Here is a 130,823-nt window from a genome sequence, read left to right on the forward strand (position 1 = left end):
AAAAAGAAGCAGAATTTACATTGTAAAATAATCACATGTTCTCTCCCATTGCAAAGCACATAAAAATCGAATTCTATCATAAATTTCATAATTTTGTTATGTTGTTTGGAGTAAAAAGAAATTCTTATTAGATATTAATAGATAATTTATATTCTATTAAAAAGAAGAGAAAAAAACAATTTAAATGGTTTTAATCATTGTGTTCAAACAGGCCATATGTATGGAGTGGGTTAGTCACTTAAAAAGATGCATGTAAGTAATGACTTAACAAGATGAGAGAAAGAAGTCAAAAGGTTATTAAGAGATAATAATGTAACTATTTATGTAAATATCAATCTTTTCATCCTCTTCAACTAACATGTCGAGCATGACGAAAGCGGTGAGAAAGAAAACCATCAATAGCACCAATCTTTGATAACCATATTATCTACACTCATCCAATAACTGCAAGATTTTGCTGACCAACATGATTTATGGCGGAAGAGCAGCTATGACAATAAGAAAGAATCACCTACTTTGATCATGGTTGATAGATAGTGGTGTGTCTCAAGACATGGCAGAGTGTCATGATTTATTGATGAATCTTGAGAATATTGTGCCTTTACATGTAGGTCTCTTTAACGGCACTCAAACTTTCACATCAAGCGTGGCTAAGTGGTTTTAGGGCCCAAATTTGTGATTCACAATGTTCTCTATGTCTCACATTTGCAATTTAATTTTTGTGACGGTAGTTAATTTATGAGAAACATTAATGCTTTGTGATATATATTCACTGATCAATTCTATGTGATCCATGACCCTATCAAGAATCTGGATTAATTTGAGTGAACTACATGACAAAGTGTATATAGTACAAAGCACTACGAAGAACCGTTTGTGTTGTTTTTCTAGTGGTGATTCTATTGAATATTGGCACAGGAGAATAGATCATCTGACAAGTCATAGTTTATCTCTTTAATTTCTATTGTTCCTAAAAGTAGTTCAAAATATAAGACTGGTTTTGGTTGTGATGTCTATTATCGTGGTAAACAAACTCATGATTCCTTTCATGCTACCAAAAATAAGACTTCAAATTGATTTTAGTTGATAAATGCAATATGTGGGGCACTTATAGGTTATAGTCTCTCAATGGTGGTCATTATTTCTTTACTCTTGTGGATGATTAATTATAATCGTGTTGTTTGAGTGTATTTGATTGATGAGAAAGTGAGTCTAATATGTTGCTCAAATTTTTTGTTTGATGGTTAAAACCCAATTTGAAAAAAATATTAAAATAATGGCGAGAAATTTGTTTCCAACCATTTAAAGATGTTTTATGTCAAGCATAGTATATATATGCATCAAGCATTTATTGTTCGACCACCATAGCAAAATAGAGAGTTGAAAGTAAACATAGATATATTTTTAATGTGTCTCAAACTTTGATGTTTTGAGGTGATTTACTTAAATTCTTTTGCGGGGAGTGTATTCTTACTGCTACACATCTTATTAACCGAACTCCTCCCTCTTTATTCAAAGGCAAAACTCCCTACAAATTTTATTTAGCCAACCACCTAAATACAAATATTTACTAGTTTTTATATGCTTGTGTTGGGCTCACCATCAACCCACACTAGCAAAAAAAAAACTCTGATCCTTATTAGATTGAAATATTCCATGTAGAGAGAAATAAAAATCAAAATTATTTAAACCAAGTAAATTCAAATTTTCAAAATCAGACGTAGTCTAATTAGTAAAGAAATTTAGAATTTCATAAGCTCAATGATAATCACAATAGAATGAATCATGATTCAATAAAAAAATTAAAAAACTAGGAAATCATGTCTCCTCTCCTTTTCTCTCCTGTCCTGTTTTTAAGTCTTTAATCTCTATATATGTGAATTCTACATGCACATTTTGTAGAAAATACGATGTCTAGGACTTCAACTTTGACTTTAGTCATATATCCAATTACTGTTACAACCCAAAAGTCCAGTCTGAACATTGTTGTCGCAGCTTAGGATTTCTGACTATTTTTCATATCAAAACACTAGTTTTCTGCAATTCCTTTCATATTCTTCTTGTATGTGATTGCCTTGTCGTAGGCTGATGCAACATCTTGGTTTATGGAATCCATACTAACCTTGCTTGTAAATCCACTGTAAACTCCAGAAGGTTGATGAGCATGACGCTTAGTTTACCGTTGGTATAAATGATGAATACTGAAATGTATATATAGCAATCCACCTTCATATATCTAAAGACTACTCTTTGGTTATTTTCTTAAGGTATGGACGTACCCATTGTTACTGCACGAATGCATTCTATTCAAGAGTGATATGAATTGCTGTTTCCTTGTCAGACTGAGACACACCAATGTTGTATATATTCTACATCCTTTCACATTCATATATATGTTAGAAGACTAGTCCCTTTCTAAATTGGCATGCCTCAGCCTCAGTAAAATGTAAAAACTCATACACAGTAAAATCCAATTATCAAGAGGAGTATTATTACCTAAGTCTCACATTACTATAGAGGCTCCAATGGATAAAACAACTAAAAAAATACGGTACTCATTATCTTATGCTCCATTTAAGTGTCAAATTAAACTAGTCAAATCACTCTATATTGTTAACAATATATATATGCATGCAAAGTGTTATGACATTTAATTTTCATCTATGCTATAGTGAAGTGAAGCCTGAGGATATTTTCTTCACTTCAAAATATATGGGAACATATCTTTTTTATTTTCAAATTGTCTCTGAGCTGATCTGGCTGATAGTTGTCTTAAGCACATGAGCCATTGATCCACAACTCTTCGTCTCTCTCAAGGACACCAGATACAATAATCATCATGACCTCTCTGATTTCATCATCAATCACCAGGGCCTTGCTCCCTCTTGTGTCTACATTGGCTTTGGAAAAGCTGGTGAAGGGGTGTGACTCATCGTCCGTCCAAAGACAAGCCATCATCATCATCATCATCATCATCATCATCATCATCAGCCAGCCATGAACACTAAGTAGTGTCTCTCTGCATGAGTTGATAAAACAACTGCAAGATGTCAAACAAGATAATAGTTTGGCCTATTCCTATTAACAACTCAAAGATGCTCTTTATGGAGCAGAAGACCTGACTGATGACTTTGAATATCCAAATCTAGAGGAAGAGGTGGAGAAGATTAATGACTCTGGAGCTAGCACAAGCCAATCCATAGCCAAGAAGCCCAGGCTTTCAAGGCCCTTGGACTCGGAAAGTTAGTTAATCATCATCATCATCATCATCATCATTTTGTGAGGAAGTTTCTTAAAAAAGCCTGAAATTTGAGGGATCTTGACAAAAGGTTTCCTTGAACTATTATTAACTATGCATGTTTGTAATGTTATATATATACCTATATATATCTTCCCTTTGTTGTTATTATTTTTTTCTAATAGAAAAGTTGAAGCATAATCTCATAGTCTTACTTGATTCGGAAGCATTGAAAAGCATTAAAAAGCAAAACCTTCCTGTAACTATTGGTCAACTGAGGCACCTGTGCTATCTGAATATATGTGAAGTAAATCAAGATCAATTTATTTAATGAATCATTATGCAGACTGAGAAGTCGTCGAATCTTTATCAAATATATAATTAAACCTTATTACCTCTCAATGAAAGTGTACATTTTTAAATGTGATTTATTTAAAGGGTAGTTTCACCTTGGTCTAATATTTCCTAGCCTGTTGATAAAAAGAGTGGCCACAGAGTCTCACAACTGAGAAATATGAAGGAATCAATAGGAGGACTTGAGATAAGCAACCTTAAGAACATTGAGAACAGGGAAAAAGCAAACAAAGCTAACATGTATAAAAGAGAAGTGTCACCTTGAGAGTTTGAGCTTAGTTTGTGTCAAATTTTGTTAAAGGTTGCAACTCAACTGCTACACAAGTGCTTGAAGCTAGGCTTCCAGCCAAATCCAAATCTTGAATATCTTAGCATTAATGGATACAATATATGGTGCTATATTACCTTGCTGTTGCAGAAACATGATGTATCTTCAATCACTTGGTCAACTTCCCTTGCTTTCTGTTGTATATGGCTCATATACACAAGTAAACGAGCAAATATGGGAACGGAGTGGAGTGGCGTGACAACATCTGTCATATTGTGGGAACATCAGTTTGATAGGTTGTGGTCAACCTAAATTACTCTTGTATCCTATAAATATTTGTAACCCTAGTCTTTTGTCTAAACTGTGAGGAGATAAGAGGATTACGGCTGGTCCACTCCCGAGGACGTAGGCACATTGTCGAACCTCGTAAATCTTGTGTGTTTTTATTGTCTCATTGCTCTCTTGATTTCTCTTGTGGATCCTCTATTTTTTTTAACAAGTGGTATTAGAGAGCGAGTTTTTCGCTAGCAGGATGAACTCTGTTACAAAATTCGATGTGAAAGGTTCAATGGAACTTGGAATTTCGGATTGTGGCAGAGGAGGGTAAAGGATTTACTAGTGCATTAGGGGATGTTGAAAGCATTGGAAGAGACAAAGCCACAAGGTTTGGAAGACCAAGTTTGGTTCGATTTACAAACAAGAGCGGCAGCACTTATTCGGTTGTGTTTGGCGGATGATGTTATGTATCACGTCATGGATCTCTCGTCTCAGGTGAAGGTCTGGAGGAAATTGGAGAGTCGATATATGTCGAAATCTCTAACGAATAAGTTGTATCCGAAGCAAAAATTGTATAGCCTGAAGATGCATAAAGGTGCAGATCTGGTACAACATATCAATTTCTTCAATCACACTGTCAGTCATTTGCAAAGAATTGATGTCAGGATTGAAGATGAAGATAAAGCTATGATTTTGCTGTGTTCTTTGCCGCCTTCGTATGAGCATCTGGTGACTACACTCACATGGGGGAAAGATATGCTCAAAGTAGATGAGATCACTACGGCGTTGTTAGCCCACAATCAGCGGAAGCAAAATAATGCTGAAGGTTCTCAAACGGAAGCGTTGTATGTGAAAGGCAACCAGGAAACTGGGAGAAGGCAAGGGAAAGATGGTTTTAGTAAAAGGAATCCCAGAGTTAGATGATCTGTTCAATGTTATAAGTGCAAACAGATGGGGCATATTAGGAAAGACTGTCAAAACAGGAAGCATCAGATTGATGAAAGGAACATTAATTCATCACGGTTTGCTAATGTGATCCAGTACGGTGATTCCTATTGTAGTGATGGGGATTTGCTTTCAGTTTCATCATGTAAAACCTCAGATTCATTTATTTTGGATATGGGATGTTCGTTTCACATGACATGGAACAAGGACTGGTTTGATTCATACAAATCAGGGGATTTTGGTTTTGTCTACATGGGCAATGATAAAGCTTGTGCTATTGCTGGAAAAGGGCATATCAAAATTCGGATGCATAATGGTGTTGTTCAGACTTTGTGTGATGTTCGACATGTTCCAGAATTAAAGAAGAATCTGATTTCTTTGGGTACTTTGCATGGAAACGGTTTTGGCTATAAAACCGAAAAGGATTGCATTACGGTGAGTAAGGATGGTTTGATAGTGATGAAAGGAGAAAGGAGTGCAAGGAATATCTACACGCTAATAGGAAATACAGTTGTAGGTGGAGTTGTTGTTGCAGTTACAAAATCAAATCAAGGCAATCACCACAAGGATGTTCAAGCATTGCTTGGACTTGATCAATGTCTCTAATGCTAAAGAGACTTGGCACTCAACCTATTTGGAAGATAAGAAGCTCCCTGGTTTATATCTTTATGGGGTATATTCGCCAATGTGGAGATTGTTGTGTATGACTCATATACACAAGTAAACGAGCAGATGTAGGAACGGAGTGGAGTGGCGTGACAACATCTGTCATATTGTGGGAGCATCAGTTTGATAGATTGGCGTGCGGGGGAAACGCCCGCGGTAGGATACAAGGGTAATTCGTATCTTGTTAGGATTATGATTTGATAATCTTGTAATTTGTATGCGGATAGGTTTAGAATCTGGATATGTTTAGGATCCAGATAGGTTTGTATTTAGGTTTTTACCTATAAATATTTGTAACCCTAGTCTTTTGTCTAAACTGTGAGGAGAGACAAGTGAATAAGAGGATTACGGCTACTCCACTCCCGAGGATGTAGGCACATTACTGAACCTCGTAAATCTTTTGTGTTTTTATTGTCTCATTGCTCTTTTAATTTTTCCTGTGGATCCTCTATTTTTCTTAACACTTTCCAAACTCATCATAGTTCAAATGGATGGATACAAGAACTCACTTTGGTGATGAAGCAGCTGTAATATTGTTTTCTTCCCTCCGGAAGCTGTTTTTTTTTTTTTAGAAAAAAAAATGATGATACCTTCCAAGTCCAAGGGCACATCACTGTTGTTTGATGGCCAGGTGAATGTAGGGAACCGGAAAATTGCTTCCAGTTTCTTTGATAAAAGAACTGCTCAGTAAGGATGTAATTTTAGCTGTTTTTTCGGTTTTTACTATTTTAAACATGACCATTTTAAGCATATAATGCAGGGAAATTTTTCTATCCATGTTCTTTCTTCATTCAACCTAATGTGTTGAGTATATATTTCTCTGCTTGTATCCTATCATTTATTTTGTTAAATATGTCTATGGTTTGTTACTTAACAAACTTCATACATGTTCTCGAGCAGTTTTTCTGCTTTTCACCATCTAGTCAGTAAGAATGCTTATAATTGTTCGCCATTATGCATCCTTATTTCATTCCTCTGATTCTTTGATCTATATTTGATAACAAATTCTATCTCCATGTCAAAAGTCAGAGGATGCTGGATTTTTTATTTGATAGTTCTAGTGTCTTCCAGACATATATATATATATATATCTTCTGTTCCTGACATCACATGTTTGCTTAATTTGATTATGCTGAGATTATACTAAAGGAACAATGATTTCTGCAATCTTGTGACATCCTGCTTATATATTTAGCAGAAAATATATTGTCTAGGCCTTTAACATTGAATACATTTAGACATCGAAATCATAGAACCTAAACTTGTGGTCCTATATTGTAGCTGAACCTTAACATTTCTAATTGTTATTCAAGTCAAAACACATGTTTCCTGCTTTCATTGTTTCATATGTCTGCAGTTCCCTTCAGCCTTTCCTGCTGACATTTCTTTGATGTTCTTCTTGGATGTGATTGCTGCAATTTCAATTGCCCTTTGTAGGTTCATGGCACATCTTGGCTAATGGACTTCATACTACCTTTTCTCATATATCCAACAGATCAAACTCCAAAAGATTGATAAGCATGAGGCCAAGTTTCCCAATTTGTATTACTGATGACCACTGAGCATTCAGGTCTTCAAACTCTCCACCAAGAATCACCAATTTCAATCCAAATCCAACATCTAGTTTGAATTATTTGCGGACTGATTGTTGTTGCACAAATGCAGTCAATTCAAGACTTCTATGAAGTTTTATATCTTTGTGAAACTGATTAATTAAATATCAATGTTACATACGCTTTGCATACATAGCATGAATCACATCATTGTGTTTGTTTCTATGTATTCAACTTAAGTAAAGGTTTATTCAATTTTTTTAAATATATATATATATATATATATATGATATATTTAATTCCAACTTTTTGATAAAGACGACAAACGCCGAACCTGGGGATGAGCATACGTCGGGAGGCAGTACTCATCATCGAACCAGTGTCCCTCACTCATGCGAGATAACGATCGAACTCGGGGAGTCACACTCGACACTCGAGGTGAACACCCTATACAAAAGATCCGATGCCAATAGACCAAATATTCGTCGGCTAATTCCAACTATTTACAAATAAGTGAATAACTAGTGCAACGAATTAGTTAGTTACAAAACAATAATATTTTAAGGAATATATATATACACCTCCAAGATGAGCTGTTCACTGATGAGTCACATCCAGACCCTTGATCGTCAACGGTAGCAAAAACGTGGTTGATCACGAGGCTCACGACTCCAACCTTCCGTCACATCGGGCCCCACAATCTCGTGATGACGTGCATCGCCATCATTGGTCTGACGACTCTTTTCCGTTCAACTACCGTTCCTTTGACATTGTGATCCCATCTAACCAAACCATTTTTCATAGGAACCCTTAATGTTTTATTTATTTATTTTCTTTGAAGTTAAAACTTAAAAGTTCTCCTCCATAATAAAATAACACAAGGAGTGAAAAGAAATAAATAGTATAACATGAAGGGTGTTAAAAGTAAAAAAATGAGGCTTGACAAAATGGTAGTAGGTGGGGTCCATTTCAATCAGGCGGAGATTATTGAGGTTGGGTCCGTACTCATCATTGCACCTGCGACTCTGTTCCCTCCTTGCAAGCAGCTGTCCCCTCTACCATTCATTGCCTTCCGTCTTAATTAATTCATTAATTAATCACATTTAATTTAATATCAAAATGTTATAATTTGTTTCAAATAGAAAAGCTAAACATAAAATTTTTGGTTGTGTTTATCAAATTCCTTTTCTATTTCCTTCTGTCTAATTTTAAATTTTATTATCTTACATATTAATAAAATCATTATTGTATTTATTATTAAGATTTCAAACTCTCAATTTGCTTTTAAGATAAAAGCATATATATATATATATATATATATATATATATATATATATATATATATTCATTTTACTAATTAATTTTTTAAAATTAAAAAGTTGACTTTTGGGTAAATTTTTATAATTTGCGAAGAAAATTTATCACCACTTTAATATTAGAAGGACAATAATTTTTTTTCTTAATGAGTGAGGTTTGAAGGGTTGATTCTCTTTCTCAACCTTGGTTTGAGGTGCATTATTTGTTTATTTTAAAAAAATTAAAATAAAATTTATTTACAAATCATTAAAAATAATTTATTTAATTATATCATTCTACCGTTAAACCAATTAAAAAAATCAAAATAATAATTTTTTTTGACAAATATGACAAAGTGCTATCAAAAATATGCCACTGGCCGAAAATTAAATATTCAGCTCATACACTTTCACCTAATAACACAAGATTTGGATTATAAACTTAAATGTATAATTAAAAATATATTATCACCATTATATTTAACCCAACATAATTTAAACATCTTTAACAGAGAAACTAATATTATTGAGTTATAAACTTTTATGTTTCATTAATAATTTTTAAGTGACTCATTCCCAATAACTTCTTTCCTTTCAACAATAAATTCATGGGTATTATTGGATTTATATATAATTATAAAAATAATAAATAAATAAATAAATAGTAAAGAGGGTGTTGTTTTAATTAGTGTTGTTTATAGGTGGAATAAATAACTAATCCAATGAGAAAAGTGGCAGCTTTCTGATCCGAATCACACAGAGAGAGAGAGAGAGAGAGAGAGACAGAGACAGAGAGTGTGTGTTGTTTAGTATTGTCGGCTTACAAATGAAATGAAAAGAAAAGAAAAGTAAAGAAAAGCAAAGCAAAGCCCACATCAAATCACTGCGTCGTTGATTCGGAAAGCCCTTTGAAGAAGAATCAGAGCAAAAGATTTGTTAATAAAAGCCCGCCCGCCCGCCTGACCGCCCCAACCCAACTCATAACTCACAACTCACAACTCACTGATGGGACTCATCGCACACAACCCTAATGCCTACAGCCGTAGGATATGCCTTTTTAATCTTATCTCCGCCGTACGATCACAGTCACTACTCACTCGATTAGTGCGACACGTCTTCTTGTCTTTCGTATCATAGTATTAATTATTATTGCATTGTTAGTTGCGGTTGGGATTCAATTTTAAGTGCTCATGATCTTTGTACGATGGACGGCGGATAAGCAACGATACACCCGTTTATACTGTACCTTCCTTCTCTCGGATTTGCACTCACCTCACCCCACCCCCAAAATTGATTTTTCTTCTTTTATTATTATTATTATTATTATTATTATTATTATTATTATTATTATTATTATTATTATTATTCCCTTTTTTCTAATAAAAATAATTATAAAAAAAATAATATGAATTTTCAAATAATCTAACTATTTTTTTTCTCTATTAACACCAACTTCTTTCCATGACATGTTTGTGTTTTTACTAATGAGATATGTTTGAAATCATGACTCATATAAAATGAGTGTATAAATGGATTGATATATTAACTCTTTGTTATATGTATGTTCTCTAACGTGGCTTGTCTATTTTGTTAAAAAAAAATTAATAATTTTACTATTTATATCATTAATTAAACAAATTTATTTTTTTAGTTTGTAAAAAAAATATACTTGTTTGTGTGTAAATAAATGATTAAAAATAATTAAAAATTTTATAAAAGGACGCCCATCCATAAGTTGATTATTTAAATATAGTATTAATAAAACATTAAAATTTAGTGATAGCTTAATCAAGAGTTAAAAATTTTCAGTAAAAAAAGCATAGCAATTTTACCAATATTACGTTCATTTAAATTGCATAAATGGAACAGAGGATTTTTTTAGTTTCTCATATCACCAAACAATTACAGATTATATATATATATATATATATATATAATCATTAGGTGTATAATTATCAAATTTGATTTTTAAAAATCTATAATTTTTTGTTTATATTCTAATAAAAATGACAAAATAAATAAATAATAGAAGTGAAGATGCATATCTAAATATTAATTTGAGTAATTATAAAATATAATTACTTGATTCCACGCCATCCCTCAATAATTGAAGAGTGTATGATTCCCAATGATTCTATAATTATCATTAATTACAAATTAACCTAAATATTTGATAACTTAACAAACACATTAAATATTTAACATGCTTCTTGAGTTGACCTTCACTATGTTAGCAACAAGATTCATAGGGAATTTTAGACATGCATATATATATATATATATATATATATTACCGGGATGAGATAATCTAAGCTATATTTATTGTGTTTTTTATAAAGTAATAAACCATAAATCTATTAAAAAAATATAAAAACAAAATACAGTGATTAAAAAAAATATAAAAATAAAAATAAAATACAACACATGGTAAAATAAAAACATAATAAAAAAATCCACTAAGGATGGAAGAAGAATAGAAAAAAAAAAATCAATTATGACTACTAAACCCCCGGTCATAGAGATTTATTCTTTTACTAACAAACATCAAAAGAATTCGAAAAGAAAACTTCACAAGTTCTTTAAACTTTCATACTATTATATTAAATTTGTGAAGACTTAATCAAGTGATGACATTTAAGTGTTTTCCATTAATCCTTCATCCTTCAAGTAATCAGTCACTAATTGCAACATTCCTAATCATATTAATTTATTTATAAGTAATAAAAGTCATTAAGATGTCAACTTCTACAAAATTTCAGGTTATTTATATCTTGATGATATTTTATTTTTCTTTCTCAAATTGGGAAATCTAAATTTTTTATTTAATTGATTAATCATTCATGAATTTCCAACTCAAACCTCTAAGTATGTTCTATCCAAGTATGTACATCATGAAGAGTCATATGATTTATTTTTTATATTAAATTTGTTTTTAAAAAATACAACAAACAAATATAGTTATGTAAGGTGTGGTCAATAGTAACACTACTCTTTTTTTTTTCTCTAGAAGTTCAAATTGGGTTGGCCGTGATTAGCTACTTGTTTTAATAATTTGAATCCCTTATTCATTGTATTGGACTATAATCTACCCATTCAGTTTTATTATTGTTCTTTTCTTTTTTAATAAATATTATAAAAAACAAAGTACCAAAAACACAAGAACCAAACATTTTTATAATCATTTAATGAGAATCATCAGATCTCATATATTATTATATATATATATATATATATAAGCAAATTTAAAATCAGAAAAAAAAAAGAAAAGAAAAGAAAAAAGAAGGTATGGAGAAGATATAATCTAAACACAAATAATTTTCAAGACAGAATGATGAAGCCCATCAAAGAAACATGCAACTTTAGTCATCATAGTATATGATTGCAACAAGTGAATGACCCATCTCTTTGTCCCTCTCTTCCCATACAACCATTTGCCAAACTGTCTCCTAAACACACACTCCCAATTCCTTGTTATCATTTCTCATTCTGCAACCAACTCCTTATCATAATCAAACCACATCCATAATTGATGATATTTCCTCCCATCTCTCTCAATTATACCAAAAAAAAAAAAGGACCATTCATTAATATTTACACTAATAATAATACTCCTCAATGATGAATTTTCCAAGTAAAATTATTATTATTATTATTATTATTATTTAAAAAAGGGAGAATATAAAAATGGAGAAAATAAATAATAAAGGGAGAAATGGAGGAAAAGGCTTTTGAAGAAGATGGTGGGTGTTATGTGGGAAAAAGAAAGCAATGAAAGCCATGATTGCTCGCTTGTTTTCCCACACAAAATCCCTGCTTTTTATGGTGCAATAATTTGTTTAATAATTCCTGCTTCCCTTTTTGTGGGTCACGTGTGTTTTGTCAACCCGGGCCTGCCTTGTCGGTCAAACCCGGATCCGAATTACAAACTGGGACCCACACTCGACCTCCTTCTTTCTTTTTTCTCTCTAAAATACCCCTGGTTTCTCTTCTCTATAAAATCCATAACCGGCCCCTCATTTGGAATTCCATCTTTTCTTTTTTTGGGGCTTCTGTTTATCTTTGTGCTTTCAGTTTTCTTTTTCTTTGGAGTTGAAGAAGAAGAAGAAGAAGATGGAGTTAGGGTTGAGTTTAAGACTTGGTGCGGCGGCGGTGATGGTGGAGGATACGGAGGAGTGTTCTGGTGATCCGCCGGTGCAGCTTGATCTCCTTCCTAGAGAACCTGTTCATCGTCTTCAGTGTTCTTCTTCTTCGCTTGCCCTTTGTTGGCATCCTGATAATGGTTAGGGTTTCTCTGTTTTCTTTTTTATTATTATTATTATTATTATTGGAAAAAAAAAAAGAAAGAGGGAATTGCAATTAACCCCTCGTGATTTGTTTAAAATACAGTGAGAAACATCGAGGCATCTACTAGAGGTTTTGACGTGAACTGCATGCCATCAACGGAGACTGATAACGAGGCGGCGCCGCCACCACCGTCCCCTAACAATAGTTCTGGCTCCCCTCTCCCTCTTGACCGCGCCTGGTCCCGTGCTAGTGATGAAGATGAGAATAATCTCTCCAGGAAAAAACTTAGACTCTCCAAAGATCAATCCGCCTTCCTTGAAGAAAGCTTCAAAGAACACAACACTCTCAACCCTGTATGCTGATTTCTTCATCTCCTTTCCAAATCCAAATCAACAAAACTATGCTCAAAATCTCATCTTTCTTCTTTCTTCTTTCTTGTCAGAAACAAAAGCTAGCTCTTGCCAAACAATTGAATCTCAGACCAAGACAAGTTGAGGTCTGGTTTCAGAACAGAAGAGCAAGGTATCATCTTTTTTTTTGTTCTAATACTGTCAATCAAATCAACTCAAAAACATGATTTTTATTCTGTTTAACTTTGTATATATAACTTTGTGATTCAGAACAAAGCTTAAGCAAACGGAAGTGGACTGTGAGTACTTGAAACGTTGCTGTGAAACTTTGACTGAAGAGAACCGGAGACTGCACAAGGAGCTCACCGAGCTGCGAGCGCTCAAGGCCACAGCGGCGCATCCTCTGCTCTCGCACCTCCCGGCGACCACGCTCTCGATGTGCCCGTCTTGTGAGCGCGTGTCGTCGTCTTCGTCGAGCGCGGCCGCCGGGAAGCCTGGTACTACGGCGGCGCCGTTCTCTTCGGCTTTCCTCTCTAGGCCTCGGTTTTTCCCTTTTGCTCCTCATCCTTCTGCTGCTTCCTAAGGTTTCCCCTCTCTTGAGGACTTTTTTTGTAAATATTTCCCTTTTCTAGGGAGTTTATCTTATTTATTTTTGGGGGGTTTTCTTGGTTTTCCCAATGGAGGGGGTGAGTTGTAATTTTTTGGTTTCTTTTTTAGTGAAAAAACAAAAAAGTATTACAGCCTTGTAAGAGGACTTGTTGTTTTGAGGGTGGTAACAGTAATATGATAACTTCTTGAGGACTTATTTGATTTGTTGTTTTATTTTTTGTTTCCCTTTAATGGCCTGTTGGATTGATGCATATAATTCCCGACAATTGGAAGGGGTGAAACGACAAATATTATTCCCCTCATATTATTTATTTTGCGTGTCTTTGGTTTCTTTGTAAAAAAGGGAAGAAAAAAAAAAAAACTTCTTTGGAGTAAAAAGTAATATGGTAACTTCTTGTGTAGTAGTTTAATTAGTTGCTTGTTTATGGTTTTCTGTCCAGTTAGAAATACTGGACTTATAATTCCTGACAATCTGAGGTTTAAGCCACAAATATGTTTTTTTTTTTTTTAACGAGGATCCATCTGTAAATATCTTCCTTTTTATGCACTTATTAACCTTAAAAAATACAGTGGATTTCAAAAATTATTAAAATTAAAAAAATAAGTATTACAAGGGATAAGAAGTAATGAGGGTTGAGGACTTGTTTGATTGATTGTTTTTAGTTTAGTTTTTCTTTGTCTGGTTGGAGAGAGTTGCAGATAATTCCTGACAATTGTAGGGGTGTAAACGACAAAATGGTGGCTTGGGAAGAATGTGAAGGGTTTGTTCATGTTAGAGAGAAGGACACTTGTTTGAATAAGGCTGCATTTTGCATGTCACTCTGTTGCTTTTATTTAAGTCTTTGTGATTGTTATAGTCCTGAATTGACTAGTCAATGTGGTCAATCCCAATTACTCTTTCATTAATTAATGTTTTTAATGATCAAAACCCAGGATGTTTAAACTTGTCAATACTAGAAATTCATGTAATTAAAGTCAAGGATGAGAAAAATAACGTCCATAATTGAGAGTTTCAACATTGGGGTGCATTCTCATTAATTTGAGTAGTGGAAAAAACATGGTTGTTAAATTTTGACTACTTTACTCTTTTTAAAATATATATATATATATATATATATATATATATATATATATATATATATATATATTTATTTTTATGTGGATAAGTGAAAATAAACATTTTATTTAGATTTCAGTCATGTATAGAAATCAAATACTTTAATCATTTAGCTATTATAACAATCTAGTTATCTTTTATATGAGTCAAATATTTTAACCGTTCGGTTATTGCAATGGTAACTAGCAATATATATATTAATAAATAGGACAAACAGATATACAATCAGAGACACACGCAAACAAAGTAATGATGGTCCATCTATAAACCTCATCTAACCGATATAGAGATTGGATTGTAAACTTACATCTACAGCCAAAGGCATGTGATACCATTGTATTCATCATATTTTAAATTTGAACAATGAATGTCTACACCAACTAAATTTTTTATAGTGGGGCCGCTAAACTAGAGGCCCTAGTTAGCAATAGATTTTTGAACATATAACCGTATTATTATTATTTTTTATTTTTTTTGGTAAATATGAGTAAATAAATAGAATCAAAAGTACATCAATTTTTGTGATCTCTTGTGTGGGATATGGTCAAAGGTGAGAATGAGAAAGGAAGGAGTCATGGAAGGGTGTCAATAAGAGTGGAACCCTCTGAAATATCATCACAAGATTGTCCATCATTTCTCCTCTCATTACTTTTGAAAACTCATTTTCCTTCACCTTCTTGCAATTATTATCACTTGTTCTATTTCATAATTTGTGACCTTTGATTATGACTATGAAAAAAGCCATTATTTTCTTCATAACCCGGTGGACCCGGCACCCGGTCTCATCATCGTTTCACATATCCGGTTCCAAGTTAAATTTTATTTATATATTTTATAAAAATAAACAATTCTTAATATATCATGTACACATAAAATTTATATATATATATATATATATATATATTGTCAAAAATCTATGTTGACAACCAAGGTGCGTGAGACTCATTCTTGACATAACTTCGGTTCTAATATTAATTTTTGAGATAAAATTATGTTTGATTTTTTTTTAAATAACAACATCCCTTTAAAATAAATTTTAAAATAACAAAGAATAACTCTAATTAAATTGCCTGATAAGAAAAAAGTTTAACATAAAATTATAATTTAAACAAAAAAATATAATATTTTTAATACAGTCTGAAATCATATATAATAGAATCAAGTCTAAATCTTTGCTACGTGTCAACAACCCTTTTTCCAGTCAGTTATTATTTTTTCATGGGTAAACTTTACCAACAATTACATCTTCAACCTATTTTAATATTAATTTCATAGAAGTACAGAATATATATATATATTGAGTTGTTAGACAATTTATATATATAGACAAATTTATCTCTTATCTTGTAAATATAATAAATTTAAAATGGACGAGTTTCCTCATACGACACATTAGAAAAGAATATATTCTATATCTTTGCTTAATAGAGTTATAAGGCTTATCTAAGCAATCAGGATTGTATTACAGGGTGACACTAGTGCTAGAGATCAGATTCCATCTCTAAACCTAACACTTCTTATATTATTATTAATTAGTAACATATTCCAAGTAGAACATACTTAAACAAAAGTATATTCTATCATAGAATCCAATCACTGAAACCCTTATTCCCACAACCACAAACCAGATCATGAAATATCAAGTAACTTAATTAAATTTGAGTTCTAACTCTCTTTCCATCTTTGTCAAATACATATATATATATATATATATATTTGAGCAGAAGAAGAAACAGTTCAAAGGCATGAAACATTAGGTGTTCATTGAGGTGACACCCAATGTGTAAAATAACATAATCTAATGCACTAATCATGGAGATATATAAACAAATACCGACCATGAGGTACATGTCCTCCTCAAACATCACATTCATGTCAATGAGATAAGTGCCAATGAAGCTCTTGTGATATTGATACATATATATATATATATATATATATATATATACATAAGTGCTAATTATATTGAACTTAAAGTAAGGTCTTGTTTATTGGATGAGATAATAATATGCATCAAAGACTTAGAGATGTATGCCTTTTAAGTGCTTATGAAGGAAGGATAGAACGGAAGAGCTTTTAGAGGAGCAAGTGGGAAAAAAAAAGGAAAAACAAATAAAGAAGAAGAGAATTAGAAGAGTTCCATTCTCTAAACGCAAGAGGCAATGATTGGAATTGGAGAATTTAACAACAAATTAATTAATTTTAAATGAAAAGAAAGGCCATTTGACTTGTATTTTTTTAAGTGGTTTCTTTCTCTATCTTTGTAAGAGTGTTATGTTAACAAAGAGAAGTAAGAGAAGGTGGTCACCTCACTGTCTCACTTATCTTTCTTTTTATTTTATTTATTTATTTGTCTTTGACTTGAGTTGATTTGATTTGATTTTTACCCAACCTCTTTGTAATTGGATGGTCTACGGCCACCAAGAAATTTCATTTGAGATGAAAATTTTTGAGTGTTTTGGAAACTTCATTTGTGGAATGAAATGGTGGAGGATTAGAACTTTTATAATTAGATTTTCACCTGCCTTTTGTTTTTATTAATTTGTTTATTATCTCAACATTTGAATTTTTACTTAACCACTCTTATCATGATGTCTATACCCTATGAAAGTTGGAATATGTAACTTATTAACCTTGTTGTTTAAATTAGTGCCACTAAAAAAATTATTAAGTATTTAATTATAGATCTTTTTCTTCTCTTCACAATATTTTCTTCAATGTTAACATCATAACATTTAAAAATAAAATTAAAAATTATGATTTATTACTGATCGGTCTAGTTAGATAAAATCAATCATACTAGTTAACTTTTAGAAAAAAATTGTCATTTAATATAGTTTAATTAAAAAAATTAGCAAAAACATACAAATCAAAGAACTCGGTGAGCTTCTTCTTATTATTATTATTTTAACAAAGACGATAAATGACATCTTATTAAAAAATTATCAAATTAAAAATATATAAATATAGTGGTACATCAATTTTAGTGGTTTATTGATCAATTAAAAATTTATTAATCTGATCCAGCATCACATGTTTATCGATCTTTGCATCTTCTACTACCAATAATATTATGTTTTTATTTTTGAAGGGCTAATTATATTGAGACTTGAAAGCCGACAAATAATATGTGAAGACAAATGCTTTAGTACTAAAGAAGATAAACTTGAAATAAATGATGAAAACTTAGTTGGAAGTTGATAATGAAAGGAAGATGCCAAGAGTATAGTAAGAGGCAAGCAAAGGTGATGATGTTTGGGAGGGGGGGCCAAAGAGAAACCCTAGGGAAAGCATAAGAATTATGGAATCACACATGTTGAGCAGTAAAGTGTCATTCATTAGATAGAGGAGAAATAATTGAAGCCATGCATGCTTTAATCATATGGAGACAGTGTAAAAGAAGCTAGTACAACTACAGCAAACTATTTGGACCATATCATATATGTATATTATTAATTATTATTACTGTTATTATTATTATTGATAAATTGTATATAAATATAAATGAGAAAGACACGCATGGAAATGCTTTAGGATCAAATAATGGAAGGTGACCACCTAAAGGCCGACCACTTTAAGGAGCCTAAAGATTGCATCTGCATGCATGCTAGGTACCCTCTCATTCAAATCACTCAATCTCATCAAACTTCTCTCAGTTGTTTCTTTTTGACTCGTCAGTCCCATGCATGCATCTATTTATGATTAATATATCCCTTACTTACCTCTCTCTCTCTCTATATATATATATATATATATATTTGGATTCGGAGTTAATGATCGAGGTTAAAGTAAAATTGATTTAACAAACTGAATCAACTTAATTCAGTATGTTCAGGTTTTATAAATTTTATATTTTAGAATACTGGATATTTCTAATTCATTCTATAAATATATCATGTGCTTTATTATTACTTTTTGTCAAATATATATATATATATATATATATATATATATATATATATATATTAAATAATAACTATCTGTAAAATAAACTTTTAATTTAACTCTCCAACTAGATTATAGTTTTTATGTTTTATCTTTAAAAATCATTAGCTTAAATACATAAAAGTTATTTTGAGAATAATTTCATATTTATATTAAACTGATTCTCAATATTAGCCATATTTAACTTTATTTTAATTTCATCCAGATTTCTTGTATAAATACTCTAATTTATTTAGAAAATAAATTCTATTTTTTAAATTTTTTTTAATAATATAGGTAAATCATCACATACACACAATTTATTTATATCTTATTATACATATAAAAATAGTCAAATTTCCGCATAAAAATTAAATACCATAACAACTTAACACTGTGTTAGTAAATTTTTATTTAAATTTTCATTCGAGAAAAATCATAAATGTAGTACCCTTCCAAGTATATTTTTCATGTGAGGACCATCAAATTTTGTACTGTTTTATCAATAAATTGTTTATATACAATAAATGCAAGTTTTAATTAAAAAAAAGTATAAATAAATAAATAAATATAGAAAAGTATATATAATAATTATGAACTCAAGTGATAAATTTGGAGGTATATGGGAACAATAATAAGAAGCAAAAGCACAAAGAGAGAGAAAGGGAAGGTGAAACTTAATTTTGTCGTTGGTTTCGAGGAAACAAAGTAAGTCAGGTCAGGGGTGTGGGTGGACCCGCAATCATGATCACTCCCGGTCTATATTGTGGTCCTCTCACCGCCATGCCGTAATTATACCGCTCTGATTGCCATGGTCCCCATTCCCTCTTATGTCATTCTTCACGTATTTTCACCATCGGTGACTGCAACCCTTCAACTACGATCCCTTTGTTTCCCATCTGTCGGTCAGCAGCCATGAGCGCATCTGGGCCCCCACCATCGCGCGTGATCCACATGCCCTTCAACCCATCATTATGCGCCACGTCAGCCTGATCCTTATGTGGGGTCCACTTTTATGGGCCCCACCAACCCCACATACACACACAGCCACCTTCTTTTATTAGCTGCCTTTGTCCTCACGCTATATATACCTCATCACTAATCATTTTTTTCAAATTTTGATATTTTTTTTTTATATTACTCAATAGGTTGCTTTTTTACTTATCACATTTTTTTAATTTGTACCAATTAAAAAAATTAATTAAAATTAATTAATTACTAATATTTTATAAAAATTTTTATTATTTTTTAAAATTATCTTTATTTAAACCTCATCTCACCAGTGGAGTATATAATTTAATGTTTAGTTGATTATGATTTATTAAAAATTGTATAAGTGCATTATATTAAAGGGTAAATTTGAAAAATTTTATTTAATGTTACATACAATTTCTAATGTGACAAATAAAAAAAACAAAAAAAAGCTCTAAAACATAACAACTAAAAAAGAACGGAAAGAATATTATTTTGAAAAATATGCTTTTAGTTATTTATTTGATATTTTAATTAATTATGTATACTTTTTAAAATAAAAAAAATTAGTTTTTTTATCAACTCAATCAATTATTTAAAAATGACATGAAAAATATTGAAAAAAAGTAAACATACGATAAACTTCTAATAGTCAACTATTTTTTGATTTATTAATACCAAAGTTTTATGTATATATATATATATGTATGTATGGTAAGATCATAAGTATGAAGATGCTTACTATAATTAAAAAACTCTGTATTTTTAATAGATAAGTTGTTTTTATTTGTTAAAAAAATATCTCATGATTTTCATCATAAAATAATTTTAGAGGAGATTATAAAATAAAATAAAATTTAAAAAAAGGAACAGTTTGATAGACAGCATGATAATTATAGCATGGATGAATAGTGGACAACGTGAAGAAACAGCATGAGAATGGTAGTTCTCTTCTCCCCATGCATTCCCAAACTCCATTAAATAAAGGTCAGACAAAAATTCAAACACATGATTCAACATTCATGCTGCCTTATTTTGATCATTAGATGATTAATACGTACATCTTTTAAATTAAATATGAAGTATGCACATTTTGAAAGCCCGAATGCTTAATTAAAAGAAACAATTGAAAAGGTTTTTGTTACTCTTTATAACTCCTTAACATCGAAGCTAATACCTACCCTATATCTATTTTCTTATTTTATTTTTAAATAAAATAAATAAATCACAATATTATTAAAATTAAAAATATGTATAACTTATATACAAAAAGAATACATAAAAACTAAGATGAATCCAGCTAGACGTGTGTAAAAACTAATTTGATTAAAATAATTATATGACACTTAGAGAAAGATATTCTCATGAATATATATGTTTTTTTTTATGATAGAAAATTTTATGAGAATATAGAATCCATCTAACATTTTTATAATTTGAATATTTTTTTTTAAAAATAAAGTTATGAAAAAAAGATGGCTTTGGTTTTGTGGTTATTTTCAAAAGTTTAATTTGAGATGTTAACATCATTTCATATCATAAATTAAAGGCAATTCATGATCAATCATCGCATGACTAGGAATGTCTAACAATAGTTATATGATCTTTGTGATAACGAGTTTATAAAAGAAAGCAATAGTTGAAAATATTAAGAAATATATAAAAGAAACCAAAAAGGAAACCACTTCTAAAATACAACAACAAATGAACTTCTCTTTAGAGGAGAGTATAAAAAGGATTAGTAACCAATGACATCAAAACAAGAATAGATAAGGAAAAAAATAAAAAAATATTTTAAAAAAGAATTGATTCTAAGCTTATCACATAGATTGGGAAGTCCTTCTCTTTCTCATAAGGTGGTGTCTTTTCTCTCTTTTTCTTAGTCTAAAGTCATATAACACTTGTTATCCAAAGCCTAATAGAGACAATAATATGATGAGTTTGATGGGAGTGACATCTCACACAAAGAGTTCCATAAATCACGCAATCAAGTGGACATATTATTAAGAAAAAAATAATAATAATAATAATAATAATAATAATAATAATAATCATAATCAATTAAAGCACACCCCTCTGACTTGTTGCAAATGAAGTATATGTGCACTTACTTTCATTATATTCTTCTTTAATTGAATTGGACCTAACATTGCATCAACTCTTATGTGATGTATATTTCTTCTTATGAACTTGTTTTATTTATCTTAATAATTAGTTATTAAGATGGTTGGATTGTGTGGTAGGAGAGAAAAGAGATTAAAGAGATATTATACTAATGTTAGCTTATAAAGTATTTGAAATAGATTGGCACGTGGTCGGCCATTGTTAAGTTGCTTGCTTATCATCTCTTTGATTCTTTGATCCATATAATTGATTTTTAAAAAGAAAAGAAGACATTAAGTATCAATATATAATTGCTTATCTATCTTTTGATCATAATGCCAATTCTTAGTTTAATTGCATGCATTATCATTGTTAATAATATTTGAATAATTTTGTATATATTAAGCAGTTTTAACCCCAAAAAATATATATTTTTAAAATGTTATCTTATATCATGACTTCTTAGAAAGCGTCCTTAATTAATTAGCCACTTCATAACCAAATCAATCAATCGAAATCAGTGATTAATTAGCACAAAGCTTAGTTGATATTTGTAGTTAATTAGAGCTTTCACATAAAAGAGAAGAAGTATAGAAATGTCACCATAAAATAACCAGGCACTCAAAGTCCATTATGGATGTATTAATGGTCTAGATGAATTAGTCTTGAGTCATATCCATGCTTATCATCATTTATTTGATCAACATAATTGGTTTGAAAGGCATAAAGTATCCATTTAATTATCATTTCCCCACCAAATCATAAATATATACATGAGATTAATCATTTTCTTTCCATAGTTTTAATTTCTTTAAATTAATTTAATCTAGTGATATATATATCTTTTACTTAAAAACCATAACTTCTAAGATAGAGTCATCATTTACTTTACAACCAAATCACTCATTTACACAAAACTTAATTTAATGGATATCTAGCTGTTATTAAGTAGAGCTTTATTTAACACACTAAAAAAAAAGAAAAAAAATGGTGAAATTAACATCACCAAATGAAAAACACAAGACTGTCAAAAGTCTAAGCGTGTAATTAATGTCATGGCCTTGATGAACAAGTCTTGGTTGATTTCATGTCTATGTTTTTTTACTACCCCATTATAACCATGAAAGTTGGTGAATTAATGCTTGACCATCTTTAATAAAAATTAATGCATGATCATTTCATAGACTTGTTCCATGGGATACGTCCTGAAATAAAATATTATACATATCTTTGTCTAGACTAGTGTATCATGAATGCCATATCTAATACTTGTAGTAGTGGATGTGGGAAGTTTGACTTATTTTATCTCTAATAGTAATAATGGATATCCATTAGATTATGAACTCTAATAGACCACCTGGTTGATAAGTGGTAGTGCTGACTAAATCCAACCTTTTTCAAATGTGACACACCACTTTTTCAAGTGTGACACCACTCCACACGCACAACTCTTATTATTCGTTTTACATCGGAGTCAAATATATTATTATTCAACTATTATGAAAATAAAATTCAATATAAATAGTTAAATGTGAATTAGGGCTGTAAACGAGCCGAGCCGAGTATCACTAGGCTCGAGCTCGGCTCGAATACATTATTCGAAGGCTCGAGTTCGGCTCGAGCTCGTTCGAACCATTTTTTTTTTGTGCTCGAGCTCGACTCGCTAAAAATCTCAAGTAGTCCGAGTTCGGCTCGTTTAAGCTCGAATTAGAATAATATATGTATAATGTTAGTAATTTAATATAGTTATTTAATTATATATTTTTGTAATTAATATATAAATTAATTAATATTATATATATATATATAAGCTTGTTTAGGCTCGCGAGCCTCGAGCTGAATATATTATTATTCAACTATTATGAAAATAAAATTCAATATAAATAGTTAAATGTGAATTAGGGCTGTAAACGAGCCGAGCCGAGTATCACCAGGCTCGAGCTCGGCTCGAATACATTATTCGAAGGCTCGAGTTCGGCTCGAGCTCGTTCGAACCATTTTTTTTGTGCTCGAGCTCGGCTCGCTAAAAATCTCAAGTAGTCCGAGTTCGGCTCGTTTAAGCTTGAATTAGAATAATATATGTATAATGTAAGCAATTTAATATAGTTATTTAATTATATATTTTTGTAATTAATATATAAATTAATTAATATTATATATATATAAGCTTGTTTAGGCTCGCGAGCCTCGAGCTGAATATGTTTGGGCTCAAGCTCGGCTCAATAACATAAATGAGAAGCTCGGGCTAGGCTCGGCTCGTGAAAAATCGAATCGAATTCAAGTATTGACCGAGCCGATCTCGAGTAGCTTGGCTCATTTACACCCTTGTGATTATTGTTGTTGTTTTTTTTTTTTTCCTTTTTTTATGTTTTTTATTAATTTGTATTATTTGGGGTAGTTATTAAGTGACATTGATTTAATATTTAGTAGAAATAGGCATGAAGCATGAGAAATGTGTAAAATTTTGTACATGCATATCTCAAAGGAATCTTCAAATTTTTTCCATATAGCTTTATAGTTGATGTTTAGTGGTTGGATATTAAAAATAAAGAGAAAATTGTTTGATTAAAAATCATATTTAATATTGGGTCAAATATATATATACACACATATAAATTAACAGGCAATTTTTAAAATATTCTCTTAGTGTAAATGATGAGAACAAGATAAATGATGGTTTATTTTTTTTAATAAATTTTTAATTGACGGATATTAAGAATATATAAAAAAAATAAAAATTATTTGTAAGATATATAAATAAATATAGTTTTTATGAGAGATATATAAATAATTTCTCCTTTCAATTCTTGGCAATCTGCCAAAAATAAAAGTTCAAAAATAAAAGTAAAGCATAATTTGATTATTTGCATATATGAATTAGGACTATTTATTCAACATAAATTATTTGTATATATGAACTAGTTATAACTAGTTAGTAACAAATTTGTAAGATTAAAAATAACCAAAATTAGATATTTGAGATTGGGCCAAGTCTGGTAGCCCAAATGCATCATTTGGCATTCCCAACCCATACTACTATAATTTAGATTCAACATAAAAAGCTTGGGCTTTAAAACTTGGAGTGACCTTGAGACATATTTTAAAAGACAAATATACAAAGTTTTAGAAATAATATTTAGGATTAGAAGGTTGAATCACTCCTCACACACGATGAATAATGTGAATAGTGGCTGATCCATTTAAAAAATAAAAAATGACAATGAAATAAATAAAATTCATTATGATTTTGAGCGCTTTCATTTATCTTAAAAAAAACCTTTTAAACTTATCAAATCCCCCTGGCATCCCTACATTTCAAAAAATTTTATTTTTAAATCTAAATTAAATTAAAATTACAAAATTACTTTTACTATACCCTTTCACTAGCTCGCTCACATCTACATTGTTGCACTTGCATCCGAGCACAAGAGGAATGAACTCATCCCAGTCATGTTTGCACCCGCACACGCATGCTCAGTATTTTTGACATTCTATTAAAATATTAAGTGCAAAAATTAAAAAAAACAAGAACTAAAAATAAATGTAAAAATCAGGGGGACTATATGATCCAAATAAACATATACATGGAGTTTTTCGTAATTTTCACTACCATAAATTAGGGGAATCCACCAGTTTGAACTAACTTGATTATTAGACAACCTTACATAATAATAACATAAAATTTCAATGATGCCAACACTAAAACTTCAAGATTAATCATTAGATGAATGTATTTTTTATTCCCACATAATGTTTATGTAACATCGAAACTAGAATTATTATAGTCACAAACAAATACATGTGAATACCAATTGGTATGACCAAACATGACAAAACTGCAAGAAAGTTTTGATCTTTATATGTACAGCAATCACCAACAAGGATTGGTTCAAATTAAATACATTCAACTGTACCATCCAACTAATAAAGTAATCAGTGTAGTTTTCATGCTGCTGTGGTCCCTCAAAAGAGATTGAATGAATTGAATGAAATGCAGAAGATGTGCACTTTGATATTCAGGAAAAGAAACACTGCATAACTTAGCAACATTGATAGTGTTACTCTCTGCTCCAGTGTTCAGATTGTGATGTACAACCAAACATTCATTGGTGAACAAGAATTCTTCTTAATCAGCTCTAATGGTGATAGCAACCAGAATGGCCCCCCCTTTTTTAATATGATGCTCAGAACTTCCAACCAACCACTAAAGTCATTCTCAAACTTCAAATTGTTGTCTTCACACTGTCACGGTTGATATCTGCAAGTCTTATAAGTTTCAACAATATGTCAATAGTAAAAATAAAAATAGAATGCGAAAATGTTGCCACCACCCAGTGTATCTGCTTTGAGACACTCTTACCTCCAAAGAAAAGCTCAAGGATTTATAAAGAACATTCAAAATAATCAGATATTGGTGTTTTATTCAATAAACTCAAGGTATGAACTTCACATTCTAAGGTTAAAAAAAAATCAAGCAGAGATAGGAAAGGTTGAAGTATATCACCTTATCCAGATGATTGCTCACAGTAGCTTCCAGCCATCCATAAGAGTCATTCTCAAACTTCAAATTGTTGTCTTCACACTGTCACTGTTAATGCCTGCAAGTCTTGGCAGTTTCAACAATAGGTCAATAGTTAACAATAAAAATAGAATATGAACATGCTACCACCACCCAGTATATCAGATCCAAAAGAGAGTTCAAGTATTTATAGAGAACATTCAAAATAATCAGATATTGATGTTTTATTCAATAAACTCAAAACATGACTTTACATTCTAAAGAAGAGAAAAAAAATATGAAGCAGAGACAGGAAAGGTTGGAAGTAAATCACCTTACCCCTCTCTGACCAAACGAATAATATAACCTATCTATAATCTTTCTTCTTTTTTTTTTTTTGCCAAAACTCCCATCAATTCAGCTCAAACTTGCTTTCTTCTCAACCTTAATTATTCATTTCTTTGGTGTGGCAAATAATATACAAAAGGCATTACTTTTACTGTTACCACTTATTTTTTATCTGCTTAGTGCTTCTGTTGATATTGTTTGATCAGTAACTGTGCATATAGTAGCTCATTCCAAATGTCCGGAACTCCAGGTAAGCACCAATGGCTGCAGTCTTGGTACCTTTCTGGTGCTCGTCTCTCCTCATCGGAAAGGTTTTGCTTCCGGTAGATGGAGGGATGTGCATCTTTCCTATAATCAGTAATTCTAGTGATGTTCATGAAAGTGACTGGAGTTTTCATCTCTTTAAGCACTGTTTCCAGAACGCCCATTTTCGGCGGATAAGGTGCAAGATAGGTCTCATTCTTGATGGGTTCTGTCTCTCTGTCGCAAGCTCCACCTGAATTCCATTGCCCTCCACTGAAAAACAAACATATTCTTGTCAAAAACATCACTTCAAAAAAGCTTAACATTCCAACTACCATATGAAGTGAGAGCATGATGTAAATACCTGAAGTGAGACGCTGAATAGCCCCGGAAGAAAACCAGAGTTTTCTTCGGGTTCACATTGGTATCCACCCACTTTGCCCATGTATTCAGAGCTTTGTGAAATGCTTCAATAACTTTTAGTTCACCGTAAACATGGGTCCCTTCTTGGTAATAATCTTTCCTGCAATAAAACTATCTACTTTTAGATTGATTATAAAAGATTTTTACTAGTATGCCAATCAACAGATATAATTCAATTTTACCCTTTAGAAGTTTTCTCATGAGTCCACCAATGGCCGGTGTTAAATATGATTGCATAAGCATCCTTGTATTTGAAGGAAGATTTCTCAATTGTATCTAGCCTTAGTGTTTCCTTCTTATGGCCATGGTTATCCGGCACCTCCCACTCCTGAACAAGAAATGGTGATCGAAAGAACTCGATCGTGCAGCCATAATCCTATTCACCAGCACAAAAGGAACACATAATTTACACAATCATCACATAAAACTTTGGGAGACAACTCAAATGCATTGAAACAACTAATCTCTACCTTGAATAAGAAGGAATATGAACCTTCTGTTCGGAATTCCCGCCTACCAGACATCTCAAAAACCTTCTTTTTGTCCTTAACAGAGTTTCTCAATACACAAACAAGTGACTCCCACATGTTCCTATTCAGTGAATCGCCAACAAAAACAAGCCTCTTTCCTCTCAATCGTTCCAACATATCAGTTGCATTCAACCTAAATAAAGTATAAACAAAATGCACACATTACTCCAAACACCAAACTGATTGAAATAAGCACAAAATGGCTGCAGTGGTGAAATGAAGTTCTCACCTTGGGATGTTGCAGCCATTGGGCTGCCATCGGAGTTTCTGGTATGATCGGTCAGGCCTTCCATTAAGAAAGCAATCAAAAGGTTCGTCAATATGAGGACAAGAACCTTCAGGGTAAAGAGGATAAGAATCATCCTTCACCCATCTCCCTTGGAATATATCACAACCAATCATACTTTTGATCCAATCATCTCCCTTCTTGTCAGCACTGCCGTTGGAACTCAATGAAGATGAACCATTTCCCTTCTTCAGTGAAGCAGTGAGGTTTACAACAGCTGCTCCACTGGGAACCCCTTTGGTTACATTGATTGTCGAATTTCCACTCTTCTTTGGAGCTGTTTCATTCTTTGTTAAAGCCACATTTCCTTTAGACTCAACCTTTGTATTGTTCTTATTGCTCCCTGATACCCCACTCTGTTTGGAAGTGTTCTTTGATGCCGTAACTCCACTTCCAGTGCTATTCTTATCTGAAACTCCAGTTTTGGATTGGTTTCTTCCCTCCAAGACTCCATCTTTCTTTGATCCTGAGCCTTCTCTCGGCTGATTCTTCCCAGGAACTGCATTTCCTGCCTGATTCTTCGCTGGAACTGCATTTCCGGTCTGATTCTTTGCCGGAACTGCATTTACTGTCTGATTCTTCGCCGGAACTGCATTTCCCGTCTGTTTCTTCGCTGAAACTGCATTTCCCGTCTGATTCTTCGCTGGAACTCCATTTGTCGTCTGAGTCTTCGCCTGACCTCCATTTCCCTTCTGATTCTTCGCCTGAACTCCATTTCCTGTCTGGTTTTTCCCTTCCAAGACTGCACCTTTTTCAGTCGCAACACTCTCTTTTCCCTGATCCTTCACAGGAACTGCTTTTTCAGTTTGATTCTTGGCCAAACCCTCAACACTCTTTCCCTTATCCTTCTCTGAAACTCCACTCCCGGTGGTCTGATTCCTCCCCAAGATCCCATCTTTTTTCCCATCATCAACCCTCACTTCACTGACAGACGCCCCAGCACTCGCAGTAAGGGAGGAGTTGGGAAAAATATAGGAAAAGATGGAGGAAACCTGGGATCTATAAGAAGAAGCCGAAGTGGAATAGGAATTGAACAAACTATTGAACCAGGGGGAAGCGCTTCCGGAAGAGTTGAAGGCGAGGAACGCAGTACAAGCAATGAACGCAAACATGAAGCCATAGACAAAGATCTTCGTCTTCCTCGTCTTCTGAACCGGGAACAAAGCCTTCAGATCGGAGACAAAATTGTTGTTCTGGAGATGCTTGGAAGGGTCTCCCATGGAGAGAAGGAATGCCGAAAAAAAACACCTTTTTTGTGGCTCTGTGTTTCTGGGAAGATGATGATGATGAAAAATGGGGGGAAGTGGGGAAGTGAAGAGATGGAAGTGGGTGGGAAGTGAGGAAGTGAGAATGAAGACGATGAAAGTGAGACGGTGACCGTACCTTAGAATTGGCTGCTGCTGCTGCTGCTGCTGTGGTTGTTGTTTCTATAACAAGAGAGGGATGCTTTGTTTAGAAAGAGATTCCTATTTGCTAATTATAACGATTTTGCCACTGATTATGCCTTTAATCTCTTTTCCTTTTCTAAAGGAATTTGCTTAAAAATTAGGTACTACTTATGAGTTTGTATAATTCGCATTTATTATTTCCAAATTTGGGTTGGGGGTTTCAAAAAATAAATAATTATAATTTTTTAAATTAGGATTTTGATTTACATCAAATTTAGAGGACATAATTATTTATTTATATTAAATTATGAATAAGCAACATTAAGACATGTATAAGTATAGAATTAATATTTTAACACATCTAGATTAAGATTTAATTATTTTTTTTGTCAGGAAAAACATAATCAGAGAGCATCAATTTTTCTATTATTTTTAAATAAAAAATAAACCACTAATAATTTTTAATTTAAGATTTTGATTTAATCAATTTATGGCGCAAATAAAAATTATGAAATTATTGCTTTTGTTTTATAGTGGTTGTATTTTTTTCAATCAAACAAAAGAATCTTCAAAATCCAAAATTTTCATTCTTAAAAAGAACCCAAAAAACACTGTTTACTAAGTAAGCATCAATATATATAAATACTAAAGCAACATAGCAAATTAATAATAATAATAATAATAAATTTACCTATTTTGATTTTTTTTTCCTTTGAAATAACAACTTTATGGGATAAAAAGGACATGAAAGCAATATGTATGTTTGATTTAAAATTCATTAAATTGTCGGCATTACAAACAAAGAAACTTTTTCTTATGTGAATTATTATTTAAAGAAAGAAAGGGTGATCAAGGAAAAATGATTATGCCCTTGATAAGTAAGCGGTGATCCAAAGCCAATCAAAATTAGCAAGATGCTCGGCTATTAAATAAAAAAAAAGTTTTAATTAGAAAGTGGGGCCTCCATCTCATTCTCATGTGATCTCGTCCATGTGGGGCCCATTCTTCGCCCTTAATTAGACTCTTTTTGAGAAACAAAAAAAAAATCAATAATAATAAAATTAATTAAAAAGTGGGCCACGATAAGATACACCCGAGTGTTTAAACGGGAAAGAAGGAACGAGTGCCACGAACGCGGTTTATGAGCACTGTACTGTCGGTGAGCGATGCGCGTGTCCTGTTTTGACGGTGAAGGGCGTGGAGTAGGTTAAGATTAAAGAGTGGTGAAGGTACACATAGTACTTCTTGGGTGTTTAATTATTATTAAAAGAGAGGAAAAAATGAGAAAAATATTTGACTCTTGGGAGATGGAATTGATAAGATGATGAGGGATGGATGTTTTGGTTTTGGGAGATGGAGTTGTTATCACACTTGATAATCAATCCGTACGTATTTTGTGGGGATTTGGTTCGGTAAAACTAATATTGTTGTTGTTGTTATATATATATATATATATATTTATTTATGGATTTAATTGGTCCAAAAAAATAGGGATTTAATTATTGTTTAAAAAAAGTTTTTGGAGAAATTTATTAAATTAGCCATAAGGCCTATTAGAACCTCCTCCTTCGCATAGAATGTTTGTTTTCAGGGAGGACCAGAAATTGAACTTTAAAGCGTAAGAAAAATGAGAGCATATGTCTTTGTTAAGTATATTATATGTGTATATTCACGTTCTTCATTTTTTTTAAAATTTGTTTATTTATTCAAAAAAAATCAAATATCTTAAGTAGTCCCTGTATTTTTTCAAATATGCACATTTAATTTTTTTATTTTAATCTGAACTTTATTGGTTCCTTTATTTTTCAAATTTTAACAAATTTGGCCCTGATCAAGGTATTAAATATTAATAAAAAAAATTTTTTTTTTGGAAAATATTATATTTTATTGACTCGGGTGCGAATTGGAGCTAGATCCAATACTTAAAACAAGGACTAAGGCGTTCTTTAACCTTCCTTCCGTTCTGGTCTTCACCATTGGCCTTTCCCTCCTCACAGCCCCACTTCCACCTATCTATTCCAAGCCGCCTCCCCTTGAGACACCTTTGTAGCACCGCCTCCAATGTAGATAATATATAGTATTTTTTTTTAAAAAAAAAAAAAACCAACGACCATCTGGTCTATTAGCATCGGGTCTTTTGCATAAGTATTCACCTCGAGTGTCGAGCGTGGCTCCCCGAGTGTCGAGCGTGGCTCCCCGAGTTCGATCCCCATCTTGCGCAAAATGGGGGCACGGTTCGGTGGTGAGCGTGGCTCCCCCACGTATTCGTCCCTTGGTTCCGGCGCTTGTTGTTTTTCTCAAAAAAAAATAATAATAATAATAAAAATAATTTTTATTAATATTTAATACTTTAATTAAGTCACTTTAGTAATTTTGGATGGCAAATTGAATGAACATAAGCTGAAGGACCAAATTTGCCTACATTAAAAAATAAAAGTACCTATAAAATCCGAATTAAAATAAAATGATTAAATGGGCACATTTGAAAAAAAAAATATAAGGACTATTTAAAGTATTTGAACAAAAAAATAATAAAATTATTATAGTTGTAATACGGTTTAAAAGTTCAAATATTTTTGTATGTAAAGAAAATTCACTAACGAGGTCTACTTGTATGAAACTCTCAATACGTCATCTTGACTAATTTAAAATCTATAATTCCTACAAATTCAGTGGTGCAACCTCATATATATATATATATATATATATATATATATATATATATATAAAGGAAATTGCTTGTGATTGATTCAATTTGAATTTAATTTAAAACTCAAGTTTTTGTTAAAAATAAAACCCATATAATGTTAGGTAAGAAAAAATATATTTTACAAATTATGAGTTACATTTTTATTTTATTTATAATTTCACTTTTTTATAAAATATCATAAAATTCATCTTTTAATTTTATTTTAATTATAATATTTTTACTTGGTTTTCCTAACCTGAAAAAAAATGTTTAAATATTTTCTGATAATAAAAAATAAGAAAATTGTAAATATATTGACAAATTGCAAACCAACTATTTCCGCATTTAAAGGAGTGATCTTTTGCTTGTTCAACGGTTAGAGTCGAGTTCATTGAATATCTATCAAAAGAAAAAAAAATTTAAATCATACCAAAATTTAATGGGGGGTTTTTTGGGAAAAAAATGCGGACAGTAGTTGGGTTTTTAACTTGGTTTTTAAAATTTGAGTTAATTTAAAGTGAGAAGTACAGAAACGTACACTAAAAAGATAGAAAGCCTGATTTATGCCTAAAATTTTCTTATGAATTATTGGATTCATACTTTTTATTTAATATTGCCTTTTTGACCTGTAACTGGTGCATATGGTCTAATTTTTTTAATTTTTTTAAAATAACTTTTTGAGTTCTTGCAAAATGTCAATTGGAATTAAATTAATCCTAGCTTAAAACGTAAACACCAGAATTTATTTAGATTAAAAAAAAAACCATAATCTCATTTTGAATGTGCCCTCTTGACTTCAAAAAAACACAAATTAACCAGAAAAGGAAGATAATTTTTTTCTCACAATTAAATCAATTTGGGTGTCTTTCTCAGAGGAATAATTACTGATCATAAACGTGCAATACTGCACCAAAATATTCAAGATTTAATATTAATTAGCACATATATGACTCATATTTATTAATTGATTTTGATAACCAAATGATGTGCATCTTCAACTAAATGGTCCATCATCATATTCATTGAATCTGTTTCTTTAAAATCTAAAAACATTAATTATAAACTTAAAACATCTTTAAAACTCCAGTGCTTTCTCTCCATAATGACAAATTTACACAAATTTAGGTAAATACTTTGACCCTCTATTGATTTTCTCACCCTTTACTATGTGAATATCTTGGACATGATTTTGTACTACAAAAGATGTTTTACTGCTACTCAAGAGTACATATACATTGACATAAAAATGTTCTTCAGAAATACATTTGATGATATTTTCACAATTAAACTCTCTTGTGGACCATTGATAACTTTAAATGTAACTGATGATTTGAAAGATTTAACTTGAACATTGATTTAAGTACATACATAAACCCAAGTGACTTAAAGACAAGTGAATACATGAAATAGGTTCCATTTAATATTTACTGATGAAGCTTCAGCACTATATTTCTGCAGAAATACAGCTAGGAAGCACAAAGACATGGTCAGACATGGGACCATCTTGAAAGAAATCAGACAAGACAAGCACTTCTCTAAACCACAAATGCCACTAGTTTTTTAAATGCATCAAGTGCAGAACCAAACAAGAAAGAACCTCATCCCTTGCACATAATGATCATGGCTTGCCCCTACATTGTTCAACCACTCACAACCTCACAACATTGCCTACATCTTTTCATTTCTCTTTTGGAAAAAGCAGAGGAAAAGGAATGAGAATGGAGTTGGTTTAGTGCCTCAGCAAACACTCACAATGCCCCACACACAATGGCACAAGCACAAGACTAGTGTGTGTTTCTCTCTTTCTCTGCAATGTCTGCAGGGCATGCTATGTTTCCTGGTAAATAATTGAATGAAAGTGCTTTTGACACGCTTGGCATGAGAAGAAGAAAGATATAAATAAAGGAAAATTATGGATGTATGTGTATAGGTATCACAAAGTTCTTATGATCACTAGTTAAGACATGCATATGTCTCCTATAGAAGCATGAAAGAGTTCTTGAACTCTTGTCAACTTTGACCAAAATGGAGTAACTTGGGGTAAAAGAGATGGGTCACATGCTTGCAAGCATCTAGATCTGATTTAAAGCATTTAAATGGACAACCAACATTGTGTTTAGAAAGACAAGAATCTTAGAGAAAAAGTTTGAAGCTAACTATAACATGATTGTAATGATATAACATTAAATGTGGAAGATAAGGTCCTTTTAGGCTCATAATTGGCATTGCCATGCTTTCGGTTTCTTTAAATGATTCCTTTCTGAAGAGGCAAGCTTGATGGTAACTTTATGGTCTCTAACAATGTCGGTGCCATATTTACTTGTGTAAGTTACTGAAGGCACTAATATTGCACCCAAAATGTAGAAGACAAAGCATACTTAATCGATGATTACTGTAAGTTTTATGCCGATTTGAAGAGTTTTAATGGCATTAGTCCTTTCTAAATTGTAGGAACAGAAAGTATTTCTGTAAGTTTTATGCAGATTTGAAGAGTTTTAATGGCATTAGTCATTTCTAAATTGTAGGAACAGAAAGTAAGTGATGCGGTGGATATGAACAATGGCATCAAGTGCAGATAAGATGCATGATTGATAGAGAAACAAGGAAGAAATTTCTTAAAATTAAGTTAACAGAAACCTTGAAGAACAGCATTTATTCCATTCAAACAGTATTTTCTCGAAAGAAAATGCATGGAGACATTTAAAGGGGGAAAAAGCAGGAAACATGATAACAAGAATCTAAGAAAGACCGAGAACTTTCCCTGTGGCAATGTCGATGTCGATTTCAAAGAAGCAAGGTCTTGTTGGAAGACCAGGCATGGTGCTCATTGTTCCAACGAGTGGATATATAAATCCAGCTCCAATGCTAGCCCTGACATCTCTAATTGGTAGCACAAACCCTTCTGGAGCACCCTTCTGCGATGGGACATGCGAGAATGAGTATTGGGTTTTCGCCATGCATATTGGTAAGTTAGAGAACCCTTGGTTCGTATACATCTCAATCTGCTTCTCAGCCTGATTCAAGAAGATTGAAGCTATCAGAATGCTAGCCTTTGAATAAATACCCAAGAGAATCCTAGCAATTCTGCTAAGAAATATTCGATTTATACTAATTTAGAGTTGGCATGGTAGTTATTTTCAAAAGCTTCGGATTCAATATCTGATACCAAAAGAATCAGGCTTCATGTCAATGATTAAACTCTTAAAAATGGCATCTAGAATTCTTCCTTGAAGTACAGTATACCGTCTTTTACCTTTATGAGCTCTTGAAAGGAAGTCAGATTATTGTGTTTTTATACAGAAGCATGACAGGCCCATGAGTCTATCTTTTTTTATCTCTGTCAGAATATTTCATATATTTACATCCAAAGAGAAAAAAAAAATCAATAAATCATCCATAATTTGATTGGTTTTTAGTGATGGTAATTTATGGTAATATAACATTAGAGCATTTGCATCAATAGTTATTGGACTAGTAAACAAGGTGGACAGTATAAGAGTCAGAAGCCAAGCTACAGCTGATGAGATTATAGATTTATCAATCATGAAATGCTTCTTATGAAATTTTATGCAATTATGAAATACCTGTTCCGAGTATTCAACACCACTAGCACCATAGGATTTGGCTATTGCCTCGATTTTCTCTTTAATGCTGAAGTCAAGAGGATATAAGAAATTCAGAGACTGAGTCTGGTTTTCACAAGCTCTTTGAACTGCAATGCCAAGGTCAACCTGGACATTTTGGCAAAAAACCAGAAACATGAAACTTAATCAAAGTGGTGAACATCAGTCAAATGATATATGAAAAAATAAGCCAATCCTTAATCAGGTATTCCTAAGAGAAATGTGAAAGATAGTGTGCACTTTTTAAGGCATATCCAAGGTATAATGCTTGCACTTCAGTTAAAAAGCCTAACATATGAAATTAAACAAGGGACTTACCGCCCCTTTACCACCATGCGTATGATGGGTGCAAACAACTGCATCAAAAGCACCCGCTGCCAAAGCTGCATTTCTCACTACATTCATCTCGGCCTCAGAATCCGAAGCAAATTTGTTGATAGCAACCACAACATTCACCCCATAAGCTCTCGTGTTACAGATATGTCTCACAAGATTAACACAACCAGCCTCCACAAGGCCAACATTTTCACTTAAGTAAGCATGATCCAAAGGTTTCCCAGCCACCACCTCAGGGCCACCACCATGCATCTTGAGAGCTCTTATTGTTGCTACTATAATTGCACATTGTGGTGTCAACCCACTATACCTACATTTTATATTCATGAACTTTTCTGTGCCAATATCAGCACCGAAACCTGCTTCTGTAACAACAAAACCACCTTTTCCGACTAACTTAAGAGCAATTTTATCAGCTACTACTGAGGAATTTCCATGAGCTATATTGGCAAAAGGTCCAGCATGAACAAGAACTGGAGTTCCTTCCAGTGTTTGCATCAGAGTAGGGTTTATGGCATCTTTCATCAGCACTGTTAAAGCACCTCCAACACCTAGATCATCAGCAGTAATCGGTTCACCAGCCCTACTGTTGCCAATCACCATCCTTCCTAGCCTCTCCCTCATGTCTGCAAGAGATGTGGTGAGGGCCAATACAGCCATGATCTCACTAGCGACCGATATGTCAAAGGCTGTTTCTCTAGTCATTCCTTTTTCTTCAGGACCTTGTCCAATAGTAATTTTCCGCAAGAATCGATCATTTACATCCATTACTCTTCTCCAGGTAATAGAATCTGGGTCAATATCAAGCCTGGCAAATCGTTTGATTTCTTCAGGTGTTAACTCATCAGGGTTGGTCTTTGAGATGCCCAGCTTCTTAAGACGCCTGAACATAACATTGGCAAAACTTCGCTTTCCTTCTTTGTTTGCAGGACACAGTCTGTTGAATAGAGCTTTGTCTGACTGGGATGCCTCATGAAAGATCCGAGTATCTATGGCAGCAGCAAGGAGGTTGTTTGCAGCCGTAATTGCATGAATGTCTCCAGTAAGGTGAAGATTGAACTCATCCATAGGTATAACTTGGCTGTAACCGCCACCAGCAGCACCTCCTTTAATCCCAAATGTGGGGCCTTGTGATGGTTGGCGGAGGCAAGTGACAACCTGATCATAAAATTAATTAATAAAAAACTCAGTTCACAAAGGCGATAGTCCAGAATTACAGACTGGAAAATACATAATCACAGCAGCACTTAAAAAAGATGACAAAGTCACCCAAAAAAAAAAAAATCCAGAGGCTGCCACGATAAAATGAAAACATGGTAATGCAATGAGTTGAAGCAATTTAAAACCGGTTACTGAACAACATATTATGAGCAAAGTTTTCACAGATGAATATTCCAAACAAAATCACCAAGCTTTTGAACTATTATTTCCTTACCAACCAATATTTGGCATTGGCTATCAGATTATTGTGGCTTGTGAAAGTAAATTATCTGTTCTGGTTCTTTTCCTTAGAACATCACTCGACAGATCATTGTTGTTGTTCAAATAAGAATATAATAACAGTTATAGCTTACAGAAGTTATATGCCAAAGTTAATTGGAGTTGTAGGCATCACTTATGTAGAAACTAAAATGGGCCTCTAAAGCATGAGACAAAAACTATTGATGAAAGGCGATGTTCCACATTATCCTAATATTTATTTGTTTCCCAAAATAAGAAGAAGCGACGAGTTCATTTGCATCTAGCAGGTTGTTCTAAGATCTAACAAATTAAACATTTAATTAGAGCACTTACATGTGAAAAATTGATGTTATCGTAAATTAAGGGAATGCCCTCCAAACAATGAATGCATTTTTAGCAAATATCAGCAAAGCATGCAACAGCCACAAATAGTTTCATTCAGCAAGAATGTAAATAAAAGCAATGGGTCATACACTTCCACACTATCTATGTTTGTGAACTAGATCATGTAGAAATAGCAGTAAAAATTGATCTTAATAGGCAGGGAAAGTACACAGGGATTTTTGGATGACAATATCACAGGGAGAATCTTAAATTATAAGAAAATTAATGTTAGCTCTTATATCAAGCAGTGCAAAAACATACAGTTTACGCCATACCTACAAATGGGCAGCCTTATTCATTCATTAAAATGATGGAGTAAAACAAGGCACTTAGACTCTACAAAAAGTAAGGAATAAGGTCTCAAAGTTTAAACTGCCTCAACATAGAAGATGCCATAAAGGTTAATTTAATGATGACAAAGTTTCTGTCATTTACATGGGTGCCCTTCATCAAAGGCACAAAAGCTTGGAACAATGGTAAAAACCAAATAAGAGGCTATGCAAAATATCAATGAAAAACTATGGTGAGTTGGTGATGCATTACATTAACTGCAACACACCACTTCATAGATCACAAATCTGTTTTTTATGTGAAAGTTGTTGTGATAGGCTACACTGTCACTCACAAAAGTCAACTCAAAATAGAAATCCTTTTCTTCCAAACAAACCATAAAGAAAATATTATAACTGAACCTACAAAACAAATTAAGACAAGTTACTAAACCATCCAAACTCTAAACTACCTTTTATCTGAGAAACAACATGAGCATTAGTGCATATATTCTGTTATATTATTGTATGTCCTAATGACTTCTTAATGGTTATCCTGTGAAACGATTATGAAGGTTATCATAGTTTACAACTACAAACTAATAGGAACTTAGATCGATCTCTGTTGCATAGCAGACTGCACCACAAGAACTAGATGCATCTCCAATGATTAATCACAAAAGAGATTAACTTTCATCCCCACCCATCTCACAAACATATAATCTCAAGCCCTTATAGATATAGATATATAGCTTATAAATTGGCTAAAAAAAAGGCTAAAAACATGTTCAATAATATCAACAAAGGAATAGACATGCAACTATTAAATACTATACATATAAATAAAAATCGAAGTATATTTGATTCTGTATGCCACATCCATAGAAGACAAAACAACAGAGAAAACCTATTTTAAATCTACAGAGCAATAATTCTACACTGCAAGTCTGCAACACTCCGAAACACAGTTTTTTACACCCAAAACCAAGCAATACACTGCAAATAAGTATCAGCCTGACACCTTTCATCAATCAAAGCTTTCGCAAGTGCTTCTCAAGGTGCAATCAAACAAGGTAAGGCAAAATTTGAAGGAAAAAAAAAAGCTCACCATCACTTAAAAGCCAGCAAATTTAACAATAACAAAAACATAAAAAGGAGAAGAAAAAAAAGCCAATAAGCATCACATCCAATATTAAATAATACACATATAAACATAAATCGAAGTACATTTGATTCTAAATGCCACATCCATAGGAGACAAAAAAAACAGAGAAACCCTATTTTATATCTGCAGGACAATAATTCAGCACTGAAACACTCCAAAACTCACTGTTTTACACCCCAAATCAAGATATAACCGCAAACAACGATCAAGCTGACACCTTTTATCAATCAAAGCTTTCACAATTGCTTCTCAAGGCGCAATCAAACAAAATAAGGCAAAAATTAGGAGGAAAAAAACTCACTATCACTTAAAAGCCAACAAATTTAACAATACAAATACATAGAAAGAACGAAAAAAAAAGTCAATTAGCTCAAATCCTGCACCTTTTTATCAAGAAAAGCTCCAAGAGCCTGACAGAGCCCAACAGTAGTGGTAGACTTCCCCTCCCCAAGCGGCGTGGGGGTGATCCCGCCGACGACGACGTAGTACCCATCCGGTGACTCTTCAAACTGATCCAGAACCGAGAGGAGAACCTTAGCCTTGTGCCTCCCATAGAGGTCATAGTGATCCGCGCTGAGACCAAGCTCATCGGCGATGTCGGAGATGTGAAGCGCAGAAGTAGAGTTAGCGATGTCGATGTCGGCCGGCACCGGCGAAACCACTTCCAATCTTCTGATCGTCTTGGAAGTCGCCATCCGAAGAGCTTGCCTTCTTTCTCTCTCTGCTTCTCTGGCTTTGCCTTCTCTAAATCCACAACAATAATAATTTGGAGATTCAATGAAATCCGCACCGAGAAAATAGACCGCTAAAGTTCACCTTCTAAATAATAATAATAATAATAATAATAATAATACTAATTATTATTATTATAATCAGATTAATATTTAGTTATTATAAAATTCAGAAATAGTGTTTTGTTTTATTTATAGATTTTTTTTTCCAAAATAAATTAGATCAATGAAAATATAAAAACATGCACAAATTTTAGTGAAGTGGGAGTGGAGTTATGCACATATAAATGTTGGAACTGCTACATAAAATCACTATTTATATTTTCAGAGATGTATCATCATATGTAATTTAAATTATTATTATTTGTGAAAATTTTAAATTTTTACTATTTATGAAGAATTTTAATAAGATCTGACTAATTGATGATTGGATGGCTAGTTCTTTTATTTAAAAATTTGACAGCATTACTAATTTACTACTAAAAAATGGAATAAACAATAGCCAACTAGCAAGGGATACATTTGCCAAGATGGAGTTATGATTCTTTGCACCATGAAAGTGACCATAGATAAGAGTAGGGGTGGCAAAACCGGTTAGCGGGTCATGTTCGTGTCGGGTTGACCTGTGAATCTGACACGTTTAACCCTGACACGAACACGACACGATTATTAAACGGGTAATTTTTTAGAACACGAACACGATACGTCTAAAACCCGTGGCGACACGACACGACACGTTTAACACGTTTAAGTCTTAAACAGGTCAATACGACCTGTTTATCTGTTTAAAACACGACACAACACGACACGTTTAACACGCCACACGACACGACACGACACGAATTTTTAATCAAAACATTTTTTTTAAAATCCAAACTAACATTAAACATAAAATACTTAAACATCATATTTGCCATGAGAATAATTCAATTAATTTATCAAGTTTACTATCAGACACATTTACCTATTCATATTAAACGGGTTAACCGTGTCATATACGTGTCAACCCATTTATGATACGAACCCGTTTAATTTAAGCGTGTCATAAACGGGTCGACCCGTTTATGACACTAACCCGTTTAACTCAAACCCTCCTAAGATCGTGTTGTGTTGTATCGTATAGACGTGTCATGTCAAAAATTGCCACCCTAGATAAGAGTGTGGAGAGTTATGAGTATTTTTTATGGGTTTTTGTGAAGTAAAACAAGGCATGTAACATGGTCAATTGAGTAGTAAAAATTATAGTGATTTGATTGGTGACTTATTTTAAGAGTTTGGTTCTTTGAGAGAAATCCACATGCAATTCCTCATGAGCCACAAGTTCTGGTTCTGGACCAAAATTGAGGCTCTTACTTCTATTACATGTATGTTATCAACTTGCCATTGCTTTCTTCACAGGCTGGAGTTGCCTTGTTGGCTGATGGAGGCTGCCCATCTTATAGGTTTAATTTTTTTAGTGTCTCTAATTTTCTTTTGTTGTTTCTTTTTATTGTTGTTTTAGTGTTTCAGTTACTGCATAGCTCTGTTTCTCCTCTGTTTCTCCAAAAAAAAAACTTGCCATTGCTAAAATGGCCAGTAAAAAAGGGATTTATTATTTATTTATTTTTGCTTGCATAGGCCAACAGCCAACTAGAATGAATAATTGTTATTATATATATATATATATATATATATTAATGTACCAGCAGTTTTTTTTAACGAATTCATAATTTATTCATTCAAAAACAAAAGTCTATTCATAAGCAAATTTGGTTATAGCAGCTCAGATTGTCATAACTTATAACTTATATAATAATAGAGTGACAATTTATTATTCTTAAGGGTTTAATTTGATTCTTTTATAATTTAATAATTGAGATTTATAAATTATTTATATTTATCTATAAAATAAAAGTTTTGTTAGCAGGAATGAATAATACAATAAATAAAAAAAACCACAAGGGCTACATAATAGAAGAGAGTGATACAAAAGATAACAACAAAAATACTCAAAGAAAAAATAAAGAAAAAAAAACCATCCATTAAATTAGGTGAAGATAATAACACATAAAAATTAGGAGCTAAGAAGAAATAGCCCCAAAAAAAAAAAGTGAATGGCATCATCTCTTGAGATGACTCCAAGTCATGACTTGGGTAGATCCATATACTCTTTTGGATCACTTTGATTATCTTTTCATAATTTCAAAAAGTCAGAACTTTTTTCAATAATATTAAGTAATTATTCTAATTTAAGTTTTTTTTTTTTTCACTTCAAACATACGAATGACTTTGATTATGACTATGATTGGAATTACACATTTAAAGAGATAATTTTCATTCCAAATACATATAAAAAAAAAATCCCAATTAAAAACTGTTTATTCCCGTGCGCACAGTCTTATCCTGTATGTTTTTTTAATAGTTTATAATATCTTCTTGATTTCAAAGATATTTTGGCAAGATAAAAAGATCAAGACCGTCCATCCTCATCATCAAGAAATTTTCCCAAGAAAGTGGGCCCTTTCCCATCTTTCTCCAATGCTTAAAGATAAGAGAGAGATAGAGAGTAAGAGAGAGACCTCTTCATCATCCAAGAAAACAAACAAAGAGTAAAAACAAATTAAGGTGACAACAATGGCAATCCTGGTTCCAAACTCTCACATGCTATACAGAGATGTTTTGCATAGAGATCAGCAATATTATCAAGGATCCAATGGTGGAGGAGGAGGAGGAGGAGGATGCACATCAGTGGCAGTTCAGTTTGGGAGGAGATCAGTGTTATCAAAAGAAATGGGAAAGAGGAGGAGGAAGAGAAGAGAAGCTGTCAAAGCAATGGGGTTCTGGCAAGATGTAACAAGCAACAGCAGCAGCAGCAACAGACCAAGCTCAATTGAAATGGATGCAATCACATGCATGGATGATTTGGATGAAGCCTTACGTCAGGCTCAGGAATTATCTCGCCCTATTCTCATTGACTGGTTTGTAACTCTTTAACTCCCCCCCACACCCATGCATCCATATTTTTTTTTTTAAATATATAATGTTGCTAATATTGCGGCGGATATTTGTAAGTCTGTCTGATTTTTTTATAGTTATTTGATTCACAAATAAGAACAGCCCAACCAATACAGTGCAGTATATATTTTTCAACACAAATTTTTTTTTTTCGATTCAAAATAATTTTGGTTTTTAGTTTTTTAAAACAATTTATGAAGTTATGGTGTACATTGTTTTTATAGTGAATTTTCATGAATCAAAGATTTTAAATGTATTTTTTAAGATTGTTAAAAATTATTTTTTTTTTATTTTAACTTATAAGTATATTTTTAAATTTTTACTGTAAAATAATCGGTTAATATGTTAGTTAATAATTTTTTTTTTTGTTAGAACAATCAAAATGTTGTATTGTGCATTATTACAAATATTTGCTTTATGTGAGTTATAATTAGAACTTCTTTTACAATTTAAGGAAATTTGAAGATGCTCTCTGTTTGGCATTTGTGATAATTTAGTGCTTTCTTGTGTAAATCTAAAACAGATGTTCTTGTGACTACATTAAATATTTTTTTTTAGGTAAATTTTGATTCATGCACTGTTTTATTGGGGTTCATGAAGTTAAAATACATCAGCCTTATGTTTGTTTTGTGCATATATACAACTAGATGTTTTGAAGCATTATGAGTATTAACTTCTTTCTAAGATATTATATTTTGTTTATCTTTATTAGTTTTGCCCAATTAGTCTTATCAATTTAATTCTATTAATTGGATACAAACCAAACACATTGTTATCTTATGTCTGACTCAACCAAAAACTTAAATTAATAAGATAAAAAACCTAAACTTATATATTCAAATCTATATTTTTTAATTTGCTAATGTAAGAGTATTAAATTACTCTAATAGATTATATACTTTAATGTCTTAGTTTTTTTTTCAATTGGGATGATTGCTTTCGAATTTTCAATAGATTAGAATTTGCTCTCTTGTTGAAGATGAACCTTTGCTTAATAATTAAATATACATGATTTATGTTTATATTTTATGCTTAGATATTAAACTCAATCTTGAATCAGGGAATTGAAACTCCTGTTTTTCTAACAATATAAAACAAATTCAGTCAATTTGAACTTTGATTAATCTATTATATTATTAACTGCAGAAAATGTTAGAAAAAGAATAACTGATTACAAACACTTGGCTTGTATTATATTTGTTTTGGAAATCATACTTTAACTAGAACAGGTAACAACTCACCCCACCTCAAACAATGAATTAGAATAAATATACATGAATAAACTTAATAAAATTTCAATTTTTGCACTATCTTTAATTAATCCATTTTTTTTTTTTTTTGTTAGGATGGCTTCTTGGTGTAGGAAATGCATATATCTGAAGCCCAAATTAGAAAAGCTTGCAGCAGAGTTTCATCCCAGGTTAGGCTGAGAATTACAATTAAATATCATATTAATCACATTTTTTATTTTCAAAATTTTATAATAAGTTGCTAATTATCTTTTTTTTATAATTTGATTAATTAATTGCAGAATAAAATTCTACTTCGTAGATGTAAACAAAGTTCCTCAAACTCTTGTGAAACGTGGGAATATTTCTGTGAGTTTATTCTTGGAATTAATATTTATTTACAACTAATTCTAGTAAATTTGAAGTTATAATTTTATTTTTGTATTTTTTTTTCTTTGTATGGATTGGTTGGGTGCTTCTCTGGATTATGTACAGAAAATGCCAACTATTCAGGTGTGTTCTCTCAATAACTTAATTACTTGTGAAGTTTTACATTATTTAAACATTTTATTTTATTTTATTTTATTATTAGGAAAATTTTTTTATTCCACACGGACCACACTCATTAGATAGGTAATCATATTTCGAGATAAATTAAATATTTGATCTCCATTTGCATGAGAAATAAATTTATTACTATCAATTAATGTGCCAGTGGTAATGAATACTAAATTTATGTATACATAATGAATTAATAACAACACCCAAACTAATTTTTATTTTTTTTTGAAAAGATAAATAAATCACTTATTAATCATTTTTTTATTCATTAAAATGCAGTGGTCTATAACTTTAAAGCATATACAAGTTGTAGGTTGATAATCAGAGCATTAACAATAAAATAATATAAATTATAATATAAATGCCGTATTAGCACATAACTATATAAAATAACAAAAATGTGAGCACAAGATAACAGCAAAAACAATTGAAGTCAAGTCTTAATCTTAGATTACAAAATAAATAAATAAATAAATAAAATAAAAATTGTGGTTGTGGGGCCATTTATAAGATGTTAAATAGTCACACATATAAAAACTAAAAAAGTACCACTATGATTTGATAAGGATCCACATCGTTTAACATATTCAATTATGACGAATTAGGTAGAGAAATGGAGCCATAGAGTCAGCTTTGCTTTTAAGCATTGTCCCCCCTTGAAATTCTTTGGCCTTAAAAAAGTTTAGAGGGGGTGGTTTTATTTTATTTATTTATTTATATAATTTACCTTATCTTTGGAATAAAAGAATCTAACAAGGACTTTATTGCACATGTAGCTGTGGAAAGATGGAGAATGGAAAGCTGAGATAATTGGTGGGCATAAAGCTTGGCTTGTCTTAGATGAAGTCAGGGAAATGATCCAAAATAACTTGTAATAATCATTTTGTATTTTTGTATTTTTTTGGGTTTTTTTATCATAAAATTTGTATATATATATATATATATATTTAATCAGTAGTTATGAAGAGATGAGTATATTTGTTTAACATAAATTACCAAACAGTTAAACAGGGTAAAAATTCCAAATTGACTGATATTATTCAAGGAAAAAAGTTGTAATTTTAGGGAACATTATTGGAAGATGTTTATAGCAGCACCTGCAGATAAGAAAACCATTGGACAAAATCTGGATATACAACCTTCAATCAGGAAAATTCAGATGCAGATTTGCATCCTTGAAAACAGATTTTTTTTTTAAAAAAAACAAAAAAACAAAAAAAGTCTAGATTTGTTCTTTTCCCAGGCGCAAATTGGCATCGACCGACAGGTACTGTACATTATCTGCAAGAACACAAACTATACCAGAACTTAGTAAATTTCAAAATAGATTTTGCAGGTGATATGTATCAAAGTAAAATGAGGAGTAAAATAAATTTTGCAGGTGATAAATGAGTAGAGGCTCGCTGAGAATTTATGACACTCTTGAACAGCAAACAATAAACTAGCCCAATAGATAAAAGATCCCCTTCTAAGCAGGGATCACTAATTCCCAGCTGTGTGCATGCACTTAGACTATTGCAATTGTCGCATTTGAAAAAAAATAAATAAATAAATAAAAACTACAACGAGGTGATTGGCAGACTGGTGCTTCACTAGTAAGGAAAGGGTCCTATTTAATGATAACTAGGTTCTCATCAAGAAGCAAAGTTAAACAAGAAACATCAACCGACAAGGCAATATTAAATAAGTGGAGCCAACTCAACGAAAGTGACATTTGATGAAAAGCAGCCGGTAAAAGACTTTAGCAATTAGTCATTAGACTCATTACCTATGTTTACACCATGACAACAAAGCATACATTTATCCAACAACAATCAAAGGGCTTGTCAATGTATTGACATGATAATGAACCAATTCTAAACCACAATAGTTTAAGAATAATTCACAACGCGTGAAACACTGGTAGACAAGTCAAACAACTGGTCCTGAATGTGACCTGGAGATTCCCTGGATTTAAACAGTACAGTATCACAATGAAAAATCATGTGCTCAAACAATAAGAAATTATTGCTTTAGTACTGATTGTCCAAGGATGTCATCAAAGTTCACAAGAAACTGTGAGTTCACGTTTCCTAACGATGCGACAACAATGGCAAACTAAAAGCCCAATGATTTGATTTCCAGCAAGTTGGTTTATATGAAGTAATAAAATTCAGTGCAATTGTACATGTATTTATCTCTACTACCAAAACACTACGTCTCTTAAGAATTATAGACAAATACTCTCATTGTTTAAAGCCTGGAAAAACATTCTTGCAAAAGCTTCATCTTTTATTTATGCTAGAGAATGAATAATGATAAATATAATTGTGAAGTGAAGCATGTAATTCCCAAGTCTTCAATACTCCTAGTCTAGCATGCAACATAAGAATGATAATGCCCTAAATTTGAAGTTTTTGTTTCTCTGAAGAGCAAACAACAACTATCACATCTCTAAATGTAAATACTCAATGTCAACATTTTGCATTTGATGACACACACTCATCTCCACTGGTTGTACAAAGTCCAGGCCAGCATCAAGTTCAAGAAATCCCAATATGTAGTGATTGGCAATAAAAACCTTGTATTTTGAATCCAAGCTCATAAATTTCAGAATTCTAGCATTAGGAGAAAGCATAATAGATAAAAAGGTACCCAGAGGAGCACCAGTATCTCCCCAATGTCAATCACAATCAATGGAGGAAAAATAAGACCAAACTCTAAATTGATTCCTATTCAAGAACATGAATATCAATTAACAATCAAACAAAAAGCAATGAAAAAATGTGATTTTTTTTCAAGGATCATAAGCAAACAAAGATAGAGCTCAAAGTTCACCGCAAGAGATTTAAAAATAAAAAATAAAAATAAAAATAAAAATTGATACCTGAAACGCAGAAGAGCAAGAACCCCTACCAAGAAGATCGAATCCAGCAAGCACCAAGAGATTCAATCCAACAAGCCCTCTCTGATCTCAGAGATCACAATGTCGCCATCATCCTCCAACCATCGGGAGGACACCGTTTCACCGCTGTTCTCCATCCCCGTAGACCCAACCTCAACCCTAGCCATCCTCGTCGACGACTCCACGCCGACGACCCTCCTTCTCCTCCGGCGATTAAGGCTGCGCAGCATGTTGATAAGATTATCATCAGATCTAACCGACGAAGACGAGAGGCCACGGGGAGCGGAGGGTTCAAGAGGGGAGCGGCAGAGGGGGCAGGAGTCGTGGAGAGAAAGCCAGGGGACGATGCAATCAGAGTGATAGAGGTGGGAGCAAGGGAGGCGGCGGGCGGAGGAGCGGAGGGGGAGATCATCTTTACAGACGGCGCAGATGAGAGAGGATTCCGAGATCTCGACGGTGGGGATGGCGTCGATGGCGGATCGAGGGGCGGGGGAGGGACCGCAGACGCGGCGAGGAGGCGAGGGGGAAGGGGACGGGTCTTGGTCGACGGCGAAGTGGAAGTCGAGGTCAAGGTCGTCGGAGTCCGAGTTGGAGGCAGAGAAGGGGAGGGGGAGGGCGAGGGATAGGGAGAGGTCTTCCATGGATTCAAGGAAGTCACCACGGCAGTGAGGGCAGCGAGGAGGGGAAGAAGAAGGGATGAGAGAAACGCTCATATCGCATTCGTGGCACCAGAACGTCTGGGCGTGGACGGCGGCGGTGGCGGACGACATGCTCGCGATCAGCCGCACGCGATCCCAGTCTTCTTCTCTTTCTTCTTCTTCTTCTTCTTCTTCTTTAGCTTGTGGCGCTGCCTTTTGGCTTAGCAAGCAAGGGTGATGTCAACCATGGCGGATGTGTTTTGCTGAAAGGACCCTCAAATGTTACTTATTTGAAAGAAAAGTAAAGAGGATACGTTTCATAGCTTATAGGGGGTTATTTATAAATCTTGATTTTTAGTTGCACCCCTGAAAGATAGTTAAATTACTTGACATTTCTTTCTTTTTGGAAAAATTAATAGCCACTTTCTTTTTTTAATTATGTTTATATAATTTTTTTTCCAATAGTACATATCATTAAATATTATATATAATTGATTTTAATAAATAATTTGTTTTTCTTAAATAAAATATGTTTTTACTCTTTTTTATAAAATTTATATCGAATAATAAAGACAAAAGGTTGAATGACAAAGAATATTTGAAAAGTCAAGGATAGTGAGTAAGGACATTTCCATGGAGAGAGAATTGGGTGGCTTTTACGTACAGGGTGATATTTATTGACTAGCAGTTAAGGATGGGAGTGACTCTATGAATTGAGTTTGTATATTACAATATGACTCTTAACGTCATCCATCGTCGCTTTGGCCGAGTGGTTAAGGCGTGTGCCTGCTAAGTACATGGGGTTTCCCCGCGAGAGTTCGAATCTCTCAGGCGACGTATCTTTTTTCCTTTTATTTATGAAAAGAGTTGACTGGCTGACCTCTTTAATCCTCGATTAAGAGCCTTTAATTGAGATTAGACCAAATTTGGTATTTTCCTTATAATCCTAATTTTAAAATTAAATTATAACAAATTCATCTTTATAAAACATATGGAAACTTAGTTATACATAGAATGCGTGTTTTTTTTTTTTAATAATAATTTTGATTTTGAGTGATTTGCCAAACTATGATCATCGCTTAATCCATTGATAATAATATAGTTAACCTCTCCCTCTTTTAACCCCATAATTTAACTCTAATCCACTTTTCCAATCTCTCGTGATCCTTCTAGACTTTGTAACTCTATTTAGATCCTTCTAGACTTTGTAACTCTATTTAGATTATTAAGTATCTGGTTCATCCCCCCAAATTAACCCCAAAAAAAACATTCAATAATAGCTCCAAATTGTGGTCAATAAACAAAATTTCTAGTATGTTCTTATCATAATCAATTAATTCATACAAAACATGTGACTCGAATTATTATTTTACGTTTTAGACATTCAATAAATAAAAACTCTATTATTATGTACATGTTATATTTAAGGGATGTTTATTTAGTAGTATTTAAAACTCCTTGTAATTGAAATTATAAGATTTTTTAAAGTTGTTTAGTTAGATGAATTTAAAAAAAAATAACTAGAGTTGCAAATATTCTTTCAACTACACCTAAATTGGATGTAATTCCAAATCCAGTAAATTTTTTACAAATTACTAAATTATTAATTTTTTTAATAAAAAATAAATTACAATTTTTTGGGGTCAAATCAACCAAATATATTTATAACGCTCAACATTTACACAAAATAAGATTACCCAATGGTACTCCAGACATTAAATCCACTAACAACCTAACAAATCAACACTAAACAACAAAGCCCTATCATTCACCGATTAGTAAACTCCATTTGATCTCCTACACCAATCAGTAATCTCCATCCAAAGAAAGAACTTTACTAATTAATGTAGAAAGCTATATGAATCCCCACCATCATTATTACTACTCCACTTCGTATAACTCCGTAAGTATCCAAACAGCTAACCAGAGCACTCCAAACCATGTCATCCACTAAGCATGAAGTGTTGAAAAAGTTAGCCAATTATCATGAGTTTTTTATCAACCAAAGACTCGGGATAAAATTATTACACCTGACATCCACTAAAACTCCCCCCAATTATCCTAAGTCTTCTATCAACCAAAGACCAATAATCAATTGTGATAACTGCCTCCATTGAAAACTCCTTCTCTATCTCTATCCCCTTTAAAAGCAGAGGAAATCAGCTTCCCTGAAACCATCTCTCCATAATTCCATTATCATTCAAAATAAATGATGAACGATTTAGATACTTCAGCAACATTATTTCCCTGATCTTTCCAAAAAACTTCATCCACAATAGCTCTTTTTCCTTGAAAAATCAAGCATTTCCGTGCCCTCCAAAGTTGTTCTCATCATTCGAGCCAGTAGAGACTTTCCGGTAGCTTTTTGAGAAAACCAACTTATTTCTCTAGCCTATGGTAGAGGTTGTCTTCCCACTTTAATGGCAATCAAAACTCTACTCCATACCTCATGAGAGAAAACACATTCAAAGAAAAAATGCTCCACTTTCTCTGTAGCAGAATTACAAAACAAACACCCATCTGACTCAATGATTCCCCATCTCATTAATTTCTCTCTTGTGAGCATCCTTTGCTGTAAAGCTAGCCATAGCATAAAAGAGTGCCTAGGTAAATTGGTAGACGACCATGCCAATGTTGCCCAACAGACCTTTGACTTGGGTTGTATTAGTGAATTGAAAATACTCTTGCTATTATATTTGCCTTGCTTGTCAATTTTCCATGTTATACAATCTGGTATAATACCAAGAATTGCATAATGGTCACAAAGGAAATTAAATATTCTAGCCATTATGGGATCCCACTTGGCTGGTATCATCCACCTTCCATTTACCCAATAATCACATACAATAGTATGTTTATCTATGTATTGTTTTCTTAAATTGACCTCAGGGAAAAGATCAATGATAGATTGACCATCACACCATGGGTCAAACCAAAAGGAGAATTGTTTTCCATCTCCAAGCTGATAGTGAAACATGGTTTTTGCTTTCTTTCTAAGTTTCAATAAATTCTTTCAATTCCAGCTATTATCAGCCTTCTTAGTGATGCCCCAGAAACTAAGCCGTCTCAATTTAGTTTTGGCCACCCATATTGCCCAAAGAGTTTGTTTTCCTTTGATCAATTCCCAAATGTGCTTCAATTGTGCTATCTGATTCCAAACCTGCACAGGCTTAATACCCAAGCCACCATAAGTTTTCATCTGACACACCACATTCCAAGCAACTAAGCCTCCTCTGCTAGAGCTCTCTGAACGATGCCACAGAAAATTTCTGCACAATTTTTCCATTTCAGAAACAACCAATTTTGGTAAGATAAAGACTGAACACCAATATACATGTTTACTTGTTAACACTGAATTAACTAGCTGTAACCTGCCTGCATAGGAGAGTGTCTTTACAGTCCATGACGAAATTCTAGCAGTAATTTTTCCTACAAGATCTTGACAATGTGCTTTTGTCAATTTAGTAGATATAAGTGGAAGCCTCAAGTACTTAACAGGAAGAGTCCCCTTCTTAAATCCCAACAAATTGATGATATGTTTCTTTTCAAACTGACCTACTCCAGAGAAATAGACTTCACTCTTCTGCAAATTAGGCTTTAGTCCTGACACTTCTTGGAAATGCTTCAAAGTTGCATTAATCATTCCAATAGAAGGAATATCACCCTTTGCAAATACAAACAAGTCATTTGCAAAACATAGATGTTTGAATTTAAGCTCCTCACAATCTCTATGATATTGAAAACCATTCAATGCCATTTTGTTAAAGCATCTAGTCAAATACTCCATGCACATCACCAATAAAAGTGGAGAAATGGGATCTCCTTGTCTTAAACCAACTTGCCCAGGAAAATACCCTTCCAATTTCCCATTGATAAGTACTGAAAACATGCAAGATCTAACAGAACTCATGATAAGCTTTATAAAATGATCTGGAAATTGAAAAGCCAACAGAACTTCTTCGAGGAAATCCCAAGATACAGAGTCGTAAGCTTTTTGCAAATCAATCTTCATTGCACAACACCCCAATTTCTCTTTATGATACCCTCTAATTAGCTCATGAGCAAGCATTATATTATCTGATATCACTCTGCCTGGAATAAATGCAGATTGGTTCATATGAATTATATCACCAAGCACACCTCTTAATCTGCCTGCCAAGATCTTGGAGATTATTTTATAAATCACATTGCAACATGAGATAGGTCTATAGTCAGTGATTTTTTGTGGATGTAAGACCTTAGGAATCAAAGTAATGACTGTAGAATTAGCTTGTTTGAGCATAGCCCCATTAGAAAAAAAAACTCCTGAACTGCAGAAAAAATCTCCTGACCAAAATGTTCCATGTCTTCTTGAAAAAATAGCTATTGAAACCATCTGGACCTGGGCATTTATTATCCTTGATACTCCACAGAGCTTCTTTAATTTCCTTCCCTGTAGGCATTTGACATAATAATACACCATCTCCAACAGCCACAATCTTTTCATGGAAACCACTTCTATCAAAACATCCTTCCCTGGCTTTTGAAGTACCCAGAAAATCCTGAAAGTATGCTACTATAGCATCCTTGATTTCATTCCTGTCTATACATATATCACCATTTGATAAAATCAGTTGATTAATATTATTTCTTGTTTTTCTTTGTTGCAACAATCTAAAGAAGAACTTGGAATTTTGGTCACCAGCATGAACCCACTGGCATCTAGCCTTTTGCTTTAATAAGCTCTCCTCCCAATTTAATAATTTCTGTAACTGACATATCAAATTTGCCTCTTCCTTTTGCATTCCAACATTAAAAAGATCAGATAGTAACATACTTCTGATTCCCTCCAAATTCTGTTTGCAAATAGACACTCTCCTTGAAATATCAGCAAAGTCTCGTTTATTCAAACATTTTAGCTCAGTTCTCAGCAATTCCAATCTGCAGTAAACTCTGTACATGTGGCTTCCTCTAATTGGTGTATTCCATATTCTTTCAATAATAGCAAAAAAATTGGGATGATCACACCACATATTGAAGAATCTGAATGGGGACTTTATATTTTCTTTTGAACCATGTATATCAACTAATATTCCACAATGATCTGATATACAATTACTTACTATACTGCACACAAGGTCTTTCTTCCTTGAATAAAAAGCTTGATTAGAAAAACACCAATCAAGTTTCCTGTAAATTCTTCTCTCCCCTTCTTGATAATTAGTCCAAGTGAACCTTGGACCACTACTTTGAACCTCCACCAAATTTAAACCCAAGATCCAATTCTGGAATTCACTTGCTGCTTCCTTGTTAATTGGAATTCCACCAATCCTATCTTCATTGCTACTGACAGAGTTAAAATCACCCTGTATAAGCCATGGAGCTTGTAGATCAATTCCAATTCTTGTGAGCTCTCTCCACATCTCCCTTATTACAGTTGAGTTATAAGATCCATACACACATGTCCAGAATATGGTTTCCTCTCCCCAAGTAATTTTGCAATGAATGAATTGCAAATGCTGTTCTATGACCATTAAGTTGTCATGTGTAGTATCATATAGAACCCAAATCCTCCCCTGATTACTCATCGAGTAGTTATGTACTATATTCCATAGATTCAATTTTAGCTTAGGCTAAATATCTGTTAGATGCTCCTCCTTGACTCTAGTTTCCAGAATTCCCAAAACAGAAATCTTATACTTAGCAATCAGACCCCTTACTTCTGATTGCTTTAGAGGACAATTAAGTCCTCTAATGTTCCAGGATAAAATCATCCCTTAACATTCTTGGTAGGTTGACATGCCTGCCCTTCCTACCATCTTCATTTGAATTTTTCTCTTTCTGTACAAGATCCTCAATCCTAGGATCAATTCCATCTAGGATGCCAAAACTATTGCTACAACTTGCTTTACCCCTACTAGCAACTTTGTGAACATTCACCTGGTTAGCTGGAAATTTACTTCCCAGCTCTACACCAGATCTCATGTTACCACCATTCTCCTTTCCTCCAATTTTTCCAAACTGCTTTGAAGATTGCTGCAACTTAGACTTAAAAGCATTATTATTAAAACTTACTACCTTCCCCTTAATGATCTCTTTCCATCTAGCATCTATGGGGGCTTATTTGTTAAGACTGCCAGATTGAACATATATATTATCTGGACCATCCTTTATATTTTGAGTAACCAAATTATCCTGATTCTTAGCTCTTCCAGCTTCTACAGCTACTCCAGCTTGCCTCTTAACCTTCCAAACCTCCTTCCCTAACTGTCCTACCCTGCAATCCTGTTGTAAATGGCCAAAGTTCCTACATTTAGAACATATAATAGGCTTCCACTCATAGATAACCTTCTGTTGGAAAACCACTCCTTGTTCATCAACCAGCTCAATCATTTCTGGAAAATCTCTAAAAAAGTTCATCTCCACTAGAATTCTGGCAAACCTCATCTTCATTTTCAATACAGTGCATTTATCACAGTAGAGAGGTTTCCCATACACACTTCCAATTTTACTCAACATGTTAACAGACCAGAATTCCCATGGCAACCCTAGGAGTTGTAACTATATAGGGAGAGTATATTCAACAGTTTCCATACTCATTCTCGGGTGCCATTTCTTCAACACAATGGGGTGATTATCAAAAGTATAAGGACCATTCCGTATCACTTTTTCACAACTCTCATGATCAGAGAATTGAATTAAAAACAGCTCTGAATTTACCCTCGATACTGAGAACACACCAAACTTCTTCCATCTAGCTTGTAAGAAAGCATTATATCTTTCCAATCTTGGTTGTAATCCGTAAACACAAGCAACCATAGCATTCCTCCAATGATGTTCCTCTTGAATTGCCTCCTCAGAATGAAATTGGAAAACTCTTTGTCCATTAGAAACTGATGGAGATATGAACTTCAGATCACTACCCTCTTCCGTAATCCGATTATCAGCAAACAGAGAATTCCATGGCTTAGAACCTCCCTTTTGATTCAATCACAGAGTCTCATCCATAGCATCAATCCTAGAATCAACATTCAACATACTAGCATTCTTAATTGAATTCACATTCACAAGGGGATTACCAGCAAGGATCGTCTCTGATTCCTTAATTGGCAACTCCATTGTTAGGGTTGAAATATCATCAGCAACATGATCTTCCACCTCTTCTACATCACTCACCACATCCAGATGTTGCCGCAATTGGTCTCCCGAAGATTTAACACCACTAACAACCGCAAAATCGTTTTGGATCACCTGCTTTCGCCGTCGGCCTCTTCCTCTCGCCATGGGAGCGATCTCAGCGTGTGCGCCAAGGAAGAAGAAGCCTTATTATTATTATTAGTTTATAATAAATTACAATTTTAAATAGCATAATAACAACTAACAAAAATAAACATTATTAAATAATTAAAGGGTCATTATTCCATAAGTTAATATGTATTTTTTTTTGTGAAAATAAGCATTTATACCGCTAAAAAAAAGGGAGCATTCATAAATCTTAATAGAATAAGTGCGTTCAGACACACAAATAATTGGACTACCCATATATAATCATCATTCATAATTCAAAGAGTAATGCTATATAGCCCGAAGTTATTTCACAAATTCATCACACAACTAAAGTGGCATCTGAATTTCTCTCTCCTAGTCAGCATATAACAAAAAAAAATAAATTCATGATTTCAAGGTTGGCAACACTGATCGTTTTTTTTCCCACCCACCGCCACACTTCTCGCATCATCATTAGCCGCCTATCAACTGACGACCGCCGCCAGCCCCGTCAACCACACCCCAACCGATAACCGCCACCCGTCAATCGACGCAGGTTTGATGCTACCGTTGCTTGTCGCCAGCCGCCATCAATAACACATCCAGCACTTCTTTCCAACCACCCGCCAAACAACGTCGGTCGATCACCAACCAACGATCATTAACCATCAACCACTACTCATCACCATCTTGTCTTCGCACCATCATCAAGCTAGTTGCTTCATCTTCAAGTCCCCTGTTTGCCACTGGCCGTCTACCGCCCATCAAAAGATGCTGTAGCTCCAATAGTAGCATCACCAACTGCATTTACATCAAATGACTAAATATACTTCCTCATCCATTTCCATATTCATCCCAATCCCATTCAGACAAAAATTTCATTTTTAATGACATGATCTCAATTCAAGAGCTAACAATCACCAAATAACTAAAAAGGTTTCACAATCACATGAAAATTTCAAAACAAAATCACTGATAAGTCTTTGACTACTGAATTAAGCATAAAAACATGATTATAGGGTAAAAATGGGGTCTATTAAGAGGGATCCAGCCATAAATACGAGAGATCAATACTAGGGAATGGAAGAGGATGAAAATGGTGAGGGCAAGGATGATGAGGGAGGAGGAACTGAAGACAGTGTTGAAGAGGATGGGGCCGTAGTTGGCGATGACGACGGAGTAGTAGGAGCCGCCAACCAAGGCGAGGACAAGCAGGATCACGACAGAGCCGAGGCCCCGCAAGGCCTTGTAGAACCTGAAGACGTTCTATGCCATTGCCGGAGCAGAAGGCGGCGGCTATCTGTTGACGGGCGGCTATCGGTTGACGGGCGGCTAAGGGCGATACCAGAAAGGTGACGGTAGGTGGAGAAAAAAATTAGGCCTGCCAGCTTTGAAATCAAAGAATTCATTTTTTTTTGTTATATGCTGACTAGGAGAGAGAAACTCAGATGCCACGTTAGTTGTGCGATGAATTCGTGATATTACTTCGTGCTATATAGCATTACTCGTTGAGACTTGCGCTATGATTACTGAATTTTTTCGCTTTAAATATGATTAACAATATAGTTATAAAATCTTCCAAGTTTCTAATTTTTTTTTTCAGAACAAATGAATTAGTATTTGACTTAAAAAATTAGCCAATAAATGCATCTCCCACCATCTTCTAGACCCTTCCAAATCCCTGGAACACTCCAGAGCTCCTCTCTTTCCTCCTTTCTTATTGCGCCTCATTCCCATTTTCTCGCCATCCAACGTTGAAGCTTGAAACCCTAGTTTCCAGATCTCTATCCTTCTCCAAACCCTAACAATGGCGAAGTATGGCGAGGGGGACAAGCGCTGGATCGTTGAGGAACGCGCCGACGGTGCCAATGTCCACAACTGGCACTGGGCGGAGCGCGACTGCCTCGAATGGTCTCGTTCTCTCCTATCTTCTCTCCTCTCCGGTCTTCCAATCCTCTCTGGCGAGGGTGGTCTCACGATCAAGACGAGAACCCTTGACCGCCTTGATGGTGAGGCCTATGTTAACATTCGGAAGGGGAAGGTCATCCCTGGCTATGAGCTCTCCCTTACCCTCTCGTTCGATGCGGAGGCAGGAGGGGACTCTGATGACTCTGCCTCCCTTGCCAAGTTCTCTGGCACTGTTGAGATCCCGTACCTCGCTGACGAGAACGCCGATGAGGACCCTGAGGTCAAGGTCTCTCTACGCGAAGAGGCCGGACCGATTGGTACTCGGATCAAAGAAGCGTTCCTCGCGAAGGGAAAACCTTTGATTCTCGAGAAGGTTAGGGTTTACGTGCAGGCCATGGCCAAGGGTGGCCCGGCCAAGGATGAGCTCGAAGTTAAAAAGCCTGCTTTGAAGAATTCTACTACTTCTTCTGCTGCGCCAACAGCGCCGATCAAGAAGGAAGAGAAGAAGGAGAAGAAGGGGAGGGAGGGGTTCAAAACGATTTCGATGACAGAGAAGTTTAATTGTAGGGCACAAATTATGTATGAGATTTTGATGGATGAGAATAGATGGAAGGGCTTCACTCAGAGCAACGCGAGGATCAGCAAGGAAGTGGGTGGGGAGTTCAGCTTGTTTGATGGATCGATCACGGGAGTGAACCAGGAGTTGCAGGAAGGGAAGCTTATTGTTCAAAAATGGCGATTTGGGAGCTGGAACGATGGAATCTTCTCCACTGTATGTTTGTCACTAGGGTTTCAAACTGCATTTTTTTTTTCTTAAAGATGGTTATGTAGGTGTTATAGATTGATTGTGCTTTGGGCAATGCAGGTGAAGCTGAGCTTTGATGAGCCTGAGCCAGGGTTGACCATTCTGAAGCTTGTGCAGACTGATGTTCCGGAGGAGGATAGGTTTGTATCTTTGTTTACCATTTGCCATTTAATGTTCTGTTGAAGATTTCTTTTTGTTATTTTTCCTTTTTTTTTGTGTTTTGATGTATTAAGTTGAATGTGCTTTCGATGAATTTAGGTATGGGAACGCTACTGTGGTTGAAAACACAGAGAGGGGATGGAGAGAGTTAATCTTCCATAAAATCCGAGCTGTCTTTGGTTTTGGAATCTGAAGCTTTCATTAGAGACACCTGTGCTTTTTATCAGAGGTCCATTCATTGCTCTTTGCTTGTTGTGTCAAACCACATGAATTTTGACAGTACAAAACTCACGAATTGTTATGTTCTCTGATCCTCTTTTCATTTATATTGCTGGAAAACTCCCAGACTAGCGTTCTTGTACTTTAATGTGAAACTTCATATATTAATGAACCATATGTTGTTTCCATTGTGTTCATAGTGTTGCACTCTCCTTGTCTCTTCTTTGAATTTCTTATTTGCTGTGGTGATTGAGAGTGACGTCAAGTAATAATCATCTATTATTCTGTTTGCTTGCATTTTTGTTGTGTCCTTAAAATCTTTATTGCACAGTTTGTGTAAGTCTGAATTGGATACATTTCTACTAGGCTAGCTTCCTTCTGGATTTTTTTTCTTTCCAATTTCACCATAGAAATGCTAGTATCTAAGTGACAGTAGGAACATGGATTATGTCATATAGTATATGGTGATCTCTGTGCAACATGAGGGAAAATTGAAATGATACAAAGGGGGAGCAACGACGAAATAGAAGGGTATGTCTATCCCAAGGGGTCATATAGAATGAGGGGTTCTTTCTATATGTCTTGCATCTCCGTTATGTTCATGTTAAGTTGACTGTGCTGCATTTGCCATAAATGATCTCGTCCAGCTCATGATGATTTGCCCGAGATGGATCATTATGAAGTTTAAAGTTCAAATATGGACTTTGGACATTCGGTTGGAAGTTGGTTGTGAAGAAGTTGTGTGTGATAGGGTTTTTTGATTGTGGTTAGAAGCCGGGAAGGCTTGGTGTAGACCTTCATATAAGAAATTAGACTGCTATTGGAAAACTCTTGTTGGGGTTGGATGATGTTTCTCTCTGATAGTTGTGCCGTAATGTCAATTTATATATGTGTACATATGTGTGCTTTTAGGGTTTGGTTCTCAAGTTATACCTCTTTTAAACTAGATTATGCTTCTTTAATGAAACGGTTACCGTCGAATATGTATATACTCTGCTGAAATTTGATTAACATTTTTTAAGAGGACATGGTTTGATGTAGTTATTATGAGTTTGTCAATGAGGAATAAGCTTTGTGAAATTTCTGTTCATGGATATTTTATCGGCTTTGATTTAAGGATGTTGTCCTCGGGATAAAACCGGTTGCCTAAGATTAAAATGTTCTAAAAAGTGTGATCATTAATCTCTTAGTCTTTTTTTATTGTGATGATATCTAAGGGCAAATCTAATAGCGCATTTAATCATGAATCTCCTAGCCTGATTAATATGAGGATACTAACCGAAGGATAATATTAGTTGCTTTAGGCAGGATGTTTTGTGAATCTCATTGCTTATTTGTTTTGATTATCTCAACCTAAGGGTAAAGCCTATGTCTATTGGTCTATGTCTACAATGTGTCTAATTCTGTTTCTAAGAAGAAGAATTCATGGTAGGGGGCAAGAAATGATACTGGTGCTTTACCTGGAAAAGAACGCAGCATGAGAATGTGTTGAGTGAGGAGACAAAATGAGTTGATTCATGTGATACATTTCAGTTGCTTGTATATACAGTGTTGTGAATATTTGGAAGGTAGTCATCTTTGGTGCAGCTGTTACTCTATTTGATCAAGCAATATGATGCTCCACGTTTCATTATTAGTATAGAATTCTGTACTAAAGGTTTGAACTAATACTTTAACACTAAATGAGGTATGTGAACCGTCTGTGTATGAATTGAATTGGATTTGAACATGTTTCATGAAAGCAAAACAGTGTGATTTGGTTTGAGAGGGTGTTCCAGGGCCCCTCATAGGAATGTTCTTTCAAAACCTCCTTGGTATGTGGTTGTGAATTGCAAGTGTTATTATTTGCCGTTTATCACTTCATTGATTATTTCATTTTCCCTTAAATGAAAACCTCCTTTTATGCAAATTAAATGTTTGATGTATGAGTTGTCTTTGCAATGGTTTGTCGAACTTTAATTCATTATGTTCCTGGATCTCTTTTCTATTTACTCGTGTTAATGATTCCAAGTTTTTGTGTGTATATTTCTAGCAGAAATGTGAGTTAATGTAGTGGTGTGGATCACTCGGCTGTAACTTTTTATGAATGTAATTCCATACATTTATTCAAGGAAAATTGTTATATACACTCAGGTTGCTGCATTAACAGAGTTAAAACACAAGGGAATAAATAAACACAGGTGATAACTATCCTTTTTCAAATATTTTATTAACTTGTATAGCTTAATCATTTTTTTTTTAACCAAAATAACTAATAGAATGGTAGCGAACATCTTGGTTAATTTTTTTTTTTCTTTTTCCAAGTTGTTTGGAAAACGTCAAACATGAAATTTTTTTTTAAATGATTTATTTTTGTATAACCAATAATTTTGATGTTGATCGGATCTCAGGTATATAATTTTTAAAAATACTAAAAATCACACTGTATAATCATTTAAATACATAAATAAATAAATAATCCTTCATCCAAATGGAACAAAAATCCACGGCATAAGCACTCAACAAAAATAAGCCATCATACCTTTTTTACCATATAAAAAACATTTCACTTATTTTGACATCTGGAACCCAAATACTTATCAAACATTCATAGTTACCGTGGGAGAAGCCATCTGCATTTGGTCATATAAGATAAATCTATTCTTTTTGTACTTTGCAGTGGCCTTAGATCAATAATGATGCATGGGTTTCATCATAAAAATTAAAAAGTAATACTACTTATACAAAATAAATACTTGAAAAGCAACCTTGAGTGACATGGATGGTTTTGTTGGCATCCACATCATTCTCTGCTCATGAACTTTCAGGTAAATGAAAGTGTGACTCATTTCCTGAAACAACTAAGAGATACAAAGCTGAGGATTTCAAAGATGACTTTAAATTATTTACAACTACATCAGGAAGTGGAATTGGAGAAGATGAACAACACTCAAGCTTCCACAAGCCAATCTGAAGGGAAAAGGAGCTTGCTGTTTTCCTGGATTACATAAATAAGTCATTCTCTGATCACTTGAATTTGCCATTCCAACTTGGAAGTTTTATTTATTTATATGTATGTTGTTACATGAGTTCTGGATATCCAAATTGGTTTACAATAAACAACTTGCAGAATTTACAGAAGTTAGTGCTAAGAAAGTGCAAAAACTGCAACAAACTTACAGTTGGAGAACTCTACTTGTATGAGATGGGTATGACAACTGAGATTTCCATCTCTGGAGAAATTATGTTTGAAATCATCAAGGTCCTTGGATAATTAAACATGTATAAGTAACAAGCTGATCCCTCAACTAAATGGAACTTCCATCTCTGTATGTAGTTGAATGAACTGCAAGCACTACTAATTGGGAAGATATCTTCACTTATCTTCTCTAATCTACCTGAAGAATAGAGGAAGCTGATTTTCTTGAGTTGATACTTGATAGCACAAAATAAGTCAAGAGGAAATCCACATTACCGTTAGTGCTGCCGCAGTGATTAATAATGATTCTCATTGGCAACTGTTTCTGAAGAGCTTCTCGTTTCTTTTCTTTTTGTTATATATGAAGCTAATTAATCACTCCAATTGGCTCAGTCTGGTTTAATCCTTTTCCTTGGTTGCTCTTATATTAACGCTACTATCACTGCTATCACTCCGATCACTGCGGATAGCTTCCTTTCCAGTCATGTCTTTAGAATGAGCATTAGCGTTTGTGGCACTGCACTGAACTTCTCCTGAAGAGCAAGTGCCCAACTGGATTGAAAAAGATTGGGATTGGCTTTGCTGGTTGTGCTCAAGATTAGTGGGAGAAGTGCTGCAGGGCATGGTGACGGAGCTCCCACAAGTGTGGATGCCATAATAGACGATTTCAAATGTCGTAGGATCCTCCTGGAGTCTTTGCACTAGCTTTCTCGCAAGGCAACCTTTGCGGTCGGGGTTAGTGCAACGGTAGTAGCTCCTGTGTATATCATTAGAATCAAATGAAGCTAATGAAGTTATATCAATTTATTTATTTATTTGTTTTTTTGTTTTTTTGTTTTTTTTTTTTTGTGTAAAAACATATAAATCACAACTTCTATTAAATAGAGGGCAAATAAATAGGTAAAATATAAATTAGACGATAAAATAGAATGAGATTAAAGGGGTTATTTGATTTACGGTAATAATATATTACTACGTAATAAAATTACTATGGTAATGAGTTTAAGAACGTTATATGCCTAAAAGAATTAAAATGAAAATTCTTAAATTTTACATACCTATCCATCCATCCATTGCCATCCATTGCCAAGTATATATATATATTTAATACAAACATAAACCTATACGCATAAAATAAAAGTATACCTTCATAGATAACTTTTATTGGTTGAGGGAAAAATTGTTTAACAATTATAAGGACATGGACAATATTGTAAAGCTAATATATTTAAAAGTGATAATTAATAATTTCTTCCTCTATTTTTATTAAAAAAATCTACTTTAAGTGTGATCACAAAATTGTTCAAAAATTTAAATTTAGAATACCACCATTAAATAATCAATATTATTAGTGCTATAATCCCAAATGGGATAATCTTTTCAGATTAATTACCATGAAATTCGTGGTAATGTTTTCACATCACCATGAACCAAATGGTCTCTAAGAGAAATCCTAATAAACCTAAATAATTAGGGCCCGCAACACAACAATAAAATAGAACCAACAAAAGAAAAAAGTTTCCTTAAAGATAATCAACGGAGGGAATCATTAGTTCGTGGCACGCATGTCAAATGAGCATTAGGTGGCTTCAACTTGATCCATAGTTGCGACTATAAATGTATCCAAGCAAGCGGAGACACTAACAAAGTCCATACTACATTTAATAGTGGGCGTGATAGTCTCCAACTTGTTCCTTTTTGAATTTAGTGTTACAAAGAATCAAAAAAGAAAGATATAGTTAATTTTATCAAAAATGGAGAGAAGCATATTGAAATAGTTATTAAAAAGGTATAATACTCGAATTGGTCTCTCTACTTTTCTCTCTTCCTTTTTGATCCTTTTACTCAGAAATACTCCCAATTAGTCCCTCTACTTTTGAAAATGTGCTCACTTAGGGAGAAATGCTCCAAACTAGTCTCTCTACTTTTGAAAATAGGACTAAATGGAGGGACTAAGTGGGCCCATTTTCAAAAGTAGAGGGACTGGTTGGGAGCATTTCTCTTTAAGTGGGTACATTTTCAAAAGTAGAAGGACTAATCGGTAGCATTTATGAGTAGATGGACCAAAAAAAATGAAAGAAAAATAGAGGAACTAATTAGGGTATTATACCTATTAAAAATGCAATTGATTCGCTCTAGCCAAATGTTCCAAATAATAACCTAGTTAAATTTTGATGAAAAGAGAATATATTAGCATGTATTAGTTTCACTCTTATAATTGAACTATTCTAACCAATGATAATACCATCTTATCGCCACCTGACCAAGCTACGGATCTAAAGAAAGGCCCTCGATCGATCACCAGGTTGTTTGATAAACCTTAGCCAATTTTGACTCATATAGGCAACAAATGTTCGTGTGGGGAAAAAATCATCCTTGGCTAAGAATGTATTGATGGATCTTCCCAGATCTATAACATTCTCGAAAAATAATTTTCATATAAAACAAACAACAACCAAGGTAGCGAACCTATTAGGAGGTTTTCCAAAATCCCTCAATGGGATAGCTTTCCTAACTTCAAAAAAATCTGGATTTTAAAAAAAAAAAATTTTGTTTCTGGTTGTAATATATTATGCACACAAGTGGTGAGGAGAGCATGTCACCAAAAGACCGGCCTAGTCGTGAAGGATTCCCACCACTTATATGCACACGAGGAGTCCATCTCATAGCCGATGTGGGACTAAATGGGTTCATGTCCATTACAATACCCCACTGATCAAAGACTGACGGCTTCGTCAGTCCAGATAATCTGGGCGCCTGACCAACAGTACTTCACTCAGGCACCAGCGCGCAGCCAGCCAGCCTGGTCAGAACCCTCCCTGGTCAAAACCCTCTGTGGTCAGCGCACTCGTTCGAACTGACGTGGACCAGTCCCAACCATGCCCCACACTGACTATCAACGAAAGCACCAATGTTATGCACACAAGTGGTGAGGAGAACGTGTCACCAAAAGACCGGCCTAGTAGTGAAGGATGTCCACTACTTATATGCACACAAGGAGTCCATCTCATAATAAAGGGGTTCATGTTCATTATATAATAATTCAACATCACATGCAAGGTTGAACAATTCCAATTATGTATCATTCCATCAAAACAAAATAAAGGAAGAGGAGCCTTCAGTAGAAGGAGTTGGCGCATCCTTTCCTCTTTGTGAAGTTAAGGGGTAGGAGAGAAAAAAGAGGAGTAATATTGGCAAGATCTGACTTATGGTTATAACCCTACACAAGGGCTTGTCTGGGTTTGAGTCCAAGTGTGAGAGCCTTCACTGCTAGAAATAAGATAGTTGAATAGTGAGTCACATGTTTCTTAGCAGATGCTTACTTGCTAGAGCACTTGCAGGTCTAGATAACAATAATACCTCAACAATTCCTGTTGGAATCAAGCCGAATCTAACTTGGACCTGTGCATGTAATACAAGAATATTATTGCTATGCCACTCAATTATGACTTATATGTGCATGGCTACAAAGCTTTGCTTGGATGAGGTGAGAAGTTGAGTTTTGTAAAGTAGGGTAGAGTAGATAAGATAAAAGAAGGTTTTAAATTATATCTTGTTTGGGGCTAAGGTAAAGTAAATGGAGATTATCAAATCTTTTAATGTTTGGATTGAAGGTAATAGAAGGTAAAGTTTTATATTAATACTACTAAAATATCCTTGAAGCTATGAATTGTATTTTATGCTAATTTTACACATATAATGTTATTTTTGTAAATTAAATGTTCATTAAGGACATGGATGTAATTATTCAAATTCATTAATTATTCAAATTCCAATGCTCTCCCAAATAAGGGCATGGATGTAATTATTCAAATTTATTACGTGCATAGATGTAATTATTCAAATTCATTAGGGGGCAATCGTAGATCCAACGCTTTCCCAAACAACCAAAACCTAAACTTTTCTATAGGGCATGAATGTAATTATTCAAATTCATTTAGAGCATTTCGGTCTTGTAAAATATGAAAACCTTCAAAACCACCCATTTTGGAGGGTTGAGAATTACGGTTAAATGGAGGTTTTCATATTTACCCTCGCATATCCTGACCCCATTTGACATTGGATCCAAAACCATAACTTACAAAACCCCCCAAAAACCTCCAAACAAGCAACCCTTTAAAGGTACCATGATAAATGACATGCATGTAAGAAACCTAAATCTATATCCTCTGCATGGGTGCCTTGCCCATCCTTGCACGGGACATGTGTCTATTGCAAGAAGGCTCCACTTTTTTTTTATATAGGAGATTAGAACCTCAAACGCATAATAGGGAGAGGGTATGGATCGTTACAATGGATCGTGTGAAGGGTTGCGGACATGGAAGGTAAACCAATGAGAACTTGACTTGTCATCGGAATCAATGAAACACTATAATACCTTATGCTAACATGGAGCTCAACATCTAGAGGCAAGGTCAATATCGGATGTAGATGAACAAGGATGTGGACGGCTTCGAAGATAGTTCCATTAATGTTTTGAACAAAAAACTAGTTTGTCCGCCAGTTTAGTGATTGTCACATGAGAATTCCAATTTTAATAGTGAAATGGGAGGTTGGCAATGGAGATCCATTGGCAATGCCACATTGCCACCCCATTAGAGCTATAATTGAGTAACCATGGTGCAACCAACATAAAAAAATAGTTCATATTGATTGGAAAGAGATAAGTAAACATTTTTCTAAAAGGTTGTTGCTTGTTTTTTATGAGTCTATTATATCTTGTTTACTCAGTTATTATTCTGTTAATAAATCTCTGATATTTAGGTTTAGTTGGGATTGTTAATGGTCGACCATGTTACTAGATATAATGCTAAACGTGATCTTTTCTATTATTACTGTAAGGCTATATAGAGTCAAGCTTTTTTAATAAAAAGGTAGATCATTACCCAGAATATTGTTGAACTCTGTTTCATTTGTGCATAAAGTTTCTCAACATTCTGGCATCAGAGCTGCAGGTTGAACAATCTCAAACAAGTGTGAGAGATGACCAACGAAGGAAATTTTGCACAACCATCAATTCCTCGGTTCAATGGTCACTATGACCATTGGAGCATACTTATGGAAAACTTCCTACGTTCGAAGGAATATTGGGACCTGGTGGAGACTAGTTATGTTGAGCTAGCAAGTGGATCGATATCGACAGATGCACAGCGGAAGAAAATTGATGAGTTGAAGTTGAAGGATCTCGAAGTGAAGAATTACCTTTTCTAGGTTATTGACCATACCGTACTTGACACCATTCTTAAGAAGGACACCGCCAAAGATATTTGGGATGCCATGAAGAAAAGTTTGAAGGGAACACAAGGGTTAAAAGATCTCATCTTCAAGCTCTCTGACAAGAATTCGAAACTCTAGAGATGAAGTCCGGTGAAAGAGTGACAGAGTATTCTTCTAGAGTCATGACCATAGCAAACAAGATGCGAGTCTATGGAGAAAAGATGGAGGATGTGAAGATCGTGGAGAAAATTCTATGTACTCTCATAGAACAATTTAACTACATTGTCTTCTCCATAGAGGAGTCAAAGGATATTGATAATCTCTCTGTGGATGAACTTCAAAGCTCTTTAATTGTGTATAAGCAGACATTTCGAAAAACTAGTGGTGAAGACCAAGTTTTGAAGGTTGCATTTGAAGAAGGGAGTAGCAAAGGATGAGGTCATGGTGCTTATAGGGGTAGAGGAAGAGGACGAGGAAGAGGCAGTGGTAGTACCAATCTCAATAAAGCTACAATTGAATGCTATAGGTGTCACAAGTTGGGCCATTTTCAGTATAAGTGCCCCTCTTGGAACAAAGAAGCTAACTATGTTGAGCTTGACGAGAAAGATGAGATACTATTGATGCCCTACGAAGAGATGAAGGAAGACACAAGAAAAGGTGCCTGGTTCCTTGATTCAGGATACTCCAATCACATGTGTGGAGATAGAGCCATGTTCTGTGAGATTGATGAAAGTTTTTGGAGATTGGTCAGGTTAGGAAACAACACCAGAATGAATGTGATAGGCAAAGGGAGTGTGAAGCTATTCATAAATGGGATTAATCATGTTGTATATGAGGTATACTATGTTCCAGAACTCAAGAATAATCTCTTAAGTATAGGGCAGCTTCAAGAGAGAGGCTTAGCAATTCTGATTCAGGGAAAGATATGCAAACTCTACCACCCTTCCAAAGGCCTGATCTTTGAGACCAACATGAGTACAACTAGAATGTTTATTTTGTTTGCTTAATCACAAGTGATGCCTCAGCTACTGCATAATGAATGTCTTCATGCAAGCTCTCAGGATTTTTCTCAACTTTGGCATCGCAGATACGGACATCTAGGTTACAAGGGTTCGAGAACTTTGTAGAGCAAAGAAATGGTATGTGGCCTTCAAAAATTTACTATCTCAAATGACTTATGCACAGACTGCATTGTTGGCAAGCATCATCATGATCCTATACCTAGGAAGAGTTCTTGGAGAGCAAGTCAGATTTTGGAGCTCATTCATGCAGATATTTGTGGTCCCATCAATTTCATGTCTAACAGTAATAAAAGGTACATTTCGTTGTTTATTGAAGACTATAACAGGAAGACATGGATATATTTTATGATGGAGAAGTCAGAAGCATTGAGTCATTTCAAGTGTTTCAAGAAGATGGTGGAGAATGAGACAAGCTTATTTATCAAGTGTCTGCAAATAGATAGGTGCGGTGAGTTCACCTTGTTGGAATTCAACAATTTTTATTAGCCGAATGGTATCAAGCGGCAGTTGACAATTGCTTACACTCAACAAAACGGCGTGGCTGAACGAAAGAATCAAATAGTAATGAACATGGTTCGTGCAATGCTTTTGGAGAAGAAAATTCCAAAAACATTTTGGGCAGAAGTTGCGAATTGGAGCATTTATGTGCTGAACAGATGTCCAACTTTGGCAGTAAAAAAAATCACCCTAGAAGAAGCATGGAGCGGAATGAAACCTTTTGTCGATCATTTTCGAGTCTTTGGCTACATAGCACATGTTCATGTGGCAGAGGTACAATGAACTAAACTTGACAATAGAAGTTTTATGTGTATTTTTTTGGGTGTTAGTGAGAAATCCAAAGGCTATAGACTATTTAATCCTATTGCAAAGAAAATAGTGGTGAATAGAGATGTGATATTTGAAGAGAAGAGAGAATGGGATTGGGATGTGAGTAATGAAAAACAGCTTCTAGTAGATTTAGAATGGGGAAATGATGACATAATATGAGTAGGTGATAATAATGGTGGTGAGACTGACATTGGTGAAAGAGAGGGAGATGTGTCTTCAAATGATGGGGACATTGAAGATAATGAAGGTGGTCAGAGAATGAGAGAGCCTCCAACTTGGATGAGGGATTATGTTAGTGGAGAAGGCCTTGGTTATCTGAAGATGAAGGTAATTTGGCACTAATGGTGTCAAGTGAACCATTGTACTTTGAAGTAGTGAAAGATGTAAACTGGAGATTGGCTATGGACAGTGAAATCAAGAGAATAGAGAAGAACAAGACATGGACATTGGTCATCATTGCCTGTTGGATCCAAGACAATTAGGGTAAAATGGATCTATAAAACAAAGCTTAACGAGCATGGAGAGATTGAGAAACATAAAGCACGTTTGGTGGCTAAAGGGTACACACAGAAACATGGGATAGACTACATAGAGGTTTTTGCTCCAATCGCGAGAATGAAAACTGTGAGGATGGTAGTGGCTCTAGAAGCTCAAAGAAACTAGAAAAAATTCCAGTCAGATGTGAAATCAGCCTTCCTCAATGGTGAACTTAATAAAAATGTGTGTTAAACAACCAAGAGGTTATGAGATCAAAGGAAGTGAGGACAAGGTCTACAAGCTACACAAGGCTTTATACAGTTTAAAGGAAGCTCCATGAGCTTGGTTTAAGTGCATGGAGACTTACTTTGCCAATGAAAGTTTTGAAAGATGTCAATGAGCAGACCCTCTTCACAAAATGAAGCAAAGGAGGTAAAATACTTATTGTAAGTGTTTATGTTGATGATTTAATCTATACTAGTGTTGATGAAGAAATGTTGAGTACTTTCAAGTGCTCAATGATGCAAGTTTTTGAAATGACTGACCTGGGAAAAATGAAGTACTTCCTCGGCATCGAAGTGTCACAACAATCCAATGGTATCTTTATTTGCCAAACGAAATATGCACTGCAGATTTTGAAGTGATTTGGAATGCTAAAGAGTCATAAAGTTAGTAGTCCAATTGTTCCATGTTCCAAGTTCCAAGCTAAGCAAGAATGAAGATGGAGTTGCAATTGATGATTCATATTACAAGCAAATTGTAGGGAGACTCATGTATCTCACGACAACTCGCCCAGACATAATGTACAATGTAAGCTTGATCAGCAGGTACATAGCTAAACCTACAAAACTTCATTTGCAAGCTGCTAAGAGGATATTGAGGTATTTGAAGGGCACATTTGATTATGGAATCATGTACAAAAAGGGAAGTTCAGATGACATGATTGCTTACACAGACAATGACTATGGCCTTGTTTGGGTTGGCTTCTCAAAAAAGCACTTTTTTTTAAGTTTAGTAGAAGTGCTTCTGGAAAAAGTGCTTTTACAAAGTAAGTTAAGCACTTTTTTATATTTTGTGTTTGTATTAGCTTTTCTGTAAAAGCAGAAGCTGTAAAAATAAGCTAAAAAACAGCTTTTTTTTCAGAAGCTGCTCATGACTAGCTTCTGAAAAAAGCTGTTTTTCAGCTTTTTTACAGCTTCTGTTTTTGCAGAAAAGCCAATACAAACAATTTTTTTTGAACCCAGAAGTGCTTAACTTATAAAAAAGCACTTCTGGGTTTTCCAAAAGCTCATCCAAACAAGCCCTATATTGGTGAGGTAGACGATCGGAAAAGTACTTCAAGTAATATTTTCTTTTTTTGTTTTGTAGTGTCTTGACTCTCAAAGAACCAATCAATTGTTTCATTGTCAACAACAGAAGCAGAGTTCTTGGCAGTAGTTGGGTGTGTAAGTCAAGTAGTATGGATGAGAAGAGTTTTAGAGCAACTGGGACATATTTAGAAGAAGGGTACCATAGTCATGTGTGACAACAGCTTTACTATCAAAAAATCCTGTCATGCATGAGAGAAGTAAGCATATTGATGTACGCTTCCATTTTTTGTGAGATCTTGTTAAGAATGGAACTATTAAACTATTGTAATGTGGAATGGAGGAGCAGATTGCAGACGTGATGACAAAGCCATTGAAGCTAGATGCTTTCCAAAAGCTTAGAAGTCAGATGGGAACTCGCAAGGCAGTTGAGCTAAACTAATTGTATATCACAGTTAGTTTAAGGGAGGGATTGAAAGGTGTTGCTTATTTTTTATGAGTTTATTATATCTTGTTTACTCAGTTATTGTTCTGTTAATAAATGTCTGATCTTTAGGCTTAGTTGGGATTGTTAGTAGTCAACCATGTTAGCAGATATAATGTTAAACATGATCTTTTCTGTTATTACTGTAAGGCTATATAGAGCCAAGCTTGTTCAATAAAAAAGTAGATCATTCACCCAGAATATTGTTGAACTTTGTTTCGTTTGTGCACAAAGTTTCTCAACATTTTCTTTATTGAGCACAACACTTTTTCAAAGGAGAAGACCTTGAAAGCTTCTAGGCCGAGGGCTCCAACATTGCCAAATGCTCCTTGTTCAGATCTCATTGTAGTGTGCACTCCAAATCCTAGTCATTAGTGGGACCACAAATCACTAGAGCAATCAAAACCTTTTTAGCTCCTTGGTTTCATGGATAGCTTCCATGTAGTGAGGAGCTAATCTTGGCAATTCGCAAGAACCACAATGGGCGGTGTCATTGGTGTTTTTTGACAAATGTCGATAAACTACGTGTTAAGGAAAGACTCACTCAAAGAACTAAACTCTATAACACTTGTACCCTTCACTTGTGCAAGTTGAGATTTGAATCCCTTCCTCAACAAGAGTTACGAGATGAACATTTTATGCAAAGGACTTGATGCCAATAAACCAAATGGTTATTGGTGAGCCACTAGTTTTTTCACTTAGACTAACAATAAACAAAGGCAAATTTGCTAAGGAGGAAAAAACTTTCCCTGTTCTATTAAAGAAAAACAACACTCTTTTTCTTTTTTTATAGTGGAAGCCAAACTTTGCATGGACAATACTTCTATAGTACTTCAAAGTAGGATTTTTTTTGTCCGTGCATCTTGTTCATGCACTAATTATAACAACCACTGGATATTGGTTTGATCTTTTGAATGTTTTTTGTCAAGAGTAGAGTGGCCTCAAAGATATAAAGGTAAAAAATTTCGATTCAATTATCAAAAGTATAGAAGTATAATAGCTTTATATATATACCTGGGGAATATGGTACCAAGAATATCTTTTTGGCCATATTTTCTCCAAATGAAACCATCGTCGGGCGGCACCTCATACATTTGTTCGACGCCTTGTGCAGCACGAACACGCACGACATGTCCATAAATCCTATCATATTATCAAAAACAGCATTAGCATTATTGAATTAGTTACATCATCAAGTAATTTATTGGGCACATCAGAAACAAGTAGAACTACAGTAGTTATATATTGTAAATGATAGATAAATACTTAAAACTAAGGTTGCAAACCAACCAAACCGTTTATGAGCTACTTGGAATTTAAGTTATTCCACTAACAGTCAATTTGACAGTAAAACAAAATCCAATATATTGCTTTTTTAGTGGATTTGAGTTTACACACACGCGAGATTTCTATAACTCCAAATATCACCAAACAAACACACCCTAAGTAAATGAACCAAACTTAAGTCTAATTTTTTTCAAGCTTGACCAAGTAGTTGAATATAAGTCTAAGTTAATAAACCGAACTCAAGTCTAATCAAGCTTGACCAATTAAGTAGTCGAATATAAGCCTAAGTAAATAAACCGAACTCAAGTCTAACTTTTTTCAAGCTTGACCAATTAAATAGTCGAACATAAGCTCCATATGCTACTTCCAAGCCTAGTAAACCAACCAACTCAAGCTCTAACTGATGCTTTGTTTTCTAAATTATGAATATTCTAGATTTAACATGTTTAACTTGCTCAATCACGTACCAAGCTCAAATCGAACTCAAGCTAAATTTTACTAACTCAAATCAAGCTTGATTGAGCTTAAAAAGTTTGAGTTGGAATCAAGCTCAAGCCTACTGAGTCAACCTTGGCCACATCAAAGCTCACCTGAGCTTAGTTCAATTGCACCTCTATTTAAAAATTTCTTAACAAGTTTTATTATTATTATTATTATTATTATTATTATTATTATTATTATTATTATTGTGATTAGAAATGTAACCATGCTTTCTTTAATCCATAATTAAAAAAAAAAGAAGTTACCTCTTCCTCTTCTTTGATTCTTGTTGGGTAAGTCTCTTCTTCATCTTGTTGGATGTCATGGATGCTGCTCCGAAAGATGACTCTCCCGAAGAACCGATGAGCATCACGGCGGCCTCGGTCGAAGGTTTTTCTTCTCGCCGGATACCGGATCCAGGGCCTATGTGATGAGGCTTCATCATCTCTACACTCTTTGATGTATCAGGGCTTCCCATCTGCTTCTTCGCCGGAGCAAGGGCAAGTGGATCCTCATCTTGCCCGATGGTTGCTCCGGCACCGGCACAGACATCATCATCATCGGTCTTCTCTTCCTCCATCCCAATGAATTCATGGCCACTAGATCTGGCTTCCTTGCTGGTGGTGAGTTTCTGGATGGCTTTGCTGAAGGTTTGAACAACTTGGTCGCAGGAGTCTATCAAGAGATTGTGCTGAGATTGGTTCAATAAGTTTAGGAGATTGGTTTCCAATTCTCCTGCGAGCTTGCATCCATGGAGGATCTGAGATGCGATGTCATCCATGACGCAATTCACATTAACGACAATTAGGCTGGAATTCAATTTGGGGCAAATATTTCATAAATGTTTGGTTGGAGTGATTGGTATGGACTATGGAGGCCTCAGAGTCATAAATTAATGCTTAATTTGAATGATTGGAATTTGGAGAAATGTCTTTCGTTGGGGTTGGAAACTTGGAATAATTAATTTGGTGTCCTTTTCAATTTCTACCGTAAAGACTTGGCCCGTTAGCTTTGGAGTAGGTTTTTGCTCCTCTCATCAGCCTTTGTTGGCTTGTGTTTTTAGGCAGAGGCTTTTACCAATTAAACTGTTATACTCGTTTTTAGCTCTTGTTGTTATATTTCTATTGTTTCATCTTATGTTCTGTTATTTCTCATCTTTGCCGGGCGACTTTCATTAGTTTATGTATTTTATTTACTTGTATTTGGTTGTCGATAAATTTGTGATTTATTCATTTTTTTATCCAACATTAAGATTTCATGAATCCAGGTGGATGGATGTTTTTTATATGACATACAACTATTTTTTATTTTGGGTTTAAATTTTAATTTAAATTAAAATAATTATTTAATTTTAATTTTGTTTTATGAGGAAATTATTTGATTTTTTAGTTTATTTTTATTGATGTGATTTAAATTTTTTTTATATTAATAGTGATTAAATAATTTTTACATAAATTTTTTTTGGTAAAATAGAATTATAAAAACGTATAAGTAGTTGGAGTTTCTATGATGATATTTGTTCACTTGGGGTTCACAGAGAATACAGAAGTATTCTCTCTTATTCCCTCAATTTCAAAATATATGTTATTTTAAGAAAAAATTATTCTAAAATAGTTGTTGTTTTATAATATCAAGGTAATATTTATTTTTAATTTTATTTATTTTTAATTTTTTAAATTATAGTATAAATAAAGAGAGTAATATTTATAGTTTTAAAAAAAAATATGATTGAGAGAGAGAGAGAGAGAGAGAGAGAGAGAGAGAGAGAAATAGTTTAGTATTATTTTTAATTTTTAGGATAATATTTAGAAATGGAAGGGGTGTACAAATTTTGTAAATTTTGGGATGTTTTTGTAAGTCCTAAACTGCCTTCTTCCCGGGACAACCGAGATGGATGGGTGACAAAACCGGTGGTTCCCGTAGACTTTTCATTTTTAATAAAAATAATAATAAAATAAAATAAAAATCAACACTGCTACCCTTCCTCTCCAGTGTCTGTGTAACCAAGAACGATACCATGGCGTCCGCATACTTATCGTCCATCACTGGAGCTTTCCTTTCTCCATTCCATCAAGTGGCCTTTGATAAACTTGTTAGCTATTTAATTGATTATCTGTCCAAAGACTTCCCTTCATCATCCGAAGATCCCAACAAACTTCAACAACTTGTGCAAAATGATCTGAAGGCCTTTCGAAATTCCAGGGAAAAGATCAAAGGAACTCTGCGTGTAGCTAAGAAGCTCCAGAAGCAAGATGAGTGTGGCCCATTTCTTGAGAGAACTTAGAGATGTTGTTTATGCTGCACAAGACTTGGAAGATGACTTGGAGTACATAGAGCTTCACAAGAAGTTCAACAAGCAGCTGCCTGAAGCTTCAACTCAATCTTCAGCCAAAAAGCCCAGGATTTCATCCTCTCAGCAATTGGAGCTTTCACCAGGTTCATTTTCCTTTTCGAATATCTCTCTCTCTTTTTTCCCCATTTTCTTCATCATTTAGCTACATTTCCCTTTTCATCGATGTCACATTAGGTCAGGATAATGCAACCATGAATAGAAAGAAAAAGCTAGAGTTAGATTAGAGAAAAAGTTGAAGTTAAAGTTGATGATTCAAGTAATAAGAAAGAAGATAGTTTATGTGTTTTTATATGGAAATGTCTTTTTGGAATAATCAAGTACATACAAAGAACAAATTAAACATGGTTTGTCTTCCTAAAATCCACTTGGAAACTTTGTAGATCCAAAACTCAACTTTAGTTTTTTACAAGAAAGGTTTTTTTAGGTCCCAAAGAGGCGCTGCTTCGTCAAAGGGACAAGTATTGGTGCATCAGTTACAGTAACTTAATGACAGCTTAAAAATTTATCATGTGGGGCAGGTTCACATGTTGGCAACCACGGCATGCACGTGCACCCAAAAAATTTTTAGGCTTTTAGGCCCCCCAAATTTCAATCTACCCAAAACACCCAAAACATTCCTGAGACTTTTCAAATTCTCAAACACTCCCAATAAAAGAGTTGATATTTCATTTCCTTTCTTGGATGTCTCTGTTCATGTTCATCATTATTTTTTCTACATTTTGATTTTATTATGCAGATGACATCTTGAACAATGTTCGGAACATTACTGAACAACTAAATTGCATTGATTCTGGTCTGAAGGATGCTATTAAAATGGCTATGCTTTTCAAGGAACTAGACAAGCATGAGGAAAATAGTCTTGGGGGGCAGCATCATATACTTCAGAAGAGGCATGTTACTACATCATCTATGAATGCAAGGAAAATATATGGCCGTGAATATGAAAAAGCACAACTAATAAGGATGGTGAAAGAGCCACCAAGCGTCAATAGCAATGTCTCAGTTCTTCCTATTCTTGGGCTTGGTGGAATTGGCAAGACCACTCTGGCTCAGTATTTGTTCAATCACCAAGAAGTTGAAAGTAATTTCCATGAGAAGGCTTGGATCTTTGTCTCACATAACTTTGATCGGATCAGAATCACCAGAGAGATACTAGATTCGCTTTCTGATCATAATGGGTGTAAATTCCTGCATAGCACAAATTTGGATTGCCTAGAGGCCGAGCTTAAGAAGAAATTAACCGGGAAAAGGTTGTTGCTTGTGTTGGATGATGTGTGGTCTAATGAATGGACAGAACTACTTTTTCCAATTGAATCTGCTGCAATAGAGTGTGTGAAAATTATTGTTACTGCAAGAGACCAAATTGTGTTGCAAGGGAAGGGGAAGAGAAATGAAATCATTCTCAAAGGTCTAGAGGAAAAAGACTACTGGTCCTTCTTTGTGAGTTGTGCATTTGGTGATGAAGATCCTGCTAAATATCCTCCAAGATTGCATGATGTCGGCAAGCAAATTGCACTAAGGCTCCAAGGATCACCTCTCGCAGCAAAAACAGTCGGACAGGTGCTGTGGCAAAAGTTGAATGCGGAGCACTGGATGTATGTCTTGAAGAGCAACCTATGGGAGTTAGGAACTGATGGGAATAACATCATGCCGGCACTAGCATTGAGCTACTACAATCTACCGGAGCATCTCCAATTGTGCTTTTGCTTTTGTTCTATGTTCCCTAAAGGTTATGAGTTTAATGCGAACAGTATAGTCTGTATGTGGATAGCGCATGGTTATGTCTTTGAAGCTGAACTTAGTTCGAAGACAGCAGAAGACATAGGACATGAGTATGTTACTGACCTGTTGTGTAGATCCTTCTTTGAATATGGCTCTTCAAAAGAATCCTTGAAGATACATGACCTACTGCATGATTTGGCACATTCAGTTTCTTTAGGTGAGTGTTATATTTACGAAGGTCAAACACCGAAGAGGATCCCTGAAAGTGCTCGCCACTTGTGTGTTCAAAGTTCAGTTAATCTTAGTTCAATATGCGAAATGAAAAACTTGCGCACACTTGTGATATTTGGAGGAGAATTGCAGGCTCATGAGCTTGAAGCTTTAAAAAACATCCGTGTGTTGGTATTGCTTGATTCTGAAGTGAAAGAGATCTCACCTTCTATTGGTCATCTTAAGCACCTGCGCTACCTGGATTTATATGAAACTAGTATAGAATCACTACCTGAGTCTTTGTGCGGTCTGTATCAGCTGAAAGTGTTGAAACTAAAAAAGTTAGGCACATTACCAAGCCAATTGAGCAACCTCATCAACCTTCAATTTTTCGTCGTAAATTGTCAAAGAAGGCTTGCATTTAGCCAGCCCTGGGAACTAGTATTCCCTTTGAAAAAGGAGACTGGTTACAGGATAGCGCAACTGAAGGGCATGAAGAAATTAAGAGGAACACTTACAATAAGAAAGCTTGAGAACATCCAAAGTAAAGAGGATGCAAGAGAAGCCAATCTAAAGGAAAAATGTCATCTCATGGAGCTACGCTTTTTTTGGTCTGGTGCATTTTCCAACTTCGATGTTGTGGAAGAAGTTCTTGATTCTCTGCAACCTCATCCCAATTTGACAAATCTGTACATAGTTAAGTACATGGGCTCAAGAACTCCGAGTTGGTTAATGACATACTCAATGCAGAATCTCAAAAAAATCCTGCTGTATGGTTGTGCAAATTGGCACCTTCTTCCAACACTTGGACAGTTACCTTTCCTCAAGACTCTGTCATTAGAAGACATGAATGCAACAATCGAGAGCATTGAAGACTTGGATGTGGTGTTCCCATCTCTGGAAAAGCTAGAATTGGAGCAAGCATCTATATCTTTTGATGGCATGCCAGTGACAAGACAAGAATGCCGATACTTTCCTCGTCTTCGCCACCTCAGTATTACTGGTTGTGATATTGTGCGGGGTTTGCCTTGGACTCGGCTTTCGGCTTTAGAAGATCTAAAAGTATATTACAGTTCCGGACTTGATGACCAACTTCCTGGATGCCTTCAAGGCCTCACAGCTCTTACCAAGTTGATGATACGTGAGGCCAAAATGGTGTCACTTCCTGGTGGAGTGATGAACAACTTGAAAGCACTCAAGATTCTTGATGTCTCTCTTTGTAATGAGCTCACTTCAGTAGCTTTACAGGCTCTTTCTTCCTTGGAGTACCTTAAAATTTCTGGTTGTTCTAAATTTGTTTATTGGCAGTCTGAGATGCAAGAAGCTGGAGCACTGTTGCCAAATTTGCACGATATGCATATAGAGTATTGTCAAAGTTTGGAGTATCTACCTACTTGGCTATCTTCCATTACCTCTCTAAAGATTTTAAGTATTGTCACTTGTCCTTTACTTAGGTCACTGCCAGAGAGTGGTCTACCTTCTTTGCTGAGAGAATTGTGCATCTTAGGCTGTGACAAGGGGTTGATAGATCGATGCCAAGACCAGGGGTCTCAGGAATGGCTCAAGATCAAGCACATTCGTGACAGAAAATTTTCTGCGTTGAGCCTGTGAATTTTCTTTTCCTTTCTCTTTTTTTGGTGTTTTGGTTCGAAGTAGCAACATTATTGCAGTATCCACTTGTCATTGTTTTTACATTACAAATAGTTTCAATCCTTTGCCTGGTGTACAATGCTTGCCAGTTGATACTGAATCACAGAACTCCAGGTATGTTTTCTGACCTTTAAGTGCAGATCTTTAATTTATCGTTTCACTGCTGTTACATAAAGTTCATGATTGTTATTTTTGCCAGAAATGTATGTTTCACCTTTCATGCATGCATAAATACTGTGGTAAATATGTATTTAAGTTCCTTTTCTATTACTTAATCTGAAGTACCAGTTTATATAATTCAATTTACTGTAAGCATATAAAATTCATTTTTATTATTATGTATTTTAGTGTTATGTTAATGCATTTTTCTATATATATATTGTTAGATTTTATATTTTGGTACTAGTGGGCCCTATATGGGTTCTATATGGGCTTAGGGGTCTTACAGCAAAAAGTCTCAAAAGACTTAGTGGCTCAACCTCTATACCTATATATAAACTCATTATACTTTTATCACACAACCGATGTGATATTATATTTCTAACATATATATATATATATATATATATATATATTGCTTTAAAATCCATATTTTCCATGAATCCATGCAGGAGTTCTGATATCTTTATTGGATCCATTTCGGATCTTACCATACTGATATATATTGGATGCGAGGTAGCTTAACGGGTGACCCAACGAAACCCGACCCGTTACCCACCCAGGTGCCAGCCTGGCATTCTCCTCAACGTCTCTCCCCTGGCATACGCCCAACCTTCATCTCTCTCTCTCTCTCTCTCTCTCTAGTCTCCTCCCAATTCGGGTGGGACGTAGAGGGCATCACATTCTCTTTCATTCTCGCTCTGGTGATCGTCGCCATGGTGGTGTGCATCCTTGTTCTCCTCGTGAATTTCTACATCCATGTCAACTACTAGCACCCTGACGATGCCAACCAGGCTTACTTTCTGAAGTTCGTCGTCATCCTTGGCCTCTCCATCGGCGCTATCTCCATTTTCATGCTCCCGGCTGATGTTGCCAATCGTCAGGCTTGTTGCAGTGCCATCTACAATGATGCCTGTAGCCTGACCCTTCCTATGGAGACCCTTTGGCTCTTTGTTTATATCATCAATGCTGTCCTTGTCTTCCTCGCCATCCCCTTCACCATGTTCTATTACGAGGTCGACCAGAACAAGTCAGATCTTTTCCTTTCATTTTGTGTGTTTCTTCCCGAAAGTTTGAGTTTTTATAAGCTGATGGATTGGTGCATGTTTCTTGTGTTTTAAGGAGCGCAGGGAAGAGGTTGAAGAGCGCTCTTATGTGGGTGATTGCGTCTGCCATTATCTGTATGCTCATTCTTGGAATTCTCTATGGTAAGGTTCTGTAAACTCTCTGTCTGTCTCTTTGGGCCATTGCTACATTGGAATGAAATGGCATTTGCAGAATCTATGACAGAATTTTTATGCTTTTGAAGAAAAATGTTAACTTGGACAAATTTTCCACTGGATATCACAAATTGTCTTGTTGATAATGCAAGTTATTCATAAACTATCGCAAATTGTTTTGCTTCAAATTATTTTACAAAAACTCTACATACTTAAACATGACAAGTTGTGCAATGATGTAAAACAAGGATATATCAACTAGATTTGGAGCTGTTATTTCTATGACATTAGACAAGGATAGTCCAGGCCATATTTATGCTTGTTTATTCTATTGTGTGAAGAACAGCTTATTGTCATGTGGTGCTAAAAATCTTTTAGATCAGTATTGGAAAAAGAGAAAACTTAAATTATATATATTATGCCAGTCATTTATTTCTCTAATCTAGCAAGTTGCGTGCATTATTTGGTGCTTTTCTGAATAATGATAAATACAAAACTCATAAAGAGATGTGAATATGCTTGCTCAACAGATTTTTTTGGTGTCTGTGTTTGTTTAAGGCATGAAACAACTTGGAGCTAATCCATCTTGAGCGAATAACTGCTACATGATTCGTGAGTTAAGAGAATGCACCCATGGGCGAGCCAGAAACAAGATGTCAGTCTTAGAATTTATATTGCATGTTAACAATTTCTAACTAGATCAAACTGATACACACTCACACGTATGTAAATGGAGCTGTCTTTCACATCTGAGTGGCTTTTTAAGGGTGCATTTGATTTAGAAACTGCTTCCTAGGTTCATCTGTAGACACAACTGATAAGAAAAGGCCTGGAAACTATTCCAAAGGTTATTACTGCCAAGTGCCAATTGGTTATTTACCTGTTTAAAGGTAGTTCAATTATTCTTGCATTGGGTTGTTTTCAGACACTTGGTTGTCTTCTTTTATGAAACTATTGACCTAGCCAACTAATATTTTATGAGAGATTTTATGAGATTTGAGAAGGATAAAATTGGCATTGACAACTTGCATGTCCCTATTTCATACTGTACAAATTATTTTTCTTCATTTCAGTTGATACTCTATCCATTATTTTTTGTGATTCTCCCAGATTGTAGATGTCAGTTAATTTCCCTTGGTTTAACGATCGCTTGCGTATAAATGGTCTTCATCTCTATTCAATAAAATAGGAAGAATAAGTCAGTAATTTTTTCCTCTGATTTCATATTTGCTGATGAAAATCAGGACTTTTGGGAACTTGTATTGGATCATCCTCACATCAGGTTTTTTTCCCATCAGACAGGTTTCCTCCATAGGAGTTTAAGCTATATCGAATAAATACATTTTTATGCTTTTGGCTATAACTCTAGTTCATTTGTCCACCATTTAATTAATTTATTTGTAGTTTACCTAGGAAATGCCAAACATGTGAAATTTGCTTTATGAGCCCTTCATCTTTTTCATTCCCTTGTTATACTGTTGACTTTATGCCGTTTTCTTTTGTGCAGCATTTTTTTTTAATTATTGGTAGAGATTCATGATGATCTCTATGTTGATTTGTTTTGGTTTCATTTATTTAGTGTTCTGCATATATGGCAAGTGCCTTTTCACTGACAACTTGGACAACCCGTACTATCTTCCCAGAATATGTGGTTGCTTTAACGACTATTGTTGGATCAGTTTGGATCAGAACCTTCCTGATAGAAAATCCTATGAATATCTACTGTTTCATTTTGATTGATTTTTGGACTTCATGTGCGTGTCCATGTTATTTACTTTGAGTTTCAAGCATCTATGGCAATCATTTCAGTGGCTTGGATTGCCCACATTGTGATATTGATTGATTGGCTCTCCACTTTCCCTTTTCTTAAATGAAGTCTTCATTCAATTGGATGATATATGGGGTATGTTGCACCAAAACACATTGAGTGTTATTACTTATTGGTCTTTAACATTATTAATAATAATTAACATTTCTTCTTTTGGTCGATTTAAAACAGGGCTACTGGGTACTGCAGCATTTGCTTTATACTACTTCTACCTTCTACTCGCTGTTATTGCAGGGGAAATAATGCTTGGTTTGCAATTGGTAATTATAACCGTTCATCCAATGAAGTAATTACATGGCTCTTTTTTATTTTATTTCAAGTGCACTATCATTTTCTGCGGTGCCTTTCTCTGTTTGTTAACTTTTTGACCTATTTGCTTTCAGGTGGGGTGGAACACTGATGAATTCTTTTCCTTTTAATGTTGGACTCATTTTACTTTGATCTATAAGGTCTGTAAGTTATTCTATTTCAAGTGTTTTTGTGTGCTTGTTATAATAATGAGCTTATTTAGATTTGTTGTTCAGTTTCGTTCATGTTCAGTCGAATAGCTTCTTTTTAAGAACTCTAGAGAGCAAATTTCAAGTCCTCATTAGTTGGAATTTGATTAGATAGCTTCTGTAGTTTTGTTGCAGATGATTTGGTTTTGTTATCTTCTTATGTTATATGAGCCATATCACCTTTTTGTTCAGAAATATTACTCATGAAATATGTAAGATGATTATTGCTGGAATAGTTGTTGATTAATTTCACTGCACATGATTATCACCTTTTTGTTCTCTCATCCTTTTGTTTAAAATAAGTACAAAATAATTATCTCCACTTCATACTTGAAGGAAAATGTTAGATGAGCATATCATAGTGAAACATTATTACTCACGCAAGTTTTTCCTCATTTTCCCATGTAATTGTACTTTTCATTGTCAGTGATAACACTCGTTTACCAAATATTTAAAGTGTTGGTTTTACCATGTGTACTTTTCGCATCTTCAATTTTGGTTGATTGAATGATGTCTCCTGCAGTGTGATTCAGTTCTGTGCCACAGCTTTTGGTTCTTATGCACAAGGAACTGCTGCTCAGGATATAATCGGCCACACCATACAGTCCCTTCGTGGTATCAAATATCTATACAAGTGAGTGCTACCTCGGACTTCGACTTCCTATTAAGTTTTCAATTACCACTAGACAGCATGTTTATATATATATATATATATATATATATATATATTAGTTATACTTGATATTTTATCCATTTGGTTCATTTGATTCATTTGCCTTAAAATTTATTGTGCAGGTATAATATGTTTCAAATTGCATTCATTGGCTTTGCGTTTCTAACATTATTGTACAACGTGTTATTTGTAAGTTCTAATCACCGATTATCACCTTTTTGCCGTTCTTGATTTCCAGTACTATAAGATTTCAATCTCTAAGTTTGTCGGAACATTTTCCGCAATTTAACATTATTGTTCTATGTGTTACTTGGAATTTTTTTGTGAGCCAATTTTGAGTTGCAAAATCAGATAGTACTTCAACACTAATCCCTGCATAAAGCGCAAATTGATTTTAACATTCTCTACAATTACAGTAGTCCCAGATGACATGAGTATCAGATTCCAAGGTCAAGCCACATAACACAAAAGGTATTACAGGCCTAAAGTTTGATGCACTTAATTTATTTTGTTTATTGTTATTAACTTTTATATTTGGTTGTTATCGTCTTTGTTTATTTGTAGTTTGCATCCTTTTGATATTTGTGCTAAACGGATAACATCTATCTTAAGGAAAGAATCGATTGAAATTGTTACTGTTGGAAGAATGTTTCTAAAGAGACAAAAGACTTCTAGTGGAATGAATTTCAGGTTTTTAAATAACCACAAGTTAAAATGGAAAATTGATGTTATTTATTTATTGTTTGTTTTGGCACGTATAAATTTTGTTTCTTTTGCTTTTATTAAATTAGATTAATATATGTAAGATTCCATATTGGAAGCGGTTTTTTTTTTATTATTATTTTAGGTCATTGATATCAAATGGTTTTAAACATATGTTATTTGAATTTATTTAACTTTTTTTTCTTATAAATTTATAGGTGATACACTATTCTGTGCCAAAAATATATCACCTTAAAACTACTCATTAAGTGAGAACAAACCTTCAAAATTATGTTACTTTTATGATAGATTATATGTGACTCTTATGATACTTTTATGCCACACAACCACTTATTGATAGTCAATTTAGACAACTAAAAAATTAGTTTAGGCCGAGCTAGAAGAGAACGCAATTACACATAGGATATCAACAAACTTTCAAATATTTTCTAAGTAGAAACTCTTATTGATCATTTCAAAAAAATAATAATGTAGAATCTAAGTATGTGAATTCGTCCCATTTGTTAATTATTTAAAAATAGTCTAAATATAATATGTTTTTTTTTCATGCTAAATTATAGAAACACTTCATTTGGGATAAGTCAATTTCATCTATTATCAAGATGGCATGGCAACGCAAAGCTACAGGACATTACATATCATTGATGTGTGCCTTTAGAAAAGAAAAAGAAAAAACCATGTGACTAACACTGTGTAGAAAATATGGAATGAAGCATGGAATTCCCAAGAATTTAAAACTCGAAGTCTGAAATTTTATGCAAACCGTCTTACTGAGACTGAAGGACCTGGATTTGGTATATCTTGGCACTCAAGAGGCTCTATTTCCCACATGTTTTTCGCCCCTACCTTTGCCTCTAGGGTAACTAAGAGAGAACTGTTAATAAGAACTAACTTACCAAGATAAAAGAGAAAGACTCCCATGGCTAACATACCTACTAGAATTAACCAGACCTTTTTTATTTGATTATGTTGAGTCCAGCCCAATTGGTGGACTGGATGAAATAAATGGCCTCCAAGCCCATGAAAAAAAAAAAGAAACTATACCAACTTATGGAAGGGCAAAAGGGTAATCAAGGTGAAAGGCTTTGGTGATAACTCACTCATTCAGGTGAGTGAGTAGAAAGTGACAGTGAGAGGTTACACAAGAGAGAAAGGGGAAACCAAGAAGAAAGAGAAGGAAGAAAGGGTGTTGAGCTAGGGTAAGAGATTGATCGACAACTCGATGTTGGAGTTCATCCAAATCCATTGGAGTGATTCTTGCAAGCAGCGCTCCTCGGCCTTAGGGTTTGCTTCCTTATTCTATCTTCTTCTTGATTTTGTTGTGTTGATCCATACTTGAGATGATGAATGTCTTGATGAAACTCTCTTGTTAATGCATTATTGCCATTCCTCTAGTTGTATCTAGTGAGGACTTTTGTCATCCCATAATTGATATAGTGAAATATATTCCAAGTGGTTCTGAAGAGTCCCGTGGTTTTTCTCTCTATTCAAAGGGTTTCCACGCAAAAACCTTGGTGTTTACTTGTTGTATTGTTATTCATCTCATTCTAACACATATTGAGGGGTTTGGTAGTGTCATGAGTTTGTTTTGAAAGTTTGAAGGGTTGTATTGGACCAAGGAAGGCCATACAAGCCTCATAGAGCCTCTACACGTTTGGCAAAAGAATGTGCTGGTAGTGTGCGATTACATAGAGATCGCACAGACTTGGCAGAGAGATCCTGCGAATAGTGTGCACCCGTATGCAAACCGCACGTGCTATAGTAACAGTGTTGCAGTGTGCAGACAGTATGCGGCCGCAGAAACCCAACAAAGGGTTAACTAAGAGTCCGTGCGAGGCAATGTGCGCCCGTAGACGGACCGCATGGTAAACAGTAATATACTGCTACAGTACCAAAAACCCTCAACAGATTAAGGCAAAGCTAAACCCTCAGTGTAAACAACACCCGAAAACAATCTATATCGATTGGAGAGAGATAAGTTATCCTATTTTTCAGCTAAATGTATAATTTTTTCATATGAGACCATGAAAGCTTTGATCAAAGATCGTGACCTTGCCACATTGCTTTGTGTTCAAGGCTCTCGACTGTATGTGCTCCAAGTCAGGTAAATTTCTTTGGTGGGTACCGTACTATGGTCATTTATCATTTTGAGCATCGAATCTCAATATATATCATTTTGGTCACTCAACTTTAATTTGTATTTGCCGGAAGAGTACCAAAAGGATTCTGAGGAGAATTTGATGACATATACACCAGATTTACAACATCAACACCTGTTCACTAATCATCTGTATACACGGACATCCTATATTATCAAGGAGAGCCATATGACCACTCTTATAGACCAATTCGTTAAATTGATATGGCATGCGACGTGCCAGTAAAAGTGACCATGTGACTCTTTTAGATGATGTGCCAAATTGGCATAAACGTCATCAAATTTTACTCGCAATCAACTTAGTACCCTCACTATGAGCACAAATTAAAATTGGATGACTAAAATAATACAAATTGAAGTTTGATACTCAAAATAAAAATGACCATAATTTGGTATTCATTCAAGATATTTACCCACTACAAGTCCCAACCACAAGTTTTACCTAAATTAGATTATTTTATAATTTTTTTTCTTTATTTTGATACCTTGTAATTTTTTTTTTTTCCAAAATTTGAGTTGTGTGTCCTAAAAAAATATGAAGTTAAAAATCTCTGTTCGATTATCAATATATATATATATATATATATATATATATATATATATATATTATTTAAAAATAAAATGTCATCCAATCTACATACCAAGCTAGTGTAATCCTTGACAACTGTTTCTGTCTATTGTTGCACACTCTCTTGCGGATTCTCTACTAACGTCTGTAGAAAATGTATAACCATATATATAAAGAGAGTTGTCAATTTGATCTAAAACCAAACAAAGAACTTGATTCCGGCCATGACAAAATCAATGATGGAAATAAATTTCAAGGAACGAGGTTGAGCTGGGGTGTGGATATAATTCCCCATCAAGATATATAATTTAAATATTACATATAATATATTTATATTTTTCATGTTATAATATTTAAATAAAATTACTAATGATTAAATAAATATTATGAAAGAAAAATAAATAAATAAATTTCTTGATTTGTATTATTTATATTTTATTTTTTTGAAACTCTTTAAATAGTTTATTATAAGTCATTACTTGAGAGATTTGTTCATGGAAAATAAAAAATTAAATTAGGGAGTGCGTGATTAAGAGATGCGATTAGTGAGAGTAAATCCTATTAATTTAAAAAAAACATTGATATCTTCATATATTTCTTAAGTTACTAGATTATGAGCTTATTTATAATATATATATATATATATATTAAAAAAATAATATATTTAATAAATTTATATTAAGTAAAAGAGAATACTTCCTGGATGATGATTTTATTATATAATTAATTATGAAATCATAAGTATTATTTATTAAAAATGAAAAATGTTTTTTTTTAAAAAAATAACCAGATGAATAAAAAATCCTCAAATAGACTCTACAAGGACGAGATTAGAAGAAAATTTTATAGCTGTATTTGAGTTTGGAGACTAATCGAGAACAAATTTATAAATTCATGTTAGAACTGAAAATCCATCCCTCAATGAATCTCCACCCCATTAATAATAATATATCCCCGGCACCAGGAATGGGTTTCTGATCAAACTATCGCCAACTGTAACCATCGTCCAGACGCCTTATGTTGGAACACACATAACTTATTTACTCCCTCCGTTCTTTTTCATTTGTCACATTTATCTAATTTATACCGATTAAAAAAAGTTAGTTAAAGTCAGTTGATTACTTATATTTATAAAAAATTTCATTACTTTTTAAACTACTCCTATTTAAAACTTCACTAAATGAAGTATATATGATTTAATGTTTAGTTAATTGTGATTTATTGAAAATTATATAAATACATTAAATTAAAGCGTAAATTTGGAAAAAAAATATTTAGTGCTATACAAAATTTTTAATGTGATAAGTAAAAGAGAACAAAGAAGAGTTTCAAAACGTGATAAGTAAAAAGTAACGGATGGAGTGACATTCCTGAGATTAATATTATTGAAAGAAAACATTATGGAATCAGTTAGGTCTATCGAGATCTTGCGGTGGGATTGGTTCACTAGGTTCGGGTGCATCCATTGAGGAATATTTGAGATGCGATGTCATCCATGACGCAATTCACATGAACCACCATCATGGCATTTGGGGGGGAAATATTGAGGATTTGAGATGCCATGTCATCCATGACCCAATTTGTGGGGAAATTTATTCAATGTGTACTTGTTGGAATAATTGGTTTGGAATCCTCCAAACATGTCTGGATAACAAATGCTTGCTTAATTTATGACTGGGTTGTTGAAGTTTGGAGGAAAGTCCCATAAATGTTTGGCCTGGGCACTTGGAAGAAATGGTTTGAGTCCTTAAATTTAAATCCAAAGACATTATCTATATGTTTTTAGAAAAAAAATTATATAAATTTTGTATAATTGTAGTGGAGTAAATAAAATATCAAAGGACCTTTAATGTAGTGGTACTGGTTGTGAGAATAAATATGTAATTTAATATTAGTGGTACTGGTTGTGAGAATAAATTTGTAATTTAATGTCCATGTTTGCTATGTGAATGCGCATCAGAATGTGTCTTTGATTATTATTATTTTGTTCTATTTGATATGTTTATTCGCCGTGAGATGAAAAATTAAATCCACTCCATGAGTTTTTTACGGGGTATTGCAACTTTTATAAAAACCTATTAACTTTATTTCAGATTATTTTTTTATATTTTTATATAAAATAAACATTAGAACCAACTTTCAATTTACTTTTAGGAAGTGTCCTTCGGCGCACTTTCTCATTTCAAAACTCTTTATAGCAAATTGAGTGGCGGGCTCATTGTCTCGAAACTGAAATTACATAAATTTATTTATATAAGACAAAAAGTATGTTTATCTAATACATATAAGGACCATCCGGTCCATCCCAAATTGAAGATGACCAAATAAACTTTAGACTTAATCAACTCTCACATAAGGCCATTTCAAAATTAGGGCATTAATTTTCTAAAATTAAAATTACATTTTTATCCTTATAATTTTCTCTTTTTTTTTATCACCGTCTTCTTTGTTTCATTTTTTATCTATGGAGTCTCTCTTCCCCATCTGTATCCCTCTCTTGGCTCTAATGTTGTTACTCCAATCTTTGCATACTCTAGCTTGGCTCTACTGTTGTTATTCCAATCTTTGCAAGCTCTAGCTCCGCACCTCCGTATTGGCAACAATATTTTTTACTATTTTGCCTTCATCAAGATTTTTATATTTTTTTTAATCAAAATGACCTGTTAGACCATTAAAAAACAATAATATGCACAAGTCTTGGTGAAAAAACAAGAATATATATATATATATATTTGTCAAGATGACTGGTTAAATTGTTAAGAAAAACAGAAATGTGCACAAACTTCGGTAGAATAAGTGAGAGTGGACTCCGCGCACACATGGACACTAAGACCATTCACATAAAATTACTACTTATACTCTCAGAAATGTGTTCACACTTATAATTTGATTACTCACTATTTATGAAAGATTTCAATGAAGACCCAACTATTAATAGACCACTTGGTTGTTAAGTGTACTTCCTGCTTTTTTGCCCTTGTGAACCGTGATATTGTGGAACAATCACATGGTCAGCTCTCGTTTCTAGGTCAAAGCATTGATCTATCACACAATGACACGCTTGATAAGGAAGTGATTGCGATGCTGCCATGTTGCAAAGGTTTGATTAAGATCAAGCTGAAGGGTTGCAGAAGCTTGACTGATGTTGTGGTTCCCGCCATTATTAATGCATTTGAAGCTCGGATGGAGTTTTGCCGATGTTTCACGGTGTAGGAAGATGTTGCAGACACCGGTGTACCGGTTCGTCGTGGCAGTTGAAAGAAGAAGGCATTGATGTGGATGAGCAAATTCAATGATTTGGTTACAAGTATTTGTTAGAAAAATTATTATGTAAATAGAAGGATTGGTTATCATAGGTAACATGATCAATGAGTGTGGTTACAAGATTGCACGACAGCCTTTTGTTATTATGAGCTTATTTGATTAACTGTAATAGTTATAATGTAAGTGGTTTTATATATAAATAATTATTTATTTTGATATAAAATATCAACTTACATACAGGTGGTATCTCACTAGTTTTTACAATAGTTTAATTTAATTTATAGTAATTTGTTGTAAGTTGAAATGTAATAAAGTGACATTTACTCACCATTATATTTATTTCATATTTAATTATAAAAAATAAATTATTTTTTAAATTTTAATTAGAAAAATATTTATAAGTAATAATTTTTTTATATTTTAATATTTATATGATTAAATATTTTTTATAAAAATATTTTATAATTGAAAATATTATATTGATTTTAAAATTTAATTATAAAATCATTTTTAAGTAATAAAATTAAAACAATTTTAATTATTTATATAATTAAATATTTTATGATAAAAATATTTTTATAATTGAAAATATTATAAAATAATTAATAGAGTAAGTGTTTTTAAAAAACGTAATATAATTAGAGAAATATTAAATCTTTTTAAATTTAATGAATAATTCATTAAATCAATTGATTTTTCACTTAAATTAATTTTTATGAAAATATTCAATAAACAAACAAACAAATAAATAATAATTAGATAATTATCATCACACTTACATTGTGACTATACGTTTTAAACTTATATCAAACTAATTGAACAATAAGTAAATGCACCATTTCTAATTACCTCAAAATAATATAAGTTCAAATATAATATTTTTATATGTAATTTTAATTACCAATAACCAAACAACTCCTATATTTAGGTGGTTGTTACAAGTTTATTACAAACTATTATAAGAAAAACAAATAATAAATTTATCTTAAAAAAGCAAATAATGAATAAAATACATAGAATTTTGTTTTTTTTTATGAATAATATAGATAAACAACTATAACTATTGGTAAACTCTGTTCTTACAGCAATTCCTACCTATTGGATGTCATTGTTCAAGCTACCTTCTTGGGTTGCTAAAAATATTGATAGGATTCGCAGAGACTTCCTCTGGTCGGGCCCTGACATTCACAAGAGTAAAATCAGATTAGTTTCTTGGGAGCGACTATGTAGATCGAGAGAGCAAGGAGGATGGGGTATCCTTAACTTGCAAACTTTTAACATGGCCCTACTGGGAAAATGGTGGTGGAAGATTGCCTCAGGGGTACACTGGTGTGGGGAGGAAATTTTTCGTATAAATTACTTTAGATTTTCCCCAATGTGGAACCTTTATCAAAAGCAATACAGGAGGCGATCTTTCTTCTGGAATGGTCTCTTACACGCCCTCCCTGCTTTTAGGAAAAATTTATCCTCTTTGGTTGGTAATGGGGCCTCCACTCTTTTCTGGTTAGAGAATTGGGTAGAGGGACGCGCTCCTGCGGACATTTGGCCTGATCGTTTCCAATTTGCCTTTTTTAAAGAGGATACGATTAGGGACTTTATCATTAGACTATCTGATACTTCTATAAGCGGCTCTACTGATTGGAATTGCTTCCTCAATAACACTATGGAGCGCATATCAAGTGGGGAAGATGAAAAGCGTTGGTCTCTCACAGCCAATGGCCGATTCACTGTAAAATCTTTCTACAATTTTTTGAATGATGGAGGTCTACGATGTAGCAAAACATCTATCATTCTTAAGGGAGTTTGCCCAAAAAATTAACCTTTTCATTTGGTTAGCTTGGGATAACAAGATTCTGACACTTGAGAATTTATCCATGCGTAGATGCAATACTCTGCAATCTACCACCTGTGTGCTGTGCCATGCGGCGGTAGAAACTGTTGATCACCTTCTTATCCTTTGCCCCTTTTCCATGCATATCTGGAGCTACTTTGGGCAGCTCTTTGGGGATTATTATCTTCCTAGGTCTCTCAAGGACCTTTGGGGAGACTGGAGGAACAGATTGCCTAAATCTCGGCTTCCTCTTTGGGATTTGCTCGTGAGAGCTATTATTTGGAATATCTGGATTGAACGAAATGAGCGCATTTTCAATTTTAATTGTCTTCCGTTTGTCTCAATTATCATTAAAATTGAATGTATGTTCATTTCTTGGTGCAATGCAGCTCCTGAGGCCAAAAAGATGAAGCTTGAGGAACCAGTGTCAAAGATCAAGAGGAGTCTGGATTTCCTGAGCACAAGAGAGTCGGGGCAGGTTGCTCCGTCTTTGTCTCCGACTTCCCTGGGCAAGATCTAGCTGGAGTCTGTTTGTTCCCCCTTAAGGAGTCCTCCTTTAGGGGTTTATCTTCTCTTGTTGTTGATTTGTTGTATTTTCTTACTTATCACCACTGGTGGTTTCTTTTGTAGAGCTTTGGCTCCTTATTTTGTTTTTTAATAAACATGATTTATCCACTTAAAAACTATAACTCTCTCTCTCTCTCTCTCTCTCTCTCTCTCTCCTCTTTTCCCTCTTTCTTTCCCAGTTCCACCAATCTATAGTCCTCCTCTGGTGAATAACACCGCCACAGAAGATGCTATTGCTAGCCCTTCGGTGCCTTCCACGAAAGCCTAAATGGTAAATAAAAAATTATAGGGTCTTATTCATCACCAATGATGGTGTAGACCTATTTGATTAATTTGAAAACATGCAGACCCTTTAAAGTAATTTTACGTATATAATAACATGTTGACGAAGACCCAAAAAGGCAAAATAATTAAACGTCATCTGTTCTCTCCTTCCTGTAAGTCTGTAACCCAGCACGGTACTATGGCGTCCGCATGCTTGTCGTCCATCGCAGGAGCTTTCCTTTCTCCATTCCATCAAGTGGTTCTTGATAAACTTGTTGGCTATCTTGTTGATTATCTATCCAAAGATGTACCTTCATCATCTAAAGATCCCAACGAACTTCAACTTCTTGTCCAAAACCAACTGAAAGCCTTGGAAAATTCCAGGGAAAAGATCAAAGGAACTCTACGTGTAGCTAAGAAGCTCCAGAAGCAAGATGAGAGTGTGGCCCATTTCTTGAGAGAACTTAGAGATGTTGTTTATGCTGCACAAGACTTAGAAGATGACTTGGAGTACATAGAGCTTCACAAGAAGTTCAACAAGCAGCTGCCTGAAGCTTCAACTCAATCTTCACCCAAAAAGCCCAGGATTTCATCCTCTCAGCAATTTGAGCTTTCACTAGGTTCATTTTCTTTCTCGAATATCTTTTTATTTATTTATTATTATTATTATTTTCATGTTCATCATCATTTAGCTACATTTTCTTTTGTGCATCGATGTCACATTAGTTCAGGATAATGCATCCATAAATAGGAAGAAAATTAACTTTAAGTTAGATTAGGGAAAAAGACCATCAAGTGAGACTTTGATGATTCAAGTAAGAAGAGAGTTTGTGTTTTAATTATATGGAAATGTCTTTATGGAATGATCAAGACTGATGAAAGTGTATATGCAAAGAACAAACTAAACATGATTTGTCTTCCTAAAGTCCACTTGGAAACTTCCTAAAATCCACTTGGGAAACTTTGTAGATCCAAAAGTCAACTTTAGTTTTTTTATTCAAGGAAAAGGATTTTTAGGCCCCTCTAAATTTACATCAACCCAAAACACCCAAAATATTCCTTGAGACGTACATTTCTAATAACCAAACGCTCCTGCATTTATAAATAAGAGGAGGTTGTTTTTTATTCTCCTCCTAACACTTAATAGTTGAGAGTTGAAATTGATGGTTTGTCCATATTTTTTCTTTTAATCTATTATGTTTTTAATTTACTTTTTTACCTACATCTTTCGTATTGTGCCGGCAAACTCATTAGAAGTGCGTAATCTCACAATAATCAGGCAGACTCACCTTAGACCCTACGAGCTTATGTATCACTAGATGAGCTTGGCGGATTAAGAGCTCTCTGGGAAAAAGGCGGAAGAGAAAAAAAAAACAGTAATTTAGTAATTTAATTAAAAAAATTTGTAATTACAGGTTATACTTATAAAAAAAAAAACAAAACAATCTCTACTTAGTGTAGTTGGTTGTTACAAGGAAGGGTGAATGAGCATATCGAAAGTTAAATCTTTGGGTTAGCAGTACTGTTACAGTATTGTGCGTATACTGTGAAATACTATATAAATATTATACCATTACTGTTTGTTCATTGTTTATGGTCTATTGTAGGAGGATGTTGTTTTCCTCCAATCCAAAGTTGCATGGTAAGAGAGATTTATTAACTCGGTTTAGTTCCCGAAAATTTTCAGAGATTACACATGGTAGAACTCTTATTACCCCATATGACATTTAATTGAGTTAATAAACCCTAAGGAGTCGATAAGTTACAGTAACTAATGCACCACCATACATGTTTGTCTCTTAACAACCCCTTGTGAGGCGGTGCTTGTAGCTTTTGTTAAAAAAAATAAAAAAGGACTGCATTTCTTTTTCCCCAAACACTTTTGTCCCTTGATCACTTGAGCTATATCACTAGTTTTCTTCTCAAATGTCCTCTGTTCATGTTCATCATTACTTAGCTACATTTTGATTTTATTATGCAGATAACATCTTGAACAATGTTAGGAACATTACTGAACAACTAAATTGCATTGATTCTGGTCTGAAGGATGCTATTAAAATGGCTATGCTTTTCAAGGAACTAGATAAGCATGTGGAAAATAGTTTAGGGGTGCAGCATCATATAATTCAGAAGAGGCATGTCACTTCATCATCTATGAATGCAAGGAAAATATATGGCCGTGAGAAAGAGAAAGCACAAATGATAAGGATGATGAAAGAGCCACCAAGCATCAATAGCAATGTGTCTGTTCTCCCATTACTTGGCCTTGGTGGAATTGGCAAGACCACTCTGGCTCAGTATTTGTTCAATCACCAAGAAGTTGAAAATACTTTTCATGAGAAGGCTTGGATCTGTGTCTCACATAACTTTGATCGGATCAGAATTACTAGAGAGATAGTAGATTCACTTTCTGATCATAAAGGGCGCAAATTCCTGCATAGCACAAATTTGGATTGTCTAGAGAGAGAGCTCAAGAACAAGTTAACTGGGAAGAGGTTCTTGCTTGTGTTGGATGATGTGTGGTCTGGTGAATGGACACAACTACTCTTTCCTTTTGAATCTGCTGCAATAGAATGTGTGAAAATTGTTGTTACTGCAAGAGATAAAATTGTGTTGCAAGGGAAGGGGAAGAGAAATGAAATAATTCTCAAAGGTATAGATGAAAATGACTACTGGTCCTTCTTTGTGAGTTGTGCATTTGGTGATGAAGATCCTGCTAAATATCCTCCAAGATTGCATGATATCGGAAAGCAAATTGTTCAAAAGCTCAAAGGATCACCTCTTGCAGCAAAAACAGTCGGACAAGTGTTATGGCGCAAGTTGAATGTGAAGCACTGGATGTACGTCTTGAAGAGCAATCTATGGGAGTTAGGAACTGATGTGAATGACATCATGCCGGCATTATCATTGAGCTACTATCATCTACCGGAGCATCTCCAATTGTGCTTTTGCTTTTGTTCTGTGTTCCCTAAAGGTTATGAGTTTAATGCTAACAGTATAGTCAGTATGTGGATAGCTCATGGTTTTGTCTTTGAAGCTGAACTTAGTTCAAAGACAGCAGAAGACGTAGGACATGAGTATGTTACTGAACTGTTGTGTAGATCCTTCTTTGAATATGGTTCTTCAAAAGAATGCTTGAAAATACATGACCTACTGCATGATTTGGCACATTCAGTTTCTTTAGGTGAGTGTTGCATTTATGAAGGTCAAACGCCGACGAGGATCCCTGAAAGTGCTCGCCACTTGTGCGTTCAAAGTTCAGTTAATCTTAGCTCAATATGTGAATTGAAAAACTTGCGAACACTTGTGATATTTAGAGGAGAATTGCAGGCTCATGAGCTTGAAGCATTAAAAAACATCCGCGTGTTGGTATTGCTTGATTCTGAAGTGAAAGAGATCTCACCTTCTCTCGGTCATCTTAAGCACCTGCGCTACCTGGATTTATGTCAAACTAGAATCAAATTACTACCTGAATCTTTGTGCTTATTGTATCAGCTGAAAGTGTTGAAACTAAAAAAGTTAGAGACATTACCAAGCCAATTGGGCAACCTCATAAACCTTCAATTTTTCGTAGTAAATGGCCAAAGAGGGCTTCCTTTCAGGGGACCTTGGGAGCTAGTATTCCCTGTGAAAAAGGAAACAGGTTACAAGATAGCACAATTGAAGAGTATGAAGGAATTAAGAGGAACACTTGCATTAAGAAAGCTTGAGAACATCCAATGTGAAGAGGATGCGAGAGAAGCCAATCTGAAGGAAAAATGTCATCTTAAGGGGCTATGCTTATTCTGGTCTGATGCTTTTAACAACTCTCATATTGTGGAAAAAATTCTTGATTCTCTGCAACCTCATCCCAATTTAAAAAATCTCTACATAGTTGAGTACATGGGTTCAAGAACTCCGAGTTGGTTCACAGCATACTCAATGCAGAATCTCGAAAAAATCGGGTTGCATAGCTGTGTAAATTGGAAACTTCTTCCAACACTTGGACAGTTACCTTTCCTCAAGACTCTGTCATTAGAAGACATGAATGCGACAATTGAGAGCATTGAAGGCTTGAATGTGCTGTTTCCATCTCTAGAAATCCTAGAATTGGAGAAAGCATCTATATCTTTTGATGGCATGTTAGTGACTAGACAAGAGTGCCGATACTTTCCTCGTCTTCGCGACCTCAGTATTACTAGTTGTGATATTGTGTGCGGTTTGCCTTGGGCTTTGCTTTCTGTGTTAGAAGAGCTAAAAATATATTTCAGTCCTGGACTTGATAGCCAACTTCCTGGATGCCTCCAAGGCCTCATATCTCTCACCAAACTGGTGATACGTGAGGCCAAAATGGAGTCACTTCCTGATGGAGTGATGAACAACTTGAAAGCACTCAAGATTCTTGATATTTCTCTTTGTGATGAGCTCACTTCAGTAGCTTTACAGGCTCTTTCTTCCTTGGAGTACCTTAAAATTTCTGGTTGTTCTAAATTTGTTTATTGGCAGTCTGGCATGCAAGAAGATGAAGCAATACTGCCAAAACTGCATCAGATGCATGTAGAATATTGTCAAAATTTGGAATGTCTACCTACTTGGCTACCTTCTGTTACTTCTTTAGAGATTTTAAGTATTGACACTTGTCCATTATTTAAGTCACTGCCGGAGGGTGGTTTACCTTCTTCTCTGAGAAAATTGTGCATCTTAGCCTGTGACAGGGCGTTGATAGATCGGTGCCAAGAAGTGGGCTCTCAGGAATGGCTCAAGATCAAGCACATTGGTGACCAAAAATTATCTGCGTTCAGCTTATGAATTTCTTTTTGTTTTTCTGTGGCCATTTTGGTTCTAAGTTGCAACATTGCTGCAGTATCCAATTGCCATTGTTTACATTACAAATAGTTTCAATCCTTTGTTTGGTGTGCAATGCTGGCCAATTGACACTGAGATTCAGAAGTCCACTTATGGTTTGCTTGCTAATCTTTAGGTGTTGATTTTTAATTTATGGTTTCACTTTTGTTAAATAAATTTCATGATTGTCATTTTTGTCAGAAATGTATGTTTCATTGCTCTGTTTTTCTTTTTGGTTTTCATATAGAGGTTCAATTCACTGAAGCTGCATATGTGGATCAAATAAGGTTCTTTTTCTATTACTTTAACAAAAGTTTCTGTCTATATACTTTAATTTACTGTAAGCATTTAAAACTCATTTTTATTGTTATGTAATTTACTGTTATTCTCGCACATTTTCCTCAAAATATTTTTTTCTCTTAAATCCATATTTTATATAAATTAATGCGGCTATGCAGGAGATCCGACCCGATATCTTTATCGGATCCATTTCGGATCTGGGCATACCAACTCATATCGGATGCTGGGGGAGCTTAACGGGTGACCCAACCAAACCCGACCCGTTACCAACCCAGGTGCCAGCCTGGCATTCTCCTCAACGTCTCTCTCTGGCACACGTCCAACCTTCATCTCTCTCTCTCTCTCTCTCGTCTCCTCCCAATTCGAGCGGGACGAAGAGGGCATCGCATTCTCTTTCATTCTCTTCGAGATCGATTTAATTCCCTAGAAATGGACGATTTCAATCTCGCCCTGGTGATAGTCGCCGTGGTGGTGTGCATCCTCGTTCTTTTCGTGAATTTCTACATCCTCATCAACTACCAGCACCCCGACGATGCCAACCAGGCTTACTTTCCGAAGTTCATCGTCGTCCTTGGCCTCTCCGTCGCCGCTATCTCCATTCTCATGCTCCCAGCCGATGTCGCCAATCGTCAGGCTTGCCGCAATGCCATTTACAATGGGGCATGTAGCCTTACCCTTCCTATGAAGACGCTTTGGCTCGCTGTTTATATCACTGATGCCGTACTTGTCTTCCTTGTCATTCCCTTCACCATGTTCTATTATGAGGCCGATCAGGACAAGTTAGATCTTTTCCTTTCTATTTGTGTGTTTCTTCCTAAAAGTTTGAGTTTTTATGAGCTGATGGATTGATGCATGTTTCTTGTGTTTTTAGGAGCGCGGGGAAGAGATTGAAGAGCTCTCTTATGTGGGTGATTGTGTCTGCCATTATATGTACGCTCATTCTTGGAATTCTCTATGGTTAGGTTCTGTGAACTCTCTGTCTGTGTCTCTTTTGGCCATTGCTGCATTGTAATGAAATGGCATTGCTGAATCTATGATAGAATTTCTATGCTTTTGAAGAAAAACATAAACTAAGATAAATTTTCCCCTGGACGTCGCAAATTGTCTTGTTGATAATGCAAGTTCTTCATAAACTATCGCAAATTGTTTTGCTTCTAATTATTTTACAAAAACTCTATGTACTTAAACATGACAAGTTGTGTAATGATGTAAAACAAGGATATATATCAACTTGATTTGGATCTGTTATTACTATGACTTTAGACAAGGATTGTCCAGGCCATATTTATGCTTGTTTATTCTATTGTGTGAAGAACAGCTTATTGTTATGTAGTGCTAAAAATCTTTAAGATTAGTAGAGGAAAAGAAAAAACTTAAATTAGAATAACATGATTTATATTATGTCAGTCATTTATTTCTCTAATCTAGCAAATTGAGTGCATTATTTGGTGCTTTTCTGAATAATGATAAATACAAAACTCATAAAGAGATGTGAATCTGCTTGCCGACAGATTTTTTGGTGTCTGTGTTTGTTTATGGCATGAAACAATTTGGAGCTAATCCGTCTTGAGCGAATAACAGCTACATGATCCATGAGTTAAGAGAAAACACCCATTGGAGCCAGAAACAAGATGTCAGTCTTAGAATTTATATTGTATGTTAATAATTACTAACTAGACCAAACTGGTACACACTCACACGCATGCAAGTGGGGCTGTCTTTCGCATCTGAGTGGCTTTTTGAGGGAGCATTTGATTTAGAAACTGCTTCCTAGGTTCATCTGTAGACATAACTGATAAGAAAAAGCCTGGAAACTATTCCAAATTTTATTACTGCTAGGTGCCAATTTGTTATTTACCTGTTCAAAGGCAGGTAGTTTAATTATTCTTACATTGGGTTGTTTTCAGGCACTTGGTTGTCCTCTTTTATGAAACTTTTGACCTAGCCAACTGAAATTTTGTGGGAGGTTTTATGAGATTTGAAAAGAATAAAATTGGCATTAACAATTTGCATGTCCCTATTTCATACAGTACAAAATATTTTTCTACTTTTCTGTTGATACTCTATCCATTATTTTTTGCAATTCTCCTAGATTGTAGATGTTAGTTAATTTCCCTTGTATTAACGATAGCTTGTGTATAAATGGTCTTCATCTCTATTCAATGAAATAGTAAAAATAAGTCGGTACTTTTTCCTTTGATCTTATATTTGCTGATGAAAATCAGGACTTTTGGGGAAAGCCGATATCACAGTTAGGCATCTCTCTTCATCTGCAACTAATTTTCCAAGTATGTGGACTGAGTTCTCAAGCACTCAACATTGTATTGGATCATCCTCACATCAGATTTTTTCCATCAAGCAGGTTTTCTCCATATGAGTTTAAGCTATATTGAATAAATACATTATTAAGCTTTTGGCTACAACTCTAGTTCATTTTGCCACCATTTAATTAAGTTATTTATAGTTTACCTAGGAAATGACAAACATGTAAAATTTGCTCTTCATCTTTTTTCATCCCCTTGTTATACTGTTGACTTTATGCCTTTTCTTTTGTGCAGAATTTTTTTAATTATTGGTAGAGATTCATGATGATCTCTATGTTTGATTTGTTTTGGTTTCATTTATTTAGTGTTCTGCATATACGGCGAGTGCCTCTTCACTGACAACTTGGACAACCCGTACTTCCTTCCCAGAATATGTGGTTGCTGTAACAACTATTGTTGGATCGGTTCTTTTCTCGGTGAGTTTGGGATAACTTATTGTGTTTTCTGGTAACAATCTACCATACAATTGACCATATATAGTAGGTTGATTATGTGTTTTTTATATGTTGAAGAATACCGTGGATTTTTTTGCATACTTATCAAATTGCGAATAATTTCAGCTAGTTGAGTTACGAACCTAACCTTTGTTTTTATTGGGCCAATGTCCATTAATGCAGGTTTTCCTGGAAGTTTTCCATTGTAGAATTTAATTGGTGTTTCAAAAGTTTAGACTTGGCGTTTTTTTCTTCATTTGCATTTATGTCTCTTCCGGGAAGCAAATGGCTATTTTTTGTTCATCACTTAGTATACCCATTCTATTATTTTCCAATAAATTTTTGGTTTCATTTGTCAGATTTTTGGAGGTGTTGGGATAACTTGCCTTCCACTGGGACTTATAGCTTCATTTATAAAGCGCCCAAAGGCTGTGATCACCCGATCACAGTACATAAAGGTTCCTGCCCTGGCACCTTATGCTTGATAGAGTCATTTATAAAGCGCCCAAGATTGATGTTATCTTTTACTATTTGTGATTGACTCTTCAGGAAGCAACTGAATTGAGCAAAAAAGCTAGAGAATTGAAAAAGGCAGCTGATTCACTTCGTCAAGAAGAGAAGAGTGGTTCTAAAGGGAAAAGTTGGCGTAAAAATGTAAAGGCTGTTGAAAAGGTACAGTTGCTACTTGCATTTTGTCAAACTTCTTGTCATTCGCAGGTAGCTTGAGTTTTATACTTGAATACAGCCACTTTTTTCAATTTTGTTTTATTTTCATGGGTAGTAGAAAGAAATGTAGATTTTAAGTTGTCTGAACAGTCATGCCCATTCATCTTGGCTAGCAATTTAACTTTTGTTTCTTCATTATGTTATATATTTTGTTCTCTACACTCATGCATGATTTTCAGACCACAATAGAAATTGATCACCATATGCAAATTTTTTTTTTGGAAAAAGATGTTAGGATATATTCTTTTTTTAACCATTAAAGTTCTAACGTGGAATTTAAGAACACTAATATTATGTTAACGACCACTAGTAGTGTTACATTACTGCACTGGAGTGAAGTCATGCTGTGGAGATGTGTTCATTTTGTTTCAAATGGTTAGTTGAAGTCCTGTTTCTCTCTGCTATCCACCCTTGGTGAAATAATAAGCACTGTTGGCATTTGAAATAAATGGGCAACTTTATTCTTACTCTATTAAGAGTGTCTATTGAAACTTATTTTGTGTAAGAAAATAAATATTCTCGGCATTTGAGATTTATTAATTGAAATATTTCTTCCTTCAGAATATCGGGCTTTCTGAAAAGTTCTTTTGTGACAGCAAGCTTTAGCGTGTTGGTGGACATTTGTTTTTGCATTCTTGGTTGCTTTTACTGCTTTGCTTTATGTTAGATTACATTTGGCGGATCCAAAGGTTATGATCTTAGTTGATGTTATATAATTTTATTTAATGAGGACTAAGTCTATACATAATTCCTCTCCGAAAGGGCTAGACTAAATAAAATTATCTGTAATTGCCTAATTTCTACTGATGTGCTTTCCAGACCTGTGAGTTCTTATTTCCGAACATTGTCTTTCCCAATATCACTGATATTTATAGCTTTCTCCTAGGTTGTACACTTTTGCATTTTATGTGTTAGACTGTGTTTTGTTTTTCTTTTGATTTTTCTTTGACATTGTTTATATTATTATATTTATTTATTTTGGTTTATTTTAGGAATTGCTTCTCTTAGAGAATGATGTGAACGCTCTTGAAGAAATGTATCCTCAAGGAGAGCAGGTGATACAAATAGAATTATATGACTTTAGTTTAATTGGTGAATGTCATGGTTACTTTTTAAATATTTCCTGCAGGCAGAGACTGCTTGGATTTTAACAGTTCTTGGTTATATGGGAAAACTTATATTGGGAACCTTAGGGTAAGCACTAGCCAGTAAAAACCTTCCACTTACAAAACACTATGAATATTTTATCTACTGTTTAATATGATTGATTTTTGGACTTCATTGGTATGCGCATTTATTTACTTTGAGTTTCAAGCTTTTAGTTTTGATGGTTTGCTTCCTCTAGGGCAATCGTTTCAGTGGCTTGGATTGCCCACATTGTGATATATTTATTGATTGACCCTCCACTTTCACCATTCTTAAATGAAGTCTTCATTCAATTGGATGACATATGGGGTATGTTGCACCAAAACACATTGGGTGTTAGTACCAATGGGCCTTTAACATCATTAATAATAATTAACGTTTCTTCTATTGGTCACTTGAAACAGGGCTACTGGGTACTACAGCATTTGCGTTATTCTGCTTCTACCTTCTGCTTGCGGTTATTGCGGGGGAAATGATGCTTGGTTTGCAATTGGTATTTATAACCATTCATCCAATAAAGTAATTACATGGCTCTTTTTTATTTTATTCCAAGTGCACTATCATTTTCTGCAATGCCTTTCTCTTTTTGTTAACTTTTTGACCTATTTGCTTTCAGGTGGGGTGGGACACTGATGAATTCTTTTCTTTTTAATGTTGGACTCATTTTACTTTGCTCTATAAGGTCTGTACGTTATTCTATTTCAAGTGTTTATGTGCGTACATTATAGTAATGAGCTCATTTAGTTTTGTTGTTCAGTTTGAACTTTGAGTTGAGCTTTCCATTCATGTTCAGTCAAATAGCTTTTTTTAAGAATTCTAGAGAGCAAATTTGAAGTCCTCATTAGTTGGAATTTGAATAGATAGCTTCTGTAGTTGTCTTGCATATGATTAGGTTTTGTTATCTTCTTAGGTTATATGAGCCATATCACCTTCATGTTCAGAAATAGAACTCATGAAATATGTAAGATGATTATTGCTGGAATAGTTGGTGATTAATTTCACTGCACATGATATCACATTTTTGTATCTCTGATTTGGCCTCAGTCATCCAAGTATCTCTCTTCATTTGTTTAAAATAAGTACAAAATAATTATCTCCACTTTAAACTTGAATGAAACTGTGAGATGAGCATATCAAAGCTAAACATTAGTACTCATGCAAGTTTTTCCTCATTTTCCCATGTAATTGTACTTTTTATTGGCCGTGATAACACTTGTTTAATTAATATTTAAAGTGTTGGTTTTACCATGTGTACTTTTTGCATCTTCAATTTTGGTTGATTGAGTGATTTCTCCTGCAGTGTGATACAGTTCTGTGCCACAGCTTTTGCTTATTATGCACAAGCAACTGCTGCTCAGGAAATATTCGGCCACACCCTACAATCCCTTCGGGGTATCAAATATCTATACAAGTGAATGCTACCTCTGACTTCCTATTAAGTTTTCAATTACCACTAGACAGCATGTGTGTGTGTGTGTATTAGTGTTTATACTTGATATTTTATCCATTTGATTCAATTACCTTAAAAATTTATCATGCAGGTATAATGTGTTTCAAATTGCATTTATTGGCTTTGCGTTTCTAACATTATTGTGCTATGTGTTATTTGTAAGTTCTACTCACCGATCACCTTTTTGCGGTTCTTGATTTCCGGCACTTTAAGATTCCGATCTCTAAATTTGTACATTTTCTTCAGGGATGGAAAAGAAAAAAACCGAGGGGCAGGTTTCAACTTGCCAATTAATCACTCGGTTTTAACACTTTTCTTGATGTCCGCTTGCTTCTCGGAGGAGCTGGTTGACACCACCATTGTAATCTAAACCCGGCCACGCATAACTAACTGTACTAAGCATTCATTTTTTATTTGTGCTTCCTGTACTGAATTTACACATTTTCTTTGTTTTCAAGTGTCCTCTCCTTGCGTTGAACTGGTACTATGTCAAAGCTGGAGGGGCCTTGTTCTTTATTCTATATTCTTTATTCTTTATTCTTTATATTCAATTACACTAGAGCAATTGTTCAGCAGTCATTCATTCTAAGTTGCAGTGTTGTTGCACATATTATGAAGTCAATCCCTTCTGGATTTTATGTTAAAGGAGGATGTATCTCGGCATTTGTATTGGCAGATCTGTCTTCTCAAGACAACAAAGGTTTTTTTTTTTTTAATCAAAATTTTGTAATATTTCACATATTTATTTTTATTATTTAATATCGGTTTCAGAATTGTCATGTGTAATTTTAAAAATAGACATTAATATTAACATTGTTTTGAACAAAATCTTTTTTCTGTAATATATTCTATCTTCCGTTTTGTTTTTTTTAGTTTATGATAACCCCATTCTCTTGGACCAATCACTGTTAATATCCCCATTGTCTCCTCTCTCCAGTCTCTCCTCATTTTATTACTATGAATTACAATTTTTTTTTTAAACTTAACAAAGGGCGGACACACCCCTGCATGTGAATAGGAGCAATGACAATCTGCGTGTCCTAACCCGGTCAATACGCGAATTGAGTTGCAGTTAAACCAAGATTTATATGGTAAGGACTGTATTGCGAAACCAAATTCCTTTGGTCTTAGTTTTACTTACTAACAATCAAGTGATCTGTTAGTAATCAGATTCTTATTAGAAACGTAGTAAAAGTTTGAATCATGTATAATGACACATTTTTGAAAATATAAATAGTAATTATATGCACGTGATCTCAGCACCCATATTGCTAAAATTTGTGTATGCCTCTGTTTAAAAGTCTAACCGCTCATTTTGACAAAATAAAAAAATTAAGTAGTTTTACCTGAGCTTTCTTCCTAATCTCGAAATAAGCATATATTCGCTTGTTATGCCTCGAGATGAGCAATACGGTCGTATTGGGAAGCTCTTGGGTAATTTTCTTGGTTGAGCACTAACCTTTGGTCATATTTCAATTTGAGCACTAACATTCAAAACATATCAAAATGAGCACTAACATTTAATTTGGTTACACGGTTGTTTTGGTTTTCTGATGAGAATTCAGTTAACACCAGACTCTACCTCATCTTCACTCATGAATGCTGCCACATCAACAAGTGGGGTCAAAAGAGGGAAAAAAAATAATCAGAACAGAGGATGAAGAGGCTGATGTGGCAGCTGTCATGGAGGAGAAGTACAGATCTGAAGAAATTACTGATATGGCAGCCTACGAGGGTGAAGATGATGTGGAGTCCAACGTTCATGTCACTGAATTCTTGCTGGAAAACCCCAATAGTCTCACTAATGTAACCAAATTAAATGTTAATGTTCACTTTGATACGTTTTGAATGTTGATGCTCAAATTGAAATATGACCAAAGGTTAGTGCTCAACCAAGATAATTACCCGGAAGCTCTTCTTACAAATATCCAAATTTCTTAGTTTGGAGGGGTGGAATAGAAAAAGAAAACGCTTCAGTTGGAATCTTGGATCTCGATGTTTGGGGGCAAAGAAACCCGCGAAGGCAAAGGCGAAGAAGCTCCGGCCAAGAGCCAGAACCCTAAGCCACCATTCCGGCCTGTCAAGGATGATACGAAGCCCCTCCTCCGAGATCCCGTACAATTCCATTCCTTTTGATCCCATTTTCTCACATTCATATGCATCTGATGCACATTTTGCTTGTTTTCAATTGGTGTTGTAGATATCTCGTTCCGATCCCATCGAGACCGAGCAAGCAGTGCTCCGGCTTCCTCCCTTTAATAAATCTCAGCTCTACTCCAAACAATCTGGTATTATGATTCTCTTTTTTTGGCTTGACAATTAGTATTATGATTCATTTGATTGTTGTTGTATAAAAAATGATGTGTTAGGTGAATTTTTATTTTTATGTTTGTTTTAATTATTGTTGGGTAGATGTTTAGAATAATTTTTTGAACTCTTTCAATTCATATTTATGTTTTTGCTAATCAGAGAGTGTGTTCTTGGACTATTTAATTATAGTTTCTAGAATTCTGCATGTTTATATTGTAGTTTATGTAAAAATTGGAATATAACATGTCTCATGGTTTCAAATTCTAAGTTGTGTATTTGAAATTCAGCTAACTTGAGATGAAATTGACATTTTTATGAGATCTGTGTGCTCATCTTTTCACTGGGAAAAAAAAAATGTAGTTTGAGTATTAAATACAGCAGATTTGCTCTTATGTTCCACTTGTGTTAATTTCTCGCTTTTCTTTACCCAAATCGATTCACAGTAAGCAAAATTCTGGGTCTTATTTCAGTCCCTCAGATCTTTCATGGAGTAATAATGATTGATGCTTAGCTTTAGAACAGTTCTTTGCGTTCATCTTTGGCGTTGGTCAATAACTAACATTTGAGGTTGAGCCTACAAACTTCTGAAATTCTTATTCAGCTTGTCCTTCTCTAAAATTTTCTTCACTTTTTCCTTGAAACTTCTTTGAGCATCCGTAAATAGGAAAGCATCGATCATTGTTGGGGTGTCAAGTTGTAGCAGGCAAGAATTTTTGAAAGGCCTTCATTTGGATTTAGTCTTTTATGCAAAATATAAGCATGTGAGGGTTCACTATTGTTTTCTACAAGAAAAGGTGCTGCAAGGAGAGATAGGGATAATTTTGTTTAAGGCCTACTACCAAATGGTTAATACATTTACTTAAGAGTTATGAGTTCATACGAGTTTGTAGAATTCCAAGTGGCTTGGCATGATTTCTAGAAGATTATGTGCCAATGGGAGTGTTGAAGATGAACCCAAAAACTTCCAGAAAGAGAAATTTCTGTTTGTTGTTGAAAGATTATTAATATTGAAAACTAAGAAAAAGAACTAAGGAGAACAATACAAAAATAACCCCACCTTGAAGGTGTTTGGTTCGGGTTATTTATATTCAAACTAGACCTTATCCCACCCCTAATCTATTGTTGATTTGTTGGTGATTTAGCTGCTAATTTGTTTGTTGATTTGTTATTGAACTGCTGCTGATTTAGTGCTGATTGGATATTAACTTGTTGTTGAGTTGTTGTTGCTGCTGATGATTACCAATCAAAGATTTTAGGAATAATTCTCTGAATAGTCCCTCTATTTTTCCAAGCGTGCCTTTTGGATCCTTATACTTAAAACTGTAACCTTTTAGTCCAATTACTGATTAAATTAAGCCATGTTAGTCCCTATTAGGGTCATGGTTTAGGGTTTAAAAGGATTAATATTGCTCAATTTAAGCAGTAGTATGACTAAAAGTTAAAAGTAAGGACCCAAAAAGTACGTTTGAAAATGTAGAGGGACTATTCAGAGAATTAAATCAAGATTTTAATATTATAACAGTTAGTGAGCATTTAGCACAAGTGAGCTAGAAAGAGAGAATGGCTTCTCCTTGGGTTTGCGGTATGCGAGATTTAAGAGCCGCTTCTTGCTCTGTATTGAGTCCTTTTTGTGAATCTGTTTTTGAATAGCAGAAATCTTAATATACTGCTATTTCTATATTATCTCAAGTTTAATTATAATGCAGTAATAATGCTAGATATATTATAGTGGCAACTTAGTGCATTTTGTAGCTGTATAGTAGCACAAGTCTTTCTATAATGTAGTAGTACCACTACTTTTTCAGTGGTATTTATCCTATTATAGTGTAGTAGTATTATTAGTTCAATAATACTAGTAATTGTAGTTTAATGTCCTAAAACTAATAGTTCTATAGCAGTAGCAATCTTAGCATTATTTTGTAGTACTAATGTTTTATCATAGTACAAGTCTTAGTATAGTGTAGTAGTTATGCTAGTATATAGTAGTAGTATATTTAGTATAGCATAGTAGTACTAGTTCTAGAGTAGTAGTAATCTTAGTTTATGTAGTTGTACTACTATTTCTATTGTAGCACAAATCTTAAAATAATGTAGCAGTGAAGTTTGTTTTGTAATACTAATAATATTAGTTTAGTGTAGTCGTACAAGTTTTGTTGTGGTAATAATAATAATAATAATATTAGTGTAGCGTAGTAGTCGATTATGATGTAGTTGTGCTACTAGTTTTATAGTTACAAAAGTCTTGCTGTAATGTAGTGATAATACTGGTTATATAGTAGTATTTATCTTGGTATAATGTAGTATTTGTCTTAGTATAATGTATAGTACTATTAGTTTTATAGTAGTAGTAATCTTCCTATAATGTATTAGTACTATAATTTCTATGGTACCACAGCTCTTAGTATAATGTAGTATTAATATTAGTTCTAGACTTCTAGCATGGTATCACTGTACTATAGAACTAGTAGTATTCTTACATTGTACTAAGATGAATACTACTATGGTATTGGTAATGCAATTGCATTATACTAAGATTACTATTACTATAGACTTGGTAGTACTACACTATATTAAGATTACTACTACTCTAGAATTAGTTGTACTTCTACAATATACTAAGATTATTTCTACTATAGAAATTAGTAGTATGACTACATTATACTAAGATTGCTACCACTATAGAACTAGTTGTACTACTACATTATACTAAAAATGCTACTACTATATAATCAGTAATACTACACTATCCTAAGATTGCTACAACCATATAATCAGTAATACTACTACACTATAGTAAGCTTCTTACTACTATGGAACTAGTATTACTACTACATAATACGAAGACTTGTGCTACAAGGTAATTATTGACTTAGGTTAAGTATGAACACAAAGAACCATTCTAAGGTTAAGCATTAGTTATCACTCCATGAAAGACCTGAGGGACTGAAAGACCCCAAATTGTGTTCCTTCTTTTTGAGGGAAAACAAAAAGGTAAATTATGTTTGTTCCTTGTTTTGGCAAATTTTATTTTGCAGCTGCTTTGCTTCATGTTCAGACTAACTGCTTCCATTGGTTTTTAATGTTCAATTTGAACAAGTCTAGTACATTGAACATCTTCCTGCTGATCCTGTATTATTATGTATGTGGACTCAGTGCATTAGAGCCTCATATTGGGAACTTGTAAGCTATTTTTCCCCCTATTCTATCCCCTGGCCATATGCATTTTGTTTCCCAATATTTTCACCTCTTGGCTCGTGATCAACTTTACACAATATCCATAGGTATCCAAAATCATCTAAATTTATGTGAATCATGCCTCTTCATTGCTAGAGATGACTGCTGAATTTAAGCAGGAGCATGACCCTTTGAGAGAATTGAGTGATAGTGCTTGTGAACTTTGATTGTCAGGGACTATATTTTGACTCTCTCAATGTAAAAATCTTCTCTCTTGTGGTGGAGGCAAACACCCTTGTAAAGCATCTCCTTTTTTGTGATCTATATGCAGGAATGTTGCATTAATCAAATGGAGGTTGTCTGTGAACTTGATCTCTCAAATCCTTCAGAAGTTTCTCAGATCTTTCACCCCGTGGTTTGGTCCGCCACTTCAAAAGAATCAAGTAAATCAGTGAAATGCAAAGAATGCATAATCATATGATTGCAAGCATTGATCTTTAGGAACCACCAACGGAATCTTAAGGTTGCCCTGTTTGAACTGATAATTCTGCTGTTAGATGAATGCCATAATGTTCATATGAAACATTTTGCTATATTAATGAGTTTGTTGGTGGTTCATCTGCGGATTTTTTTATCCCACAGTGCATACTTTTCAACCCCAGCATGAGATTACTAATTACTGGCAAACTAGATGTGATTGAGGATTTAGTTTCACAACCTGCAATATTCTGTTTGTATGGCTTCAAAAGGTTTTTGCAATATTTTGCTAGATAAACATCAATGATCTGGTTCCTGATTAGAGTAAGTCTGACAATGACTTGTTCATTTTTAGTGCATTGATTACAACCAAATCAAAGCACTAAACTTATCTTCTAAAGTTGAAGAAAAATGTACAGTTGCAGGTGCAAGCTTGTGAAATGTCCTTATTCCTTGACGTTCAGACTTGAAAATTGAGGCACCAAAATGCATTAAACTTCTCAGGTACTGATGTCATCTGACCATAAACATTTTTTTCAATTGATTCTTTCTTCTTATACTGACTGGGACTTTGTCAAAGTCTTTTATGTGATCCTATCCTCTACTGTGTGGTCACAGTAGCAAGAAATCTTTTCAGTTGACTCTTCAGGCTTTAATCTAATATATTATAATAGTGGCATTCAATACATCACTTGGATTGTTTCTTGCCTTTTGTCTAAAGCATTTAGCTAATTTTTAAAGTGCTTTAAGGGTTCAATGAGCATCTCCATATATTTAATGACAAATGTGTGTCCCCTTCTGTCTGCTAGTTTTTAATGGTAGCAGGCAAACATGATAAATGATGTTAAATTCATGACAGGACTCATTCCCATTTATATAAAGTTGAGTTATTGACTTTCACTGTTTTTTTTTGTAAATTATTTGTAGCCGTTTTAATTTTGGAACACCCATATGAACTTTACCTAGGTCTTGTTACTTCATGCCAAGTACATGCTAAGTTTTTTTTAAAAAAAAACTACAAAAAATTATTTTTATGACGCATGAGTTTGGGTTGCGAGGATTTAAACTTTCATCACTCCGCACGCCACGGGAGAAATTTATTTTTAATAGTTTTGGCGTATAATATTATAAAATAAGTTGATAAAAATTATATATGTTAAATTAAAAAAAACATTTTAAAAGATTATTATTATTATTATTATTATTATTATTATTATTATTATTATAGGGAAAACAACGAACTACTGAGGCTTCCAAAAGCATGAATTATCTCACCAATTCACCACCATTTTTTAAGTTTTATTTCTTTTTAATAAATATATTTAATAATTAATTTTAAATTTTTATTAATATAATAAACACTTATTATTAACTAGAAATTTTAAAATTTTAAAATATTAAATATTCGTAAGTGAAGTTTAATAAATGTTTTAATTATTTTTGTTAGAAAAAATCACAAAGTTACTAAAAAAATTATGTATTTTTTCATTCAGACATATATACTTGGCTCTAGTCAACCAGCTTGGATTGTACTCTTAGATTCGTCCAATTTAGGTTAGATATCAAAGGACAAAGAACTTGAATGATTGATGCTAAACAACATAAGCATCAATTAGAATCTACATACCATCTCATCTTTAATCAATATCCAACCGAAAGAGAAGAAGAAAAGAAAAACCTTGAACCCTTTTTTTTTTCCTTTTAAAGATACCTACTTTTTTTTTTAATCTTGTCCCTTTTCATCATCAATAATTCTGTCTGTATATCATCTACTTTCAATGTACAAACTCCCAATTGCCACATTTCACCCTTCAAAATGATGAAACCTTTGACAACCATTGAGTTCTGGAAACTTCTTCAGCCTACCTAGTTTTTTTTTGCTTTTCTTTTTTAATAAATTTACTATAAAGTTGATTTTTAAAAACACCGATAATATTTATTGATTCTGATTCTACTTTAAATTTATGAATTTAAATATTATGGACCACTAAAAGAGTAGTATTTTTTACAGACATTTATAGATTTGTAAAATTTATAATTCAATGGTGTTGTTCTGTTCTAGTGTTCGACTTCTCCATGTCGTTAAATTCCAACGTTATATATCTTTTTCAGCCCTCTTTTCTGTTATTTTTTTTTTATCATTTGTGAACAGTGTTTTTTATATTCATTTCACAATAAAAACTTTATAAAAAAATTACTTACATTACTGTTTTTTAGTCTGCAATAAAAAATTATTAACAACTGAAAACAGTCAACTTGAAAATTACATATTTATTTTTAATTTGTGTATATTTTCTTCCCCTCTCCAAATCCAAATAGACAAGAGCACAATCATAGAGATACATACATAAGTAATTTTTTTTTTCAAGAGTAATTATAGCAAGCAAAAACTCTCTCTCTCTCTCTCTCTCTCTATATATATATATATATATATATATATAAACACAAAAACATAAACACTGATTTCTTATAAGCCAAATAAATACAAGAAAAATATATCTAGAAAATTAGCATATAAAGTCAAGCTAGCTCTTCATCTCTATTCATGCTTATCACAATCACCATCAAAACATATAGAAGAGAATTGATGATCATCTTCTGAGAGGTAAGAACCAACACTCACGGAAGTAAGACTGATAAGAGATCATGAGCATAAGAAGAACAAGAATAAAAGCAACTCCCCATGGTGATCCTCCTCCTCCTCCTCTTGATCCTCCTCCACTATAAAAATAATCACTCCTCCATTCATTAACAATGGAAAAGAACTGAAGTGCTAGAAGTAGCACCAATGGAGACAGGATAAATCCTAGCTTCATCTTCTCCATTAAACCCTCCATTAATGGCTCATAGTTCAAATACCATGAGAAACCAAGCAACAAGAAGAGTATAAAAAGAAAGAAGCAAAGGTGGATGGGAAATCTAGGAGCTTGGTTGTTGTAAGTATAGTTGGAGTAATAGGGACTGTTTTGATAATAATAATAAGCGTCTGCCATGCTTGGGACTTTGGAGCTCTAATGGTTTTTTTATGTAGAGAAGAAGAGAATGGTGATGAGGGGTTTATATATAGAGCAAGGGGTAAAATGAGATTAAAAAGTAAGATAGGGACTTGTTCTTAATTTTATATGTGGTTTTATGATTTTTATCTAGTGTGAAGAAATTGGCCAATGGGATTTTGCCACGTATGACCGACCAAGCTTTATAAGAGGGAATCTAGAACAGATGGCTTACGGTGAAACAATGAAAGTGCAACTTTGTTTTCCTTGCTTTTAAATTTTTTTTTAATTAGTCTTTGATATTTGTTTTTGGTTTTTTTTTTTTAATTATGTAAATTTTAAATGGATTGAATGAGTCATGCTGTCTTGGGTGACTAATAATTTGTAAGGAAGTGGAATTATGATGGATAGCATATCTTTGGCTTTTTGTGTATGTAGTTTTTCCATGCCCTTAACTCAGATTCTCTTATAAGAAGGATATTTTTAAAATATGAAATGATAAAAAAGATACTTGTTTTTCTAAAGTTTAAATTCACTTTTTAATATTCATTCATTTGAAAAAATAAATAAATAAATAATTTTTTTATTTCTAGACAAAAATTCAAAATTTGAATTTGTATTATTTTTAAAAATTTGCACATTTTCTATTATTTTATTTATTCTTCATAATTCTAAAGTTCATGACAGAGTAATATATATTGTTGTCTATAATAAAGAAATGTAGGCTTATGGTTATGGATCAATATATTGAAGATAATTTAATTTTTATAGGATCATAAATGAATTTTATCAGCTATACAAGAAACCAGACATTGAGACATATGTATACAAGATATATATATATATATTTTTAATACCATTTATTTTAAACAAATATCATCGTTTTCGCTAATCACAATAATATATATATATATATATATATATATAAAGTAATTTAATGTAATTCCAAAAAAAAATAATAGTAGAGAGAAGAGTGCAAGTCCAGGCAAAATTAAATGGACTTCCACATTCATGAAGTTTGAGAGATGACTGACTCCGTAAAGAGCAATGAAGGCAAAGACTACTACATTGTTGACTAAGCTCCCAAAGATATATATATATTATTAATAAATAAATAAATAAATAAAGGTACATCTCTGGCTTCTTAAATTCCACTTTATTGCACCTGCTTATGTTGGACTACAGTTATGTTGTCTAATCTATTGCTTCTGTTAATAATAATAATAATTTTTTTTTACAAATGCGATAAATATGGTTAAATTAAAAGGGCATAAGTATAGACTATTAATTGATTATTTAATTTATCCTCTCACTTGACGTTGCAAGGTGTGGGTTATAAACACAAACCAGCACTAGGAACCTGTTACTACTACTACGTCCAATAAAATTTGAACTTAGAACATTCAAAAGTCTTATATTTACTTTTTACAGTGGGGTTAGTGCCGCTGCACTATGAACCCTTTGACTATATGGTGATTTTCTAAATTAATAAGTAACACCTAATATAATTTCTAGAAGTTCAATTATGGGCAAGTCTACATATATGATAAATGACAACGAAAAAGGGGAGAAATAGCATAATAGATTAAAGATAATAATAATAATAATAATAATAATAATAATAATAATAGAAAATAAATCCTCATTTTTTTTACAATGTGGATAAGGCACATGTCAAGAGAGTGTGCACTATATATCTTTGAAAATTGATCTTTCAGCTAGTGCATACTCATCAAGTGAATGTAAAGATTGGATTGCAAACCTACTCATATAGCCAAAAAAGAATTTTGACATTACTGTATTTGGAGCATTTTAAATTTTTAATAATTAAAATTTTATTAGAAGATATTTTAATAATGAGTTCAGTATCACTCGATCAAAGGCTTATTTTTTTTTTCACATGCCTAAAAAAAATTAGGCGAGGTGGTTTGACCTGAAAACAATAGAATGATATTAATTAGTCATTTAGAGAAGTAGGACAGTAATCAATTGGCCTCTTTGCCTCATGTCCAATTTGCAAGCTTTGAAGATGACAAAATTTCCAGTTGGCCTTTTAAGAAGTTCCTTCCAAATGGGTAAGTCCCTTTCAGTTTCAAAGCCTTAAATCCAAAGAATGGTAAAAAAAACCTCAGGAAACAATGACAAAAAAAATTATACGAATAATACAAACGACATAGAATGTACTGCAGCAGGATGTAAAACCAGTTCAACCAACTATGAGATAAATAATGTGCATGTACCAGAGCTTGATATAAAAACCAACTCAATCAAATACAGTTATACAAACTCAAACATTAAGTTCTCAAGCAGGAAAGCTTTCACTGAACGTATTGTTGATAATAGATCCCTGTTTGTGACATGTGAACTTGCAACACAAATCCCGTGTTGTTGGTTATGACATGCGGGTTCCTGTGTCACCGGTGAGAGTTCGTTAAACATAATGGTGATAATAGTTATCCAGTTATTGTTAGATTTTATATTTTCGATGAGTGCACTCTATATGAGCTGAGACGGCTAGGGTCTGCATCAAAGCCTCAAGATTTAGCTCATCAACCTTCTATACCTATATATAAACTCATTATCTTATTACTGACGCTGCAGACTCATATTTCCAACACCTCCCCTCAAGTCTCAACCTCGGCCGAACTTGCACAGACTCTAGTACACCCGTAGGTTCATTTTACACGGACTCAGACACTACTCAGGTCTCCCGCAGGGTCCCACACATGGAGCGTCACACACATAGGGACTTTATACCACATCCGGCTACTCATATCAGCTCGACACTACGTTAGATTTTATATTTTAGATACATAGGTCTTATATGGGCTAGATGCTTAGTCTTACACCAAAAAGCCTCAAGACTTTTTGTGCGAAGACCCCTAAGTCTCCACATAGAGCCCATTTAGTCCCACTAAGCTATCAAAAATATAAAAATCTACTGCCAGATCGTAGCTTCGGGAAAAATCGATCTCGATAAAAAGACAAGTTATAGTGGGACCCAAGAAAACCTCCGAGGCTCCGTGACTGAACACAAGTCGAGTTAAAATAGGACCCTCCGAGACACAAGTAGTGTCATGTCCATGTATGTAGGGACCTCCGAGACACAAAAGTGAGTGACAAGTCCCTCGATAAATGACTCCTGAGAGATAGTCCCGTGCAAAGCTCGACCGCAGATGAACTCGAGGGAGGTGTTGGAAATATAAGCACTCACACGGTCCCAGAATAGAATCAGAATGGCTTATATATAGGAATAAAAGCGTTGAGATCACTAAGCTCTGAGACTTTTCGTCAGCAAGACTCCTAGTGCTCACATAAAAGTTCTATATAGGCCCACTGTACCAAAATATAAAATCTAACAGTTATGACATATGGCTTGCAGTCTAAACACCATGTTATGAATGAAAATGTATGACTGGATGTTTAATTCCGGCTTGTTATATTTGTCAATATATATATATATATATATATGATTGAAAACCCAAGTTACCATGGGGATCCATAGTCATCTAAAACGGCAGCGAATCCAGAGTAAAACAAAATTAACTCAGGTGTTCCATTAGATAACCATGCGCATTTAGTAAATTAATGTTTAGAAGCAATTTTACAAGCACACACCCAAACATTAATAAGTAATTAAACAACAGATGCTTTCAACTTATTACTCATATCAAACATGCAACTCTAAAAAAATAAAAATAAAAAAAAAATTCATTTTATCTAATAAATTATATTATATAGTGTATATATAAAGTTTGATTTGGTTCGATTAATTGCTCAAATATAATTACTAGAACTGAAACATATTGGTTTAGCTAAACAAATTGTCAGCCACTGCTAATCTTTTTTATTCTTTTAACATTAAAGCGTAATTAGCACCAATATAAAGACAGACTTCATCAAAAATGTTATGGAAAATTTTACCAAATCTCTTTAGAAATTTGAAATTTATGATTTGAGTTGTAACATTTTAATATCATGTAGTGTAAACCATTTGCAAAAAAATATCAAAACATAAATTCTCTTAATTTAAACCGGAATTAATTTTTTACTATTATTTACATTATTAAAATACATACCAGTTAAGAACCATTCATGGCTACCTCTAATTATAACTTGAATAATTTTTAAACACTATACAAATAGACCCAAATGATTTTTATTAGTACATCTTTTAGTAATGTAAATATGGACAAAAAAATAAATTTAGATCTATTTTTATGCTACATCAGTAAGAATTAACGGAGTTAATCGTTTTGACACTTTTTTTACAGACGGTTTAGACTATATTACTAAAGTTTTACAACTTAAATCATAAGTCTCGAAACGATAAAGAAACAAACCACAAAGTAATTTAGCAAAATTTTTCCATAATCTAATTAGTAAATAAAATAAAATAAAATTGATAAACATGTCATTAGGCGCGTTAGCGAACTAACTTGTGATGTGACCGTATTTTAGTTGGTTAAGAAACCAAACAATGTGTTTAAACCTTAGCCCATTTTAGCCCGGCCCATTTAGCATAGGCTGAATTAGCCGTTGGTCATGCTAAACCACTATCATATATATATATATATATATATATATATATATATATATATATATATCCATTTTGAAATTACATACAAATCCCAGAAATTTATGAATTTCTGAGCATAGTTTGAGACTAGAAAAAAACATTAAATAAAAAAAAAATGAAATTCATTTCAACAGATACAATCAACTTTTCAAAGGATAAGAAGCATTTATACTCCTAAGCTATATCAAAATAGAACCTAAACCTTCAAAACTAAATTAATGCCACTTGATCTCATATATAATACTTTATTTTAGTATAAAAAAATTCAAATCATTTTAATTATATAAATATATGCGCCCATAACCTGTTATTTCCCATTAAATTGATGGTTTATGTTGATTTAAAATTTGCTCAACGTACAATAAAGAAATGGTTGAAATTAAATATGAAATTAACTTTTATATAGTTGAATTTATTTTAAAAAGAACCTTTCTCCCTCCCCTAATGAAAATTAGTATGAAGCAATCAAGTACATCAAATAATAATAAACATAAATCAATCATAAACTTAAGATACCAAATTCAATATTGAAAAACTTAACACAACAACTCCATGGAGATGTCCCTAATCTAGACTTCTTGTCAGTGATCAAAATAGTCATGGAAAAAAGTAATTCCTTCTCAAATTCAAACATAAGTAGTCATCTCATTATAAGTTTATATAGTTTGTCACATCATTCTCATTCTTCATGCATAAGTTAAGATTAAATATCAGCCACTGTGTTTAAGTTTATATTGTCCCTGTTTTCATACATTATTTCTCCCACATAGTACTTTTATTCTTAATGTATTGAAAATACAGTAGCATTTTACTTCATTTTATACAAGACTTGTCTAGAGCTTGACAAAGTATAAAGATATAACTAGTCATGCCATTTAGCACCATGTTGTTTATTAGAAATTCATGACATATATAATAAGATTAAAGAAAGCCAGAAACATGTGAACCTCTATTGTTTTATTAAAACATTTGTGTGTGTGTGTGTGTGTGTGTGTGTATATAACTGATCAACAATTGTAGAGGCAACTGCATACATATTTAGTCATTTCTCTATTCAGAAGACAATCTTCATTTCCATTATGTTGTATATATAAAGCATATTGCTTTACAAGTTGGAAGGTTACAAGAAAATTTGCTCAGTATTGCTTGACATCTAGCTCCATCAACCTTGCTCACCATCACCTTCACATTCACTGTATATTCATTAATTCATACTGTCTTAAGAAAAAAAAAATGCATTTCTAAAACTTACAACATATGCATAAAATAAAAACATATGAAATGCAGCAACAATTCATATACTTGAAGCAATGAGCACAAGAACCAAGAGAAAAGAAGCAAATTAGAAGTTGGGTATCATTTCTTTTCTTAAAACAAAGGAACAATGGGAACAAGATTATCTATTGCTTTTTTTTTTTTTACAAATAGATGAAAAACACTCCTATTTAAGGAAAGTCAAGAACATGCACATGCATGAAGTTAATATTTAACATATTTATGTTTTCACTTTACATGAGTTTTGAGATTCGATCTCTATTCTCCCCTAAACAAGTAATGAACCCGATGCCAATAAATTAAGAAACAGTTAGCTTTGTTAGCTTGCTTTTTGGCTCTTTGGTGCCGATGAATTGGTTTGTCTAGTTATGTATTTATATTTGCAAAATTTTCATGTTATAATTTGATTCATTGCTTGAGAATCCTGAATAATTTGATTTGTTATTATATAAAATATCTGCATTAATGGGTAGATATTGATTTGCTCATTAAGCCATGAGTATCTGTTTCTGCATCAAAGGTTCAATGAACTCATTTTTCTTGAATAATTTTCATGTCTTTCAGAAATACATCTCTTAATTTTTGGCAATTTAGTTTATTGATTAATTTTTTTATCTATTGTTATCACATCTTTCTGAAATACACAATTCATTAAGTAACATATCTGAAATTGCAGAACAAATACCAGTATTAAAAAAAACTATTTCTCAATTTTAACATAAATTTTGCTCTAAAAAATACTTCATTTTCATAGTTCATCTTCTCATGTAACATATTCAGAGGATGTTTTTTATAAATCAATGTCTTTTATGGAAAAATATTTGCAAATCCAACGTGAACTGAATCAGGTTCTTGGAAATAAATCCCTTTTAATTTCTGAATCTTGAGAAATAAATGATAATAATGAAACAAACCAAAAATCCATCTCTTGATTTACTGCCATGTTTATACAAAATTTGTTTATTTATTTTTCCAAAAATAAAGATAAAAATTTTAAAAAAACTTAATGGCTCATAAAAGAGTGCCATTTTCCATGCAAATTGATCAAATAAGCATTGATTGATTTCTTTGTTTGCTTTTAACATAATTATTATAAAAGAAACTAGGAAATATATATATATATATATATATATATATATATATATATATATAATTAATAGGTGACAAGTGCCCCAATTTAAAAGATTGTCAAAGGGACAAACAGATACGAAGATACACCAATTATAGTGACTTACAGATCTCTTAAAAAAAATTTCCTACATTGTAATCATAGAGGGGTAAAATCATTGTTTTTCCCACTGGATCTATACCCAAGATGTGAACAATATAGGAGCAGCGCTAGAGCCACATAAGTAGTACAGAAAACAGTATTGCTTAGGGAAGAATTTCAAATTTTGCCATCCCTCTTGGACTCTTATGTTATACTATTAAGTTATTCAATGGCTAACAAATAGAAGAATTTTTTTTTTTGTTCACATATTTTTTTCTTAAATATTTATTATTACAATCTAAACTTTGGGTTGAATTGATTATTGCAAAGTCATTTTTCATTGAAAAAAAAATGCTATGTAATGTCTAATACGACAAATCAATTAAAAGTGACTTGATCATGAGTCACTACCATTAATATCAAATCGCAAAAATATAATGAAAGTCACATAAATTTAATATTCATCCAAAACTAATTTATATATATATAATTAAAAAATACCAATTGTTTTATATTGCAACTTGAAGCTTTTCACAATATTAAAATCCAATGATGGCTTAAACATTAATTTTCAAAGAATTAAAGAAATTTTTTAATCATGGACATATATTAAAATAATTTATTTTAATAAATAAATCATGAAGTTTTGAATAAAATAAAGGAAAAATTACTGTTTACCATTGTGAATTTCAAATATTCCTAAACAGCCCCTCCAACTTTGGCAAACTCCGAACAACCCTTCCGTTATTGTTTAAGTTCCTTTTTACCCCCTAACGTTCACTTCAAATGGGTCTATGTTATGAAATTTCATTTTTGCCCTTGAAAATGCTGGAAAAAAAACCGCCAAATCACATCATGTTCGACCTTTACACATATAATTTTGTAATTTTTTTTGTCTTTCTGTTTGCTGTTTGTCAAACAAAGTTTAGAAGGCTCATCACTTCTTCTTCTTCTTCTTCTTCTTCTTCTTCTTCTCCTCATTTGGTTTGTTCGATTTGAATTCTGCCGGTTTCCTAATAAGATGAGAATTTCTTTGATTCGAGTGTTAATGTTCACAACGCTGACTTCTTGGGGATCAGTGTTAGTTGAGATATGTGAGCAATGGGGTCTCGATGTTTCTCTTGTCAGGGTGAAATTTATCACACCCGATGGATATAAAATAGTTTGTCCAATAGAAAACGAGGTTGACTTCCAGCGGATATGTCACGTCTACTTCATCTTCAAATGCGCTGTACTTGATCTTGTTGTCGAGACAAACGATGTGCCATTATCGAATCCTACTGAAAATGAGTTCCTTTCGTTGTAAAGTTCTTCTCTTTTATGTTTATCTGGTTGTATAAGTTAATTATTGTTTAACTGTGCAAGTATATGTTTAAATATATTACGTTTAAATTTAAATATTGTCTTCTCTATTTAATTTCTTTTGTCTATGTTTAAATATTTGTGTTAACGTTTAACTTTTTACTTTATCATTTAAACACTTTACGTATCTGCTTAAAATATTGATCTTTTTTGTTTAAATTGAAGTGTGGCAGATGGCAGATGATGCGTTTATAGTATCCCGTGTACAAGAATTAATGATGCCATTAAATTTTCTAAAATTTAACATAAATATCGGAAGACCCCTTCCTCATTATCAGTCAAGCTCTGTCCCCTGTGTGTTTCCCTTTTTTTTTCTCGGATCTGAAGCGTCAACCTGCTTGTGGACTTCACACCATAATTGAGAAGGAAGACCCCTTCCCCTGGACAACCTCTTCTCCTCCTCCTCCTCTGTTTCTTTTCGGATGAGTTTCTTCTTCATGTGTCCGGGATATTCGCTTCACACCATAAAGGATGTCTCATGATCATCCTCTTCTGGAGAATCAATCAGCCGCAATCACGCAACAAGTTAAACTATCTTTTCTTGCCCAAGTCGAAATGCCCGCGTAATTGCCTGAATGCAGAGGATTCTCCAGCGGAGGATGACGGGCAAGCAATTAAGCAGGCATTTCAACTTGAGCAAGAAAAGAACGTTTTCACTTATTGCTTGATTGCGGAGGATTCTCAAGAGGAGGATGACCATGAGTCATTCTTTAAGAAGGTGTTGATGTTGATCACTTGAGAATTGTTCTTATCCTTTAAAAGCTTTTCTTTACTGTGAAAACATCGTTGTCTACATTTAACAGTCTCACGCTTCTCTTAACTTCTAATATTATAGTTTAAATATAATTTCTTCTATTTAAATATCATTGTTTTTGTTTAACCTTGTTTAATTGTTCGTGTTCTATATTGTACAGGTTTAAGTTGATGCGCATGTTATGCAACCGCCGTGAGTAAGCGAACAAATGGGAGACCTACTTATTCCCGGACATACATTCGAAGGTAGAGATACTTGTTGAGGAAAGCCGAAATCTTCATATTCGTCATTTTTAATAGACGAAAGAGGATCGAGTCGCAAGTGTCCGACGTCCGAGTAGGGAATGTAAATGTTTAAATATTTTAAATGAAACAAACTTATTTGAGTACTTATGATATTTAAACAAAGACATTCTCTCTTAACGTTGTACTTAAACATTTGAGAAACAAAAACGACATTATAAATAAACAAAAAGTTAAACAAAAACGCTTATTATTTAAACAGTGACAACGGTATTTAAACAAAAAACAATGATATTTAAACAGTGAGACAATTTTGTTTGAACTGGTAAACTTAGAAATCAAAAAATTAAAATGATATTTAAACAACATCAGTTATAATTAAATGAGATACAATGTTGCCGTCGGGGAAAGGGGTGTCATTAGGCGTCGAGGGCGCATTCAATTTAAACAATAACATATATTTTTAAACAGTAAAATCAAAATATTTAAACGGTTTACATATGTTTTTAAACGATAGATAAAATATTTAAACAGTAAACCGATAGTTTAAACACTAAATCATATATTTTAAACATAAAAGCTTGAAGTTCAAATAGAGGCTCATGATTTATTGTCTCCTTTCCTTCGAGCAATGACAATATGGCTTCATCGTCGTTTGCTTTCTTCCCGATGCATCTCGCTTATAGTCGAGCGGCCGCTTGTGGAACGTCCTCCATCAGCCACTTGTGCGTCGCTTGCACTTGAGAGGACACATATCGTTCTATCAGTTTCAAAAAAAAAAAACCATAAACACACTACAAACTGATGAAATGCAGAATATTTCTTCAAGATAATGATGGAAAGCGAAAAAGAACTTCGAGACAAGGATGCTCAGCCGAAAAGAAAACCTGAAGAGGCGGAAAAAGAAAAAAAAAAGTATAACCGGAGCCAGTAATGATTGTCTCTCGGGATTACCCCTTGTCAGTCACTTCAAGTGGGTCTATGTTATGAAATTCCTTTTTTGCCCTTGCGATAGAGGAAAAAATACCGCCCAATCACATCATGTCTGACCTTTATGTATACAATTGTGCACTTTTTTTGTTTGCCTTTCTGCATGCTTTTTGTGAAACAAAGTTTAAAAGGCTCTTTACATCTTCTTCTTCTTCTTCTTCTTCTTATCCTCATTTGGTTTGTTCGATTCGAGTTCTGCCATTATATTATGGAGAGTTTTTGTGGTATTGCTAGATACAATGGGGAGAGAAAAGTTTTAATGTTCACGGTGCTGACTTCTTGGGAGTCGGTGTTAACTGAGATATGTGAGCGATGGTGTCTCGATGTTTCCCGTGTCAGGGTGAAGTTTATCATACCGGATGGATATAAAACGGTTTGTCCAATAGAAAATGATGTTGACTTCCAGCGGATGTGTCCCATTGTTGAATCCTACTGAAAACGAGTTTTTCTCGTTGTAAGATTCTTCTTTTTTATGTTTATCTAGTTGTATAAGTTCATTAGTGTTTAACTTTGACAGTCTCTATGTAAATATATTGCGTTTACATTTAAACTTTATCTTCTTTCTTTAATTTATTTGTCAGTATTTAAATATTTGAATTAACATTTAAATTTTGAAGTTATCATTTAAACACATTATGTCTCTCCTTAAAATGTTCATCTTTTTCGTTTAAATTGAAGTGTTGGTAGGTATTCGGATTCTGCGATCGCTCCCGGTCAACCCCATGGCGACCCTGACGGTGTGGGATGCCTTTCTTCCTCTTCAGATCATTCTAAAGTGTTGTCGGTGGATATCGGATAACGTTTTGAAGGCGTTAAACATTTCAGGGCCGCACTTTGAAATTTTGCAATCAAACAGAATTTTGACTTCAAATTCATAAAGAACGAAAAACACCGGGTGACTGTGAAATACGCTGCCGTTGGTTGTCAATGACGCCTTCATGCATCAAAAGAATATAATAAAAATACTTTCAGGATCAAGACAATCAACCCGTCACCCACTTGCGGTGGTGGAATAGGATCGGCCTCACATCCGAAAGCGTCCAAAAAATGGGTAAGCGCACGAGTAATTCAGAAGCTCAAGGACCAGCCCTTGTACAAAGCCATCGACATTCAGAAGGACATGTTGCGGGAACATGGTGTCCACATTCCATACAAGTAGGCTTGGTTGGGAAAAGAGCATGCCCGGGTGGTCCTCGATGGCAGCGACATCTCCAGCTACGATTTGTTGCTTTGGTAAGTGGATAAGGTGGTTGAGACAAACACCGGCAGCATTGCGATTGTGGAAAGAGACGGCGAGCGTTTTAAACGTGCATTCTTTTCTTTCAGAGCGTGTATTGTGGGATTCAAGAGGTCTTGCAGGCCGCTGCTGTTTCTCTATGGTGCCCACCTCCTTGGAAAGTATCGGGGTACTCTACTGGGTGCCACAGGCAAAGATGGAAACAATGGTTTTTTCCACGTTACCTTCGGTATTATCGACAACGAGACTGATGCCAATTGGACTTGGTTCATAGCCAAGTTAGGTGATGCTTTATACAAGGAAGGAGATTATCATGAGATAATTACATTCGTGTCGGACAGGTCTAAGGGCCTTGCGAGAGTCTTCCCTTCTTCCCCACATGCATACTGTCTTCGACACTTGGAGGCCAATTTTATGAAAGCCAATGTCAGACTTGGGAAGACATTGAGGGAGGAGTGCTGGTCTATATACTTTCGTATTACGTGGGCATCCACAGCTAAAGAATTCGATGATAATGTGAATGAACTGCAGGCCACATTACCCGAAGCCCATTACTGGTTGATTAATAAAACGGATATGGCACATTGGTCGAATTATCTGTTCAGAGGTAAACGTTGGGGTGAGATGTATTCAAATATCGCAGAGTCGTTCAATGCTTGGATCAAAGAAGCTCGGCATTTACCGGTGACAAAAATGGTCGACTCCATAAGGTATTCGAATGTTCATTTACACTTAAGAATTGGTCATATCCTTTAACACATTTCAGAAATGTACAAATATCATTTTGTGTTTAAATATATGCCTCATCGTTTAACTTATTATCCTACTGTTTAACAAAATGTGTTTTTGTTTAACTATCAATGTCTTTGCTTAACCTTGTTTAAGTGTTCGTGTTCTACGTTGTATAGGTTCAAGTTGATGCGCATGTTATGCAACCACCGTGAGCAAGCGAACAAATAGAAGACCTACTTATGCCCGGACATACATTCGAAGGTAGAGATAATTGTTGAGGATAGCCGAAATCTTCGTGTTGGTCGTTGTGTCAATGATCATTATGAAGTGATTGACTAGTGCAGCAACTCTGTAGATCTTGCCATCATAACATTCTTATATCGCTGATGGCAAGTTTATGGTATCCTGTACAAATACGCTTGCGCTGCAATAATGCAGACAGACACCAACGTTCATCGATTTATTAGCGGCTACTTCATCGTCGACAATTACAAACTGGCGTATAAGGAAGCTATATTCCCCATACCCGACGATGACAAGCCTACGGACGGAAATCGTGAACTACGTCTGCGACCGTCTATGACGAGAAAGCAACCTGGGCGTTCTAGATGAAAGAGGATCGAGTCGCAAGTGTTTGAGGTCCACGAGTTACATTGCAGCCGCTGCCACGGCTCCGGTCACAATCGCAGATCTTGCAATGAAACTGTCGCCGACTAGGCATTGTAAATAAACAAATTTTTAAAAAGAAACAAACTTAATTGTGTCCCAACTTTTGATATTTAAACAGAGAGACTCTTATTTTAACAGGGAACACATATATTTAAATAGAGACAGTGTTTGGTTAAATAGAGACTACTTTATTTTAACATATTATCCTAAGTTGTTTGTTTAAACATAGACTACTTTATTTTAAACTTAAACACTGATATTTAAACAATAAAATTGAAAGTTAACCAAAGAAAGTCAATTACATAAGTATACAGACTAGTAAATTTACATTGAAAAATAATTTCTCATATTCTTCGAAAACAATGAATTGAATTTAAATTTATAATGGCATCATCGAATTACATTTGAAAACAAACAAGATCATGACAATTCTATTTCCCCGCAGTCGAAGGCCCCCCTTTCTCAGTGATGCCGCCTGCCCTCCCTTCCTTAAATATGCGGGCAACATACATTAATCTCAGATAAGGGACGTCCGTTTGCGGTAGCTGTAGCTTTTCATCGTTGAGTAATTGCTCGATAAACCGCATGACATAAACGGCGCAGTCGACACTTCATTTTTTTGTCGTGGGGTTTCCATGTCGTGGAGTAGTGGGTGCTTTATGGTCACCGTCTCGCCGAACTCCATATCGATACACGTGTCGAATAGATTATGATGTCTAGGTATACAATTTGAGATTAGAATACCGATTATTTACCAAATACTATTAGTGAAACTCTATTTAGCAAAGAACTTACCATTTCTAACGCGTCTTTGTCGTACTCCACACTTCCGCATGAAGAATAATGCATGTATTCTTATTTGTTATTGTCAAGGACCACGACATGGAAGTGGTCATTCGAGATTATCGGGAGGATGACAATGTCAACATCATGCAGCTTACACGTGGCATCTCCGATCATAGCGAAAGTCGTGTCAGACGCGTCATCCTGCTTTGACATAAACAGAGTCAGTGGTCGTGTGATGGAGGCGCGCTTCTTATAAGGATATGGTACTCTGCTTAGCGGCTTTTGTATTATGCATATGAAAGCGTCCATCACATCGTCTGAGACCATCTCCTTCCCCTCAAGCAGCGTGAATAGTTTGACCCGTGTGGTGCTGAGAGAATCATTCATCCACACGACAGTCCTGCGTTTAAACGGTAACCAATATTATTAAACGACATTATAAATATTTAAACTATATAGCAAATATTTAAACGATATTATACATATTTACACGGTAAGTATATAAATTAAATGTTAACATACAAATTAAAACAATAACATAAAAACTTCACAAACTTACTTGCCCATAGAGTAGTTGAGGAAGATCCTTATCAACTAATGCTCGAATTTATTGAGGCGCGATTGTCTAACGTATTTTTTCTTCTTCGGAACAAAGTCTTTCCGAACTTTTTCATATTGTTGGTTGGTAAGGATCATATCTCTCGTTGCTTGTTCAACGGCGTTCCCGTGCCCTTCGTCAATAATTGTTTTGGGATCATCATGCGGCATTGTTGTTGACGGTTATCGGTGTTCAGCACCAACAACATCATCATTCGATGCGAGTACAACGATAGCATCAGCCGGAGACATATCCTTACATGCTTCTTGTTGTTGTGGGATTGTGTCTGCCTTTGATGCGGCACTGTTGGCCGCTGGTTCCACCGTCGCCATGATTTCGTTGACAACAGAGTCAACGATCTTCTCAGCTGCGCCCACGGCAACAGCATCAACAGGAGACACACCCTTAGCTGGTTCCACCGTGACGGGGATAGTGTCTACCTTCGATGCCACACTGTTGGCCGTCGGTTCCACCGAAACGGGGATTTCGTTGACAACAGAGTCAACAATCTTATCAACCGCGGCAATGGCAACATCATCTATGATCTTCTCCATCGTGACGAACATGTCATCAACGGCGACCGACTCAATAACGGCATCAGGCGCCAATAGTGTTGTTGTTGTTTCATCGTCAGCCAGTGGTGGAGACAGAGGCATTATTGTTTTCCTCTTTTTTTGCAAGTCTCTTCGAATGTGGCAATCTTAGAATTGCCATTCCGATGAAATCGTCGTCGTTAAATTTCAACGCCTCATCTGTCCCGGGTGCTTTATTTGTTTGGAGGGACGGCGCAGTCGATTGTGACAGTCCTTCCAGTGCCTCAACCCGAGCAATAAGCCGAGAGAACTCGGTCATCAATATCTGGTACGCCTGCAGAAGAGTTACAGTGACATCGTCGCCTAGTGCCGTCGGGGGGGCTGCCAAGGTTGGGGGGCTGAAGCGATCGGGGGGACTGTCGTTATCGTGGTCAGAGGGGTGTTGCAATCATGCGAGGTAGGGGAGGGCTTCTCCGGCGTCGAAGAATGCGTGTGTGCGTTGGGTTAGAAGTAGGAGAATAACGTCGAGCGCGCACGGAAGAGGTTGGCCTCTCATCTTGCTTTTGAACAAGTGGTTCCGAAGCAATAACATCTACCCGGCGGATGCCCCAAATAAATATAACTTCATCAGCATTCGCCGGAACCATCTCAGGAAACTAACATATGTAAACCAAACAATCTCATCGAAATCATTCAATTTAACCAATAACAAATATATTTAAACATTTAACTTATATATTTAATCATTACCGCATATTTCTAAACGGAAAACAAAATGTTTAAACTCAGAAGAATACTTTTAAACGGAAAATAAACACTGTTAAACACTAAATACTATATGTAAACATTAACTACTGCTGTTAAAAACATTGTTCATGATTTATTACATCTTTTCCTTCGAGAGATGACAAACTGGTTTCTATCGTCGCTTGCTTCCGGTAACTACTTTCACCGTAGCACAGCATCCTTGGGTCTTACCGAAACAGACTTTCTTTCCGATTCCGGTCAGCTCGTAAAACCAGATGATCAACACAACTGAGCAACCCTTAATATACCCTATATTGGTCTTCTTCCCCGTGCATCTAGCTTGCACTCGAGCGGCTGCTTGTGGAATGTCCTCCATAAGCCACTTGTGGTCGCCTGTGCCCATGCGTATCGCCCCATGCCAGGTAGATCATCGACTTAATTAACGATCCAGTTTGGAACCGAGCATGAGGTATTTGGGAAGAGGATTGTACCCATGAGGTACACCATCAGGAGTTTGGTAAAAAAAATTTCTTCTCCCTTCTGTCCAACAAGTTGCTTAAGAGTGCTCTTGATGGAGTCTCTGTGTCTCTCGTAGGTTTTGATAAATACTTTTCTTCGAAAGCTGAGCGTGTTTTCTTTTTCTAAAACACGACTGCGTCTACATCGCAACGCAGACCAAGAACGAGGGCCACATCTTCATGCCTGAAACTCAGCAGGCTTTCCTTGATCCTGAATTTATTTGTGCGGCCATCGTATCTTTGCAATATAGAATCAAGAAGGGTCCTCCCTTGGAATATAGCTTCCAGCTCAGTAAATATTGCAAATGGTGTCCTTCGGATAGTCTCCCAGTGTCGAGGGGTCATGTGAACTTTCAATTCAGTAAAAGTCTCCAATACCGGTGTCAAGCAGCATGGCCCATTAACTAGGTTGACCGCTATAATCACAAGCCTGCGACAATAAAAACACATTAAGCAGTATTCACAAATTTTTAAGCTGAAATATAAGGTTTTAAACAGTAACCTCTTAATATTTAAACAGAGACCTATTTTCTTAAACAAAGACAACAATACTTAAACAGAGACAACAAAATTTAAACGGCAACCTCTCATTTCTTAAACGTAAACCTCATTTGTAAAATTGCAACCATATCAAATGAAAGGGGAAACGTACATTGTAAACATCACACAAATCATAACAATCGAAAAACTATTTCGATTGTGTACACAGACGAAAATATAAAACAAAACAAAACCCTAGCCGAGAAATCTCCCTACAGACTAACAAAACCCCAGCCGAGAAATCCCCCTGCAGACTTCAATATTTTCCAATAAAAACAGAACCACAAAACAAATCGAAAAATCTTTCTTTGTAACAGAATAGTTAACATAAAACCATAATCAATACCTTAGATTGCAAACTGATGAAATGCCGAATACTTGTGTGAGACTTCTCCTTCGAGACACCGGTGGAAAAGAAAAAGCTGAAATTACAGAGGATGTGCCGGTAGAGACAACTTCGGAAAGGGAAAAGCTGAGTTGAGAAAAAACAATTATACGGCTCCAGTAAAGTCGTCTCTTGGGGTTACCCTAAGAAAAACCCCCCATTTCCTCTCAAACCACTGAAATGGTTACAGTGCCACGACTTCCCATACAAGGGCAATTTCGTCTATAAAATTTTAAAATAACTCCGTTAACCACCGTTACATGGGTTGGGGTTTGGAAAATATTGAGTTTAAAAAGAAGAAGTTTTTAGGGATTTTCAAATTAAGAGGGTTTTTTTTTGGCAATTTTCACTAAAATAAAAGAGATATATAATTAATTTTAATAAAAGGCATGATTTTTTTATTTAAAATTAACAGTACCATCTTATGCATTATAAAAGGGGGGTAAAAGAGTGAAAAAAAATAGAAATAAAAATACTATAAATATTTATTTTTCATTAATTAAGTAAAATTGAGAACTTCTTAACAAAGGGAATATTCAAGGATATAGATAAGTTCAAGGGTGAACGTGCA

General features: G+C 34.2%; 11 protein-coding genes and 1 non-coding gene across 17 annotated transcripts; 7 read left to right on the plus strand and 5 right to left on the minus strand.

Moving 5' to 3' along the window:
* The first annotated feature begins 12,636 nt into the window (after window positions 1–12,636).
* LOC120281845 (homeobox-leucine zipper protein HOX11-like) lies at window positions 12,637–14,034 on the plus strand. Its single transcript, XM_039288538.1, has 4 exons — window positions 12,637–12,874; window positions 12,982–13,232; window positions 13,322–13,401; window positions 13,500–14,034. Exons 1-4 carry the CDS (start codon window positions 12,706–12,708, stop codon window positions 13,810–13,812), a joined length of 813 nt encoding a protein of 270 aa, XP_039144472.1. The 5' UTR covers window positions 12,637–12,705; the 3' UTR covers window positions 13,813–14,034.
* Window positions 14,035–26,672: 12,638 nt separating this feature from the next.
* Window positions 26,673–29,708, minus strand: LOC120282120 (protein trichome birefringence-like 1). The gene is made up of 5 exons (XM_039288870.1): window positions 28,226–29,708; window positions 27,937–28,129; window positions 27,649–27,842; window positions 27,408–27,566; window positions 26,673–27,316 (listed from the first exon to the last, which is right to left on the minus strand). Exons 1-5 carry the CDS (start codon window positions 29,500–29,502, stop codon window positions 26,977–26,979), a joined length of 2,163 nt encoding a protein of 720 aa, XP_039144804.1. The 5' UTR covers window positions 29,503–29,708; the 3' UTR covers window positions 26,673–26,976.
* A 5,272-nt stretch (window positions 29,709–34,980) lies between these two features.
* On the minus strand, window positions 34,981–40,371 carry LOC120282547 (formate--tetrahydrofolate ligase). The gene is made up of 4 exons (XM_039289377.1): window positions 39,981–40,371; window positions 36,301–37,476; window positions 35,944–36,090; window positions 34,981–35,373 (listed from the first exon to the last, which is right to left on the minus strand). Exons 1-4 carry the CDS (start codon window positions 40,290–40,292, stop codon window positions 35,098–35,100), a joined length of 1,911 nt encoding a protein of 636 aa, XP_039145311.1. The 5' UTR covers window positions 40,293–40,371; the 3' UTR covers window positions 34,981–35,097.
* Window positions 40,372–42,908: 2,537 nt separating this feature from the next.
* On the plus strand, window positions 42,909–46,095 carry LOC120282549 (thioredoxin-like 3-1, chloroplastic). The gene is made up of 5 exons (XM_039289380.1): window positions 42,909–43,285; window positions 44,668–44,742; window positions 44,854–44,920; window positions 45,047–45,064; window positions 45,889–46,095. The coding sequence occupies exons 1-5, from the start codon at window positions 42,942–42,944 to the stop codon at window positions 45,985–45,987; spliced, it is 603 nt and encodes a 200-aa protein (XP_039145314.1). The 5' UTR covers window positions 42,909–42,941; the 3' UTR covers window positions 45,988–46,095.
* A 121-nt stretch (window positions 46,096–46,216) lies between these two features.
* LOC120282548 (E3 ubiquitin-protein ligase MPSR1-like) lies at window positions 46,217–48,905 on the minus strand. Of its 2 annotated transcripts, none has more exons than XM_039289379.1 (2): window positions 47,979–48,905; window positions 46,217–46,393 (listed from the first exon to the last, which is right to left on the minus strand). In XM_039289379.1, exon 1 carries the CDS (start codon window positions 48,764–48,766, stop codon window positions 48,041–48,043), a length of 726 nt encoding a protein of 241 aa, XP_039145313.1. In that variant the 5' UTR covers window positions 48,767–48,905; the 3' UTR covers window positions 46,217–46,393; window positions 47,979–48,040. The 2 variants fall into 2 exon arrangements, with proteins under 2 accessions (XP_039145313.1, XP_039145312.1); XM_039289378.1 differs by having other exon boundaries at window positions 46,217–46,408.
* Window positions 48,906–49,389: 484 nt separating this feature from the next.
* On the plus strand, window positions 49,390–49,471 carry TRNAS-GCU. Its single transcript has one exon. It is a non-coding gene; the product is annotated as a tRNA-Ser (tRNA).
* A 2,176-nt stretch (window positions 49,472–51,647) lies between these two features.
* LOC120282880 lies at window positions 51,648–54,201 on the minus strand. The gene is made up of 3 exons (XM_039289714.1): window positions 53,007–54,201; window positions 52,006–52,726; window positions 51,648–51,903 (listed from the first exon to the last, which is right to left on the minus strand). Exons 1-3 carry the CDS (start codon window positions 54,199–54,201, stop codon window positions 51,648–51,650), a joined length of 2,172 nt encoding a protein of 723 aa, XP_039145648.1.
* Window positions 54,202–57,530: 3,329 nt separating this feature from the next.
* Window positions 57,531–59,167, plus strand: LOC120281610 (activator of 90 kDa heat shock protein ATPase homolog). Its single transcript, XM_039288296.1, has 3 exons — window positions 57,531–58,559; window positions 58,653–58,732; window positions 58,851–59,167. The coding sequence occupies exons 1-3, from the start codon at window positions 57,687–57,689 to the stop codon at window positions 58,942–58,944; spliced, it is 1,047 nt and encodes a 348-aa protein (XP_039144230.1). The 5' UTR covers window positions 57,531–57,686; the 3' UTR covers window positions 58,945–59,167.
* Window positions 59,168–61,985: 2,818 nt separating this feature from the next.
* LOC120282404 (WRKY transcription factor 55-like) lies at window positions 61,986–74,400 on the minus strand. 3 transcript variants are annotated; one of them, XR_005542966.1, is made up of 4 exons: window positions 73,517–74,393; window positions 72,498–72,626; window positions 62,425–62,905; window positions 61,986–62,347 (listed from the first exon to the last, which is right to left on the minus strand). XR_005542966.1 is itself a non-coding variant. In XM_039289208.1 (3 exons), the coding sequence occupies exons 1-3, from the start codon at window positions 74,029–74,031 to the stop codon at window positions 62,548–62,550; spliced, it is 1,002 nt and encodes a 333-aa protein (XP_039145142.1). In that variant the 5' UTR covers window positions 74,032–74,393; the 3' UTR covers window positions 61,986–62,547. The 3 variants fall into 3 exon arrangements, 2 of the variants coding, with proteins under 2 accessions (XP_039145142.1, XP_039145144.1); XM_039289208.1 differs by having other exon boundaries at window positions 61,986–62,905; XM_039289210.1 differs by lacking the exons at window positions 61,986–62,347; window positions 62,425–62,905 and adding an exon at window positions 71,652–71,847 and having other exon boundaries at window positions 73,517–74,400.
* Window positions 74,401–75,103: 703 nt separating this feature from the next.
* On the plus strand, window positions 75,104–83,846 carry LOC120282124 (putative disease resistance protein At3g14460). 2 transcript variants are annotated; one of them, XM_039288875.1, is made up of 9 exons: window positions 75,104–75,686; window positions 76,340–79,299; window positions 79,797–80,374; window positions 80,475–80,552; window positions 82,144–82,467; window positions 82,564–82,678; window positions 82,776–82,841; window positions 83,413–83,523; window positions 83,685–83,846. In XM_039288875.1, the coding sequence occupies exons 1-2, from the start codon at window positions 75,503–75,505 to the stop codon at window positions 79,144–79,146; spliced, it is 2,991 nt and encodes a 996-aa protein (XP_039144809.1). In that variant the 5' UTR covers window positions 75,104–75,502; the 3' UTR covers window positions 79,147–79,299; window positions 79,797–80,374; window positions 80,475–80,552; window positions 82,144–82,467; window positions 82,564–82,678; window positions 82,776–82,841; window positions 83,413–83,523; window positions 83,685–83,846. The 2 variants fall into 2 exon arrangements, with proteins under 2 accessions (XP_039144809.1, XP_039144810.1); XM_039288876.1 differs by lacking the exons at window positions 79,797–80,374; window positions 80,475–80,552; window positions 82,144–82,467; ... (2 more) ...; window positions 83,413–83,523; window positions 83,685–83,846 and having other exon boundaries at window positions 76,340–78,754; window positions 78,844–78,923.
* A 9,290-nt stretch (window positions 83,847–93,136) lies between these two features.
* Window positions 93,137–97,736, plus strand: LOC120282881 (disease resistance protein RGA2-like). Its single transcript, XM_039289715.1, has 2 exons — window positions 93,137–93,557; window positions 94,919–97,736. Exons 1-2 carry the CDS (start codon window positions 93,137–93,139, stop codon window positions 97,723–97,725), a joined length of 3,228 nt encoding a protein of 1,075 aa, XP_039145649.1. The 3' UTR covers window positions 97,726–97,736.
* A 117-nt stretch (window positions 97,737–97,853) lies between these two features.
* Window positions 97,854–104,716, plus strand: LOC120282687 (LIMR family protein Os06g0128200-like). 2 transcript variants are annotated; one of them, XM_039289534.1, is made up of 16 exons: window positions 97,854–97,877; window positions 98,009–98,048; window positions 98,220–98,840; window positions 98,933–99,018; window positions 100,287–100,423; window positions 100,691–100,801; window positions 101,179–101,277; window positions 101,369–101,491; window positions 102,538–102,600; window positions 102,675–102,739; window positions 102,891–103,000; window positions 103,096–103,210; window positions 103,308–103,373; window positions 103,992–104,102; window positions 104,233–104,299; window positions 104,388–104,716. In XM_039289534.1, exons 3-16 carry the CDS (start codon window positions 98,491–98,493, stop codon window positions 104,433–104,435), a joined length of 1,551 nt encoding a protein of 516 aa, XP_039145468.1. In that variant the 5' UTR covers window positions 97,854–97,877; window positions 98,009–98,048; window positions 98,220–98,490; the 3' UTR covers window positions 104,436–104,716. The 2 variants fall into 2 exon arrangements, with proteins under 2 accessions (XP_039145468.1, XP_039145469.1); XM_039289535.1 differs by lacking the exons at window positions 104,233–104,299; window positions 104,388–104,716 and having other exon boundaries at window positions 103,096–103,184; window positions 103,992–104,096.
* Window positions 104,717–130,823: the final 26,107 nt, after the last annotated feature.

Source organism: Dioscorea cayenensis, chromosome 18 (assembly GCF_009730915.1).
Source record: "Dioscorea cayenensis subsp. rotundata cultivar TDr96_F1 chromosome 18, TDr96_F1_v2_PseudoChromosome.rev07_lg8_w22 25.fasta, whole genome shotgun sequence".
Classification (NCBI taxonomy): domain Eukaryota; kingdom Viridiplantae; phylum Streptophyta; class Magnoliopsida; order Dioscoreales; family Dioscoreaceae; genus Dioscorea; species Dioscorea cayenensis.

What these genes read in the sequence shown, in the direction of transcription:
- LOC120282687 (XM_039289534.1), top strand. Translation starts at nt 98,491, where the DNA reads ATGGACGATTTCAATCTCGCCCTGGTGATAGTCGCCGTGGTGGTGTGC. An exon ending in TCAATTGGATGACATATGGG is followed by an intron (nt 103,001 to 103,095) that starts GTATGTTGCACC and finishes CACTTGAAACAG; the next exon opens with GGCTACTGGGTACTACAGCA. An exon ending in TATTGTGCTATGTGTTATTT is followed by an intron (nt 104,300 to 104,387) that starts GTAAGTTCTACT and finishes CATTTTCTTCAG; the next exon opens with GGATGGAAAAGAAAAAAACC.
- LOC120282120 (XM_039288870.1), bottom strand. Translation starts at nt 29,502, where the DNA reads ATGGGAGACCCTTCCAAGCATCTCCAGAACAACAATTTTGTCTCCGAT. An exon ending in CATATTCCTTCTTATTCAAG is followed by an intron (nt 27,843 to 27,936) that starts GTAGAGATTAGT and finishes GCTGGTGAATAG; the next exon opens with GATTATGGCTGCACGATCGA. An exon ending in CATGAGAAAACTTCTAAAGG is followed by an intron (nt 27,567 to 27,648) that starts GTAAAATTGAAT and finishes GTTTTATTGCAG; the next exon opens with GAAAGATTATTACCAAGAAG.
- LOC120282404 (XM_039289208.1), bottom strand. Translation starts at nt 74,031, where the DNA reads ATGGATGACATCGCATCTCAGATCCTCCATGGATGCAAGCTCGCAGGA. An exon ending in GAATCAAAGAAGAGGAAGAG is followed by an intron (nt 72,627 to 73,516) that starts GTAACTTCTTTT and finishes ATAATATGATAG; the next exon opens with GATTTATGGACATGTCGTGC. An exon ending in CTTGGTACCATATTCCCCAG is followed by an intron (nt 62,906 to 72,497) that starts GTATATATATAA and finishes TGATATACACAG; the next exon opens with GAGCTACTACCGTTGCACTA.
- LOC120281845 (XM_039288538.1), top strand. Translation starts at nt 12,706, where the DNA reads ATGGAGTTAGGGTTGAGTTTAAGACTTGGTGCGGCGGCGGTGATGGTG. An exon ending in TTGTTGGCATCCTGATAATG is followed by an intron (nt 12,875 to 12,981) that starts GTTAGGGTTTCT and finishes TTTAAAATACAG; the next exon opens with TGAGAAACATCGAGGCATCT. An exon ending in TTTCAGAACAGAAGAGCAAG is followed by an intron (nt 13,402 to 13,499) that starts GTATCATCTTTT and finishes TTTGTGATTCAG; the next exon opens with AACAAAGCTTAAGCAAACGG.
- LOC120282549 (XM_039289380.1), top strand. Translation starts at nt 42,942, where the DNA reads ATGGCAATCCTGGTTCCAAACTCTCACATGCTATACAGAGATGTTTTG. An exon ending in CGCCCTATTCTCATTGACTG is followed by an intron (nt 43,286 to 44,667) that starts GTTTGTAACTCT and finishes TTTTTTTGTTAG; the next exon opens with GATGGCTTCTTGGTGTAGGA. An exon ending in GCAGCAGAGTTTCATCCCAG is followed by an intron (nt 44,743 to 44,853) that starts GTTAGGCTGAGA and finishes AATTAATTGCAG; the next exon opens with AATAAAATTCTACTTCGTAG.
- LOC120282548 (XM_039289379.1), bottom strand. Translation starts at nt 48,766, where the DNA reads ATGTCGTCCGCCACCGCCGCCGTCCACGCCCAGACGTTCTGGTGCCAC.
- LOC120282880 (XM_039289714.1), bottom strand. Translation starts at nt 54,201, where the DNA reads ATGAGTAATCAGGGGAGGATTTGGGTTCTATATGATACTACACATGAC. An exon ending in TAAATGCCCAGGTCCAGATG is followed by an intron (nt 52,727 to 53,006) that starts GTTTCAATAGCT and finishes CATTTATTCCAG; the next exon opens with GCAGAGTGATATCAGATAAT. An exon ending in ACACTCTCCTATGCAGGCAG is followed by an intron (nt 51,904 to 52,005) that starts GTTACAGCTAGT and finishes AAAATTGTGCAG; the next exon opens with AAATTTTCTGTGGCATCGTT.
- LOC120282881 (XM_039289715.1), top strand. Translation starts at nt 93,137, where the DNA reads ATGGCGTCCGCATGCTTGTCGTCCATCGCAGGAGCTTTCCTTTCTCCA. An exon ending in GCAATTTGAGCTTTCACTAG is followed by an intron (nt 93,558 to 94,918) that starts GTTCATTTTCTT and finishes TTTATTATGCAG; the next exon opens with ATAACATCTTGAACAATGTT.
- LOC120282547 (XM_039289377.1), bottom strand. Translation starts at nt 40,292, where the DNA reads ATGGCGACTTCCAAGACGATCAGAAGATTGGAAGTGGTTTCGCCGGTG. An exon ending in GAGCTTTTCTTGATAAAAAG is followed by an intron (nt 37,477 to 39,980) that starts GTGCAGGATTTG and finishes TTTTATGATCAG; the next exon opens with GTTGTCACTTGCCTCCGCCA. An exon ending in GTGTTGAATACTCGGAACAG is followed by an intron (nt 35,374 to 35,943) that starts GTATTTCATAAT and finishes TTCTTGAATCAG; the next exon opens with GCTGAGAAGCAGATTGAGAT.
- LOC120281610 (XM_039288296.1), top strand. Translation starts at nt 57,687, where the DNA reads ATGGCGAAGTATGGCGAGGGGGACAAGCGCTGGATCGTTGAGGAACGC. An exon ending in ACGATGGAATCTTCTCCACT is followed by an intron (nt 58,560 to 58,652) that starts GTATGTTTGTCA and finishes TGGGCAATGCAG; the next exon opens with GTGAAGCTGAGCTTTGATGA. An exon ending in GATGTTCCGGAGGAGGATAG is followed by an intron (nt 58,733 to 58,850) that starts GTTTGTATCTTT and finishes CGATGAATTTAG; the next exon opens with GTATGGGAACGCTACTGTGG.
- LOC120282124 (XM_039288875.1), top strand. Translation starts at nt 75,503, where the DNA reads ATGAGTGTGGCCCATTTCTTGAGAGAACTTAGAGATGTTGTTTATGCT. An exon ending in GCAATTGGAGCTTTCACCAG is followed by an intron (nt 75,687 to 76,339) that starts GTTCATTTTCCT and finishes TTTATTATGCAG; the next exon opens with ATGACATCTTGAACAATGTT.